Source organism: Lygodium microphyllum, chromosome 5 (genome assembly GCF_053477565.2).
Source record: "Lygodium microphyllum isolate KBCC chromosome 5, Lygodium_microphyllum_v1.1.10, whole genome shotgun sequence".
NCBI lineage: Eukaryota > Viridiplantae > Streptophyta > Polypodiopsida > Schizaeales > Lygodiaceae > Lygodium > Lygodium microphyllum.
In genome coordinates, this window is record NC_141139.1 from 22960838 (window position 1) to 23105016 (window position 144179).

The following is a 144179-nucleotide window of genomic DNA, read 5'->3' on the forward strand; positions in this document are numbered from 1 at the left end:
TGAGAATCCCGTCCATGGTCACTACCACTGCCACTGCCATGCGTTCCATATGTATCATTCCTGTCTCTAACTGTCATAGCATGTCACACACGAGAGGCATCCAAATTCTTACGGTCAACCTCTTCCTGCAGAAGAGCACTCTCAACATCATATAATTTCAAGGCAGTAGTAGAGGCACATAATGCAGTGCAGAATGTGGGAGCTTTCGCTCAACCGCCGAGACCCTCGGACCGCTTACTGTTCAAGCGTTCCAAGCCGAGCACTAATGGCTACCTCTCACATAGCCGACACGCCATCCATATCTATGGGTGTAGTGAGCTTACCTCCATGTCAATCGAGTTACCTCCTCTCCCGCGCCGCACTCCGGTAGCTCCACGATCCAAGTGCAAGCTTCAAGCACGCTCCATCCTCGAGCTCCACACTCCAAGCTCCATTGCCGCGAGCAAGAGAAGAGAAGAGAAGAGAAGAAGAGAGGAGAAGATGGAGAGCTTCTCCTCCCCAGTCCCTCACCCTCACATACTCACTCCCTCACACTCTCACACTCCCTCTCTCAAGCACAAGCTCAAGCAAGCAAGAAGAAGAAGAAGAGGAGAGCCACTTTTGGCTACACACAAGAATGAGCTTCTCATTCACTTTTCAACTTTATATACAAAACCCTAAATCCCTTTTGGGCGGTCATCCCCTTCTCCCCTTTTTACATGGCAGGCCGTGGCCTAGGCCCTTTTTCCCATTGTCCTTTTATCTTCCTAGCTTCCTTTCCACTGCCCATCTACATTTACAAATTGCATGGGTAAGAGCTTGGCACTCCTTAAATTAAATCATGATGTGCTTGCGCTCTTTTACAAAAATAGTGACTTGCGCTTTTCCTTGTGCACCTTTCTCCCTTATTTAGGACTCTTCTCCTTGTGCGTCTTTGTCTTCCGTTTCACTTTGCCTTAGCCTTTGTCTTCTGCTTTAGCTTTTCCAGACTTTCCACCTTGTTCGTATGAGGGTTAACATGGAATACATCCCATGACTCATTAAGAGTACCAAGCAAGAAAAGAGGAGTGACATCCTTTGCAAAAGTGATGTCATGAGAAGCAAGTTCTTGAGTATAGCATGGAACTGGCTCAAGTGAGAAGACATTGTCACATTCTCCTTCATGCATAGATCCATAAGCTGCTTCAGCCAATACATCTGACTCACTGGACTTTTCTTGTCATCGAGATTCTTGATTTTATCCCACAACTGCCATGCACTTTGTTCTTCCTCAAATACATTGTAATGAACCTGTTCAGTGAGAGATAATACAATAGTGGACTTGCATAACTCATCAAGCTCAAACCATTCCTCATCTGGCGTAGTTGCAGGCGGCTGCTCGCTGAACCTCAATGGCTTGATCTGCGATTTCTGCACCAATACCTGCCAAATCTGGCTCTTCCAATAAGAGTAATTCGTACCATCAAGCTTAGTGATGTTGAAAATAGCATGATCAGTGGATGAACTCGCCATAATGCAAGTTGGAAGACTATAGACAGTTCAAAACGGCTTGCTAATCACTACAGAAAATGACAAAAAATTCACAAAAATCAAGAGAAAATGGCGAGAAAAGTGTAACCAAAGTTGCTGTCCACCAAGTTTTAGTGAAAGTACATCATTTCAGAATATTTCAATATGAAAAATCCATGTCAGTCTGGAGTTATATGCTTGCTGTAATAAATGACAGCAGGGTACTGTGAGAGTCAACTGCTGACAAAATCATTGTACCAAGTCAATAAATGATAGCCAAGACATGACAGCCATAAACAGACATAAATCAACACCAAACAATCATCAAGACCCTGAGCAAACACCCAAACATGTCACCAAAGCGAATTAGTGAGTAGGCATACCCCCTATACAATAAGGCAAAGTATACATAACACTGGCAAGTCCTGACACCAGTAGGTGTATGCTCACAAGAGTGCAAAGCCCAAGCTCAAGTCAAAAGCAACTCCAAGACATCAGTGCATGAAGCATGCAACATCCAAGTGTAAGAGATCCCAAAGTCTCAAGTATCTACAAAATGCTCAAATAGCATAAACTTCCTGCTCAATGTCGGCCAAGCATAAAAGATGCTTCCACTGGCACAAAAGGCAGATAAACGAGCTCAACAGCTCAATCAAACCAAGTCAAAATGCCAAATATAGGTGACCAAGAGAATGCCTCAATAGTATCCCAAGAGCATGACGACTACAAAGCAACTGTAGGTAGCATCCATGAGTAAGACATGCATCCCAATAAACTCTGACAAGCCAAGTAACATCCAAGACAACTCCAGATAATCCAAAATGCATCCAAGATAGAGATTCAATGAGCACTCAAGCTCAACATATGCGTAGGGTAATCAACCGAGACATGAGCATCAAGCAGTAGGCAACGGGTATGCATAGACCCAAAGAGCATCACTGTCAAAGCATATACCATTGTCAAGCATGAACCATATCAATGATTGCATAATGCCAAAGCTCTTCCAAAAGCATCCAAAATGGAATCCAAGCTCGAAGTCGTACCCCAAAGATCAATACTTCATTGCATATATCCAAGACATAACCCGGAATCAATAGGCATAACCCGAAGCAATCAAATGAGCTTTAGCCCATTGCTATTACAACCAAGAATGACTGTCAAAACTGAGAAATTTCAGTATGCAAATCATTCCAAAAATGATGGCATATGTTCAATCCATCCCCAAGTCGATCGGCATCCAATAGGCATCAAACCGGTTGACTATGTATGCCTAGACAAGCATAGCATTTACTGTCAATGTAGCGTCAGCATAACATGACTGTGAACTATTGTAAACAAACCCAAACAGTGTTTGAATCAGCTCCAAATCAATGTCCAATGCTCAAGCCTTCAAGACCAAGCCATAGACCATGTCAAGAGTGCATTATGAAGCCCAAACATCATGCCAATGACCACTAGGAAGTAGGGGCCTGCTTTGGTGCTATACACAAGCTACAAGAAGATGGCACAAACTGTCCAGATCTGTAGGGGAGGCCTACTGCTCACGTGGCTAAAGTTTGAGGTGTTGGGGAGCAAGAGAAGTGGCCAATGGTGGCCCACAATGAGCCCCAACAAGTCTTGTTCAAAGGCAAGTGAGATATGAAGCAAGGGAGCTTCAATGGTGGTTGCCCCAATCTTGTTTATAGCATGTGAGACCTGAGAACTGAAGTAAACCTTGAAGAAAATGATTAAATACCTTTGCTTGAATGCCCTGAGGGTGCCTCAATAGGCCGGGAAGAAGCTCGAGAAGCAGGGAGTGACAGGAGCTCGGAAAGGTTAGATATGGCTGTCGGGAAGGAGACCCAATGCGAGTAGGGAGTCGATGGGAAGCTGAGAATGCCACGAACCAAGCTCAAGAGTCAGAACCCATGCTCTAATACTAGTTGAAAGGTGAGAAGGATCGAAGCTTGCACTCAAGAGCTATGGTGGGAGAGCAAGAGCAAGAAAGAGAGAGGCAAGAAATGGGAACTCCAATAGTCACAATGTGTGACCGGGCCCTCCTTTATTCAAACTGTCACTAAAAGAATAAAGAATAAAGTGACGGTGACAGGCGCCCGCCACCTGCAGTGTGCAATGGCAGTGACTATCAGTGTAGTAATACATGGGCGGCTAGGCGGAGGCTCCTTTACCCCCAACATGCTATGCATGCCACATAGGGTTGGTTTTAGGTTTGTGAAATTCTTTAATTATAAGACATTATAGATTTATATATTAAGTGGATGAATACTTTTCCCTGTTAAATTGCAATGCCTATGTATTACCTTTAGAGCAAGATCATGTGATTTATCTTCGCGCACATGCCCATAAATCATGTAACTCCAAAAACTAGCTAGATAGTTGGATAAGAGCATATGCTTTGTGTGTGTGCGTGTGTGTGAAAGTGGAAAATTTCATATGTATAGGAACATCTTCCTTTCTCTTGGTCTTATCCTTGTATCCTCGTGTTTAAGCTAAATGTAGCACTCTCCATTTAGTTTAAATCTATTTGTTAGATTAGAGGAATGACCACCTACCTAATAAAAAGGACAATAAGTGGATTATCTTGAAACATTCACATCTTGTTCTTAGAGTCATGATATCCACCACAATGTTGGGATATAGGTTAATGGCCAGAGGTCGAGCAAGCACCCCTTGTATATGCACACAATGTACATTTATATATAAGTGAAGATAATGAAGAACAAGGACAAGGATCTCTCTCTCTCTCTCTCTCTCTCTCTCTCTCTCTCTCTCTCTCTCTCTCTCTCTCTCTCTCTCTCTCTCTCTCTCTCTCTCTCTAGCTTGTGATTCTATAGTCCATCACATTCTCTCAATTGGTATCAAAGCAACATTTGTGCGAACTTGTGGCTAGAGCAAGGTGTGCAAGGAGTTATGCATTTTGTGAGATAGAGGAATCAATGTGAGATTGATGCTTGCAACTTGAATTTGAAATAGGTAAAAATCCTATCACCAATCTCCCAATTTAAATAAAATGGGTGCTTCAATTAAGAGATCAATTGGCTTAGTTTGGGGCTTCCATAGCCTAATTTCAAAGTGTTTTGATAGGTAATAAAGTCTTGGAACAAGGCGAGTCAATTGGATTTTTGGATTGCTTAAGAAGAGATTTGGTTCATGTATTGATGTACACAAGCAAGGGGATTGCTTAAGCACAAGGGCAACTTGTTTTGTGGAAGCAAGGGTCAACTTGTTATAAAAGCAAGGGGTCTACTTGTGTTGTTGGAATAAGCAAGGGATCTGCGTGTGTCATAAACAGAGGGGAGATTTTTTTCCCTTTTAGTTTATGCACTACAACATATAGACTAATAGCAACATTCAAAGCAATGGAATTACTTATGGAAAAAATCGCCCCTATCATCACTATTAGCATTGGTACTAGAGTTGCTAAAAAACCATCACTATCAACATACAAATGTGATATTGATGCAAATACAGATGGTAACAATATATTTTTGATGCTAATATAGCCATAGTTGTAAGGTTAATTTCTGAAGCAAATAGCAATGGTTATAGGCACAAAAAAGTTGGTGGTAGTTGTCCAAAAATTGTGCATCATGATTTGCTAGAAAAAAGGAATCCATTGGTTGAATATATGAACAAGTATAATGACAATATCACATTTCATAATACTACATTGAATGATAGGGAGGAGGAACACCAATAGGGAAAATTAGCCACATGCATCTAGGTTGTCATAATAAGTGCAATCAGACCATGTCTCCAAGCATGTAGGATCACAATTTGTAATGGAGTGTTGCAACAAAAAGGACAAATTGGCATTATTAGAATTAGATTATTACTACAAGAAACACATAAAATAAGAAAGTGAATATAACTAATACAAAACTTACAAAGTCCTCTAAGTAGGACCTATGACCATGAGTACTAAGGTGGTGCACGCGTCCTCACCACCTCTTGTTGTTACTACCATTGCCCTAAAGAGTCTACGGTCTTCTATTTGACCCCCCATCCACTCCTCTTGATCTAGCCACTTGGGTTCCATACTCCACTCTTCACATCCTTTCATGTATTAGATCATGTGCGAGTCATGTAAGCGCACATAAGCTCCATCATCCATCCAATAGTGGAATGATTGGCTATTGTAGATACTAGAAGCTCCTCATGTAAGGATGCTATTATGTAGTCCTTACTATCCATTGGTACATTCTTCTAGTGCTCCAATATGTTACGCTTAAAAACTTACTAACACAACTTGTGCATATGCACAATCTCTCTTCCCCTCATCATTCATGTGTATGGCACCAATTTTCTGCTCCATCAAGTACCCTTAACTTGGTGGAGTGGGTGTAATGTATATCCCCTTTTGAGCATAACTAGGAGACTCCTTTATATTTGGTGTATCTACGAGAGTGGCATCTCTTGAAGTATCACCCATAGGAGGAGTAGCCTAGCATAATAGGAGTAGATGTGCCTATAGGTGTAGCCATAGTTGCAAATGATGGGCATCCACTCAATAAATGAGAGGGACACACTGCATGGATGTCTGCATAGTAAACATCAAAGCCGCCCTATCTAGAACTATGACAAGAGTGAGGAGTACCGATCGCCTCAAGGTTGCAACATCTATATCTCTGTAATGCCCCCCCCAAAATGAGGAGGAGAGAAAGTTCGTGGCTGCACAAAGCACGAAAACCACCATCTCCACCAGTCGAATGAGGTGTACTTGGGCCACCTCCCTCCACTGAAGCATTCTCTGCCTATTGGAGATCAACACATTTGAGCATGCCAAGGCATTACGTCTAGATGTCAATCATTGGAGCATGCCGATATGTTTTATGTCCATACATCGATTCAGAGAACTTTGTATCTACTATGTCTCTAAAGCATGCCATTTGATTTGGAGACATTTGCATGAAAATCTATTAGATGTAATCATGTTTGTGCTTTTAGCTCATCCTCCTCTCTTAGGACTATATCTAGTGACCTACAAAACAACCAAAAATAGATGTCAAGACATTCAATATAAATGTAAAAGTGATTTACAATAACTATATATGTGTGTGTGTGTGTGTGTGTGTGTGTGTGTGTGTGTGTGTGTGTGTGTGTGTGTGTGTGTGTGTGTGTGTGTGTGTGTGTGTGTGTGTTTTTGCAAGTAAGTTAGAAAACATGTAATAAAGTACCAACATAAGCAAATAGTCAATGATTATAATAAGCGAACATAAATACAATCAATCTTATGGCTCCATAACAAGCTCTTGACATAGATCAACATACATTAAAAGGTCTATATAGAGGTCTCCACAAAAATAAGATTTTATTTTACTCTCAAAGAATTATTATATGCATGTCTCCTCCATTGGATTGCCTGTGCTTGTCTCCTCCACATGCCACAAGCCTTCCTCATCCTCCACTTCTTGCAACAATGACTCCCCTACCTGCATACTCTTCATGTCCATGCTGGGGACATTACTTTCATCATACACTCAAGTTGTTTGAGGTGTTACCAATATAGCACCACCAATGAGGTTGTTGTGGCTTAGGATAGAAGACCACCTTTTTGGAATCCATTAAGAACTTGTCACAAAGTGAAAGGTATTTGTGGCCTTCATTTTGTTGAATTAAATTTTAAAAAGACCATGCACACACTCACAATGACTTAGCAAAACAAATGTGTCTCATAAATCGTTCCATCTTTTCTCAAAATCTACCTCCAAGAATCTAGACGGTCCTCATCGAATACTTGTCCTTGCTCCTTCCAATACCATTTTAAATCCATGTACTTCAAACATGCTCATGGAGAAGCTACGATAATCTATTGAAATCACTCTTTGTAAGTTGTCAAATTACTCCATCTCATCCACTACACTATTTGGATCTTCTTGCTCAAATTTTACCATGACATCTAAATCGATCGTTGACTGTAATTTATCAATGCACTTTCCTTGAAAACATTGGCCATGCGACCAAGTACACTAAAGACTTTGTATTACACATTGAAACTTCATAGTTAGTTGTCGCTTACAATTGTTAAATACAATAACAACGAATGCACATGTTTACCTTTGGACTACATCCCCCTAGAAAACTTCCACTCCTCTCTAGTGACTTCCTTCCCTTCACATAAAGCTATTGTCGGTGCATCATGAAACCACTTTGTAGTCATGAAGTAGTCATGAACCACAGTAACTCCTCGAGGCCCTTGGGGTATCAAACACGCCATTGATTTGTACTACACCAAAACTCCAATTGCCTTGCCTCTCATTGCCTTTTGGTGACCTCATACCTATTAGCCACTTCTCTATGAATGCATGGTCTAGCATAAAAAATAGTTCACCTTCTTCTCCATTGCTCCATCCATCCTCTTCTCTATCCCATTTCCAACTATCATGTCCCAAGTTAGTCTTTCATCGTCCTTTAAAGTCCATAGCATATTGTTATTTGTATCCACCATGGTCAACCACTCAGAAATATATACCAATGCCTTTAACACTAGCCATCCTTTAGCCATGCTAACCTTTGGATGAGCTCATTATCACACGAAGCCTTTCCAGGTTTTCATAAAGTACTTTTTAAAAAAACATCCACAAGGGTCCTACAATCTCCAGTTCTCTATAAGATGTACTAGGAGGTGGGTCTATATTGTAAGCATGCTTATGGGTAAATACTTCTCAAAGAGACATTTTGTCTCCACTAACCCTTGCCTTGTGGATTCAATTAAGCATGTCCTTGTCTCCTTTTGTGAGATTCATTGCATGATTTCAATCACTTACAAATCATTGAATGTATCTTTGGAGTGAGACAACCTACGATTGCAAAATCGATAGTATGCACTACCACAACGTTAACACATTATGTACTACATATCAATGCAAAATAAAAAAATATAATAAGCAGTTAATTAAGTCAATGACTATCACAGTCAATACAAACCTAGCATAGCTTGTGCCAATCATAGGATTTGAGTCTTGTCAACTAATTGTCTTTAGAAAATATGGACTCCTCTTTAATGGATAGGACCCAAAGCGCACAAGGTAATTACACATGATATGAGAGCTTGTTTGTGCACAATACGCCTCCATATTGCCTATCTCTTTCAAGTCCATCCTTGTCCCCAAAGTATCTCTCATTCTCGTGATATGGTCCCACAATAAGCTGCCAACATTTTTGAAAATCTGCATGGGATTCAAAAGATGATTGATACGTAAATGGGTCCAAATGGCATCTCATAAAAAACTGAGAACCATTGCATTCTAACATTTTTGAAAATCTGCATGGGATTCAAAGGATGATTGATATGTAAATGGGTCCAATATGGCATCTCATAGAAAATTGAGAACCATTGCATTCTACTTGGAAGCGACTCTTCATTTGGACCATTTTCCACTCTCTTTGGACATTCATCCTTGTAGGAGGTTGTCCAAGGAATCATTCTCTCAAATCGTGGCTCTTCGACAAGAATTATGCATGCCCCTAATAAACTATCTTCTTCATCATATGCAACCTCCAAGAGTCCAACTTTGGTCTACATAATGGACATACATGGTAACTTGAGATGACTAGTCTTGCCATAACATCTGCATCTAGCAAAGACAAACATAAAAGTATGATATTAGAGAAAGCAATGAGAATGAAAACTCGTTTACCTAAGCACTCCCTGAGTCTTAGAAAGTCATGCATTTTCCATGTGAGAATGGCTCGTATATTAACACACCGTCTCCTAAGATGCTTGCTCATGTCTTCCATAGGTAGTCTCCTCCTCTCACAATATCTTCAGCTCTCAACTAATACATGAGCATAGAAATTCATATTCTTAACTTTATAATATCTAGGCATGAGCAAGCCAAGGATCAAGTATCCTTTCTTCATAGAAAGCCATGATGGAATATTGTGGTTGACAAGAACTACTAGCCACACATTATAAGAGGCCAAATATAGTCCAAATGGATTCACTCCATCCATAATAAGACTAAGCAAAAGATTCATTGCTTCTCATGTAAACATGAAAAGTTGGAATCAATGTGGCACCATGCCTACAAGTCTATACGTTGGATACCATTTGTGTATCTATTTTGCACGTGCCACATTATTAAACTCACCATGCCTAATGTACAAAACATGTGATGGACATGCAGTATGAGCAAAAAGTGTCTAATAATCTTTTGGGAGACCTTTTGACCTTGCAAGTCTTGTCAATAGCTGTAAGCACCTCAGATATGTTTCCGTGGACTCATATTCTCCTTGAAAGAGCACACAATCATTGACACATGCATATATGATGTTGTAATCTATGTCTAGCTTTTGCAATACTTATTATGTATCATCACAAGACTCAAGTATCACATATCCAAATGGTAATATGTGATATTTTAGTAATCTAAAAAATCCCAAGACGTTGAAGAAATAATTTTAAAAAAAATTATGTAACTATAAAGAAGAGTGTATTATGTACATAAACAACTCGGTCACACTTGCATTGCTCCATCCATACTTTGCCTATATACTTTGGAGCATAACAAATGTCTTTAAGCGAGATATTCGATAGCCATCACATAATTTGATGGACATCTCCTCTCTCAATGGATCAAATGACTCAACATCCATGGGTAGTGATACATTAATCATTGCTTCCATCTTAGGCTTCAAGATCAGAGGAAGGTCCAATAGGTCTCCAATAGAGGGCACAGTAGATGAAGTACCCTCTAGAGGGTTTATTGACTTAGGTGCTCCTTCTATCATATGCCCACTAACTCTTATCGACTGCAAAACATCCATTCCTTAGGATGTATTGACATCCCCTTATGGAGGTTTTTCATATGAAGAATATTATTGAAAACTATTTCAACCAAAGTTTGATTATAAAGCACAATAAGTGCATACTTTGCTCATCGCCAGCAGTTTAGAAGTCCATTGTTACTTTATCAATGATTTCTGGCTAAAACTTGTCATGGTATCACATATGGTCTATAGACAAATGATGTTTTAGGCAAATTGCAAGCTTACACTAAGTACAAGGACATGGGACATACTAATGTAGATATGCCTCTTGATCTCTAGTACTATGATCAGCATAGTTGGCCATTTTTTATGTAGTATAGGTAATACATTATTTGAATGATTGTATCACCCACCCTAAACCAAGTAGAAAGTAACAAATCCAATAGATTTTTAGTAAAACCTCTAGAATTTAATGATAGGCAAGTGGTTAATTCCATTCATGGAATAGCAAGTGCTTCTATTTGATATTTTTGTTTTTTGGAGTGCAAGAAAACCAAAATCTCTAATCTATGTCCGATTTCAGGCTAAGGTTGTTTCTCCTTATCCTATTGGTTGATCTCATTGATCCCTCTCTCTCTCTCTCTATTTATCTATCTATCCCTTGCTATTTCTCTCACATCCATCCTCACTCTCTGTTTCTCTCTCTACTTCTATCCCTTGATTTATTTCTCCCCCTCACTCTCCCTCCTCTCTCTCTCTCTCTCTCTCTCTCTCTCTCTCTCTCTCTCTCCCCCCTCTATTTCTTTCGCCCCTTCCCTTCTCTCTCTCTCTCTCTCTCCCCTTATTTCTCTCTCTCCCTCCCTCTATTTCTCTCTTCCTTCCTCTATTTCTCTATGCCTCTCTCTCTCCCTCCCTCCCTCTATTTCTGTATCCCTCTCTCTCTCTCTCTCTCTCTCTCTCTCTCTCTCTCTCTCTCTCTCTCTCCATTTCTCTCTTCCTCTCTATTTCTCTCTCCCTCCCTCTCAATTTCTCTCTCCCTCTCCACTTCTCTCTCTATATATCTCTCTCCATTCGTCTCTCTTCATTTTTCTCTCTATGTCTCTCTCCCTCCCTCTCTCTATTTCTCTCGACTTCTCTCCCTCCCTCTCTCTATTTCTCCCTCTCTCTCTCTCTCTCTCTCTCTCTCTCTCTCTCTCTCTCTCTCTCTCTCTCTCTATCTATCTATCTATCTATCTATCTCTCTCTCTCCCCCTCCCTCTCTCTCTCTCTCTCTCTCTCTCTCTCTCTCTCTCTCTCTCTCTCTCTCTCTCTTCTCTCCACAATCCTTTCCCCCCTCTTTTTCCCTCCCTCTCCCTCACAAGAATAATGCACAAAGTAAACAAAGAATGAAGAAAATAAATGTATAATCCTCTTTCTCTCTCCATGTCTATTTGCTTTCCCCTCTCTCTTTCTCCTCCTTTTGAAAAACAAAGAGAGCAGAGAAAAAAACACTTACCTCAAAGCTCGAAGAAACACTCCTTCATAGTCTTCTTCTTCCTCTTCTCCTTTGTGGTCTTCTTCTTCCTCCTCCTCCTCCTCCTCCTCCTCCTCCTCCTCCTCCTCCTCCTCTCTCTCTCTCTCTCTCTCTCTCTCTCTCTCTCTCTCTCTCTCTCATTTGTGCTCTCTCTCTTTAATTCTTCCTTCACACTTGCTTTGCAAAGCTAAGATTGTCATGCTCTGCATCGAGCACTTTTTTTAACATAGTATACATCTCTATTTCTATCAGTAGCTACATTGGAATGTGCATCGGATTGCATGTTGCTACATTAAAAAAAGAGTGTCATTGTGGTTGTGTACTCTTGTAGTAGTGGTTTCTTAGTGAGTAATTCTTGAAGGAGTCTTAAAGGCTCCCAATTGCATCATATATGCCAAGAGTGTGTTTTCCACTAACTTAAACTTGTCAAATCCATACCGAAATCCTCACAAAAATAACATCATTTCAGCATGGCTACAAGTTATAAAGGATTAGTAAAACCCTAAGCCTTTTACTCAAGGGCTTAAACCTTATAACTAAATTAACCCCTTTCACACTATGGCACGTTGTGTTGGTTTGGAGCAAACCCTTTTCACATTGCAATAAGATTGAACTAGTTTAAGTTTGAATTGGTTCAAATGGTCTATTCACATTAGAAGGACTAGGACTAGATATTTGTGAATCTATTTTCACACTAGATGCTTTGAATTAGTTCAATTTGAACCACTAGAGCTTGTTGATAAATTTTGCCACACTAGGAAGCATGTGAACTTGTTATTTTAGTGAATTGGTTATTTTAGTGAAGTGCTTCAATTGGTTTGTGTTCGCGTGAGGGAGAGGAAAACCAATTGTTTGGAAGACCTAAGAGGCAACTTCTATGCAATGTTTAAGGGGTTATTCTTTCTTGGAAAATCTGCAAGAAATGAGAAACTTATTTTTTGCCAAGGATGAAGTATGATGTGCTCAAATATGTGACCTGACTTGTTAAAGGTTCAAGAAAAAATGAGTCGAGCTATGTAGAAAACTGCATCCCCTCGACAATCCCTCTAATGAAATGGAGACTTATTAGCATAGATTTTGTCATTAGCCTTCTTAGCACATAATGAGGCTATCATTTCATACCAATCATGGTAAACATCTTGATCGAGATAGCCCATATTTTTTAAGTTAAGAAGACATTCAAAGCTTCTAATGTTACGAAGCTATTTGTCAAAGAGATCTTTTGCTTACCTAGACTACATAAGATAATGGCAAGTGACAAATACATGATCTTCATTTCCAAATTTTGGACTAAGATGTTTGGGATGAAATGGATGAGGTTGCATGCTGTACTATCATGTTGAAACTTTATAAGTTAGTTTATTTGATGTAAATGACAAATATGGTGGTGCGTATGGCATATGAAGAAAAATTTATGACCTCTATGAAAAATAAAGTCTTGCACCTCAAGTTTATTGGTTTAAAAAGCTCATTGATCTTTGTATGTGAGAGGGGACATCTATTGTAACCACTTAAAATGAGTCTAATACTTCTTTTGCCAATTTTCAACTCAAAAGATTACTTTTTTTGCTTGTAACATTGGTTGAACGGTAGGATACTTTAAGGACTACTATTAGCAATTCAACACATATTGGGAGCTTGTTAACTAGTTCAAATGTTGAGAGTAGTTTGCTTTATTGAAGAGGTCAATAGAAAAAATAATGCATGTATTAAAGCTTCCAATGCACTTACTATGAGAGAGAGATCCAATGCAAAGGGGAAATCCTATGAAAGAGGACCTCCAGAAGCACGTCTCGTAAAAGGAAGGATGTAAAATATTTATATCGTGGAGAAAAGGGTCACATAAAGAAAGATTGCTTCAAATGGAATGACAAAGGCAAGGTAAAGAAAAAACTAATAATGGTAGCAAAAAGGAAGAGAAACCCAAGGCAAAGATTGAGGTAATAAACACTATTTGTGGCAATAGCAACGATAAGGAAGCCTTAAATGTCTCTACTCTTGTCAATGCATTGCTTGTTGGCATTGATGATGGTATATCACATGAATGGATCCTTGAATTAGAAGCACTCATTCATGTTACCGTACACAAGGGGTGGGTTGCTTCTTATAGCATAGATAGAAAAGGATGTGTTTGTTTGGGTGATGACTATGGATCTAGTATTACACTATTTGTGGCAATAGCGATGATAGGAATGCCTTAAACGTCTCTACTCTTGTCAATGCATTGCTTGTTGTCATTGATGATGGTATATCACATGATTGGATCCTTGACTTAGAAGCACGCATTCATGTTATCCTACACAAGGAGTGGGTTGCCTCCTATAATGTAGGTAGACAAGGATGTTTTTGTTTGGGTGATGATTGTGTATGTAACATTGCTAGAGTGGGAGATGTGCATTTGTCTCTTACTCATGATTCTTCCTTTATGCTTAAGATGTGTGACATGTACCAAATCTAAAAACGAGCTTGATTAGCACTAGACAATTAGATTACTATGGATATCGCGTTGTCTTTGGGTAGTCAATCATGGAAGATCTACAAAGGGTCTCTTGCCATTGCACGAGCTAGATTTTAGCACTTTATACTCCTTACATGTGTGTTAGTTTAAAGGATTATATTGTAGTTGTGATTGAACAACCATTTGTATTTTTTTGGCATTGCAGTTGGGGTCAGATATTTGTGACAATGATGTAAATTTTTATCATATGTGATATCTTCCTACATTTGACTTTTCAAAATTGAGACGTGTGAGTACTACATGTATGGGAAGCAAACTAAGTTGTCACACAAGAAAGCTCTTGGTGATAAGAAGCACAAACTATTAGAATTAGTTCATAGTGACAAATGTGGGCATTGCAAATGCTTCCAATTTCGTTGGGAGGAGCATTGTATTTTGTTACATTTATTGATGACATTATACAAAAATATTGGTATATACCATTTGAAAAAAGGATGATACCTTCAAGGCATTTCAAAAGTTATTGGATTGTGCAAAGAATTGGTCGGGCAAGAAACTAAAATGCTTGTGTATTGATAATGGTGGGGAGGATACTCCTCATGTCTTTTTAAAACATTGGTGAAATGTGAGGTTTTAAGAGGGAGTTGATTGCTCCTAAAAACCCAACTCAAAATGAGGTTGCATAAAATATAAATATGACCATAGAATAAATGATTTATAGCATGCTATCTAATGTAGGTCTTACATATGGTTTTAGGGCTAAAGTTGTTTAAACAACGGTGTACTTGATCACTAGATCACTTAGCAAGGTGTTGGATGGAAAGATCCCATTCACTATAGGGGAAACTAAGTCTTGTAAAGCTTCTTCTTCTCCAAGCAATGTATCAGCATTCCTACAACCCTAAATCTAACAAATTTTGTCAGAAAGCCAATCTTCATTTGACCAATAGACAAAATTAGGACAATAGAAAATTGGAGCAGTAAGAATACTTTGCATAACAAACAATTGATCTCTGCAAAAATTCCACATATAAGAAACAATGTCAAAAACACGGGAAAAAAGATCTCCTTAATCAAATAAGGAGGACATAATCCAAGGTGTATAGAAGACTATGCTAGACAAAATCATGCTAAATGTAAGGGATACAAAGGCTCACATTTCATCTATATTGAAGACATCTCAACACTGCATAAACACCAAAGACATCTGAAATATTGAGTAAAGGCTATTATTGTTGACAATTTCAAATTCCTCTATTGACTTTGAAGATAGTCAATCCTCCATGACTCCACTAAGGCGGTTCAAATGAGCAATATACTATTATTTGGTGTTTAGAGCTAGCACATGTGTGTTGTTTGATGAGGCTTGAGCTGCAAAAGACTTGAAGTTCTTCTTTGCCCATGCATATGGATGCCCTACTGATTCATGAATCCATTCCATGTGATTATAAGGGAGTTGATGTTCTAGGCAGACAATCTCTAATAGCCGATGCATGATTTGAGAAAAAGCCTACTCAATGTCAAAGTTGTTGGATTCAACTTGTGCTTTTGTGAACACCATTTGTGCATGCATAGGCACATCCTTATGTGATTTCGCACATGCATACACATGTGCGCATAGTGGGAGGGAAAGATTTGCATTCATGATCTTTGACCACTTGCCTTGTGAGGTTCATGTATGTGTAGTCAAAAGGAACTCTTGCATTCAATGACCACCTTCCCATAACCAGCTAACAAGTGTCATAGTTTTGGTGGTAAGGAAGATAATGTCACAATGAGGGTCTTTGAAGATTATATGGTTGGGGGGACATGTGCTTTGCATTAACATATATAGTTTGAAGAAGGGTTTTAAAAACGACAAATTTAGCAAGGTACTAGTCAACCAAAATTTGGAAAATGATAGGTAGTGACAATAATTCATGTGTTGACTTGGTCAAGATTGGACCATGCATGCCATTGCATATTCTACATGGTTATAATTAGGGTGCCAAAGGTTGGCCTATTTACCCTACTACCACCTCGACTTTCTTAGAGTGCAATCCCATGGCACATCCCAAAAAGAATGCAAAAGATTCACAAAACTTATAAATGCATACAGCTATCTTCCATCGTACCTTCCCATGAGTTGCCACGATCGAAAGTTTATGGTCTTCTTCCCCCTTACATTGAGGTGATAATGTAAAAATTTTACCCACTTATCCAACCCAAATAGATAGGCATACTAACAAAACTTGAAATTCACGAGGAGAAGTTTCAAATGCAAAAGTTTTGAACTGTGCAAATTGACTCTAAAATCTAGGAAACAAACATGAAAATTACCTTATCAAAGTTTTCTTGGGAGCTGTTCTCATGAGGGGTTTTTTTTTGGGGGGGGGGGGGGGGGTTTCTATTTTTTCGGAAAAACCCCTCCTCCCATTGAGAAACCCGCCCCCACAAGGGTAACCCTTTCCCATTTTTAAGAGAAGGCTTCAAGGCCCACCTCCACCATCCCAAATTTGGGAAAAAATAGTATATTTTAATATTTTATTTGGAGCGGGGGGTTTCAAAAGCTCCCTATGCATCCTCAATTTGCTTTTGGAAATGGGAAACTTTGTAGAGAACAGTTTCCTAGTGGAAACCCATGCATGAACAGCTCCTTGGTGTAACAATCGTGCCATTTTGTTTTGAAAGGGTCCATGTGAAACCCGTCTTAGCCAAAGTTATTGAATGTGCCCCTAAAACCTTGAAAGCCCAAAGGACACAAAATACTCCTTTTGGCCGCCTGGGAGGGCGGACAATCTCGCTCTCTTCCCTCGCCTCCCCCTCTCTCGTTTTCGTGCTTCCGATAGAAAGCGAGCCGCTCAATCCTGGTACTGCGTATTCTCTCTTGTTTTCCGGTCGCAGTATTACTTGGGGCATCGTCCTTGTTTTTGCCAGTAAGGAAGCGAGCACCATCGCATCTTCCTTTTCTAGGGTTCAATAACAGTTCCCATGCGTTTTGTTTTGTGTTTATTATGTCATTAGCTGTTGCCATGGCGTGCTTCCAGGCAAGGTCGTGGTCCGAGAGAGTGTTTGCCTTTGGTAACTTATGTCTCTCTGTCATTGAGCAGATTCGGAGCTCGTAAACATGGCGGACGATCGGCAAGAAGAAGTTTTGCTGGAAGCTAAGGAGGACATAACTGAGGTATAGTCGGCGTTCTTTCGATATTCGAATTTTCACAAAATGAATGAAAACATCAAGACTGTTCTTGCTATTTTATTGCATCTCTTCAGATCGCTCCTTTCGATCCCAATAAGAAGAAGAAGAAGAAGAAGGTTGTCATTCAAGATCCAGAGGAAACGGAAAACGTGGAGAAAGTATCAGAGAAGATGGAAAGCTTAACAGGTGGGCTAACAATTTCAGCTGCATTGGTGTGGATTTCTGAATAATTAACAACTCACAGCAGTTATCGGAATCTTGGCAGTTGGGGATGGTCTGGAGTCTACCTTTGCGGGCAAGAAGAAGAAGAAGAAAAAGCCGGTGAGCTTTCTGTAGCTGTTCTTAATTTCACTATTTCTTATTTGTGCACACGTGACAAATTTTGATAGATGTTTGTGGGCATTTTTTTCAGATTGAGAGTGGTCTGCAAGAAGATGAAAATGGCGATTCATTAGCTGATACTAATGGTGAGTATAAGTTGTTTGAACGAGCAGATGCACAACAGTATTGCATGGTAGTTTTTGTAAGCACTTAAACATTATCAACATTTTCAAGCTTTCAACAAGCCCCGCACAACTCGTTTACATTGTGTTATGTCCTTATGGATCGGTCAAAGTTCTGATAGCTGTTCTTGTTTTGCAGGACTTCAGACTGGTGAGGAAGAAGAGGGTGAGGGCATTGTTTTGAGACAGTACCCTTGGGAAGGGACAACACGGGACTATCATTATGAGGAGGTAGGGGTTTGAGTTGTTCTCATTACTGTGCTTTATTGCCTTTATGCTCGAGTGTAGGGTAGGTTCCCTTCTGTTCATGTCGATGTTCATGATGAGAACGGGGTTTAGTTTGAATGTCGTGTTTGAATTTTTGCTATATATTTGCTAAGCCAAGTGGTGCTATTCATTTGTTGATAGCTTCTTGGGAGGGTTTTCAACATTTTGCGGGAAAGCAACCCAGAGCTTGCAGGGGAGAGGAGGAGGACGGTAATGAGGCCTCCCCAGGTTCTTCGAGAGGGCACCAAAAAAACCGTGTTCGTCAATTTTATGGATTTGTGTAAAACGTAAGTTTATGTGAGCAGATGAAGCTTCACTTACTTCACATTCTTATTGCCACTTGCAGCACACAACCACACTGTATGCTTGTACACAAGTCTAGTGAGTACCGTCTTCGATGCACGGACAATTTTGATGGTGTTCAACTCATTTCTAGGAACAGAGTTTTTTGATATTTTGCAAAAGTTATGAAATATGACATCAAAGCATGGAAGACATTTGCTTGTAAGCTCCATTTACATGAGCTTCTGCAGAATGCATCGACAGCCAGAACATGTGATGAACTATCTACTTGCCGAGCTTGGTACAAATGGCAATCTTGATGGACAGCAGCGTCTTGTTGTAAAAGGAAGGTTTGCCCCAAAAAATTTTGAGCATATCCTTCGAGGATACGTCAGTACGTATTCCAAACTCTTTATCACACCAGATTTTCATGAGTCTTGTACATTGGTCTCCTTGTTTATATGCATGCACTGATACAATCTTTTTGTCTCAGATGAATATGTTATGTGCAATGGATGCAAAAGTCCTGACACTGTCCTAACCAAAGAGAATCGGTTATTTTTCTTGAGATGTGAACAGGTATCTGAAACTTCTAGTTTCTTCTACTGTGACACTTGATTGTCTATCAGCCTGGAATTGGCTTTTATTTCAAGAATTACCATTCACAAGGACTCAATAGGATTGAAAAAATTCAGAATATTCTTGAATTAGAAGCTTGGAGGGCGCATGGGTTAAACATCTCCTTTTACAAGATATTTTATGCAGTGGTTGCACTTAACATGCGCATATGCTTCCGACTTGATGCATGTTGATCCACAGACTAGCCGGTTATTGACATAGTGGTTCACATGCTGTTCATATGGGACTCGAAACACTTAACAGTAGAATGAGGAACTCAATTTCATGGCTTTAGAGGAGGAATTAGCCTGGAGACGTCAAAATGGTTCCTAGCCCAAATCATTCCCACAACATAGAATATAACAAAGGGTATTGATGTTCAAGTTTATGACCCTTCCCCCTGTATTTTGCATTTTGCCCTATCCTGAGCCAACATTTTCTGTGGAGGTTGACTGGTACACCATTACAAGTCCCAAAAAAGTTTTTGATTCTTCTAGGAGGATGTGTGGTTTGCAGGAAGATGGTTGAATCTTACTAGATGTATTCTAGCTATGTAGTTTTTGAAGATTTTGTGCCTGAGATGGAATTGACGGAGAGAATGTGTAAGCTTCAGGAATTAATATGTAGTAATCATGTGCAGCCTCTAATATAAGCAAAAGCTTACAGCCCTGCAGAGAGGATCAGGAGTCTCTTGTAGGCCATCAGGAGTCTCTGGTAGTTCATGTACATTTCACTGCCTGATATGTATTGTGCTTCACTTGAGGCCAACTCTGCTGGGAGAACATTTTAATCTGCATTGAATTATTCATTTTTTTTCTATTGGTTGGTGGCACATTGTTTGCACTAACCCTAATTTATTACTTGTCTGCAGTGTGGATGTTCTCGTTCTGTTGCACCAATTAAGGCTGGTTTCGTAGCTCGTGTTGAAAAGCGCAAGACTGGAACTTAAAGTGAAGAAGAACAAACTTCCTTAGTTCTATGATTCAATGAGATTTATCAAAGCCAGCTGTCAGGTTGATGTGTTGAGTCTAGCTGCATGTGATGTGCTTTAAATTTGCTGACATTCCTTGATATCAACCGCTTTGTTTTTCAGCATCCATTTTGAGTGCAGAGGAAGATTGAGAAAATTTGTGAAATGTGGACATTGGGCATTTCATTTAGCACATTTTGTTGTATACCTAGTAATGGTAATCGATGGCTCTGGTATAGAGTTTTGTTTGGATAGAGCAGACATTGTGAAATGTGTGAACTTGATATAGTGTTCTCAATTTATTAATGTTGTTTTATTTTGATTATGTTATTCTGTGATTCTGGAATAGTGAACTGGTTGTGGTTATCAGGTTCTCTTTATGTGGCATTTTGTTTCAAGTTAATTTTTGAGGCAAATAAATGCCACAAGACTGCTGGCTCTACTGTGGTCTATTCTAAATTTTTCTTAGCCAGTTTGTATTGTGGCAAGCAACTATTTTGTTCATTTTTATATCTTGGGTGATACTGCAGTTGTTATCTATAGCGAATTCTTCGTGATTGGGTCTTTTGTAAAGCCTATGTGGTATTTCTGTGACTTATTTCATAGAGACTCTACGTTGTGATGATGTCTAAAGTGCTAGGATTATCTGTAAATAGAAACTATTTTGCTGAAATACTTTTTAGTTAGAGTTTAATGCTGAGATCTTGCCAGAGACTTCATTTGCAGATGCTGCATACAGGTTGTCCAGGTTCTGTCAATGAAATCATGATGAAAATTTCCATTTTCATCATTCTTGTTGCGAATGTCCTGCTGTCTATTTCTTGTATTGCTTGTAAGATGTAGTGAGTTATTCTCCCGATCTTTGAAAGTTACACATCCAATATTCTGTAGGATTAGGATCCTAGTTTTTTAATTGCAAAGGTCTACTAGTTGGCAAATGTGCATGCAGACTGGTTGGAAGTCCTCTGACAAACAGCAATGTCTACTTCAGTTTACTACATCACTATGTGTTTTGGGTTCTTGGCATGTTTAAAGAAAAGCAGTGCTGACAAGTTGTTGGATGTGTGGTTTGTCACTTAAGCTTAACTTCCTAAGTTTGTTGGCCTGCACTTGGGAACTAGGGCCGAACCACAGTTCTTGCCAGCTGCTTAGCTAGGCTTAATATCTATATAGGCAAAAATTGGTGTTACAAGTCATGTGTGGCCTTCTCTGAAGCACTAACTATGTCAACAAGGATCTTCGGTTAAGAGCTGTATGCTTGTTGACTTGGGGTCTTAAACGTCTTTGATGCCAACTTTGCAAACTTGTTCTTTGTGCAAATTCCCATGTGACTACTTTACCTATTGTTTAGGCCTGTTGAGTTGAAGGTTGGGGGGTTGCAGTGCTACCGTTATCAACAATCATAATTGTATACAGGGCTTTCAGAAATGGAAGACTGGGGAGGCTCTTTGATGCTGATGCTTCTTACAAGAATCTGTTTCAACATTGCCATTCGTTGTGAACACTATGTATTCATCATGCAGGCTTAAGCCTGTCTTTGTTGTGCCTTACATGTCAATATGGTCCATATGCTGATGCACAATGTTATTTCGCATCTTTGGAGGTCACCATGTTAGTGCACCCGAATGTTATATTGTGATTTGTGATTCATGACTTTGTTGCTAATATTTGGAGGTGGCTTAGTGCTCTTTGGGGAAGTGAACATGGCTATCAATGCTCCCTTAGTTGTAGTCTTAGGAGATTTCTAGGTTAGTGCACTGTAGTGTTGTATTGTGATGCACTGCATTATTGCTGAGTATTTGGAGGTGTCTTAGTGCATTCTAGTGTTGTGAACATGGCTATTTGTAGTTCACAGTATGGTGATATGGTGATTGTAGAGTTATATGGTGATGTAGAAAACTCTTTTTAGGGAATTCAGTCCTTACCCTAGCTAAGCCTTGTGGCTTTTGAGAGAGAATTTTTTCAATACTGAAGATGTTCTAAAGTTTGCTTCTTTATGGGGAGAATATTTCATATGAAAGGTAACTTCCAAGTAGAAGATACATTGCATGTTAAACATTTGCCAGAAAGGAAGGGAGCTAAGATATATAAAGTACCTCCCGCAAGTCAACACCTAAAAGGCTGTCTATATAATGACTCCCTTTTTGTAGCCATTGCAATTGATGATGCTATTTTCATAATTTCATCAAAGGTGGTGTTATAGTTTGTGCCACACGGGTGTAGATGGTCACAAAGAGCTATCTGCTACAAGTCCAGCCTTGTACATATTCATAGCCTTCTTAACCTTGGGCAATGGTATTTTCTCCCTTGTCCTCTTTCTCATCCATAGTTGATCTAACTACTATGGGGTACTATCTTCCTTGCCCTCTTTCTCATCCATAGTTGCTCTAACTTACTGATCAATTGATTTAAAAAATACGTGGGCTTGTAATCCCCAAACTTCATGAATTATGCATTATGGTGAGTTGCATATCCTTGGAAAGCAAGTTGGTGCATATGTCTTTTAGCACTGTGGTAAGCTACATAACCATGAAAATTAGTAGAACCATTATATAATAGGTTGACAGACTCTCTAATTTTGTCTCACTATTTGGGCTGGTGAAAGTTCCAACCTTTCTAATGCCACCTTATTATCTTAATCTCCATTAACCATAACCTTGCATCAAAATCACTAATATGTTTAAGATCGGCTTTTTGTAATATTCTATTCTTCTTTAACAATTATTGTTTGTGGTTGCTAAGTACTCATCTCATAAAAGCTACACCATTGTTCATTGGTATGTGTGATAGCGATAAAAGTCTTTGGATTTTAATTATTTTGTATTTCACCAAGAATATTTGAATATGCAATGCATCCAAAAGTTGTGTGAGACAAATCTAGTTTCCTTGCTAGTAAACTTGTATGCAAGTTGCATATCTATTCAATTTATAATAATTTTGGGGTGTATCTACATAGTTAAATTTCCCAAAGTTGAAATTGACATACTTTAATGTTCGCATGGTAAAATAGTGATCAATAATACCCAAGGGCATCATCTGTAGAAATTTGATAGTCATCAACAATAAATTTGTGTTAGTGCATAAAAGAGGGGTTGATACTATTCTATGTTTGCTCCTCCATGCATTATCAAGAGGTTCTTCTTGTTAGTGGAAGGTTTGCATTTGTCTTGAGGTTTGTTGAGTAATTGGAGCATGTAGTACCATATGCTTTTGTTGAATCACAAATTGCACATGTTTGCTTGGCTATTTTTCATGCATGAAAAACATACACATCTCATGTATACAAATTTGGTGAGAAGTTTGGAAGCATGTTGGTGGAATGTTAGGATGGGTCTTGAGGTGTGTTGATTAATTGGAGCATGTGGTACCACATGCTTTTGCTCAATCACAAAGTGCAAATGTTTACTTGGCTATTTTTCATGCATGATAAACGTACACATCTCATGCATACAATTCTGGTGAGGAGTTTCGAAGCTTAGGTGAGAATGGTTGTATGTTATCCTAGAGTCTAATGATATTGCAAGCTCAGCATTCTGTTATGTCAGAATCTATGAGAGAGCAAATGTATTCCATTGCCCTTACCCTAGGTGGCATAGACAATATGATTATGATTTGCAATGCCACAGTCGGTATGACTTTCCAAAGATCCCCAATATCAATGCCCTTGAACGAGAAAATATATACTTGTTCCAACTTTGAGACCTTTGATCCTTAATTCTATAGGTTTCTCAAAAACTTCACAAATTGCCTTGATTATGCCTTCATCACTTCATGTAATTATCTTTAGCTTTTGGTCAAATCGTTGGAACATGTCCAAACCCCCTATGAAGATGGATAGCCCCATCTGTTCTTTAACATCAATATAGGCAAACATAGATTGGCCATGATTTGACTATACGTACATGTTGCACTCTTCTCATCCTACTGTATTGTGATGTTAGAGTACATGGTGGACAATGGGTTTGCTTTTTGTATCCATCTTTTCTATCGAGAGTCCTCCATTGAGCTATGAGATATAGTAAGAGAGTATATGTTTAGCAAGGGATATCTCATTCATACCTTGCAACTACTCTCGGAGGAATAAAATCACTCAAAAAAGAAAAGAAAAAAGGAAAAAGAGAAAGAATGAAATAAAGAAATAAAAGAAGAGCAAAAGCTCCAATTTAGATAGGTGCACTATGCAATCATTACTTCTAGGGGTCCTCAATCACATGCGCTTAGTGGTCGCAATTGGTCGGCTCCACTTTTATCCCCCCTAGCCCTTTGCTCACAACACAACCATAAGGTAATCAAGGGTAGAACACCTTGGGATTGCTCAAACCCAACCTATCACCTTAAGACTTGTACCAAACAATAAAACCATACATGAATTGGGTCCTCAAGTATGGAACAACATTCCAAGCCTACTTAGAGCTTGGCCCATCTCCACAGTTACACTTATACTAGCATGAGCATTACACAGTAGGGTAGCCACACCCCAAGGGAGAGCACTTCGATTGTAAGTTGTTGAAAATCAATAAAAATATAATGAGACTGGTGGCCAATTATCCTCTACAACGAGTCTACATCCATGAGCCTTCTTCTATATCCTCGAGTACCATCACAAAAGTGCAATGACAATCTCATCACCCTATCAAGGATGATTATCACCTTCTAAGAGAACCACTTCGCATGACTATCCCTCAATACTGCTCTTTACTACTCTGTGCCACGGGAGTGGCACACCTCTAGGAGGGATGTAATGTTAACCCTCTCAATCATGCGAGTGTATAAGAAGGATAAAAACATCCACCAATAATGATAATAACTTTTTCCAATGCAAATGCCATAATGCATTGTAATTTTTTTCTTCAAAAGATGTTGTCAATGTGAAATTGGGGGCTAGGGCATGCAATGTAAGGCCGGTCAAGTGACTATCAAATTGGATTGGATGCCCAAAAAGGGTGGAAAAGATAATGAAGAAGCTATTCATGTGTATGCAAACTTGTGGTATTTTACTTTTGCTTACCTTTTCATGCAATTGAGAGTGAAGGTGAGGGAGAGAGTGAGAGTTTGGGTGAGGGACATGGTGTTGAGAAGCTCTTGCATTCTTTCTCTTCTTCTCCATCCCATCCACTAGGTGAGTTGTGAGTGCAAGCAAGAGTGTGTGACGTTGAGAGAGTGAGGAATGTGGCACATGAGGCTTTCTCTTATTTTCTTCTTCCCTTCAACCTTATCCTTGGTGACTCCTCTCATGCATGGACAACAACAAAAGTAACGAGATGAGCAAGCTAGTGCATATATAGATCATGGAGAGTGTGACTTGCAAATGCGAACTATGATGATGTGGTAAGTATTGGTAAGTTCTCTCCCTAGGTTTATGTGTATGTGTGAGTAGGCTAGGTGAGAGATAGCCATGAGGAAGTGTGTTGAACCCCTTGAAACAATAAGGGTATATCCAATGGTCCCAATGTTGAGCTCATTGAGCACAACAATGTTTGATGAGTTAACTTCATTTGCGACTGTAGGATGAAAAAATCTATAAAATTCATTTGTGTTGAGGGTTGAAATAACTTGATTTTTTGGTTGATTTTTGTTGTTTTTTAGGATTGATTGATGAATTTTGTATAATGATTAGTTATTTTGGAAGTGTTTGGGAGTTTTTTTGGATGAGGTTGATTAGGTTTGAGAAGCTCATGATGGTTTATAATGGAGATACGATGATATGACATGTTTTATTGATGTTCTGATAGTGTCTGATTGGTTTTGATTAAGTCTGTTGCGCTTTTGTTTTGCTTTGTTTTCTTATGTATGAGAGACTAGAATGATGATTGATGAAGTTTGGGAGTGTTTAGAAGCTTCTTGATAGATTCTTGATGGTTTTGAATGACTTAAGTTCAGCTAAAGGCCTTTTGATGACCTTCTGTATGGTTTTGTTAACCCTTTGTTGAGCTTTTGTAGAGCCTTTGTCTCTGTTTTGTTCTGTTCTGTATGCCTCTATAAGTGTGATATGGGATGAATGTGTAGCTTGGGGAAGTTTTCCAACCTTGGGAAGACATGAATACAAGTTCAAAATAGCTCGAAGAAGTAGTTACTGAAGACTCAAGTAAAGGCTGAAGTGATAGTGACACTGTTGAGCTACGAAGGGACACTGTAGTGGCTCTGGTAACCTTTTAGATCAGACACACCTCTTGGGAGGGGTATTCACGACCAAAGAGGGGTTATGAACAATTTTTCTTGATTATCCCATTGTACTATTGAGAGAGAGCATTATATATATATATCTATCTATATATGTATATATATATATATATATATATATATATGTATATATATATATATATATATATATATGTATATCTATATATATATATATATGTATATCTATATATATATATATATATATATATATGTATATCTATATATATATATATATGTATATCTATCTATATATATATATATGTATATGTATATATATATATATGTATATGTATATATATATATATGTATATATATATATATATATATATAACAAAATCTATACAAAACAATATTTCTATGAGTGAGAAATTATGAGAGAAAGCTATGGAACCTTCGAAGAAAAATACTATGTAATGATTTCCATTCAAAGTGGTGTATTATTTTGTGTCTTTGTGATATCTTGATGAATTCTATGAAGAATATGAAGAGCATAATCAAATTTGTTCAAGTTAAAGCTGTGGGAGAATTGTTTCTATGAAGCTGTGTGGAGATTTCTTGTTTCATGGTGTTATTTTCCCTTGTTGTGGTCACATAAAATATAAAGAACATGCTTGTTGATGATATATGATAGATTTTCTTGTAGTAGATTCCCTGTTTTCTTGGTGTTTCTTTTGGGGCACCATGTTTTTGGTGCGCAGCCTGGAAAAACTGCCACCAACAAGCATCAGAAGGGGCTAAAAATGAAGGAAGTGGCATTGTCAAGAGGAGAAGAATTCAATTGATGCTTGGAAAATTCCTTCTACCACTGAAGAATTGGAGATTCTCATTGCCAAAGCCACTTTTTACAAGAAGTTGATTCCACAATGGCGGAAACATATTACCATCTTGATGCAGGCTCTATGTGGTGGACTATTTTCTCTCCCTGTTGAAGCAATAGAGATATGCATCTTGGTGGAAAGTTATTTGGGAGCAAACTGAAGTGTAGAAATAGAGAGAATGACCATGCATGGAAGTTTTAGCATTCATTGGCGAGTTTCCACACATCATCAAGTGAGAAATTGTAAAGAAAATTCAAGAGTTGTGGTTAGTGGAAGTTAACGCGAACAAGAAGGAAAAGATTTAGAATCTATTCATGGATGCTCAATAGCAAGATACATGGGACGGATGGTGCACCGAAAACCTTTTGTTTGTCCAATTTAACAATCCATTGAAAGTTGGTGGATAGAGTGTTCTTCACAACATACATTGTTGAAACCATTAGAAGCTGGCATTACTATGATGAGTACTTTCAGAACTGAACACCTTCCCCTCTGTAGCGGAATGAAAGCTGAATTCAGAGATGTTGAAAAGAAGGAAGTAGAAGAAATGTTGGCAAGAGAGTCCTCTAGAGACTAAAGCCCCCTCTGATTCTATTTTGTGGAGTACAAACCAACTAGGTGGAGTTAACTCCTTAATGAATGACACAATCAAGAGGCAAGCACTTGGACGAGTCTAGAGGTACATGAGAAGAGAGAATGCAAAAATCAAAGCTGAGAACTAGCTAGTAGCAGAAACCTACTTTGATGCCCGAGCGGCACTCTTTACAGAAGTCCCCATTGCGACTCAAGATCCCCTTCCTAGTCAGATCCGTCTTGGAAATATTGATGACATGCCAACGAATGTAGTCCCATTGCCCATCTTTAAGGGAGAGTACAATGAAAACCCCGATCTTCATGTAGTAGAGTTCATAGTGTGTGTAGCTAACAATGCCAAAACCGTCGAGCATTGGTTGGCGATATTCCCTGCCACTTTCAAAGGTGCGGCGTGTCAGTGGTATGAGAGACAAGCAATAGGAAATTTTGGCACATTGGACGACTTGAAGTTGGCCTTTCTCACTAAATTCAGGCGCGAAGGTTTTGAAGAGTGGATATGAGAGGAGTTCATGAACCTAAGTCAGTCCTTTGGTGAACTGGTGGAAGTATATGTCTCTAGAATGGAATCCATACTGAAGAGATGGGCCAACCATCACTTGAATGAAGGCATCCAGAAGGGAGTTTTCCTTAGAAGCCTATAACTAGAAGTTCGTTAGTTTGTAGAAATTAAGAAGACTAGTTAATCTGCAAGTCACAGTGGAAGGTGCAAGACTGTATGATGAAGTTGAAGTAAAGCTATCAATGACCTCCTCTTATACCAGGAATCTTACCTCCTCTTATTCCTGGTATAAGAGGAGTCTTATCTCCTCTTATACTAGGAATGGTGTACCCACCAAATGTAGCCCCAAGGACAATTCCCTACCTCTACCCTCAGATGCAAATAGTGCCGCAATATAGTGCATTGAATCCATAGTGGCTATAGACGGCAGTACCTCAAATGATGGTTCAACCACAACAACAATGGCCTCAAACAGTTCCCCCAATTGCGACCCAACAACAACAATGGAATCCTACTAACTAGAATCAACAATCTCCAATCTCAACAGGAGCTCTGAAATCAGAACCAGAATAGAGGACCCTTTGGATCAACCCAACCAATCTATGCAGTGATTATAGAGGCTTCCCAAAACCCTACTATAAGTACTCCTCCACGAGGTGAAAATCTAAAGGACTACATGTCCAATTCAGCCACAAGCATCAAGAAGGAGCTAATGGATGTGATTACAGAACAACTACAGATGATGAAGGTGAATACCACCAACATATCCACTCCTGTAGTAGGAGGTAGAACAGATGTGATGCGATCTAATACATGGTGTGAAAAGTGCCATCAAGTAGGACATTTAGCCACTGAATGTACTCGAAAGAAGGAAGAACCATACAGAGGATATTTGCTCTCTGAAGGAGATACATGAAAGAAGGAAGAAAGATGAAGAAGCAAGATTCAACTTATTAGAATAAAAAATGACCACACAGGATATCAGACCAAAGCCTAGAGACTTCAGTTCTAATTTCGGCCTAAGGAGGTTTCTCTCTCTAGAGGATGATAGTCTGGCAGTGGCCAAAGATTAGAGGTGGTGGTACAGATGTCAAGAAAAGAGACATATCTCACCAAACTACCCAAACCCTAGAAGGTCTATGGACTACAAACCCTTATGCAGTTGGTGCAAGGGAGACGACTACACTACAAAAGATTGTCTTAGTCTAGCTCCTCTAAAAGCTACTCCTGATACCCGATAGAAGACCCAAGAACCTCCTTATAATTTGGTGGAATTGGAGGTTGCCACAATAATACGTGCCAAGAAAGGAGAACCCACAGTTCCAAAAGAGAATATTTACTCTATCAAATTGTTGAAGTTCAATCTTTCCAAGGAGAAACAAAATAGTACAAAGCAAAACAATGTAGTAAAGAGCATGGCAAAGCCACAAAGAGCCACAACAACAATTATAGAGATAGGACTAGACGTCCAAGAGAAGGAGGATGTCGAAGTACCTCCTATAGTAGAAGACATGCAGATGTTGCCGCTCCTGGAAGAGAAATGAAAGATAAAAGTTGGCATTGCCCCATCTCCTAGCTGATTGGAGAAGCCCTTGGATCCTAACAAAGAATATGACTTGGTCAAAGACCTAGACACTTTTAAACCAAATCTGACATTTAAATAGTTGTTGATGTTGTCTCCTAGTTGTTGAAAGAAATTTAAACGCATACTGACAAGAAGAAGAGGCCTAAGGATTGCTCCCTCCATAGCAACCAAGTCCAACAAAGCCCAGAGCTTGTGAAAGAAGTGGATGTAGCTAATGCTTTTTTGGATCCTGGTACCCAAGAGATTGGTGTGTGGATTGAAGGATTATTTATAACAGACACATTGATTGATGGAGGCTCATCACTGAACATAATGACGGATGTGACAATGAAGGATCTAGGGTTGCAAGGTATCCAGTCTATACAGTGGCTTATCAGACTGGTGAAAGGTGAGAAGGATCGAAGCTTGCACACGAGAGCTATGGCGGGAGAGCAAGAGCAAGTAAGAAGAGAGACAAGAAATGGGAACTCCAACAGTCACCATGTGTGATCGGGCCTTCCTTTATTCAAATTGTCACTAAAAGAATAAAGAATAAGGTGACGGTGACGGGCACCCGCAACCTGTAGTGTGCAGTGGTGGTGACTGTCAGTTTAGTAATACACGGGCGGCTAGGCAGAGGCACCTTTATCCCCAACAACCTCCCACTTAAAGGCGAATCTGCCCTAGTGATGAGTGAAAATAAAAAAGAAAAAAGACAGTACAACATGTACACATGTATAAAAGGATGAGGAAATACGTTATCTCATCCCACGTCCATTAACCTCCTGAGGAAGGCACAGCGCTCTGTAGAGAGGCTTTTCGTGAGCAGATCTGCAGGATTCTGGTCAGTTGAGATCTTGACAAGGTCAACAAACTTGTCCTCAACGACCCCACGTATGAAGTGATACCTCACCTCAATGTGTTTCGTCTTTGCATGGAAGACCAGATTCTTGGCTAATTGAATAGCACTCATAGAATCCGAATGCAGTGTAGGGATAGCATCAATACCAAGGTCAGCAAACCAAACGACCCAACCAAATGGCCTTCTTGCAAGCCTCAGTGGATACAACATACTCAGCCTTTGTAGTAGAAAGGGCCGTGCATTTCTGCACCCTGCACATCCAAAAAATAGCACCTCCAGCATAGGTGAATACATAGCCGGAAGTGGACTTCATACTATAAGCATGTCTTGCATAATTAGAGTCAGTGTACCCCACGACTCCTGTATCCTGGCTGCCATAGCATATGCACATATCTGCAATGCCCTTCAGGTACCTCATGATACTCTTCACGGAATCCCAATGCTTCTTGCTAGGCATAGCCATATAGCGTGCCACAACACTAACTGCAAAGGCAATATTTGGATGAGTGGTTATCATGGCATACATAAGACTGCCCATTGCAGATGCATAGGGAATCTTGGCCATCTCGGCCCTCTACTCATCTGTCTGCTGACAATCAGCCTGTGATACCTTCACATAAGAAGGCAATGGACAACTAATAGGCTTTATGTCCTGCATGCGGAAGTGCTCAAGGACTTTATGAATGTACTCCCTTTGTGACAAGTAGATGAGTCCCTGATGCTTGTCGCGTTTAATGCACATACCAAGTATACGAGAGGCATGTCCTAGATCTTTCATCTCAAAGCTCTTCTAGAGCTGAGCCTTAAGAGCATCTAGCTCATCATGAGCTTTCCTTGCTATCAGCATATCATCCACATAGAGTACCAAAATCATTAAAGAACCATCACAGGCTTTCTTTGTGTAAAGACACAGATCCATAGCACTCCTGCTGTAGCCCTGTGATTGGATAAAGGCATCAAACTTATGATACCACTCCCTGGGTGCCTGCTTCAAGCCATAAAGACTTTTCTTCAATTTGCACACTAGGTGCTCCCTGCCAGGTTCTGCAAAGCCCTTAGGTTGCTCCATATAAATCTCATCATGCAAGTCCCCATCTAAGAAAGCCATCTTGACATCCATCTGGTATAAATCCAAGTCAATCTGAGCAATCAAAGCCAAGACTAAGCGCAGGGTGGTCATCTTAAGCACCGAAGAAAAGACCTCATCAAAGTCCACACCATGCTCCTACTTAAAATCCTTTGCTACCAATCTAGCCTTGTATGCCGGCTTGGGGTGTCCAGGGGTACTTTTCGGCTTGTACACACACTTGCATGGCAAAGCCTTCTTGCCCTTAGGCAAGGAAACCAAATCCCAAGTCTCATTCTTATGAAAGGAGTTTATCTCAGACTGCATAGCCCTCACCCAGGAGGAGTGACTGTCACCCCTGCATATAGCCTCATCATAAGTGAAAGGCTCTCCTGCATCTGTAACCAAGACATAATGCATCGAGGGCTGAAATCTAAGCTGCCTGTCCAACACCCTGACCACGAGCATCTGGTGCAACTGTAGGTTGTCCAACTGGCTGCGCGGGAGCTCTCGGCTCCTCCTGAAATATGACCTTGTGGATCTCAACAACTCTCTCAGGCTGCCTATGCATCTTGTCTCCATGGAAGACTACATCATGACTGCAGATGAATTTCCGCGCCTGCGGACCCTAGAGACGGTAACCCATCTCGCCTGCATCCCCATAACTTAGGAAAATGCATTTGACACTCTTAGGATCCAGCTTACTTTTCGTGTCCCTGGGCACATGGAAAAATGCCTCACATCCAAAGACACGGAGATGCACATAAGAGGGAGGTTTTCCAGTCCATACCTCCTCTTCAACCTAGAAATCCAAACCACTAGAAGGTGATCTGTTTGTGATATGCACAGATGTACTAACTACCTCAGCCCAAAAGCTTTGTGGTGGGCCTGCATGGCTAAGCATACTGCGTACACGCTCCTGGATGGTTCTATTCATCTACTCAGCCAAACTATTCTGGGGGGGCGGGGTGTAGGGGGCAGTCAATTGACGCTTAATACCCCTCTCATCACATAACTGCTCAAAAGCACGTGAGACATACTCCCCCCCATTATTTGTCCTTAGGCATTTTAGCCTATACCCAGATTGGTTCTCAACCAATGCAACCCATCTCTGAAACACAACCAAGACATCAGATTTCAGCTTAATGGGATAAGCCCAAACTTTTCGTGAAAAATCATCTATGAAAGTAACAAAATACTTTGCACCACCCATAGACTGAGAAGGCACGGGTCCACAGACATTCGAATATACCAATGCCAAGGGCTCACTCATGCGTGGCCTACCAGACTTCTTATGCGTAGACCTAGTCTGCCTGCCATAAAGACAATGTTTACATGAATCAAAACATGCATAATCAAGGGGCAGTAAGTACTGTAAACCAAAAAGTATTTTCATTCCCTTCAAAGACACATGGCCCAAACGGGCATGCCAAAGAGATACATGTGGGATAGAACCCATAGACAAAACATGATCACGGGAAGAAGCAGATACAATCAAGGGATAGAGGCTGCCAGCCTTGGCACCTCTCACAATCACAAGTCTGCCATAAGTGATCTTCCATACATAGTCTCCAAAAGATATATGATAACATGCGTCATGAAGCTGTCCAGATGACATGAGACTGCGTGTCAAAGCAGGTACATGACGTACATCTTGCATAACAAAACTGCTGCCAGAAGGAAATTGCAGCCTAACATCACCAATGCCCACAATATCAAGAGAGTTGTCATCACCCAAGTGCACAGAACCCGAAATAGTACGGTATGAATGAAACCACTCTCGGCAAGGTGTCACATGAAAGGACACACCTGAGTCCAAGAGCCAACATTGTGCATACATAGAGTGTATCTCTGGCATCTGCGAAGCATTAGAATAAGCTGGAAGGATATAATCATCATCAACATCCTCAGGCTGCATAACATTGATCTCTTCAATTTTAACACTAGACTTTGCAGGCACTATGCTGCGATCAGAAGACTTATCCTGCACTTTGTCTTTCCCCTTATCTTTGCGCCTTTTATTGCGCAGTTCATGGCATTGTGGCATAATATGGCCATTTTTTCCACAATGGTGATAAGTAACATCTGCATTCCTGCCACGGGATTTGCTATGTGACTTCCCACGAGACTTGGACCAAGATTTCTGAGAATCCTGTCCATGGCCCCTACTGCCACTGCCATGCTTTCCATATCCATCATTCCTGCCTCTAATTGCCATAGCCTGCGACACACGAGAGGCATCCAAATTCTTACGGTTAACCTCTTCTTGCAGAAGAGCACTCTCAACATCATATAATTTCAAGGTAGCAGTAGAGGCACATAATGCAGTGCGGAATACATCCCATGACTCATTAAGAGTACCAAGTAAGAAAAGAGGAGTGATATCCTCTGCAAAAGTGATGTCCCGCGAAGTCAAGTTTTTGAGTATAGCATGGAACTGGCTCAAGTGAGTAGACATAGTCACATTCTCCTTCATGCGCAGATCCATAAGTTGCTTCAGCCAATACATCTGACTCGCTGGACTTTTCTTGTCATAGAGATTCTTGATTTTATCCCACAACTGCCATGCAATCTATTCTTCCTCAAATACATTTTAATGAACCTGTTCTGTGAGAGATAGGACAATAGTGGACTTGCATAACTCATCAAGCTCAAGCCATTCCTCATCGGGCATAGTTGTAGGCGGATGCCCGCTCAACCTCAATGGTTTGATATGTGATTTTTGCAGCAACACCTGCCAAATCTGGCTCTTCAATAAGAGTAATTTGTACCATCAAGCTTAGTGATATTGAAAATAGCATAATCAGTGGATGAACTCACCATAATGCAGGTTGGAAGACTGCAGAGAGTTCAAAACCCCTTGCTGTTTATTGCAGAAAATGACAAAAAAATCACCAAAATTGAGAGAAAATGGCGAGAAAAGTGTAATCAAAGTTGTTGCCCACCAAGTACTGGTGAAAGTACATCATTTCAGAATATTTCAGCATGAAAAATCCATGCCAATCCAGAGTTATATGCTTGCTATAATAAATGACAGCAGGGTACTATGAGAGTCAAGTGCTGACCAAATCACTGCACCAAGTCAATAAATGACATCCAAGACATGACCAGCCATAAAATGGAACGAATCAGCACCAAACAGTCATCAAGACCCTGAGCAAAGACCCAAACATGTCATTAAATCATCCGTTAGTGAGTAGGCATACCCCCTGGACAATAGGGCAAAGTATACATAACACTGGCAAGACCTGATACTAGTAGGTGTATGCTCACAAGAGTGCAAAACCCAAGCTCAGGTCAAAAGCAACTCCAAGCTAGCAGTCATGAACCATGCAACATTTAAGTGTAAGAGATCCCAAAGTCTCAAGTATATGCAAAATGCTTAAATAGCATAAATCTCCTGCTCAATGTTGGTCAAGCATACAAGATGCTCCCACTGGCACAAAAGGTGGATAAACGAGCTCAATAGCTCAATCAAACCAAGTCAAAGTACCAAAGACATGTAATCAAGACGATGCCTCAATAGCATCCCAAGAGCATGACAGCTTTAAAGTAAGTGTAGGTAGCATCCATGAGCAAGACATACATCCCAATAAAGATCTTTGACAACCAAAATGACATCTGATACAAAAATCTGGAATAGCAAATGAGAATCCAAGCCAAGTCTTTAGAGAGCACTAAAGCTCAACAAGTACATGGTACACTGTGCCAAGACAAATGCATCAAGCCGTAGGCGTCGGGTACGCATGTACCCAAAGAGCATATAACTGTCAAAGCACTGACCACTGTCAAGCATAGACCGATGTCAATAAGTGCGGGCTGAAATAAGCTCAACCTTCCAAAAGCATTCAGATCCAATGACAAGCTCGAAGTCGTCCCTCGATGATCAATACATCATAGCATAACCCAAGACATACATTCGGAACCAATAGGCATATGTCAAGGCATGAAAAATAGCTTCAGTCCAAGAGTATTCAACATGCATTTACTATTATAAACTATGTATTTCCAGCCCCACAATCGGGGAAAAATCATAGCATGACATGTAGCTTCAATCCCCCAATCAATGGGATGCAATAGGCATCAAACCGGTTATGTAATCATACCCAAACAAGCATAGGCATAAATTGTGAATGCAGCACTAGCATCAAATATCTGTAGACTGTTTATAATAGTCCTAAAACACTGTTTTCAGCCACCAAACCAATGCCTACTTTCAAAGGATCAATGCCAAGTATCAATACATGTGCAAAAAGCTTGAAATGGAGCCCAAACAAGTGCTTAATGCCAAGCTGAAGCTGGAGCTAAAGTGGCTGAATGAGATCTGTCTAGAATCAGGTACAGATTTGCATGATAATGCTACTGCTCTGCTAGTCCACGTGGCAGGTTTGGAGAGATTGGAGGGCTCAAACATGAGCCAAAGAGGCCTTGGAACAAGCCTCTAGCAACCCACAACTAGTGGCAAAGAGATATGAAGATTGGAAGCTTCAATGGTGGCTGCCCTGTTTACCTAGACATGTGGACTGAAATAAATCTTTGAAATAATGAAGCAATACCTCAATGTCAATGCCCTGATGGTGCCTCAATAGGCCGGGAAGAAGCTCGGGAAGCCAGGGAGTGACGGGAGCTCAAGAGAATGAGCTATGGCTGCCGGGAAGGAGACCCAATGCGAGTCGATGGGAAGCTGAGAATGCCACGAGCCAAGTTTAAGAGTTGGGAAGCCAAGCTCTGATACTAGTTGAAAGGTGAGAAGGGTCGAAGCTTGCACGCGAGAGCTATGGCAGGAGAGCAAGAGCAAGAAAGAAGAGAGACAAGAGATGGGAACTCCAATAGTCACAATGTGTGACCGGGCCTTCCTTTATTTAAACCGTCACTAAAAGAATATAGAATAAGGTGACGGTGACGGGCACTCGCCATCTGTAGTGTGTAGTGGCGGTGACTGTTAGTGTAGTGATACACGGGCGGCTAGGCGGAGGTGCCTTTACCCCCAACAACTGGTATATCAAAGTAAAATTAAGCCTTTGGGCATCCTCCCATATGTGAAGACAACCCTCACACAAGAATAGATTATTCGTTGACCTATTTGGTGGTCAAAACAAATTCCTACAGGACCTTATTATCCTCTAATGCTAAAAAGACCATGGCTTTTTGAAGCAAAAAAAATGGACAGATTGGTTCAAAGAAACCCTAACCCTAGGTAGAGGACCCAACAAAGTGGTGCTGAAGTTGTATGGATCGCAAAATGGTAATGGATCCACTTCCATTGAAGTCTTATTAGACTCTTCCAGTGAAGTAACACATGGCAAATCAGAGATAAAGAAGCTGTTAAATAGATATTTCCCAAGAAAATAGAGGCACAGTCCTTTGACAGTGGGCACTGTAAGCCAACTCCCGAAAGAAGAAAAGTCTTTGTTAATGGGTGAATACCTCATGTCTAAACTTGAAATGACATTTGAAGTCACCTCTAATAGTGAGATAGAAGCATGGATGTATTGTTCTCCTTGTTACATGGTCGTAGCAGAGACAAAGACAGAAGTAGAGCCAAATGCAGAAACAAAAGCAAAGGACATAACAAAGAGTCTGTTCTTCTCTTACAGAGCCCCCACAGAGGCAAAAACAGAGTCTAAAGAGAAGGAAGATGACTGTGAGGAAGAAGACTATGGAAGCGGACTGGAAGAATCTATCCTACTCACAGAAGGCACAGATAAGGAACAAGTTTTAGAAGCAGAAAATCCTATGCTGTTAGCCAGAATGACTCTGGTACCCTTTGGACTTGCTAATGAGTGTGTCATATGTAAAACCTTTATAAGAAATGGATTAAGCAAAATAAGCCTTCCTTTAGCAGTGGCTCTTGTCACCCTAACCCACCCTTCTTAAGAGAAGATGATGATGATGATGCACCTTGCCAACAACCACTAGTGCGGCAGCCCAAATAGAACTTAGAAGGTTCTTATTATGTGACATTCTTGAATGCATCCTCAGAAAATGAATCTTCAAGTCAAGAGATAGATAAACCTCTTATAAAACCCGAAACGTCTATGATACCATTTCAGCATTCCAAGGAGCGAGCTAAGTCTCCATTGACAGAAGAAGTCAATTCTAGTGGAATCTCAGAAGATGAAACCACTCCCTTAAGGGAGTCGGATCTCTACCCTAAGAAGCAATCTGTGGGATCTTCATCCGTGAATTGGAAGGTGAAAATCAATTAAATTTTTTGGATGTTGATAGTACGAAACGTCACTTAAAGGTGGGTGTTGGTCTTCCAGAAGAACTATCGGTCCTGCATGACCTAATGAAAGAGAACTTGGATGTTTGCATGGTCCTACAAAGATTTGAAGGGTATTGATCCTATAGTATGGCAACATCACATCAACTTGGAGTCTGATGCCAAGCTTGTGAGGCAAAGACAGAGATGCATGAATCCAAATTACTCTACCCTAGTGAAAGCCAAATTGCTAAAGCTCTAGAAGCTGAGGTTATCTATCCAATGGCCAAGAGTGAATGGGTTTCACACATCGTGGTAGTATCCAAGAAGAATGGAAAGCTACAAATATGTGTGGACTTTTGAAAGTTGAATTCCAAGACAAAGAAGGATCATTTTCCTATCCCTTTCACAGACCAATTGTTGGATACAATGGCTGGACATGAGCTTTATTCCCTCTTGGATGGATTCAATGGATACAATTAAGTCTAGATCACAGGAGAATATTAATCGAAAATAGCCTTCACAATAGAATGGGAAACCTATGCTTATAGAGTGATGCCGTTTGGGCTCTGTAGGGTAACGCTCCTGCTACCTTCCAATGAGTGATGATGGCCACATTCCAAAATCATTTGCATGACTTCATTGAGGTATACCTATATGACTTCTGTGTCTATAGCTTAATTTGTGAGTATTGGGAATACTTGGAGCAGTGCTTTGTGACAGATGTCGAGAGTATGGGATCTCTCTCAACCCCAACAAATACGTCTTCGAAGTCTCGTAAGGAGTTCTTCTGAGCCACATTGTCTTCGCATAGAGGATAGCAACAGACCTTGCAAAGATCGAGAAGATCGTGGCCTTAACATTACCAACTAACCTTGAACAGTTGAGGGTATTGCTTGGCCATGTGGACTACTATGGAAGATTCATTGCACACTTTGACAAAGGCAACCCCCTTGCATAAGCTCTTAAGGAAAGATACTGAGGAAAGATGCAAAGTTTACATAGACCACTAAGTGTGACGAACCATTCAAAACTCTGAAGCAGTGTCTGATTGAAGCACCCATTCTGCAACCTCTTGATTAGATGAAGGATTTCCATGTGCACACTAATGCATCAGTTGAAAGTCTAGGCATGGTCTTATGCCAAAAAGGCTCCTCAAAGTTGGATCAACCTACCTATTATCCAAGCAGAAAAGTAACCGACAGAGAAAGGAACTATACCATGATGGATCTTGAGTGCTTGGCAATGATGTTCGTCTTGGAGAAGTTTCAATACTACATACACACTTCAAATTCTATGTGGACCATGGTGCCCTATTCTTCTTGATGAACAAATCAGATGTGAAGGGAAGAATGATGAGATGGCTCCTATTTTGGTTACTAAACCTGGTCGTTCTCATGTTCTGGTTGATCATCTATCACGAATTCCTCAGAGCAATGAAGAAGAGCAGGATAACCTAGACCTCCATGATGCTTCTCTCTTCCTAGTTAAGACTTTTACTCTATGGTGCACAAATATAGCCAACCTCTTGGCAATGCAACAGTATCCCCCTGGTATCTCTAGCCGCAAGAAGAAGAATCTTATGTTGGAACCAGCCCTCTATACCCTGTTAGGTGCGCTTTGTATAAGAAAGGAAAATATGAAGTGTTGCACAGATGTATTGCAAGAGACGAGATTGGGATTGTTTTGAAAACACGCCATGACGAGCCCAATGGAGGAAATTTTGTAGGAGAAGCAATAGCCAGAAAGGCCTTGCTCGCATGATATTGGTGGCCGACCCTCCATAAGGATGTAAATGACTATTGCAAACATTGTGATGCTTGTCAATGAATGGGGAAGCCTACCAAATCTAGCGCCATGCCACTCCAACCCATCCTTCCCCTAAAGCCATTTAAGAAATGGGAGATTGACTTCGTTGGTCCCATTGATCCACCAACTAGAAGGAAGCAGAATAGATACATCACGGTCTGTATGGACTATGTTACAAAGTGGTGTGAAGCCAAATCTCTGAAGCGAGATGATGGCAATAGTGTGGCTCCGTTTCTATATAAGAACATCATCACCCATTTTGGTAGTCCCCTAGAGTTTGTAAGTGACATAGGTACTCATTTCCTTAACAAGATTATGGAAGAATTGATAGAGTTGTACAAGATCTACCATCCTAAGTCCACGCCTTATTATCCCAAAGCCAACGGCCAAGTCAAAGTTATCAATCGCATTCTCTACTCAATTCTGAAAAGAACTATTGCTGCACATCATCGTGATTGGGACGATCGACTTACAAAGGCTCTCTGAGCATACAAAACCTCCAATAAGGCTGCTACATGACAAAACCCTTTCCAACTGGTATATGGTATAGAAGCTGTTTTCCTTATTGAACTAGAGCTACCCTCTCTGCGTGTGGCTATCAAGGCAAGCTTAGAAGATAATGAGTCCTTGCAATGCCGTCTCTTGCACTTGGAATGTTTGGATGAAACTCACAGGATGGCCCTACAGTGCATGGAAGCCACGCAAACTTGAAGAAAGACCTATCATGATAGCTTCATTGACCAAAAGGAGTTTAAGGAGGGTGATGTTGTCCTTGCTTATGATTCAAGATTTGGCAAGTTTGGAAAGCTTCAACAATGATAGATGGGTCCCTATAATAAGGTACTTGTCGTAAACCCTAATGGCTCTATCCAAGTGTAGACAATCGATGCTTCTGATAATCCCTTCTTGATTAATGGCTATCACCTAAAGAAGTATTACTCTCCTTGGGGATCCTGACAATCACTACCGATAGCTTCTTCATTCCTTACACGTCAATCGATAAAGCTTTACCTATTGCTCCTGATAGCCCTTCTGCTTATCATGATGAGGTGGCCTCATTCTGTTAACCCCTCACAACGACCTTCCATCCCAATATTGCTTCCTTTTTGTTTGGTGCAGTAGAGGTGGTGAGGATGGTTCTGATACATAGTATTCCTGCCATTCTCCTCTTTCCAAAAGAAATAAAGAAGAAAAATAAATAAATATATATCAGGCATGGGAGAAAAGGACTTCGGTCCCTGTCATGCTGACCTATTCTTTGAGAAAAGATGGAAACATCCTCAAGAGTAGGACAAAAGAAATAAAGAAAAAAAAATCAAAACTGTTATGGGAGAAAAGGAAAAAATTACCTGTCATAACAAGCCTTGTTTCAAAAAAAGGTCGCGAACACCCTTGGATGGGAAGGTGGCCGTGGAAAAGGTGGTAATACCCTGCAAGATAGATGAATCATTTGTTGATCTTCTCTAGAAGCAGTTCCAATGTCACCTCCCTTGATGCGTAGACTCTCGTAACTCCATCAATGCTTCTGATTCCTACAACAGATGATATTTCCAATGTGCAATCCAAGTACCCGACTTGTTGGCTACCGCCCTGGGTATGCCTCTTCATCAACCACTACAAGTTGACATCATTAACTAGATGAAGCCAATCTTCATCAACAAACCTTGAGCAATGTGAGCTTTCATCCTAACCAGATGGGATTGTGAGTATAGGTTGCCCTCTGTAATCATTAATAAAGCGTGGACAAAGGATGTGGTGAGTGACCAGTCTTGCACTTTATATTCAACCGAGAGGTCAGATGTGTGAATGGAGTGTTGCATATAGAGGATGGGCCTTTCAATGAACAAATCACAAATTGTTCATATGTACGACACTATAAGGCTCCTTGGTGTTCCTTCTCGCAGTGTATGTTGGCATAGGAGGGTGAGATGCACTGTTGTACCATCAATTGCACACAAGGCATACAACCTTCGCACAAGTGGTGGCAATAAGGATTTAATCAATGGGTGTGAAGAACTCAGTTATTCTCTTGTATTCATTAACAGAGTGTGAGACAGAGGGGGGGAGGCTGAGCGTGATTGATTTCTCTTTTATCAACTAAGAGGAGAGGATTGAGGGACGTTACAACAATTGGAGACATGGACATTCTCGTTTCCCTAAGCACACATAGGATGGGCCTCCTCTATCATCAATATCCACATCACTTTGTTTGGTGCATTGCACGACAAGTCTCCTTGGCCTTCCTTCTTGCACCTATGCTAAATGGGTTAGGACGTACCATCAAACTGCATACATTGGCATACTCCCCTTGAACCATCCCTCTTGTTGAATTCTAAACCGAGTGTGAGCTTTTGGGTTTCAATCATTCTCTTCGAGTGAGGTGAGTCATGGGGGGCGAGGGACTGATCTATCATTCCCATATGAGTGATTGTCAAGATTGAGTGATGTATACCTCGCCATCAACAACATAACCAATGCTTCATCAACCATGCTACCTCCCTGGGTGTTGCTGCATGGTCCCTGCCATGCTGGATGACTGTGATGTGGTAAGCCGTGGTACCTCTTGCAGAGATGACTACAACTCTTCATGAGTCAGCGATGGTTCCCCTCAACCATCTACAAATCGGGCCAAGTTTTTCTACCCCTACCCCTTTTAATTACAAGTGTTAGTCATGTTTTAAGTATAGGGACGTCTAAGTTTGGGTTGTGGTCGAGTGTTAGGCATCTGTTGATTAGTCAATCCAATTTGTTAAGGTCTTAAGTGTAAGGACGCGTCCTTGCGCGTCTGTTTTGCATATCTTCATGGAAACATCACTATCAGATCATTCAAGCATACCATGTCCTGATATTGTTCTAATGGGGTCCCTTCCCTACCCACTTGTTCTATTTTTACCCCATCTTGGGGCCATTCCTTATCTGTTTGGCTTTACCCTTTGTTTTGACATTTTTCCATGAGAGCACACCCTCTATTCCCCAAAATTAAAATCTGATCTTACAACCCTATTCTTCCCTTTGAATCGGCCACTTTTCCTTTTTACAATCCTTAGTTTCGAGCCACAATTCATGAGTTATTAATTTTTGAAGAATTTTTTATCAATTCGACGTGTTTCCATGTGAACGCATCTTTTTCACTTTAAAATAGCAATTTGATATAATAGCCTCAACCTACACCTCTCTCTAATATTTTTCTTTTTACTGCTCATCATTTCGATGCATGGTTTATCCGATGTTAATTTTTTTGTATTTTCAAGAATTCTCATGGGTATTTTTGGCTCTTTTTCCATGTGAACTTACCCTTACCTCCGGATTTAATTTTGATTAGATAGCCTTGTGCGGCTTGCTCATTGGTACATATTTCATTTTTTCTCCATCATGTTTCAACCCAACAATTTTATGTTATTAATTTTGTGTCTGTTTTTGTGGTCGTTTTTCCTATTTTTTTCATGTGAACACCCCTTAACACCACACAAAATGCATTATGACCTAAGAGTCATGTCCCACAGGTTTTCCCTATCCTTTTTTCTTTTCATTGCACTCCATTCTGATGCATAAATTTTCTTGTATTAATTTTTGAGTCCGTTTTTATTTGTATTTTTATCATTTTTTCCATACGAACGCACCCTACTGCCACTGGAACCACATTCTCCCGTATCTATCATGTTTGTCCCTTCTACACAAACATTTTGCGTTTTCATTTTTCTTTATTTTGCCTGGTAGGTTTTTTCATATTAATTTTTATTCCCATTTTTAGTGTGTTTTTCCCCTTTTTCCTATACAAATAGGTCTTGTCCTTGTCAGCATTGCTTTCTAATGTGACATGCATGTCCACCATATCATGCTGGATACTTTTCCTTGTATCTCCCCTTCATTTTGAATGATGGATTTTTTGGTATTAATCCCTGTGTGTGTTTATAGGCCTAATTTTCTCATTTTTTCCATGTGATCACCTTTAATTGTCCTCGGACATCTCATTTCACTCTTCCTCCTCTTCCTATCGTCCTTTGGCTTATTTTCCTTTTTTCTATCGGTTCATCCAATGCTCGGTTTATTTGTTATTAATTTTTTCAGTTAATTTGTATTTTGATGTTTTGCGTCTTTTCGCACGGCTGCCTACATTTTTGTGCTTTTTGGTGCGTTGACACTGTCGAACGCCTAGGCCCCATTCCGCCCACCTGCTGCCATCACCATTGATCGGCTCGTCGTTGTCGTCGACTCCCCTCATCCACGCCGCCGATCTCCTCCACATGGCCCTTCGCCGCCGATCTCCTCCACATGGCCCTTCGCCGCCGAACCCCCCTCTCTCTCTCCCCCCCCCCCCCCCCCCCGCAACAAAAAAAAAAAGCGCAAGACACGGGCATAGGATCCTCTTTTTTAAAAAAGAAAAAGATATATTAAATAAAATCACAAAAAAAAATCCCTTTCCTTCCTCCCCAACCGTCCCCCACGACACCCCCTCCCTCTCTCCCTCTCCCCCTCCCCTATGTTCTTTCCATTTCTTCCCTTCTCCTCCCCCTCCTCTTTATCTCCTCTTGCCTCCTTTCTTCCTCCCCCTCCTCTTCATCTCCTCTTTATCTCCTCTCGCCTCCTTTCTTCCTCCCCCTCCTCTTCATCTCCTCCCTGCCTCCCCTCTCTTCCCCCCCTCCTCCCTTCCTCTCCTTCCATGCGGCCCACCACGTTGACAAAATTGTCATCGGTCACCCATGAATTGCCACCCTGCCACATGTCGTTGCAGCAATCGTGCCCACCACTGAATGCCTAGGCCCCATCACGCCCACCTCCTACCAGCACCATCGACTGGCTCGTCATTGCCGCCAACTCCCCTCCTCCACACGGCCCTCCATCCAAAGACCACCTAAAGGTAACCCCCCTCCCTCACCTTTTTCTTTTTCCAACCATTAAATTAATAAACAAAAAAGTAATTAAAATAAAAAACAAAAAACACCCATATCCATATAACTTTACTAATTTATTTTTTTAAAAAAAAAACTAATACTCCCAACAATAAAACATTTCCCCCCTACATGTGTTTCTTTTCCTCCTTTCGCATGTGACCACCCACTTTTCTGCCATCTCGTGTGTGTTGCTTCTAAGGTCTTTGTTCGCGTGCGAGGTTTTGGACCTCCTGACCGCATTTGTATTAGCGATAGTTCATGTGCAAGGATGCGCGTGTGGTTTTTTCCTCACGGTGGAGAGATTGTAGCTATTCACACGCATCCCATGTAGTCCATGCTAGGTACCATATTTTATGTATATTTTTTAATTCTGAAAAACCATAGAAATATTAAAAAATATCTAAAATCCTTAAAAATCCACATAAATTGAAAAAATTTACAATTTTTTTTTGAAAATTTATTGAAAATTTGAAAAGTATTTTATATGCTAAAAATGGCTAGTAAAAATATAAAATATAAAATAAATACCAAAAACTTTAAAATTTTAATAAAATTTCAAAAATTTCTTATAAAAGCATTAAAATTTAGAAATTTTTTAAAAAGAATTCCAAAAATTCATTTCATAATTATGGATCATTGAAATGAGTTAAATGTTTCAACACCAATTAAAAAATATTTATTTGAAAAAAATTCTTGAAAATGCCAAAAAATAAAGTGAATTTTCATGTTTAATTCTCAATCAACATTTTGTTGGATAAAATAAATTAAAAATAATAAAATAAAATTAAAATATGACAAAATAACATTAAATTTAAAACAAAAAACAAACAAACAAACAAACAAAATAAAACAACAATACATACAAACCTTCCAATGACAAAATTAAGAAAATAAAATACTTCAAAAGATAAATATTCAAATATATTGAAATTTCTAGACATGGTGTTTTGTTTTTTTAAAATGATATCCATTTTTTAGCTAGTTGGATTGCTTGTGGATTTATTGTGATTGGGATTTTTCCGTCATATTAGTTATTATTGATTGCATCTTCTTCAACATTCATTTGCATACACACCCTCCTCCAAGTTCCTCATTTGTTTTCTTATTTTCATCAAACATCACAATTTAATATTTAAAACAAACAAGTTGATCACATTTTCCACGTGCATCCACGCTAAACACACATTTTAATTAATTAAAAGAAATCAACCGTTCACGTAGCACGCACTTTGTGTGCCAAACACACCACCTTATTAATTAATAATGAAATAAACCCAGCATCAAAGTACACGTACTAAAGAAAAAAGTGTTATACACATATTAATTTGTAAAAACGAGCTTGCATTTAGAGAACCAGAGTCGAGACGTAGTCTAGGGACGTTAATAAACATCGTATAACTTAATAAGTTTTTAATGGATAAAATGAACATTGTCTTCTTATTAAGTTTTATCACCTGATAAAAATTCACCCTTTGATAATTAATTTGTAAAATGAACATACAATTAAATTCCCCTTTCCTCTCACATAGCACATTTCCCTTTCCAATGAAGCGTTACATGGGGTGGGTAATGTAGTGGCTGTCAGTTAAAGTCCATATTGGTCATCTTGGTCAGTTGAGGTTTGGTTATTAGTCGATTTTGGTTTTGGTTTGGTATTTGATTAGAGTTAGGGATATAGTGTGTATTCTTTTTCTTTTCTACCAGATACAACGATATTAGGTGCTTGTTAGTATGCATCGCATGAAGCTTTCAGTCGCATAAGTGTAGAGGTCATGTCGAAACTTTTCTAAGATGTGGATTGCTTGGTGGGGTGGTCAGTCGGTCGGTCAAGTTCGTGTGAGTTTTTGTGGTCGATATCTTATCTATTGTTATTTTGGTTGTTTTGCAAGCATTTCGTGTGATTGTCTTTGTGTGAGTGTGGTGTGTGTAAACCATCTAAATGGCACCTTGTAACTCCTCCCCCAGTCTAGTATGTTCCTTTAGTGTCTCATGACTATTCATTATTGCTGGATTTGGATCTTGTTAGTAATGCAGGATTATCCAAGTTTGTGACACTTTCATTACTGCTTATCCTAGAGGATTCTGATGTTTGTGATCAGTTTTTAGCCTCTTACAATAAGAGGTTTGGTCATATTAGGGAAACCCTTATCCACATGATGCCTAAGAGCATGGGCAAAGCTCTCTCCTTACCATATCGAGGGGAATATTTTCCTGCTGCTCGACAATTGTTCTCTAATGAAGATATTCTGAAATTGTTGTAGAAGCAGACCCAGGATGTCTTAGATCCTAAGAGAGTTATTAGTACTTCAACCATTAGTGTATCCATGATCTCTCCAATATTGTATGGAAACAATTGTGCCAATTCCTTTCTCAAGTCAGGTTTATGCTTGCCAAAACCCCTTCTAACTACCTTTCAAAGGAGTTATTCAAAGCTTTCTGAATGGTTGTAAAAGGAATTACTATTGATCGGAGTTCGTATCTCTTGGCAAAGATGGATCATCATTTTGTTAGGGCCACGAGGGGTAATGTGACTAATGTCACATTTGGTTCTTATCTTTGTGTTTTCTTAGCATATCTTGCCCCTGCAAATGAAGTTCCTAAATTACCAGTTGATCCTCCAGAGGTTTCTCCTCCTCCTATTGAAAGTACTAATGTTATCATTGAGGATATTGATCCCCTCGCTCATGTGGTCATTTAGAGGAAGCGACTTAAATAAGTGGCTGAATCAGTCCTAGTTCCTCCTCCTCTCGTCTCAATTCATGTTCAATCTAGTAGTTAGTTGCTAGCTTTCCTCACAACGCCAAATCTTTTCAGAGCACATCGAGATGGTACTTTGGAGATTTCCATTTCCTCTGTGCAATGCCTCTGGTGAGGAGATGCAATTCCTTTCTTATGTAAAGACATTCAGAGTTCTATTGAACTCTCTGTTACTGCCTGTATCTAGCAGCTTTATTCTTCTTGTTTTGAAGAAGTTCAGCAATCCAAGGAGGAGTTGAATAAAGTGAATAATGAGCTAGCCTCTGCTCATGAAAAGTTTTATGACCTTTGTACATAGATGAGTAGTAGATTAAGATCATTGATGCTCAACAACAAGTGGAGATTTCTAATTTGCAAACTCATTTGGTTGAAACTAAATCCCAAGTGGTTACTATGACTGAGGAGAGGGATAGATTTTTGAAGGAGTCTCAAGAGCTAAAAGCTTTGATACCTACCTAGACAGAAGAGCTTAAATAAGCTAATATCATCCTAGAATAGAGCAACACTCAAATTCAGTAGCTTAAGGAACAATTGGCTCAATCTCGTTCTACTTTACAGAGTCCTATTGTGCAGTCAGTTCCTTCCTTATCCCCTGTGGATTTAGCGGTTCTGTTCAGTCTCTAGAATGGATTTATTGTGGTCTTCATTTGAGTAGTTTCAAGAGTTTGTTCCTCCATGCCACTCTTTCTTTGTTCATTATCAACAACATAGGCTAGCCTTCTATATCAAGCTTTTAATGATGGATTTTCCTTTTCCAAAGGATGGTTGGAGTGGAGCTTGGTCTGCTAATTTATTGACTGAAGTGGTTAAAATGATTTTTGAAAACTTTGTGACTATAGATACTATGCTGATGTCTTATATGTACTTGCGGGGTGGTTTGTTAATCCCAGATGATGAAAACTTTGCTTGGTATATAGGGGATGTGGTATTGCAAGCTACATTGTATGTCAGATATTTGGAGTTGCAAATAGATCAAATGCTTCAGACATATTCCTCTAAAGTGGCTGATTGCCCTGAAACTTCTTGGCATACTATGATTGACTCTATGATCCTAAATCAATGCCAAAACAAAGCTTCTGTTCATGTGCATACCACTAATCAATTGAGGGTGGACCTTTTAACCCATCTTTCAAAACAACCTCCTTTCAATCCATCTTTCTTTGATGCCTACTATCATAGATCCCCATCTTAGGTCCATCAATACCTCGTTTATCTTATTATCAGCACAGCAGATGGCCCATAGATATGATGCATATCTTTTCCTTTATAAATCTAACTCACCAGTTATTTCACCTCTTTTATTTCAACCCCAAGGTGCTCCTCAAATTCCTATTTTTACTCAGCTATCTTATTTATTAACACCCTTTTTAAATGATTCCCCTAAGTTCTCAGCTAATCCCTCTTTAGCTCATTCTTTCTTTTATGATTTTGCTTACCCATCCCTCATTCCCCTCAGCTGGTTAGTGGCTATATAGGTTTTGATAAGAAGATTCCTAGACGATGAGGATGGAGTTCAGGAGATTCACTTACAAGACCTCGGATCAATTGGCCATTGATTCTAGGAGAGTGTACGACTACTAGCCAAGCTTTTCAGAACTATCTTTATTTCGATCACCAGCATTCATAGTCTTTAGATCCTTATGTGAGATTGACTGCTCACTTTGCTTGGTATCTGGCGTATATGCACCGGCATTCACATAATGATCAGAAGTCGATATCGAAGCTGTGTATGAATGTGAATGTGACTATTGATCCTCAACACCTAGATATCTTGTACTTTCATACCTTTTGTTTTCCTAGCAAATATCTTGTATTGGTGAAGAGAATGTGTTGTTTGTAATTTTTTCAAAATCCTTCCAAGACTTTTGTAGATGAATCTTTATTTATGGATCGCTTTCATAATCACCAAGCCTTTAAAAGGAATCATCTTGATTGATACCCATGGAGGTAGTTTTTGATAATTCATAATGATATCTCTATTTTGGAGGTGCCATTCAAATTGTTGTGTTGTGTTATGTGTGTGTGTGTGTGTGTGTGTGTGTAATGGTTATTTTATTCTATAATGGGATCATGGTGGTTGGAGATTCAACACTATTTAAGAAGATATCTTTTTGAAGATTCGTGGTGTTCATGATGCAGAATGGATAGCTCAAGAAGCTAAAGATGCAAAATCTCTTATATCCTTTAAAAATTTCTTATGCTTTTCTATTTTTAAGTTATGATAATAGATAAAGGTGTTTTCCTTTTGTTGCAATTATTTATTAGATATAGGTTATGAGTTAGGGTTGTGTTTGGATGGTGTTTCTTGAAGATGCCGAAGAAGATCAAGCTGAGCTATTTTTGAACTTGTATTCTCTTTTTCCTTAGGTCACAAGGACGCTTCCTAATTAAGTGTGGGGATATGTTGAGGGTTGAAATGACTTGATTTTTTGGCAGATTTTTGTTGTTTTTGAGGATTGAATGGTTGATTTTTGATGGATTTTTGTATGATGATTAGTTGTTTTGGAAGTGTTTCGACGTATTTTGGATGAGGTTGATTAGGTTTGAAAATCTCATGATGGTTTATAATGGAGATATGATGATCTGACATGTTCTGTTGATGTCTTGATAGTGTCTGATTGGTTTTGATTAAGTCCGTTGAGCTTCTGTTTTGCTCTTTTTTCTTCTATATGAGAGGTTAAAATGATAATTGATGAAGTTTGAGAGTGTTTGGAAGCTTCTTGATGGTTGTTGAGCTAAAGGCTTTATAATGACCTTCTATATGGTTCTGTTAACCCTCTGTTGAGTCTCAATTCTGTTTTGTTCTGTATGCCTTTGTAAGTGTGATAGGGGATGAATGTGTAGCTTGGGAAAATTTTCCGACCTTGGGAAAAGATGAATACAAGTTCAAAATAGCTCGAAGAAGTAGTTACTGAAGACTTAAGTAAAAAGTGAAGTGACAGTGACACTATTGAGCTATGAAGGGACAATGTAGTGGCTTTGGTGACCTTTCATATCAAACATACCTCTTGGGAGGGGTATCCACGACCAAAGAGGGGTTACGAATGATTGTTCTTGATTATCCCATTGTACTATTGAGAGAGAGCATGAGAGAGAGTGTGTGTGTGTGAGTGAGAGATAGCAAAATCTATACAAAACAATGTATCTATGAGTGAGAAATTATGAGAAAAAGCTATGGAACCTTTAAAAAAAAATACTATGTGATGATTTTCATTCAAAGTGGTGTATTATTTTGTGTCTTTATGGTATCTTGATGAATTCTACGAAGAATATGAAGAGCATAATTAAATTCGTTCAAGTTAAAGCTGCGGGAAAATTATTTTTATGAAGCTACATGAAGATTTCTTATTCTTGGTATTCTTTTCCCTTGTGGTCACATAAAATATGAAGAACGTGCTTGTTAATGACAGAAGATAGATTTTCTTGTAGTAGATTCATTGTTTTCTTGGAGTTCCTTTTGGGGTACCATGTTAACCCTTAGACGAACAAGGTGGAAAATCCGGAAAATGTAAAGCAGAAGACAAAGGCCAAGGCAAAAGTATATGGAAGATAAAGGCGCGCCAATAAAAATATGGAAACACAAGAAGTGCAAAAAAGTCCTAAATAAAGGAAAAAAGCGCACAAGAAAAAGCGCAAGTCAATACTTTTGTAAAAGAGCACAAGTGCGTCATGATTTAATTTAAAGAGCACCGGTCCGGGCTCTCACCCATGCAATTTATAAAGGTAGATGGACGGTAGGAAGGAAGCTAGAAAGATAGGAGGACAATGAAAAAAAGGGCCTAGGCCACGGCCGGCCATGTAAAAAAGGGGATAAGGGGATGACCACCCAAAAAGGATTTAGGGTTTTGTATATAAAGTTGAAAAGTGAATGAGAAGCTCAATCTTGTGTGTGGCCAAAAGTGGCTCTCCTCTTTTTCTTTTTCTTCTTCTTCTTGCTTGCTTGAGCTTGTGCTTGAGAGAGGGAGTGTGAGAGTGTGAGGGAGTGAGTGTGTGAGGGTGGGGGACCGGGGAGGAGAAGATCTCCATCTTCTCCTCTCTTATTCTCTTCTCTTCTCTTCTCTTGCTCGCGGCAATGGAGCTTGGAGCATGGAGCTTGAGGATGGAGCTTGCTTGAAGCTTGCACTTGGATCGTGGAGCTACCAGAGTGTGCGGGAGATGATGTAACTCGATTTGCATGGAGGTAAGCTCACTACACTCATAGAGAGATAGCCTGTCGGCTATGTGAGAGGTAGCCATTAGTGCTTGGCTTGGAACGCTTGAAGCAATAAGTGGTCCGTGGGTCTTGGTGGCTGAGCAAAAGCTCCCACATTTTGGTTCCGTAATGGATTCAAGCCTTGAGCACTTGCGCGCTTCAAATCGAGCATCGAAGTAGGGTTTTCCATGAACCGATGCTTGAGGTAGATAGGTAGGAAGCAAGGGAGTTTGAAGAGGTATTCGATCTCCTTAGCAAGTAGGTTTTTGGTTTTTGGACTTGGAAAAGCATAATGGAGTAGTGTAGGTATTTCCCTTATGATTTTTTCTTGCATTTAGGAAGGATAGGAGCAAAACATTGGAGCATGCAGTAGGGTTTTCTGTTGCTATATAACAAGCTGAAATAGGGAAAAGAAGGGCAAAAAATAAAATTTTGGGTTAAATGTTGGTGAAGGGAGCAAGACTAAGGTCAATGCAGGCTTGGGCATAGTGATAAGGGGCCAGGAGTGGCAAGAAAGGCCATATTTTGCATTGTAGGGTTTCAGGAGAGCTGGAGAGAGGGATAAAGCTTCATTGCGTGGACCTGCTTCGATCTGATCATCTAGGAGTTAATTGCCCAGCACAGGTAATTCCACACCTTCCCCTACATGAGTAGCTTGGATCTGGAGATGCTCAACAGGTAGAAAGGCCTCGATCGCTCGGCACGATGAATTCTTTGAAGTCCGACAAAAATTGCGTCGCACTCGACCCGTCTGAGTGACGACGATTTTGGGCCGAGTCCCAGAATTGGCCCTCGGACCACTTGGCCATTCGGCCTTTTAGTATTTGTCCCTCGACCAACTACACTTGGAAGCCTTTCACTCAGCCCATTTGAGTGAAGCATTCGAACCACTCTTCGAGCTAGTGTCAAAGCCACTTAGGAGTCCCAAGTCTCCTACACCCTCTTTCCCTAAACAGACACATGAAGCACAACAACAATCGTCAAGCGCAGCTGCTCAATGCCAATCTCTATCTCCAGCTAAGCTTCCAAATGTCTGAGAGGTGGAACATGACACCACCCATAGCTCTCGACCCAAGGATATGCCTGTGTAATCCACCGTGGCTAGCTCAACTGATGCTCAATCTACACAAGTGAATGCTCAAAGGGCGACAAAAGACACGGCCACCTCCAATCGGCCTAAGGACTTGACACTGCAATCCACCAATAGTAGCTCTCTACCTCTAAATTGACCTAGCAATGGCATTGAGAGATATATTTCTAAACACATGTAGCCTCCTAGTTTAGCCAAATAAATTATTGTAAGGGGGGACAAATGCATGTATCAGCCATGCCTTGGAGAAATGTACGAAAGATTTGGCATTAACACGGAGAGAGAGAGAGAGAGAGAGAGAGAGAGAGAGAGAGAGAGAGAGAGAGAGAGAGAGAGAGAGAGAGAGAGAGAGAGAGAGCCATAGATGGCCATTGCCATGATTATGGCCCACCTCCACTTCTCCTTATCCATGTATGTTTAATGGCTACTCACACATGGTATCAAGGCATAAGTTAGAAAAAATACGTAAGATTATTGTTTTTGTTTCCACTCATTCCTATATTTTAAAGAACCAATTTTGACCAAACATATTTATTTTGAATTATAGAGTAGAAACTAAGTTCATGCCACTTCCAATAAGCTTTTGCATGTAAAACAAAGTTTGAGTAGACTTCCAATCAAGGAAGTGACTTCTGCATCAGTGTTTTTATAAAGGAAAGGCAAAACATGGATTGATGGAAAATGAATTGATAAAGGGATTCAAGGTTTGGATCTAGAATGTTTGTGAATGGATAGATCAAGTGTTTATCTTGATAAAACTCAATTTGATGTTCTCATAAATCTAGCACAAGTTTTTGACCCAAGAACAGTAAGATGATTACCAAAGTTGAGCTCTAGGAGAAGAAATTATGTCTCAAGCAAATCAAGCCACCAATTTTTTGTGCCAACGGACCAAAGTTTATATAGACATAAAATTTTGAATTGTAACAATGATTGATAACTCTTTATTTCTAAGACTAGCATAATAAATAAGTCCATGATAGTGCATCTATGACTCATTTGTGAAGCCAAGGTATGGTGGAAATGGTGGCAAGGGACAAAAGTTGAGATAAATGTAAAATTTCATGTAGAACTTAGGAATGACTGATTCTTTACTTCAAGGAGTAGCATAGTAAATAAGTCCATGATAGTGCATCTACAACTCAATTGTGAAACCAGGCTATGGTGGAAACAATAGGGGGCATGATAACACAATGACAAAAGGATCTAGGACCTTGGATTAAATAAACTTTGTAAGAGGAAGATACCTCCCACCTTCTTTTTAATTCTTTTAATGAACGAGTTCTTTAGTCTTAGGTAACTTGATCTAATTGTAGAGAAGCATACTCAAGCTTTGTTACTCTTTCAAAACTATGGTATATTTGAATGACTTTTTCTCAATAGTTTGCAAGTTTTTGCAAAGGATTAAATTCTCCTCTCAATATTCACCTTGAATCCATGAAGCAAGTCTCTCTAAAGGATGTCATCATTATATATATTCTTGAATGAGAGAGATTAACCAAGTTAATGGAGATGCTTATGTATCAAGAACAACCCCATTGTATTACATTTACAACTTGAAAGTATCTTAACCATTAAAGAGAAGACCCTTGGCGCATGTACTTAGTGAATCCCTAACATAGTCGAAAGACTACCCAAGTGAAAGATGCAACCTAGGTACATGAATCCAACCTTGTAAAGAGTGCTTCTTGAATGTGTGCTTTGCAGTGCATAAAATATTTCCTTGATGAGCCATATCAAGGAAATTTTGTAGGATATGCAATAGCAAATAAGGTTTTACTAACCAATTATTGATAGCCCATAAGGTATAAGGATACCTATGTTTACGATAAGCATTATGATGCATATCAAAGGATGGGTACATCTACCAACGTTAGTGACATGCAATTGTAACCAATCCTTCTTGTCAAGCCTTTTGAGAAGTGGGGTATCAACTTCACCAAACCCATTGATCCTCCCACTGGAAGAAAATGGAATAGATACAACTTGTATGTACTCATTATGTGACTGAGTGATGTGAAGCCAATGGCTTAAAGAGAGATGATGGAAACAATGTTGCTCTTTTCTTATATGAAAGCATAACCATAATATTTGGAATTCCATTAATGCTAGTAGATGGTAGATGCACTCAATTCCTTATCAAGACCATGGAATAATTAGCATAAGTTCATAAAATTGACATTAAAAGTCTATTGTCTACTGCCAAATCTAATTGACAAGTCAAATACATATTTAGATTCTGATTCAGAGACTAGTAGCAATTCAGATTCAAATTCAGATTCGGATTCGGATTCAGAATCAAAGTCACAAAAAAAGGATAGGAAGAGCAAGCATAAGAAGAAGCTTAAAAAGAAGTCCAAAGCCAAGACAAAGGGAGATTTAGTTGAAAAGATGGTGGATAAGAAGTTGAAAGAAATGGGTGTTAAACAAGAGTCAGGAAGTAAGAAGGTTCATTGTGATATTTGTGACAAGGATGGTCACATGACAACTACTTGTTGGTACAATCCAAATTTTAGAGGACCAATTCCAAAGAGGATTCAACAAAATATGGCGCAAACAAGCGGACTATTTCCAGGAGTCGTAGGATAACAGAAGATGTTTAATAATCAAGGACGACAGAAATAGCAGCAACAATTTTCTAGATGGCATCAACCTTTTAATCAAAATAGGCCATTTAGAGGAAATTTCAACCAAGGATATCGATCGAGGTTTGGCGAATTTTTGAATTTTAGACCTTGGGGAGGAAATTAGAACCAACATCAAGGTTGGCCACAATAGCAAAGTTGGCAACAACCACCAAATTGGAATCAACAAAATTGGTATCTACAAGGGTGGAATCACAAAGTTGGAATCAACAAGTACCAAATGAGCAATTGCCACAATTACCTGCAGTACCTTGTAGCAAGGGGAAGTGGATAAAGCACCTCAAAGTAATTTGATAGATGTTGAAGTTTCTCAAGATCATGGGACAACAAATTAGGTGACAGTAGATTGTTTTCCGGACTATGATTGTTCTCATAGTTAGGTAATTCAAATGTATTGGCAATCATAGGTGCTAAAGCAAGGCTTAAACCACCTTTGGATTTGGAGGAGCAAAAAGAGGTAAGAGACAAGGCTACTGAGGAGATTGAGAAGTCAGGACAAGAAGAGATGACTTCAAGGCAGAAGTAGAAGCAATCTAAGAAGGCTGAGAATTCTGAATTGTCATCTAGAGCACTGTTTGAAGAATTGTTGAATACTCCTATATATTTTGCATTGGATCAGTTACTCTCATTGGTGCCAATTTTCAGGGATAGATTTTATTCTGCCACAAGGATGACAAAAATTCCAGATATTCAAAATGTTAAAGAGGAATGTTGGAAGTTATCACATCAAGTCCTGATGATGTCGATTTTACTATACCAACTATTAAGCTTGAGTTTAATGGGCATGCATTCTCAAATGTTTTGTTAGATGGCAAATTTGGAGTAAACATTTTGTCAGAAGATGAATTTTTGAAGATGGTAAGTGGGAAGCTGGAGCATGCACCATTTCGGGTAAGGATGGCAGATCAAGGAAGAGTGCAGCCAATTGGGATGCTGAGAAGACAAACCCTTAAAGTGCACGGGCTACTATTTCAAGCAAACTTTGCTATTTTGAGGATGCAAGATGCATATTCAATGCTATTAAGAAGGTTGTGGTTTAAGACACCAAGACTTAAGCAAGATTAAGAGAAGAATGAAGTGATCTTGAAGAAAGGAAAGAATTTGGTAAGAATTTAGATGAGCTCAAAGAAGAAGTTGTCAATGTCATTGAAGCCCATGATGGCTCAGACCATCAATTTAGTGCTTGATATGTTTAATTGATCATGAAGATGGCATGCAACAATTGATTAGACTTGTTATCCTATTGTTAAGTAGGATAGGACTTGTAAAGAGCATATTAACAATATAATACATGGTAAAAAGAGCATGTAGAAGCAAGTTCACTAATTACTTTGAGCATTCTCAATCAATGATCCTCACTAAATTTGCTCAATATGTAGCTGTCAATTGTATGACATACCTAATGACTTTGATGTGTAGAGAGAGATGTCTCTAAAAGCCAAACTGGCCTATGAGACAAAGTAACAAGTACATCTGACCATGTTTTACAACTCAAGGACAACTAAAGTAACTAAAGATGTCATTCTTACAATCATAAGGGCTAGAAGCATGGATTGCTATTACGGATAAAATGATTCTAAATCATCCTAAAATTGATTTATAAGATAGTAATTGAATCAATAGAAACAAGTGACAATGTATTGCTATTATGGATAAAATGATTCTAAATCATCCTAAAATTGATTTATAAGATAGTAATTGAATCAATAGAAACAAGTGACAATGCTGAGAGAGAGAGAGAGAGAGAGAGAGAGAGAGAGAGAGAGAGAGAGAGAGAGAGAGAGAGTTATATTAACGTCTACAAAAGGTCAAGTTGGCCTATGAGACCAAAAGGTTACATACAAAATGTCTGGGAAGTTTTCCAAGTCCCAATAAAGCTACTATCTGGTGTTCTAGTGAACTAGGTGAGTAGGTACAAAATAGTATACAGACTCGATACAATCTAGATGCACTTCAAGTGCAGTATGGAACTGCTCATGGAGTGTGGTCATCTTAAGATGTCCCACATGGGCTTGTCTAGCATGGAGAAGCTGAAGCGGTAGGGTATAGTTCCTTGGTGGCACTATAGTATCCGCTATATCTGTAGGTGATGTCTCCTGTGGGGTGTGGGCCTACTGGGTGTAGGTAGTGAGCTCTGTCTCTCTTTGTAGCTCTATCCAAGGTGACTCCTCGGGGTGGGGCCACTGGTTGGTTGGTTGCAGTCCTCATTGTAGAGGGGGTGGCTGAGGGTTTGTAGAACTCTTGGAGGGTGCATTGCTGCGTGTTCCTGGTTGCTTGGTCTTGGATCCATAGAAGGTGGTCCCTATGTTGGCGTAGCTCCAGGAGGAAGAGCCCAATGCATTTCTGGTCGAGGAAGTCTAGAATTTGGGAGAGTGGTCCAAATCCCTCCCAACAAGTGTAGCTAGTAGAAAGTTTTATATAACATATAATATTGCAGGGTAGCTAAATATGAGCTTAAATATAACATATAATATTATAAGGTAGCTAAATATTGTAGGGTAGCTAAATATAAGCATAAAAGCATCATTTTAGATTCTAAAGATAGCAAGGACCTAACACTTGGGTTGTTATTATAAAATTTGAGTTTGAGAATATCTTTGGGTTAGGGTATCTCAATAATTGTTAAGACTTAACAAAGTATGCACCAAATAGACCTTACAAATCTACACTCTATAAGTTTTTTAATCGAGTACCCTCTAAAATTAATCTAAAAAAAGTTAAATTTGTATCTAAAATAATTATAGAGCAAATTTATACACAGAATGACAAAACTAGAGTAGCATGCAATTTTTAGATAAGAGTAACTTAAAAATATAGATTTAGATAAAAGCTCCTCAAATACAAGTTTTAGAACTTTTGCCAATCCAAAACTTTGATTTACATCAAATCCAAAATTTGAACATAGATATAAAGATCTATTGCCTTGAAAGACAATGCGTGAGAAGATAATAGACCAACAACAAGCATTGCAATAGAGAAACTACCTCACATCCCAACAGAAGATATTAGACCAATGAGAATTGAATATTAAGAGAGAAAAATATCTTGCCTTGAAAGATGAGGCATGAAAAGATATTAGCTTCTACCTCGCATCCCACCATTGCATTCATAAAATTGGTAAATGTGAATGGCCTATAGCTAGGTGGGCACCCCTTGTATACAAAGAATAAAGATACTATTCTTATTGTATCTAGATAACTCTCTCTCTCTCTCTCTCTCTCTCTCTCTCTCTCTCTCTCTCTCTCTCTCTCTCTCTCTCTCTCTCTCTCTCTCTCTCTCTCTCTCTCTCCTCTTGCACTCCATAGCTTCTACCTCACATCCCACCATTGCATCCCTCTTAACCAGTACTAGAGTAGCATTTGATGTTCACGGGAGCTCATGCTTGAAATGAGGAGCACGAGGAGTGAAGCTTTATCATGAAGGTTGAGGATTCGAGCTTCTTTTTTGACATTGATACTTGTTGCTTGCACATTTATAAATGTATTATTCTCATCACTATCAGGATCTAGATCTGAGTCATGCTTCATAGCTTCTACCTCATATCCCACCATTGCTTCCCTCTCAATCGGTATTAGCATGGCATTCATCAGTGTTTGTGGGAGCTCATGCTTGGAGAGAGCAGCACCAGTGAAGCTTAATTGTGAAGGTTGATGATTTGAGCTTCTTCTTACACATTGATACTTGTTGCCTGCACATTAATAGAGTACTATTCTCATCATCAGGATCTAGATCTAAGTCAAATAGGTGCTTGAGCAATTGAGGCTTGATTTGGAGTTGAAAACATCTCACTTTGGTGGTGATTTGGTAGCCATTTTTTGGTTGGTATTGAAGTAAAATATCTTGCTTTTGGATGCTTGGAAGAGACATTGGTACCGTGTTTGGATATATGCAAGTAGAAGGCATACTTAAGCATGGGGACAGCTTGTATCTTGGAAGCATGGGGCCTACTTGTTGCAAGACGAGGATTGTAGTAGAGGGTTCAAGCTAGGGCCTTAAGTAGAGGCTTTTCTTGTATTTATAATAGAGGGAGAGAGAGAGAGAGAGAGAGAGAGAGAGAGAGAGAGAGAGAGAGAGAGAGAGAGAGAGAGAGAGAGAGAGAGAGAGAGAGAGAGAGAGAGAGAGAGAGAGAGAGAGAGAGAGAGAGAGAGAGAGAGAGAGAGAGAGTTGATGATTTGCTAAGATTGCAATGCCTATGGACTATGTTGTTAATTCAAATGCAAGAAGAGTCTGTTTACATTAAAAACTACCCGCCTTGATGCATTTTGCTTAGTTAGATTGCTAACACCATTTTTTCACATTTTTAAATGTTTTGGAAGCTATATGGCATCTATTTTATCACAAAACCCTTTTTGTAAGGTTTAAATATTAGTCGTTAGTGACTAGTTCTCACACTCAGAGGCTCCCTAATTACTCTTGGCTTCAAATTGCACAAAGATTTTGATGGATTTGTTATCTCAAAGGATTTTTCATGTTGGTTTATGCTCATTTTGCAATGATTATATAGACTAAAATTGATTTGTGAAGGCAATTTGCATGTACTTGGTCTTTGATGATTATCTTAGGCACAAAAAATAGTTAGAATACTTGGGAAAGCTTGTAGAAAAATCTATGCCTTTGGAAGTACTAAAATAACATTTTTGCATTAGTTTTATCTTGGTTTAATATTTGGATAGTTGTTGCTTGGCTTTGAGGGCACTTTTTTTGTAGTCTATTGATATATTTTGAGCTTGCAGTTAGATATATCATACTTTTTTAATTTCATAGACATACTTTTGTTATTATGGCTTCCTTATCACGCTCAAAGAATGCATTATTCAATATTGAAAATCTTGATGGTACAAACTTTTCATATTGGAAAGAGCAAGTAGGTGAATCCAATCAAATGTAGTAGGATTAAGCCAGAGACCATGGATGCATATGTATGGAAGGAATTGGATGAGCTTGCATGCTCTAATGTTATGCTGATGCTCTCAAAATCCGTGTAGTTTAATGTGAAAGACACAAAAGGCACATATGGTATATGGAAAAAGCTTGGCAACTTGTATGAAAAAGAAAGTGTAGCCTCACAAGTTTATTGACTAAATAAAAATTTTGATTTTTGCATGGAGGAGGGGGATTCGATGTCTAATCACCTCAATGAGCTCAATACTATTTTTAGCCAACTGGAATCTCAAAATATTGTCTTTCATGATTTAGAGAAGCCCATGTTCTTGTTAGTCACATTGCTCTGAGAGTTGGGATACTTTCAAGACTACCATTAATAACTTTGCACATGCGAGTGGTCTTATGAGTGCTAATGTTGAGAGTAATTTTGCTCATTGAGGAGATGAACAGAAAGAACAATGCAGAGTCAAAGAGATCCAATGCACTTATAATGAGAGAAATGCTAAATGCCAAGGGCAACTTTTGTGAGGGAGGTAAGTCAAGAAGCAAGTCACGCAACAAAATGGATGTAGAATGCTTCTCGTGAGAGGGCGACTCTCATGAGAGAGACAAGTCAAGAAGCAAGTCACGTAACAAAAAGGATATAGAATGCTTCTTTTTTATAACAAGAAGAGACACATAAAAAAGTATTGCTACAAGTGAAATAACAAGAAAAAGGAAAAAAAGGAAAATGAGAATAATGGTAAAAAGGAAGAGAAAAGCAAGGCAAAGATAGAGGAGATAAATACATGCATTAGTAATAATCGTGATGTTTTGTGTATATCCAGTTTGGGTGATGCATTCTTGGTTGCTATGGATAATGGCATGTCTCAAAACTGGCTTTTGGATTCTAAAGTATCATTTCATGTTACTCTACATAGGGAGTGGTTCTCTACTTATGATACTAGAAATAACTATATATGTTAGAAGGGACCTTTTGTTGTGGCTAAAGGATTGAAATCTAATACTTTGTATCCTGTGCATGTTTATGGTATTAAAGACCATGTTGTAGTTGTCATTAGGTAACCATATGTTTCTTTATGGCATTGCCATTTGGGGTATATGATATCCACTAGAATGAAACCTTTGTGCCATTCCAACTATATTTGTTGTCTAAATCTTTTTTATACAAGATTTTCTTTTGTGAGCATTGTCTCTTTGAAAAGCAAACTAAAATGTCACATAAGAGAGATAGTGGGAGGAGAAGGTTAGATTTTCTTGATTTGGTTCATTGTGATTATGGGTCGATACCCATAGTTTCATTAGGTGGAGCTTTGTACTTTATCACTTTTATAGATGATGCCACAAGGAAGGTTTGGGCTTATTCTCTTCACAAGAAGAGTGGTGTATTGGATGCATTTCAAAGTCCTTGGCATTTGTTGAGAATTAGTTAAGCGAGAAGTTTATGTGCTTGAGCAATGATAATGGTGGAGAGTATCCTTGCATACCTCTATGAACTTCTATGCACGTCATGGTATCAAGACAGAGTTGATAGCTCTTAATAATGTTACTCAAAATGGTGTGGTTGAGAAGATGAATAGGCCCATTCAAGAAAGGGTTCATAGTATGCTCTCTTATGCTAGTCTAACTAATGGATTTTGAGCTAAAGTTATAAAGATAGCAACGCATTGATCAATAGGTCTCCTAGCAAGCTATTAGATGGAAAAATAGTAGAGGAGCTATGGTCTAAAAAGAGACCATTAAAATGGTTGGGATCCATAGAGTGATACTTCAAGATGATGGGTACCTAGCACATGAGTAGCTTGTATGACCTTTTTCACATGATACAAGGCTTAGACACCCTATTGATATTGAGATGGGAGTGCCATGAGGTGATGGATAGTTTCACATCTTATGAGATAGACAGGTGGGATAGATAGAGCAAAGATGGATTCTTTGAGAAAGAATGCTACTTGGGACTTAGTTCCTTTGCCTAAGGAAAATGCAATGCCATGTAAGCATATGTACAAGGTGAAAGTATCTCCATATGATGCATCACCTAAGTACAAGGCCCGATTGGTGGCCAAAGGATTTAAGCAAGAGAAGGGGGATTGATTTGATGAGATATTCTCACCGGTAGTCAAGATGACTACCCTTCATATAGTCCTTGCTTTGGTTCCTAGAGAGATATGGAGTTGGTTCTCAATGAAGGATGTAAAGGTTGCTTTCTTACATGGGGACTTGCATGAGGATATTTACATGTAGAAATTTGAGGGGTTTGTTGTGGAAGGCAAGGATAAATTGGTGCATAAGCTACATAAGAGATGATATGGTTTGAAACATGCTCTGAGGGAATGGTATTATTAGTTTGATGTCTTTATGCAGTCTTAGGGGTATACTAGGAGTGAGATTCATTATTGCCTATATACTAGGAAGGCTAGGAATGGCAACCTTACGGTCTTGATTCTTTATGCGGATGCTATACAGATCAAAGTCCATGGATATGGATGCTTGAAAGAGAAGGTTGCATAAAATCTTTGATATAAAGAATTTTGAAAATGCTTTCTTGGTATATGCATTAAGCGAGATCGAGATAAAAATATACTCAATTTGTCTAAGAAGAAATACATTAGGAATGTGTTGGAGCATTTCACTATGGAGAGGGGAAAGCCTATCAGTGTTCCATTGCATCCATATTTGAAATTTACCCATGAGCATAGCCCCAAGTCAAATGAACATGAGGTTGAAATGGGTAAGGTTCTTTATGCATTCGTAGTCGTAGCTTGATGTATGTCATGGTTGCTACATGTCCAAATATTGCCTATGTAGTAGGAGTTGTTAATAAGTATATGGCAAACCCTAGCAAGTAGCATTGGGAAGCAATCAAGAGTATCATTAAATACTTAAACAACACTAGATCTATGTGCACATGCTTTGGAAGAAAGAATCATCTAATATTAGATATATAGATGCTAATTTTGCAAGGAGTATAGACTCCAAAAGGTCTACTATAGATTTTGTCTTCACTTTCACACATTGGTGTAGTCTCCTAGGTCCCTCGATTGGAGCATATATGACTTTATCTACCACTAAGATAGAGTATGTTGTAATTATTGAGGCCTACAAGGAAGCTATATGGCTTACTCATCTAGTGAAAGACTTAGGCATTATAGGAGAGGCACCTACATTGCACTGTGATAGGTAGAGTACCATTGAATTAGCACAAAACTATGTCTTTCATGAAATACAAAGCACATTGAGGTAAACTATCACTTCATCAAGGAATTTCTTGAGAACAAGCACATTGAGCTTATCAAGATCCATATGGATGATAATCTTGCAAATCCTCTCACGAAGAGGCTATTTGCACATTGTAGAGTGCTGATAGGCATTTGATAGTATCTTCCCTTTCCTCTTATACTCTCATAAAGACACTAGCTTTTAAGTGGAAGGTTGCTGGGGTAAAGACCAATGGCCTATAATCAAGCGTATACACTGCTAGGTATTCACTTTTGTCGGTTTAATTGTATTATTTTACTAACGATTGTGAATGCTTCAGTTGATGTGTAGAGATAGCAGCAGTGGCGGATGAAAGCATTGGAGTTTAGCGAGTATTCGACCTATGGATTATATTTTGATAGGCGCCACGCCTATATTTTGTTATGTCTATTGAGGCATCGATTATTTATTATTATTTTGTATGCGCCTATGCGCACGGATATGTTATTTCTATTTGGACATTGTGTTGGGTGTGCCAGACTCTATGGGCACCGTCCATTAGCTTTATTTCTATTTTTGTAAAAGCAAACTCAAAAGCTAAAAGCTTGTCATATTTTTGTAAATTGGGCTATTATTGAGCATGAAGATGGAAATGTACATAAAATACATGCTTTGTGAAGTGCTCACACAAGGCATGGGGGGAGATTGAACCCAATTGGTCTCTTGCTCTTGTCGTTCATGCTTTTTACATTGTAATTTGTGCAAAAAGGTAGAGTTCATTGTTCTTGGGGACCTTCCGGGATTCACTATGTGAGCATACAGCGACCGATCTGCGCACCATATATATATATATATATATATATATATATATATATATATATATATATATATAGAGAGAGAGAGAGAGAGAGAGAGAGAGAGAGAGAGAGAGAGAGAGAGAGAGAGAGAGAGAGAGAGAGAGAGAGAGAGAGAGTGTGTGTGTGTGTGTGTATGAGTGAGAGGTGTTTGAGTGAGTGATAGAGAGAAGATGAAGCTTTACATATTCTTCTTCATCTACTTCTCTTGACATTGGCGTACTTGCAGTGGATGTAAAGGGGTAACAATATCAAATTGTATTGCTTGGGCCATGGAATCATGTTTGAGTCTTCAAGATTTTGGACTAAAATGTAAGACGGTAAGTTGGTGAGTTAACTACACCTCAAAGCTAGTACTATGTTATTCCTTTCTCAAGTTAGAGAGAAGGATGCATAGTTAGCTAGAGTAGAGTGTCAAGAAGATAAGTTGAAAGACTATTGATGAAGTGAATTACAACTCATGAGAGAATAGAAGTCCATAGAACCAATGTCTCAATTATTATGCACGTAGCCCAACATTTTGATTTTGTTGTGCGGAGACAAAGGAGGGTATGGCCATTGAGGTTCATGAAACACATGTGGCTAGTTTAGGAAGCCATAATTAAAAGGAACTAGTTTAATGATTAATATTGGAAATATTAGATTTATTAAAGTAGAAGAAACAAAAAACTCAAACTCAAAAACTCAAGAAAACAAAAAAAAAGTAAAAATGCAAAAATAAAAACTCAAAATAAAAAATCTTATTGCTTAAACAAACTATATGATATTATTAAGGATTGAAGATATATGATGCTTGCCATGCTTGTTTGATTGTGTATATTGTAACGTGCTTGCCTATCGGCTATCCAGACACGTTTTTAGCGGTCCATCGAGAGATGAATCTAAGTTATGCTTTCTGGCACTCCCATGGAATGTTATGGGGTTTGTCGCCTAGGGTTTCTCGAGTCCCGCCTCACAACAGAACATTGGGATTGTTATGGGGTTTGTTGCCTAGGGTTTCTCGAGTCCCACCTCGCAATAGAACACTGGGATCGACCTGAAATTTTGGGTCCTAGTGGTCAAGGTCTCTTGACAACATTCTAGCATCGGGTCTTCGACATCCTAATTCACACAAAGATACCCAAGATGAAGCAGATCCATGCCGCACTTGGTTCAAAGAGAATGGAAAATGACAGGGATGCACCGCTCAAGCTCTCTACCCGTAGGACATAGTCCTATTCTGGTCCCCTAAAACGACATGAATCAAGGTTCTAACCTAACACTTACTAAGGGTCAGGTTGTTGGTAAAACCTTGTGAGAAGCCTCCCAGTTCTCTAGTACCACCCTGCTATAGGACAAACCTGTTGGGGGTCCTGCCCACCCGCTTCCCTCAATAGGCGTTCTTTAGTTATCCAATTAGGTTCTACCACATTTACATGTGACATAAAAAACCAGCTTTCTTAATTAAACCTTTTAGGGAATAGGGTTCATTCGCATAATTTATAGCACATACACGAATATAGAGCAACCAGTCATTTTGACAAGAAGTTCAAACATGTTCCTTAACTTATCTTCAAGTTAATCTTTGTCTCCTGCCCATACATGAGAAATTATATGTCCCTTCTGCCTTGCAGAAGTAGTTAGTCCAAATCACATGGCACCACAATTTCCATCCTTTATCTAGAATAGGATCTTCCAACGCCATAGACGTTGGGGCCATGGAGGTCTTCAACTCCATTTCAGACTTGACAAGGGGTGTCCAGAGCTCCACTTGACCCGCAAACTGCCTAGGAGTGAAACATTATTCCCGTGGTTGGCCTTTCCACCACTTGATCTTTGGCCCATGAATCGAGCAGTGCCCTTTTCGGGTTTATCTGCAGTGTGATCATGGGGGTGATCCACCTGTTCAAAGAAAATTTGCTTAATTAATTCATTTAAGAATCAAGCACAATCAATGTAGTCAACCCTAATATCATTTTCCAAGAAAACATTCCTTTATCCTCGTGGCAATTTGTCATCACAGACCCTTGCCATGAATTTACCATCAATCACAAGCATTTGGAATAATCATCCAAATGACAATCCAACAATCAGATGAATGTAAAAGCATTTAGGATGTTGTTAGATCAACCAACAAAACCAATTGCATTTTTCCAACCAATGCAAGAATAGACGTGATAATAATTTCATCTGCCACTTAGGTGTAGATGTGTTTACCTTACATGGATGAGTGTAATTTTTTTTTCATAGTTTTAACTCTTGCACTTGAATATGCATCCTATAATTATAAAGATAGAAAATATCCCTTCCAATGACCTATTCTCATGCGACATAGTGCATGACCTAATGTATCTCATGCGGGAATCAAAGTAAGCATCTAAAATTTGGAAATGTATTACTTATATCCAGTACCATAGTTGTATTGAGAGTGATACCCTCGCCCAAAGCTTTGTTGCTAGTTGTGGAATTTCCACCCACATGCGATATTCTTTGCTTGGGGCCCATCGTCGACAAGTAGATTTGAGAGATAAAGAAGGAGGAACGAGTTTGATATGGGAGAGCGTAAGAGAAGATGGCTTAGTCGAAGACTGAGATAGGGGGAATCGAGCTAACTCTCTTCCTTGCAGCCTCTTGGGTAACTCCTCTCTCTCTCTCTCTCTCTCTCTAGCCTCTTGGGATCTCCTTGTGCTTCCTTGGGCCTCCCTAACTGCAACCCATGCCTCATATTTATAGCTAAATAAGAGACGAAGGGTTGTGACAGAGAAGAAGAGTTCTTTGTAGAGGAAATCTTGGAAAAATAAGTGATCTGATGCTCAAATCATAAATCTAATGGTTCCATTGGCTTCAAAAGGGGGGTAAAACCCCAAGACACTTGACACTTGGTTAGAAATCTTCAAGATCACTCATTTTTCTCCCTATTCGAAGTGTTGTTTATTGTCTGCAAATTGCGATCGCGGTGTGTGCGATTTCACAAATCTCTCTCTTTTTTGTATTAAATCTCCAAAACTAGCTTAAAAAATCACTTGTTTTTTTTTACATGACATCCAGTTCTAGAAAATTCCATATATTTTTAGGATATTTACAATAATAAATATCTAAAATATGTTAATTTTACCCAAAAATCTAATATTTTTGGACCATCCATACTATACATATTGACATAGTGATTAATATGGCTCATAGCTCTTGTTCACGTTGTAACTTCCTTGAAGGGTGGCTACGATCCTTGTCAATCCGAGAAAAATGTCAGATTACGACTCTCAAATTTTTTAAAATATATTTTTAAATAAATAAAAATGGTTAGTTATTAACGTTAGTTAGTTTTTAGTTAGTAATAATACTAACTCATAAATTGACCAACTAACTTTTGAGCTAACCAACTAACTTTTAATTGTGTGGAAATATTACATCCTCCTTCCCTTAGAGAAATCGAGATGTCCTCATCTTGAGAGAAACCGGGGGTATTGTTGAAGAGCATTCTCATCTATCCATTTAGCATCTTCTTCAGGATAATCCTTCCATTGGACAAGGTATTCTCTAAGGGTTCTACTCCTCAATTCTCTCTCCCTAGCATCTAGGATTTTATTTGGTTGCAGCTCAAGGACTTTTGGACTAGGCATTACAATTTGTTGATCACTCAGTACATGGCTAGCATTAGGCACATATTTCTTTAGTAGACTAACATGAAATATATTGTGAACTTTTACATTTTCGGGGAGTTAAAGTTTATAGGCATTGGGTCCCAAGCTCTTGAGGATCCTATAGGGTTCGCAATACCTTGGACTTAAGTTTTTTTAAAGACGCAGACCTCGTAGTACCTTGATCTCAAATCAATTTTGGAGAAGATTTTTTCTTCTTGTAATCGATCAAGTAACTCGTCTATCCTTGGGATAGGATATTTATTGTTGAGCTCTAGGATCTATGGGTTAGGGCCTACCATGCTTTTGCTGTGCTACTCTAGTCACACAAGTACTTGGCTTCAACAGAAAGATATCTAGGGTTCCTAATCATCCTAAAGGGATGTAATGGGTTCTAGGTCTTCTTTTTCATTTGATTCCTCTATATATCCAAAGACTGCACTTGACTAGCTTCTTTTTCTTGGAGGCTCAATATCTTCTGGGCGTAAGTTAGGGCAGTTTGCTTGGATGTGCCCTAGCTCATTGCAATGGAAGCATCAATGGTTGGGACATCTCTTATGGATGTGCCCTATCTCTTCGCATGTGTGGCATCTCTTGTCCTGATCTCGGGAATCATCTTTGTCATAATTACCCAATTTAAGTTCTTGGATGATTGGCTTTGCTTGAAGTAATGCATCTTGCAAGTCTATTGGATGTTCAAGACGGTGGTTCAGAGGAGTGTTTAGGCCATGGCAAAACTTGGATACTTATTGTGAAATATCCATAAGCGGTGCATATTTTAGTAGGGTTACAAACTTTGAGTAGTAGGCTTCCAAGGTTAATTCTAGCTGCTTGAGCTTAAAGAATTCATTCATCCTCAAAGTCTAGTAGGTTGGTGGAAGTTATCGTCTGTGTACAACATCTTTCAATTGAACCCAAATGACAGCGGCTTCAGAAATACCTTGATCTTTACACCATTGCTTCCACCATATCTGAGCTTGTGGCCAACTAACTTAAGTTTGGCTATCATTGCTTGATTGGTAGAAGCAGTTCTTATAGTAGAGAAATAGTCATTCATCGACTCAATCCATATCTTTGCCTCCGCTTTTCCACCAAACTCGGGTGCCTTAATTTGCTTGAGAAGGAATTTCTTCTCTTGCATGACAACATTCATGGGTGTAGAAGGTGCTTGACAATCAAGCCATACCACTTCGGTTATTCTGTTTAGGATATGTCTACGAACTATACATTAATCAATCACACATCACTATAAAGTTTCGCTCTGATACCAATTGTAACGTGCCCGCTTATGGGTTGTCCGGGCACATTTTTAGCGATCCGAATCTAAGCGATGCTACCCGACACTCCCATGGAATGTTACGGGGTTTGTCGCCTAGGGTTTCTTGAGTCTGTCTCGCAATGGAACATTCGCGGCTAAACCCACTGGGATCGACCTGAATTTTAGGTTCCTAGTGGTCAAGGTCTCTTGACAGCATTCTAGCGTCGGAACCTGGACAACCTACTTTATGCAGAGATACCCAAGCCGAAGTAGATCCATGCCGCACTTGGTTCAAAGAGAATGGGAAACAAGAGGGATGCCCCGCTTAACCTCTCTACCCGTAGGGCATAGTCCCATTCTAGTCCTCTAAAATGGCATGAATCAGGGTTCACTTACTAAGGGTCGATAAAACCTTGTAAGAAGCCTCTCAATTCTCTGGGACCACCTTGCCATAGGGCAAACCCGTCCGGGGTCTCACCTACCCACTTCCCTCAATAGGCATACTTTAGTTATTTAATTAGGTTCTACCACATTTACATGTGACGTATAAAACCAGTTTCCTTAATTAAGCCTTTTAGGGAATGGTTCATTCGCGTAATTTATAGCACATACATGAATATAGAGCAAGCAGTCCTTTTGACAACAAGTTCAAACAAGTTTTTTAACTTATCTTCAAGTTAACTTTGTCTCCTGCCCATATAGGAGAAAGTATATATCCCTTCTACTCTGTAGAAGTAGTTGGTCCAAATCACATGTCACCACAATTTCCATCCTTTATCTAGAATAGGATCTTCCAACGCCAAGATGTTGGGTCCACGGAGGTCTTCAACTCCATTCTGTACTTGGCAAGTGGTGTCCAGAACTCCGCCTTGACCCGCAAGTTGCCTATGAGTGAAACATTATTCCCATGGTTGGCCTTTCCAACCACCACTCGACCTTTGGCCTGTAAATCGAGTAGTGCCCTTTTCGAGTTTATCTGCGATGGGATCATAGAGGTGATCCACCCGTGCAAATAACCTTTCCTTAATTAATTCATTTAAGAATCAAGCGCAGTCAAGGTAGTCAACCCTAATATCATCTTCCAAGAAAATATTTCTTTATCCTCATGGCAATTTGTCATCAACACAGATCCCCTCCATGAATTTACCATCAATCACAAGCATTTAGAATAATCATCCAAACGAAAATCCAACAATCAGATGAATGTAAAAGCATTTAGGATGTTGTTAGATCAACCAACAAAACCAATTGCATTTTTTGAACCAATGCAAGAATAGACACAATAACATTTTCATCCGCCGCCACTTAGGTGTAGATGCGTTTACCATACATGGATGAGTGTAATTTTCTTTTCATAGTTTTAACTCTTGCACTTGAATATGCATCCTATAATTATAAAGATGGAATTTATCCCTTCCAATGACCTATTCTCATGCGGCATATCACGGAACCTTATGTATCTCATGCGGGGATCAAAGTAAGCATCCAACAATTTGGAAATGTATTACTTATATCCGGTATCGTAGTTGTATTGAGAGTGATACTCTTGCCCGAAGCTTCGTTGGTGGTTGTGGAATTTCCACCCACACGTGATATTCTTCGCTTGGGGGCCATCATCGGCAAGTAGATTCGAGAGATAAAGGAGGAATGAATTTGATATGGGAAAGCGTAAGAGAAGATGGCTTAGTTGAATATCGAGATAGGGAGAATTGAGCTAACTCTCTCCCTCATAGCCTCTCGAGGTAACTCCTCTATCTCTGTGTGTTTCTCTCTCTCCCCAGCCTCTTGGGGTCTTGTGCTTCCTTGTGCCTCCCTAACTGCTCCCCATGCCTCATATTTATAGCTAAACAAGAGAAGAAGGGTTGTGGTTGAGAAGAAAAGCTCTTTGTGAGGGAATATTGGAAAAATCAGTGATCTGATGCTCAAATAATAAATCTGATGGTTCCATTGACTCCAAAAGGGGGGTAAAACCCAAGACACATAACAGTTGGTTAGAAATCTTCCAGATCACTCCTTCTTTTTCTCCTTGTTTGAAGTGCTGTTTACTACTTGTAAACTGCGATCGTAGAGCGTGCGATTTTGCAAATCTCTCTTTTTTTGTATTAAATATCCAAAACTAGCTTAAAAAATTATTTATTTATTTTTACATGACATCTAGTTCTAGAAAATTCCATATATTTTTAGGATATTTATAATAAGTGATATCTAAAATATCTAAAATATGCTAGTTTTACCCAAATCCAATATTTTTGGACCATCCATACTATACACATTAACACTAGTGATTAATATGGATCATAACTCTCGTTCACATTGTAACTTCCATGAAGAGTGGCTACGGTTCTTGTCAATCTGAGAAAAATGTTGGATTACGACTCTCAATTTTTTAAAATATATTTTAATTAAATAAAAATTATTAGTATTTTACTTTAATTAGTATTTAATTAGTACTCTTACTAATTTATTAATTGACTAACTAACTTTTGAACTAACCAACTCTCTTTTAATTGTGTGGAAATATTACATATACATTGAAGTGAAAACAATACAAAAACACAAAATCAAAACTCAAAATTCAACTCTTCTTCCTTGAATAAGTGCATGAATATAATAGATGGAGCTTACTTGTTATGGGTGATTGATTATGTGTACATTGAAGGAAACAAATTGAGAAAAATTCAAAAAACACAAACCTCAAAATTAAACTCATCTTACTTAAATAATTTGTGTCATATTGTTGTGGATTGAAAATACACCATGGTTATTATAGTTCTTTGATTATATATGCATTAAAATAAGAAAAGTAATCAAGACTTAAAAAAATAGAAGAATCAAATACATGGCCATTATTTTAATTGTTTAGTTGATTGTTGTTTGTTGCCATATGTTGAGTTGGTTGATTGGTTTTGGTCCTCATAATTTGCTTTGATCTCAATTGAGATGCCTCTTGTTGCACTCTCATACACATCTCTACTCCCACACTCCCTACTTGCATGCTTACACCCCCACACTATCCCTTCCTACAATATCCTAGCAGTCTTGCACTATATCTCTATTCCCATAGTATCTCTTTCCATACTATCCTTACACTCCTACATTAGATCCCCACTCTCACAATTGCACTCTCACACTACTCCACTTCGACTCTACCCCACTTCCACACACTACTCCACTCCCATGCTCTACCCCTACTCCCACACTATCCCCACTTGCACACTATCCGTGTACTCCTACACTATACAGCTTACACTTCCATATTAACGCTCCCACATTGTCCCACTCCCACACCACCCCTAATCTACTCCCATACTATAACCCTTGCAATCCCACAATATACCCCCACTCCCACATTGTCGCACTCCTACACTATACCCCTTGCACTCCCACACTGTCTCACTTTCACACTACCTCTACTCCTAGCACTCCCACTTCAATAGGCACTCCCACACTACACCTCTAGTACTCCCATAAAATCTTTTGCAACCCCACATTACAATACCCTTGCAATTCAACACTATCTAAAGGAAGTGAGCCCTAAAGTGGAAGCACGGAGCGGAAGCAAGAGCTATAGTGAAAGGAGCAAGAGTAAGAGAGAGGTACAAAATGTAGGAACTCCAATAGTCTTAATGTGTGATTGATCTTCCCTTTATTCAAATGTCATTGAAAGAATAAAGAATGAGGTGAAAAGGATGGGTGCTCATCACCTGCAATATAGATGTATACGAGTAACTTACACACAGGTGGCTGGGCACAAATGCCTTTATCTTCAACAACCTCCTACTTAAAGGAAATGTGCACCTAATGAGGGGAGAAAAATAAAAAAGTCACAAAGTACAAATGCATATAAGTATAATAGGATGAGGAGAGACGTCATCTCATCCAATGTCCATCAACTACATAAGGAAGAAAAAAAATGCTCTAATGAGAGTTTTTGTGAGCTAATCTATAAGATTTTGGTCAGTTCAGATCTTAACAAGCTCAAAGGACTTGTCCTCACAATAATCTCTCTAATAAAGTGGTAGAAGACCTCAATGTGCTTCATCTTTGTATGGAAGATTGTATTCTTAGCCAATTGAATAGCACTCATAGAATTCAAATGCAGTGTAGGAACTGCATCAGTAATGCCGAGGTTTGCTACCAAACGGCCTAACTAGAGAGTCTCCTTGCAAGCTTTAGTGGGTTGCAACATACTCTGCCTCTATAGTAGATAGGGTCCTGAATTTCTATGCCCTAGGCATCTAAGAAATAGCACCTCTAGCAAAGGTGAAGACATAGCTAGGGTGGACTTTCTACTGTCTACATGTCTTACATAATCAAAGTTAGTGTACCCCATGACTTCTATATCTTGGTTACCATAACAGATGTACATAGGTTTTGTGCCCTTTAGGTACCTCATGATATCCTTGACAACATCCCATTAACAGTGCTATGTCAGGATCTGTGGCTATCATGGTATATATCAAATTTCCCACTACGGATGCATAAGGAAACTTGGTCATCTCGGCCTTCTACTCATCAGACTGTGGATACTTGACTTGACTAACCTTCACATGAGAAGGTAAAGGGCATCCAATAGGCTTAATATCTTGTAGATAAACTTGCTCAAGGATATCTTTTGGATGTACTCCTCTTGTGACTGTTAAGAATCGCGTGGTGGGGGGACTTGCTTGAGCTGTTGCATCAAACACACATTGTATACACAAGAGAAAGCTTACTCAAGAACACAACAAGAGAGATGGAGGCCAAAAAGTTTTCTTATTGGTTTCTTCTTGTTCTTCCACACAATACAATGTACAAAAAGTATAGATAATATACAACATAAAGAAAAAGTGACTTACTAAGTCAAACATTGCATAACTAACTATATTAATCGACTAGTGCTATATCTATACTAGCTATAGGTAGGTGTAAAAAACTAAATATAATAGGTGATAAGTTAGTGACCATGTGAGAATCATAATGACCATTGGCATGCTAAGTGTAGACATGCAGACCCATCTAGCCAGGCGGTCCATCATCAATGTCCACATGTATTGAGCTTGGCATCTCAACTGTAACATGCCCGCCCAATCGACTGTCCTCTAGGCATGTTTTAGCGGTCCATCGAGAAACGAATCTAAAAGTCACCGCATGGCACTCCCATGGAATGTTTCGGGGTTTGTTGCCTAGGGTTTTCCGAGTTCGCCTCGCAATGGAATGTTTGTGGCCGAACCCACTAGGATCGACTTGAAATCTAGGTTCCTAGTTATCAAGGTCTCCTAACAACATTCTAGCATCGGGTTTTGGACATCCTACTTTACGCAGAGATACCCATTTCGAAGCAGATTCATATTGCACTTGGTTCAAAGAGAATGAGAAACGAGAGGGATGCACCGATCAACCTCTCTGCTCGTAGGGTATAGTCCAATTCCTGTCCCCCAAAACGGCATGAAATGGGCTCTAACTTAACAATACCTAAAGTCAACCCGACGATAAATCCTTGTGAGAAGCCTCCCAATTATTTGGGACTACCCTGTCGTATGTGACGTGTCCGATTGTCCACTTGTGGGACACGTCTTAACAGCCCATCAGGAGGGAAGTCTAGAAAGCACCACCTGGCACTCACAAGGAATGTCACAGGGTTTGCGATCTAGGTCTTCTCGAGTCTGCCTCGAAGCGGAAGTATCCGGCCATTCCCACTTAGGACCGACCTGAAGTCAGGGTTTCTTTCCTATCAGCCAAGTCTCTAGGAAGTAGCTAGCATCGAGCTCCATATGAACCACTTTGCGTAGGAACCATAGAGTCGAAGCGGATTTATGCTACACTTGGTTCATGGAGAATGGGAAATGAGAGGGATGTGAAGCTCAACCTTTCTGCCCGTAAGGCATAGTCCCATTCCGCTCCCCTAAAACAACATAAATCGGGATTCTAACTTTGATGACTCCAGGTCTTCACAGTCTCATTATCACATCTTTTGAGAAAAGCTCCCAACTAACCGGGACCACCCTTCCGTAGGAAGGAGCCAAGTCGCGTCCACCGCACTTTCCTTAGGTTGCTTAGTTATCTAATTACCTACCACATTATGTTTGACATGCAAATGCAGCTTTCTTAAGTAATCAATTTAAACACAGGTTCCTTCACGTAACTTAGGCACTAACATTAAAAAAAAAAACAATGTAGAATAGTACACGGGCCTCTAGATCCCATCTTGAGTCACGTCGGTCTCTTGTGCGGGGTCCGGAGGCAAGAAATTTACGGCCAGAGCCTCCCTTGGCACCCAAGCGTCCTCTCGCTCCAAGCAGCACCCACGGAGAGACCTCTTGCGGCGGGTTCGGTCCATGTACTCGGTGCGGCTGACAACCCCTTTGGATAGGGATAGGCAGGCAGTTGGAGGTAACTGAAGCTACCTCTCCCTCCAGGCTATTAACCTGAAGTATTAAGTGTTTGGCCTTGAATTAGTTCCTTGAGTAAAGAATTTCAAACATTGTATCTAAGTGTACAGTCACGATCATTTCTGTGGTCGTTCGTACGACCAACTGCTAAGGTGTGATTTCTTCTTCTCGAATACTCCCAGTATTCGATCCTGGATCGTTCGCAACTTGGCAAGATTCCAAGGGCTTGGCAAGCTAGGTTGCTTGTTTCCCCTTTTTCTTTGGGTTAGGGTTTATACCCTACGGACCCCAATTATCATTACCTTAGATCTCCTTGTACTATAGTCAAATAGATCTTGGACAACCTCGTCGTCCTCGATTGGTCAATTTGCTTCTTGGCAATTCACAATTTCCCTAAGTTTGACAAATCGGTCCCCAAGAGAGAGAGTTGTAGTAGGGCGACTACTCGACTTCTTAACGATCTAGCTTGTAGTTAGATCTCGCTTCCCTTGGCCTAAGATGTAGTAGTAGCATTTTATGGTTTAGTTGCAATAGCATCTGACCATGCAGACTAGTTGCTCGAGATAGGTAGCCGTGCCTATCTTGAGGAATTACATCCCTTTGTCTGTGGATATTACTAGTATTCGTGTCCTAAGGCCTGGTACCCTCTCTCACTCGTAGCATAGAATGATCTAAGGACGAGATCGTTGGATTAACTCTGCAAGCGCCTATCTTTTCATATTGAATGTAACTATCACTTCATGCGTATTGCATCCTATATGCTTTTCACCAACTGAAATATAACCCTTTTTTCTTTCATAATTCTACTTACGCATGCAAGTTGCTTATGCATGCAAGTTATGCTACGTAAATTTATAATGCTATAAAAACATAATCTTTCCTCTTCCCATGCAAGTCATGCAAATAAGAATGCAATTATTTATGCGAATTCTAAATAAAATATAACTCTTTTACTCCTCTCCATAGCAACTATCTAACCTTTAATTAAACATCCCTCTATGAGTTAACCCATTTGCGGTCGTTACAAGAGATTTTTATTGCACAAATGCATTGTGTACACATAATTCATTCTTTCCAACGTAAGTTGCCCAATGCAAACCTTCCAACGCACAAGAACATAGCAATTTATATTTAACCTATAAGCGAGATGCAACTAGAACATTATTGCATAAGTGCATCTTTTAACACCTGAATCGTATACTAAAAAACGCAACAACCTTTCATCATGATGGTGCGAGAATGATAAGTACCCTGTCATTGAATTTAGGACTTTTTCGAACATTCCTATGATCTTTTTAAAACAAAGCATTCTAATAATGCATTTAACTTAATGCACCCATATCATGCGGAAATGAAAAGGGTGAATTTGATGGAACTTGAACATCTGCAGGAGGGGTATTATCGATTCTTGTGCTTCGGGTGGGGACTCCTACATGCACTTCTCTTACTCCCACGTGTGCTCCTATTGTGTGGTGCTTTGGGGCCATCACAATCGGGACTTGGGAATAAGTTGGGCAGGTGGAGGGTGTGTTGAAATTATCTGCAAACTGGCGGTCCTTCCTTCCCACGAGGGAACTCACTTTTGCAAACGAGTTGTGTCCTTCCGCAGTCTAGAGGTGAAACACCCCCTAGGAAGCTTTTTTGTGGAAGCTTCTTGGAAGTTTTTTTCTAATTTCTTGTTTTTTTTTTTTGAAAGGGGCTATGACAGCGTTGTGCTAAGATTGGGGAGGAAGACGAAAATGATGATGATGACGAGGGAGGCGGCGATCCTGGCAGCCTGGCAACGTTGCTACGTGTCAGGAGGAGCAGGGGGCAGCATCACTGCTGAAGACCACGGGGGGGCGGGGGGGACTCTCCCCTTAAATAGTGGGGAGGGGGTGGTTCACAAGGGGGGAGACGGCCGTTTAATGGTTGCCGCCCCAAACCTGGGGGTGCATGCCCCCTCTTCCACTCTACCACCTCTCTCTCTCTCTCTCTCTGTCTCCCCGACATGCTGTTGCCAGGGAGAGAGAGAGAGGTAAAAAAATTTAAAAAAAAATAAAAAAAAGGGGGGTTCTCATGAGGGAGGCACAGGAGAGATATTACATCCTCTCCCCCTTAGAGGAATTGAGATGTCCTCATCTTGAGAAGACCTGGGGGTATTGTTGATTGATAGTATTTTCATCCATCCAGGTGGCATCCTCTTCGGGATAATATTTCCACTGGATGAGTTATTCTCTCAAGGTCCTTAATCTCAATTGCCTCTCCCTAACATCTAGGATTCTATCAGGCCGTAGCTCAAGGACTCCTTGGCTAGGCATTACAATTTGCTGATCATCAAGTACATGATTCAGATTTGGTAGATACTTTTTCAATAGGCTAACATGGAATACATTATGAATCTTTAGAGTTGCAGGCAATTGTAGTCTGTAAGCATTAGGCCCTAGGCACTTGATGATCTTATAAGGTCCATAATACCTTGAACTTAGCTTCTTGTAATCTCCCAAGGACAATGAACTCTTTTTAGGGCGTACACGGATGAAGACCATATCACCTTCGACGAAGGATTTGTCTTGCCGTTTCAAGTTAGCATAAGCCTTTTGTCTATCCTTGGTAGCTTGAATGTCTTGTATTATTGATTTTATTTGATCATCCATATCTTCCAGCGTCTGCCTTGAAGCTTCTACCCTCAAAGTTGGATCTGAGAAGTTCAAAGGGGTACGGCAATCATGCCCATACAATGCTTGAAAAGTGGTCATCTGAATACTCGGTTGGTAAGAAGCATTGTAAGCAAACTCAACTAGTGGTAAGTATTGAATCCACTTTTTGGGTTCGCGACACCAACAGTATGCCCTAAGCATATCTTTAATGACTTGATTGACTCGTTCTATTTGACCATCGATTTGGGAATGGTAAGCTGTGCTGAAATAGAGTTGAGTTTCAATAGCCTCAAAGATAGCCCTCCAGAAGTGTGATGTGAAAAGAGAGTCATGATCACTAATGATTCTTCTGGGTAATCCATGAAGTTTGAATATTTCCTTGATGAATAATCTTGCGATGTCTAAAGCTTTATAGTTCGTCTTGACAGGGATGAGATGTGCGACCTTGGTGAGCATATCTACTACAACCAAAATAGAGTTATATCCTCCCTAAACTTGGGGTAAGCCAACAATAAAGTCCATGCTAATGAACTCCCATTTCATTTGTGGAATGTCAAGTGGTTGAAATTTCCCAGGCATTTTAGCATGTTCTGCCTTAATGCGTTGACAAGACAAACATTCAGTGATATATTTGAGTACATCTCCCTTGAGCCTTTCCCAAAAATAGCTCTTCCTGACCGTGTTAAGGGTCTTGGCATAACCAGGATGTCCTGAGAAAGGGGAGTCATGGGCTTCCCAAAGTATCTTCTGCTTGAGAGTTTGGATTGTAGGGATACACCCTAAAGTAGACAAGTCCATTACTAATGGAGAATTCTTGATACTTCGTCTTTAGCTTCGGGTCTTGATCCTTGATGGGGATCTCCCTTAGCATTTTCTGCTAGATTGGGTCATGATATGCCCCTTCTTTTGCTAGCTCAAGAATCGGGTTGTTTGGCAATGATACCTTTGTGGCTAGAGACCTTGCTGTTGATAGATCTTGCAAAATGAGAGAATTTAGAAATGCCTTGCGACTGAGTGCATCGGCAACTACATTCTCTTTTCCAGGCCTATATTTGATTTCAAAATCATATTCTTCCAGCACTTCGATCCATTGACGTTGCCTCATATTGAGCTCACTCTGGGTGAAAGTCCATTTAAGACTCTTGTGGTCCGTTACTAAGGAAAATTTGTTACCTAGCAAGTGATGTCTCCAAATTTTGAGAGCATGGATGACAGCCAATAGCCCCAGGTCATGGGTAGCATAATTCCTTTCATGGCTCTTCAATTTTCTTGAAGAATATGCTACGGGATGACCTTCTTACATAAGTACACATCCTAAAGCAAGTGCGCTAGCATTAGTTACCACTTCAAACTCCTTACTAAGATCAAGAAGTAACAGGATGGGTGCTGATACTAAGCTTTGCTTTAGTTTGTCAAAGCTGATATGTTCAGCAGGTGACCATACAATTGCTACTTGCTTCTTTAGTAGATCAGTCAGAGGTGCTGTAATCAAAGCATAATCTTTGATGAAAATTCTGTACCACCCTATCAACCCAAGAAAACTACGTATTTCTTTGACAGAAGTTGGTGTTGGCCATCCCAGAATGTCTCTGACCTTAGCTGGATCTACTGAAATTCCTTTTGCTGATACAATGAATCCTAGATATTCAATCTGTCGCTTGAAAAATGCACACTTCTTCTTCTTGGCATAAAGGATCTGGAACACCAAGAACTTGCTCCATGCTTCGTGACTCTGCAACCTAGCATCCATAAGTGAGTAAAGAAATGTTTTCAATAGAAAACACTGCTCTATTCTACTCACCCTCCCCTATTTACCCCCTTATTCCATTTATTTTCCTCCATTAAGTTCCCTTATAATCTTTAGATCTCGTTGGTTCGCTCTGATACCAACTGTGGCGTGTCCGATTGTCCACTTGTGGGATACGTCTTATCAGCCCATCAGGAGGGGAGTCTAGAAAGCGCCACCTGGCACTCGCAAGGAATGTCACAGGGTTTGTGATCTAGGTCTTCTCGAGTTTGCCTCGAAGCGGAGGTATCTGGCCCTTTCCACCTAAGACCGACCTGAAGTCACGGTTTCTTTCCTATCAACCAAGTCTCTAGGAAGTACCTAGCGTCGAGCTCCAGATGAACCACTTTGCATAGGAACAACGGAGTTGAAGCGGATTTATGCTGCACTTGGTTCATGGAGAATGGGAAACGAGAGGGATGCAAAGCTCAACCTTTTTGCCCATAAGGCATAGTCCCATTCCGCTCCCCTAAAATAGCATAAATCGGGATTCTAACTCTGTTGACTCTAGGTCTTCACAGTCTCGTTATCACGTCTTTTGAGAAAATTTCCTAGCTAACCGGGACCACACTTCCGTAGGACGGACCCAAGTCACGTCCACCGCACTTTCCTCGGGTTGCTTAGTTATCTAGTTACCTACCACATTATGTTTGACATGCAAATGCAGCTTCCTTAAGTAATCAATTTAAACACAGGTTCCTTTACGTAACTTAGGCACTGATATTAAAAAAAAAACAATGTCAAGCAAGTTCCTTTTCCAAATATTTGACCTTTATTTATCATAGTCTTGGAATACATCAAGTATCATGCTCGAAGGCTATCCCAGCAACAACAGGATTGTTGCTCTAAGTTTTTCCCGTAGACTAGTACACGGGCCTCGAGATCCCATCTTGAGTCACGTCAGCCTCTTGTGCAGGGTCCAGAGGCAAGGAATTTACAGCCTAAGCCTCCCCTGGCACCCAAGAGTCCTCCCGCTCCAAGTAGCACCCACGGAGAGACCTCTTGCGGTGGGTTCAGTCCATGTACTCGGCGCGGCTAACAACCCCCTTGGATAGGGCCAGGCAGGCAGTCGGAGGTAACTGAACCTACCTCTCCCTCCAGGCTATTAACCTGAAGCATTAAGTGTTTGGCCTTGAATTAGTTCCTTGAGCAAATAATTTCAAACAATGTACCTAAGTGTACAGTCACGATCATTTCTGTGGTCGTTCGTACGATCAACTGCTAAGGTGTGATTCCTTCTTCTCGAATACTCCCAACATTCGATCTTGGATTGTTCATGACTTGGCAAGATTCCAAGGGCTTGGCAAGCTAGGTTGATTGTTTCCCCTTTTTCTTTGGGTTAGGATTTATACCCTACGGACCCCAATTATCATTACCTTAGGTCTCCTGGTACTATAGTCAAATAGATCTTGGACAACCCCATCATCCTCGGTTGGTCAATTTGCTTCTTGGCAATTCACAATTCCCCTAAGTTTGACAAATCGGTCCCCAAGAGAGAGAGTTGTAGTAGGGCGACTACTCGACTTCTTAACGATCTAGCTTGTAGTTAGATCTCGCTTCCCTTGGCCTAAGATGTAGTAGTAGCATTTTATGGTTTAGTTGCAATAGCATCTGACCTTGCAGACTAGTTGCTCGAGATAGGTAGCCATGCCTATCTTGAGGAATTACATCCCTTTGTCTGTGGATATTACTAGTATTCGTGTCCTAAGGCCTGGTACCCTCTCTCACTTGCAGCATAGAATGATCTAAGTACAAGATCGTTGGATTAACTCTGCAAGCGCCTATCTTTTCATATTGAATGTAACTATCACTTCATGCGTATTGCATCCTATATGCTTTTCACCAATGAAATATAACCCTTTTTCCTTTGATAATTCTACTTACGCATGCAAGTTGCTTATGCATGCAAGTTATGCTACGTAAATTTATAATGCTATAAAAACATAATCTTTCCTCTTCCCATGCAAGTCACGTGAATAAGAATGCAATTATTTATGTGAATTCTAAATAAAATATAACTCTTTTACTCCTCTCCATAGCAACTATCTAACCTTTAATTAAACATCCCTCTATGAGTTAACGTATTTAAAGTCGTTACAAGGGATTTTTATTGCACAAATGCATTGTGTACACATAATTCATTCTTCCAATGTAAATTGCCCAATGCAAACCTTCCAACACACAAGAACATTACAATTTATATTTAACCTATAAGCGAGATGCAACTAGCACATTATTGCATAAGTGCAACTTTTAACACCTGAACTGTATACTAAAAAACGCAACAACCTTTTATCATGATGGTGCGAGAATTATAAGTACCCTGTCATTCAATTTAAGACTTTTCCGAACATTCCTATGATCTTTTCAAAACAAAGCATTCTAATAATGCAACTTAATGCACCCATATCATGCGGAAATGAAAAGGGTGAATTTGATGGAACTTGAACATCTGCAGGAGGGGTATTATCGATTCTTGTGCTTCGGATGGGGACTCCTACATGCGCTCCTCTTACTCCCGCGTGTGCTCCTCTTGTGTGGCACTTTGGGGCCATCGCAATAATCGGGACTTGGGAATAAGTCGGGCAGGTGGAGGGTGTGCTGAAATTATCTGCAAACTGGCAGTCCTTCCTTCCTGCGAGGGAACTCACTTTGCAAACGAGTTGTGTTCTTCCATAGTCTGCAGGTGAAACAGCCCCTAGAAAGCTTTTTTATAGAAGCTTCTAGGAAGCTTCTTGGAAGCTTTTTTTTAATTTCTTGTTTTTTTTTGAAAGGGGCCTTGATAGTGTCGTGCTGAGATTGGGGAGGAAGACGAAAATGATGATGATGACGAGGGAGGTGGCAATCCTGGCAGCTTGGCGACATTGCTGTGTGTTAGGCGGAGCAGGGTGGGTGGCGTCGCTGCTGAAGACCACAGGGTGGGGAGGGCTCTCCCCTTAAATAGTGGGGGGATGGTTCTTGAGGGGGGAGACGGTAGTTTAACGGCTGCCACCCCACACCTGGGGATGCATGCACCCTCTCCCACTCTACTACCTCTCTCTCTCTCTCTCTCTCTCTCTCTCTCTCTCTCTCTCTCTCCCCGACATGCTGTCGGTAGGAAGAGAGAGAGAGGTAAAAAAAAGTTAATTTTTTTAATAAAAAAGGGGGGGTTCTCATGGGGGAGGCACGGGAGAGATAGTACATTGTAGGACACAGACCCATTGGGGATCCCGTCCACCAGCTTCCCTTGATAGCTTTAGTTTTCTAATTAGGTCCTACCACATTTATGTGCGACATTTAAAATCAGATTCATTAATTAAGCCTTTTAGGGCACAGGGTTTGTTCACGTAATTTACATCACAAACACGAAAACAAAACAAGCAGTTCTTTTTACAAACAAGTTCCTTAACTTATCTTCAAGTTAATCTTTGTCTCCTGCCCATACAAGATAATTATGTATCCCTTTTGTCCAACAGAAGTACTTGGTCCAAATCACATGGCACCAAGTTTTTCCATCCTTTATCTAGAATATGATCTTCCAATGCCTCCAGATGTTGGGCTCACGGCAGTCTACAACTTCATTTCGGACTTGGCAAGGGGTGTCTAGAGCTCCACTGATCCCAAGCGACCTAAGAGTGAGACACACTTTCCGTGGTTGGCCTTTTCACCACTCGACCTTCGGCCTAAGAATCGAGGAGTGCCCTCTTGGGGTAATCCATGGTGTGATCTTGGAGATGATCCACCCGTGCCAAATATCCTTCCTTAATTAATCCCATTAAGAATCAAGCATAATCAAGGCAGTCAGCCCTAATATCATCTTCTAGGAAAACATTCCTTTATTCCCATGGCAACTTGTCATTACTAACCCCTGAAAGAAAGGCATTTAGGGTGTTGTTCAATCAACCAACAAATCTAATTGTATTTTTTTTCTAGACAATACAAGAATAGACGCGATAATAATTTCATCACATTTTCACTCTCCTCCTTGGGCCCAAAGAGTAAAATTTGCTTAATATTCTCTCTTTTCGGCTAAAGCATATGCTAAAGGTCCAAATACTATAAACGACGTAAGTCCTATCATTCTAATGCAAATTAATCAATCTAGCAAGAGCATTTATGCCTCTTCTCTAAGTGACATTTATCTTTTAGCCTTTCCCTACTAGGCAACATTTTATCTTGGCTTTATCTTCCTTTCTCCTAAGGCAAGGAGTCCCATGTGATTGATGTAAAGTTCACATAATCTCTCCCATGTAAATACCCTCTATGTGCATTTGTGAACCTTAAACAATATTGTCCTAGGTAAAGATTAATCGAAGACTCATCGATGCTCAATACTTTAGAGTCCCATATGCAGGTTATGCTATGCATGGATTCATTGCATAGCAACTAGGTGCAATTTAACTACCCTTGATACAAGCACTTCACAAACTTTATCTCTAAATATTTGAGATGCGATTTATCCTTTTCAATGGTCTATTCTAGCATGAAAAAGTATGGAGCCTAACGTATCTCATGTAAGAATCAAAGCAAGCATCTATTAGTTTGAAAATATGTTACTTACGATCGGTATCGCAGTTGGATTGATAGTGATGCCTTCATCCAAAGCTTTGTTGTTGGTTGTGGGATTACCATCCGTACGCGGCATTCTTCGCTTGGGGGCCATCGTCCGCAAGTAGATCCAAGAGATAAGGAAGGAATGGATTTTGAGGTGGAAGAATGTAAGAGAAGATGGCAAATATCAGGATAGGGGGAATTGAGCTAGCTCTCTCCCTTGCAGCCTCTTGGGGTAACTCTTCTCTCTCTCTCTCTCTCTCTCTCTCTCCGTCTTTCTTTCTCTCTCTCTCTTTCTCTCTCTCAAGCTCTCTCTCACAATCTCTTGGAGGGATATCCTTCTCTCTACCTCTCTCTCATAGCCTCTCAGGGTCTCCTTATGCTCTCTTGTGCCTCCCCATGCCTCATATTTATAATGAATTAGAGAGGAGAGGATAAGGTTGAGAACAAGAGTGGAGGGGCTCTTGGAAGACTCGGTGATTTGATGCTCAGATCATAAATCTGATGGTTGCATTGGCTCCAAATGGGGGGCAAAACTCTAAGACACTTGGTTAGGCTCTCAGTTCACTCCTTCTTCTTTTCTTTATTCGAACTGCTGTCTACTGCCTGTAGATTGCGATCACGACGCACGTGATTTCGCCAGTCACTTTTCTTTATTTTTTTCTTTTTATAAAATCTCCAAAACTAACTAAAACATAACTTGTCTTTTCTTTTAAATGAATTTCAGTTCTATCTTTTTAGGATAATATATAAAATATCTAGAATATGCTAGTTTTTTCTAAAATCTAATATTTTTTTGACCATCCAAACTATACATGCTAATACTAGTGATTAATATAGCTCATAAGTCTCGTTCATGTTGTAACTTCCGTGAAGGGTGGCTATGGTCCTTGTTAATTTGAGAAAAATGTCAAATTATGACTCGATTTTTCTTTTAATATATATTTTTAATTAAATAAAAATTGTTAGCTATTAATGTTAGTTAGTTTTTACCTTAGTTAGTCTTTAGTTAGTAATCTTACTAACTTATTAACTGACTAACTAACTTTCGAGTTAACCAACTAACTTTTATTGCGTGGAAATATTACATCAACACTCCAACTCTATCTCTGCAACTCCAAGTAAGCTTAAAACTTTTGAAGCTTCTATGCACCCAATGCCTTTGTGAAAATGCCAACTATCTGATCATGTGTGTTGACATATACCAAGTCAATCTCTCCTGCAAGTACCTTCTCTCTCACAAAGTGGTAGTGCACCTCAATATATTTTGTCATAGCATGGAACACAGGATTCCTAGCTAGTTGTATGCTACTCATGTTGTCATAGTGAATGACAATTGGACCATCTCCTTGCACATCCAAATCACCTAATAACTTTTGCAGCCATACCATCTCACATGTTGCCATAGCAGCACCTCTATACTTAGCCTTTGTACTCGATAAAGCAAATGTAGGTTGCTTTTTGCTGCTCCATGTAACTGTTGTACTACGAAGGGAAAAGTTGAATCCACTGGTAATCTTCTGTCTTTGACATGCTACTAGCTCAATCTGCATCTGTGTATCCAACATTAGGGCAAAAAATGCTTCAAAAAATGCATTTTTTGTTAGAGTATTTGCAATGTGTGCAAGAATATGGTATTTTTGTTTTCTTTTTTTTGGAGATAGTAGAGTCCACTTCATGATTCTCTCCTCCTTTTTAGCCAAAAAAACACCCAAAAATAGCATATCATGATATGGCACGAACGGGGGGTGTTCGGTGATCCTGGCGCGAATAGGGGGTGTTCGATGATCATGATATGGCGCGAATAGGGGGTGTTCGGTGACCATGGCGCAAATAGGGGGTGTTCAGTGACCATCGAACATCCCCTATTTGCGCCATAGCATGATATGCTATCTTTGGGTGATTTTTTGTCATTTTAGGCTTTTTTTTCCTAAAAATAGTTTTAAAATAGCAAAAAAGCTCAAAAAATTCTCAAAAAAATTCTAGCTTTTTTTTTCAAATCCTAATAAATTTTTGGATTTCTTTGAGAAATTTTTTGATAGGTTTAAGATCTCACAAAAACTAAGACATTATAGGGGGTTGTACTTTGCACGTGCATGTTTACTCCTCCACGATACAAAGCAAGGAGGACCCCTACGGAGATTTCATTGTGCCACTCTTGTGCCATATAAGGTCATCCATGATACTGAGTGAGAATATAGTACCAAAGATTATGCTTTGTCACACTTGCGCCATATCAGCTGCTTCACAATACGATGCGAATAGGACCATATGGAGATTTGGCTTTGTTGATCTCGCACTGTATCAACTTATCCTCTCCATGTTGTATCGACCATACCAGCAAATAGTTTTTTATTACTCTTCTTGTCATTTTCTCTCAGGCAACAATGATGACAAGGATAATTGATCAACCAACAAATCAATCTAGACCCTCTTTTGCCCAAGGAAGTGAGCCTTCCAAGCCAAGGAGAAAGAATATATATTGCATTTTATTGTAACGTTATTTATAAAGGCATCTTATTGTGGATTAAGGGGGAGTATCTTGTCATGCTTTGTAATCCAATATGGCATTGAGGGGGAGGGGGGTGTTGAGAGTGTATGCATGTGAATCTTTCTAATGCTATAGAGGATAAGAGAAGTTGAGTGTGAATGGTCTTGAGGGGAAGGGAAAACCCTAACCCAAAAAAAACACAAAGAAATCACAAAAAAGGCCATCTGATATGGCGCGAATGGGGGGTTGTGTGAAGACTCACCCCCCCCTATTCGTGTCATATCATGATGGACTATTTTTTGTAAATTTTGAATGCTTTTTGGGCTCCCTTTTTTCTTAAAAACAGTTTTAAAATAATAAATGAGCTCAAAAAATTCTTAAAATTTTTTAAAAATATTTTAGAGTTTAATGCTTTTATGAAAATTTTTGGATTTTTTTAAATAGGTGTAAGGTCTTATTAAAAATAAAGATTATAATATTATTGGAGTCACATGTGACCATTATCCTAAAGCTTAAAGTTTTTTGGGCTATTCCTTTGATTTTTTTTCTATCTATCATTACATAATTTGGATCCAAAATATACTATCTTTTTTAATAGATGTTGCATTAGTATATATTTGCTATAGAAATTCTATCTTCTTTAAGAGCTTTAAAAATATATAAGAGATATGAATAGTTATATATTTTTGAGTTAATATATATTTTTAATAATTTATTTACTAATCATTCTATCAATTCACTAAAATATTTTCATAAAAAGAGTATCTTCTTGAAGAGTTGTGGAATATAGTTTATCTTTACTAAATAGTATATTCTATCCTTTTGAGCTATAGAAAAAGATTGAAGATATATTGAATAATTATATCTATTACAATGGATTTCATATAAGAATTTGACTACTAATGACTTATTTATTCAAATCCATTGATTTATCAATAATTTATATTATTATATAAATGACTCCACTAATAATTTATTTATCTAACTCCATTGACTTGTCAAAAGTTCATGTTATTTCATGTAGAATATTTAACCATTCAAAAAGAAAGAATAATGGCCGAAAGGTGACTCCTGACATGAGTTAACGTCCTTAGGCATTTAATGGCCGACCTCTTAAATGAATAATATATACTCTCATTAATCACATTTGAATGGCCAAATTTGGAGGGTTCATTATTTTAAAACCTCAATTAATTAGTAATTTAATCATTTTCTCACAAGTGTCGTTTTTAAAACGTTTTTGGTCCTAATGAACACTTGTACATCCTTACTTGCCTAATAAAAAAGTCCATAATGTAAAGTGGATTTCACATACCTCAATATGCGTCTAATTGCATCCAAATAAGGCTTTCTAGGCATCTGCATAAACCGACTGACAAGGCGAACATCATAGCTCAAGTCTAGCCTTGTGATAGTCATGTAAATTAGGCTCCCTACTATCCTCCTGAACATAATAGGTTTTTCTATCTCATCTCCAACATCAGCACTCAACTTCATATTTTGTTCCAATGGTACTGAAAGAGACTTACATTCTATCATACCATACTTGGATAACATATCCAAGCCATACTGCCTTTGGGATAGCCATATACCATCATCACATATGATCACCTCAATACCAAGAAAGTATCTCAGCTCACCCAAATCCTTCATCTCAAACTTGTTCTTCAAGAATCCCATTGTCATTATCACCTATAATAATCGATTCATCCATAAAGATGACTATGATGATCGAACCCGCATCTCCCCTTCTCACATAAAGTGAGTGATCATCATCGGAAATATAAAAGCCAATATTGACAAGATACTCTCCGATATTGTCAAACCATGCTCTAGGTACTTCCTTCAGTTCATAGAGACCTTCTTTAACCTACACACATATGTGGGATGCTTTAAATCCTCATAACTTGCTGGTTGCTCCATATACACCTCTTCTTGCAATTCACCATGCAAGAAGGCATTCTTGATATCCATTTGTTGCAAACTCCAACCTTTGACTGCTGCCGAGGCAATCATGTATCTAATAGTTGCCATCCTAGCAACTAGACCAAATGTCTCTTCATAATCTATGCTATATGTTTGAGCATAGCCTTTTGCAAATAACTAGCCTAGACTTATACCTGCTAATCGAACCATTTGCATTATGCTTGACTTTGTAAACCCACTTACAATTAATAGCTTTCATGCCTTAGGTAAGGGTACCAAATCCCAAGTCTTATTGGCTTCTAATGCAGCCATCTCCTCATCCATTGTTGCATCCTAATGAGCATAACCAACAACATCCTCAAAACAGGTGGGTTCAACATCCTCGGCTACCTTCACCATATAAGCATAATGGTGAGCTGCATAACCTTCAAAACCAAATCTTTTAACATGGTATCTGACCCTGCTAGACCTGCATACCACTGGATCACTCAATGGAGCCTTTTCATTATTATGTGCTCTCTGTACACTTGGTATCCTGACTGACGGAATACCAAGCTTATCATCTAAACTCTCTGAACCACTAGAATCTCCATCAAATCCCAAATGACTAGTAGATGCATCATTACCATCCAACACTTTCTTCTTTTCTTTGTCTTTACCTGCAACACTTGTAGATCCACCTGAAGATGTGGGGCTACTCCTTAGTCTCCTAGTCCAAGGGCTAACTATAGTTATAGTATCAGATGATGTTTTTGGTCCACTAAGGCTCCGTGATTCTTTCTTTTCTTTCTGCACATAGCTATCATGATCATTATCCTACTCTAATACATCACCAGTAGATGTATACCGATTGTCCATTTCATAAGAAATAACGTCCTTGCTCACTTTGATCTCACCCGAGATAGGGTTATAATAACGATAACCTTTCTACTCTAAAGAGTATCCAATAAAAATACATTTTTCAGCCTTTGGATCAAGCTTCTTTCGTAGCTCATCTAGCACATGAACATATGCAATACAACCAAACACTTTTAGGTGTGACACATCTCTTGCTTGTAAAGCATTCTTCGGGGGTCATCCCATGAACTAGAGCCTGTGAGAGTTCTGTTCATAATATAGACAACATTATGAATAGCTTTAGACCAAAAATGTTTTGTTCAGCCCCATCAATGCCCGTGCAACTTTTGTAATATGTCTATTTTTTCTTTCTGCAATCCCATTTTGCTATGGGGTATACTTGTAAGTAAACTGCCTCTTTATCCCATGAGACCTCAAGAAGCCACTAAACTCATTAAAGAGATACTCTTGCTCTCCATTTGATCTCAAGTACTTAACTTTCAAGCGTGTTTCTATTTCAACAGTTGCCTTGAAAGATTTGAAGTGCTCAAATACATCATTCTTTTCCTTCATGAAATATACCCATAGCTTCCTCGAACAATCATGAATAAATGTCACAAAGTATTTGCTGCCACCAAAAGCGATATATTCTGTGTACCTCCCAAACATATGTATGCACAACATCAAGTATATTTCTACTCACATCTCTGTCATGCAAAAAGTGTTGTCTTGCTTGCTTACCAAACTAACATGCTTCATACACTTTATGAAATTTTGCAACCCTAAAAGAAGGCAATCTTGTAACCGATCTTTTAAACTACATTAATTTTAGCCTTTGCACATTTGCATGTCCAATACATTTATGCCATATTTCAATGTCTGCAACCACTCCTTTTTCTTTAGCATACATAGTAGCATTCATTGTAGGAATTCTAGCATCTAAAGTGAACATGCGGCCAACTCTACTTCGTTGTATGATCAACCTGCACTTATCATTAAAGTTTTCTAAAACAAAACAACATATTGCAATAAATTGAACTTGCAAACCTTGCTCTACCATTTGGCCAACAAACACTAAATTTTTTGTGATTGATGGCACATGTAATACATCTATCACACTCTTTGTCTGATCCTCATGCAAGGACAATGGAACCTTTTCAATGTGTAAAATTGGGTGGCAAGAATTATCACCTGTCTACACATAACCTGGGTTTTGTAAGTCATGCATCTCTCCAAACCATTCAACATGATTGGTCATATGATTAGATGCACCTAAATTGACATACCATACATCATCATGTGTCCCCTTTCTTGTAACAACATTCATCATATACTGCATAATAAACAGATGCTCATTTTTGTCTTCATTCTGTCATGAAGATGATGCATAGTTTCCTTGCTGCAATTTACCACTGCAAATATCATCCTTCTTAGCATAACAATGGAATGAAATATGACCTGTTTTGCCACAATAATGTCAAATAATAGCAAAATTTTCAGAACCTCTATTTTGCCATCCACCTCTTCCTCTAGAGCTCCCCTTGCCTCTGAAGTTTCCACGGCCTCCCGAAACCTGCATTTCACCAAATTGTTGATTTGACCTATTTTGTTGGTTATCACCAGTACGTCCTATATCACGGCCTCTCGAAGAGGATTTGCCACATCCCCTTCTTGAACTTAAGTATTTGTTTACCATTTCTTTCAGATGAGTCACCCTGCATAATGATCTCTTTGGTTATGAGAGAGACCAACTCATCAAAATCTAGAAATAACTTCTGCACATATACAGAAGTGACAAATGATTTCCAAGTCTTCTCATTATTAAGGCCACCCAAAGTAGATGAAACCAATCATCATCATTAGGCATTGTATCAATTGTTGCTAAGGCATCTGCAATGCTCCTCACCTTCAAAACATACTCATTGACATACATTTTTCCTTTTTTCAATGTATTTAACTCTTACTTGAGTTGAATCTTTCGAGTCTTTATATTTATTGAAAACATATTCTCAAAAATTGTCCAAGTTGCATGCGAATTTTTCATATTCTTGATATGTCCTAGCATAGCATTATCAATGACTACAGATAGCCAATACATCACCTTTTTGTCTTTTATATTCCATTCTTTCCATGCCTTTAATTCATTCCATTCTTTAAAACATGGCATGAAATGGCCTCAGATGCCCAAAAAAGTAGTGAGATAACCCTAAAGGACTTTTCTGTAGAATATACAGTGCTTTGCCCACATACCAAATCTCACAGCAATCTAAGATTTTCACTCTTCCCTGCTTTCGATGCCTCCATATAGGCACTATCTAAGAGAAATAGTAGAAGAATGGGAGAGCTTCTTACCTGTTACTTGCTTGCTTGAATCCTTGTTTCTTCTCCTTTACTTCAGGTTTCAAAAATATCCTCTCTTAGTCATGCTAATCTAATACCATGTTAAGAATTGTGAAGTGGGGGGACTTGCTTGAGTCGCTACGCAAAACACATTGTATACACAAGAGGAAGCTCACTCAAGAACACAAGAAGAGAGATGGATGACAAAATGTTTTTTTGCTGGTTTCTTCTTCTTCTTCTTCTTCTTCCACACACAATACAATGTACACAAACTATAGATAAGATACAATATAAAGAAAAAGTAGCCTACGAAGTCAAACAATGCATAACTGACTATACTAATCAATTGGCACTATATCTATGCCAGTTGTTGGTAGGTGAAACAAACTAAATATAATAGGTGATAAGTTAGTGGCCATGTGAAAATCATAATGAACACCAACGTGCTAAGTGTAGACATGTGGACCCATCTAGCCATGCAGTCCATCATCAATGTCTGCATGTGTTAAGCTTGCCATCTCAATAGTGATAAGTAAAGGAGCCCCTTAGAGTGATTGTGTATAATGAATATTCCAAGAATATGTGAGGCCTATTCCATATCCTTCATCTCAAAGCTCTTCTTAAGTTGACCTTTCAAGGCATCTAGATCATCATAAGTTCTCCCAACAATCAACATATAATTCATATAGAGTATCAAAATCATAAGGCTACCATCATGAGCCTTCTTTGTGTATAAACATGGATCTATATCACTATAGGAATATCCTTGTGAATGCATAAAGGAATCAAAATTGTGGTACCATTCCCTAGGTGCCTGTTTAAGGCTATAAAGACTCTTTCTCAATCAGTACACTAGGTGGTCCTTGTCAGGTTCTACAAACCCTTAGGTTGCTCCATGTAAATGTCATCATGCAAGTCCCCATGAAGAAAAGCTATCTTGATATCCATTTGATAAAGATCCAAGTCAAGCTGAGCAACCAAATCTAGTATCAGGTAGTCATCTTTACAATAGGAGAAAAGATGTCATCAAAGTCCACACCATGTTCCTATTTAAAATCCTTAGCAACCAATTTGGCCTTGTACACTGGCTTGGGGTATCCAAGGGTACTTTTCAACTTATATAGCCACTTGCATGGCAAAGCATGCTTTCCACTAGGCAAGGGAATCAAATTCTATGTATGATTGTTTTTTAGTGAGTCATACTTTGATTACATGGCCCTCTCCTAAGAGTGACTATCACCTTTGCGCATGGCCTCATCATAAGTAAGAGACCCACCAATATTTATCACCATGCCATAATCCATAGAGGGTGCAATATGCTTTGGTTGTTGTATATCTCTAGTAGAGCACCTCAAAACAGGCTATGGGGCTTGTACATCCTGTGGAGCATTAGGGACTTGGGCCATTGGAGCATTAGCCCGTTATTATAGGCTGTCTAGCTAGCTGTACAATAGTAGGAAGTTCCTCCTAAGATATCACCCTATGTACCTCAACGATATGCTTAGATTGCCTATGCATTTTCTCCTCATGGAAAACAACATTATGGTTATGGATAACCTTCTGAGCTTGTGGATCCCAGAGGTGATAACCCATCTCACATGCATCCCTATAACCAAGAAAGATGCATTTCATAGACTTAGGATCTAGCTTATTGTGCTTGTCCTCGAGAACATGGAAGAAAGCCTCATAAAACCAAAGACATGCAAATGAGCATATGATGAAGGTTTTTTAGACCATACCTCCTCTACAACTTGATAGTCAAGAGTAGTACATGGGAACCAATCACTCAAGTGTATGTCAGGGTAACTACCTCAATCCAAAAATGCTGTGGTAAGCCAGCTTAGTTAAGCATACTATAGACTCGTTCTTGAATTGTCCTATTCATGCGCTCAGCCATACCATTCTAGGGGGGGTGTATGGGTGATCAATTGATGCTTATACTCCTCTCATCATAAAACTTCTCAAAGGCTTTAGAGACATATGGACCCCCATTATCTAACCTTAGGAATTTCAACCTATATCTAGTATTGGTTCTCAACCAAATCAAGCTAAGGTTGAAATGTAGCCAAGACTTCTCATTTCTTCTTAATAGGGTATGCCCATACCTTATCTATACAGTCATCAATGAAGATAATGAAATATTTTGCACCACCTAATGACTTGTAGGGGATGGGACCACATACATCTGAATGAGCAAGAACCAAAGGCTCACCCATGCATGTCACACCAAACTTTTTATGCATATTATGTGTCTGCTTGCTATATAAACAATGATTATAAGACTTAAAACACTTATAGTCAAGTTGCGAAAGATACTGCAAATAGGTAGGCATTTTCATTCCTTTCTAAGATATGTGTCCAAGGTGATGATACCAAAGAGATACATGTGGAACTACATCCACTGCTAAAATATGGTCAGTTGAGCTAGATACAAGTAAGGGGTAGAGAATATTGCACTTAGCACCGTGTGCAATCACAAGATTTCTATGGGTAATCTTCCATGAGGAATCACCAAAGGAGACAACATAGCCTACATCATCCAAAATGCGAGCAGAGATAAGGCTATAGTTGGTGCATCCAACTTGTGAATATATAACATAGTATTATTACTAGAACCACTAGCCATAATGGGATCAAGCAAGTGCACAAAAGAGAAAAATAGATTGCTATAATACCTTGCAAATTAGACCCAAAACCACTACTAAATTAAGCTAAAAACAAGGAATACTAACCAAGTAATGAGGTATCCACAAACTCAATGCAAAAGACTGTCAAATGGAGGTGATTGCTCACATAAACAATGCAATAACTGCAATTATAACATGCTAAAAATGAAGTGCAACAATAAGAAATCAATGCCAAAGAGGGACAATCACTGATACAAGACAAACTGCAAGTGCTAGGGAATAGTTACAACTAATAGTGAATAAATATGCAACTGGCACCAAGAATTGTCAAATGATCAATGTGTTAGACTGGGATACATCCCATAGGCACAACCATCAAGCATAGAGTAGGTCTCATGGGTAACAGAAGAGACTAACCAAAGGCACAACTAATTAAGTAATGTAACAGGGGCTCAATACATGGCCAACCAAGATGCATACATCATTGACAATAGCGTGAAGAGATAGGTGCCAATCCAAAAGCTATGTTAGATCAGCCCATTAAGCATCAATTGCGTCGATAAAGCATGACGAGAGTATGTATATGTCACAAAGTCCCATGGTCTCATTATAAGACCCTAAAACTCAACTGCATAACCAAATGTTCAATGTAATATCCAAGTGTCAACTGTGGCTCAATAAGAAAGCCTAGTAGCTCCCACTGCAACCAAAGTTGAATGCTAGATGAGCAAACAAAGCTCAAAACATCATGTGGAAGGCATCCATACATTCAAGATCCAAGTAGCATATATCTGGGAGCATCCAATCCAAGTAACTTGCAAAGCTCTTAGTATAGCATCCAATGACCATAGATAACAATGAATGACAACCAATATCAAAAGTCAAAGATCCAATCTTAGCTCAAGAGTATGTAAAGAGCATAAGAAAGCATGGAAAATCATTGATATACATTAGTATAACATCCAAAATGCATAGGAAATGTCCAAGATTAATGAGCATATGCTTTCTCAAATAAAGTAGTAAGCAACCTTGCTTATTACAACAACAATATCGTTGACAAAATTGAGTAAATGAAGCCTCAAATCAAGTCTAAAATCATCTCAAACCAAACATATAGCATCCCCAAATGTAATAACATCAAATAGGCACGAACAAGTATCAACTAAGTATTGTCACTGAACAAGAAACATCCAAGATAGGGGTTTCCATGTATCAACCAGTAAACTACTTGTTTATTCTAGCCCAAAACTGAGTATATGTTACTCAAATCCAAAGTACAATGTCAAAGGTCAATGCCAAGACTCAATGCTTAGCATTTAAGAGTGTTTTCAAGTGCTCAATGAGCTGCCACTAATGAGTAAAAGCTGAAGAAGACATCATGCTGCTACCCTAGCCTAAAAACATGCACAAATTTTGTGATATTTCTGTTGGTCCTGAGGTTCTATGTGTGGCTATTGTGATGATTGGGGATGGTAGGGGCAAGATATGAGAATATAGACCTTGATAATTTTCATGAGGAAAGGATCCATAAGATGGTGTATTGGTAGATAATAGTATGATCAATACATCTTTGTAAATACTTTTCATAAATATAAAGCGTGAGTTATGAGCTTATGATGATAGTTCAGCGCTAATGATGAAGTACACATTATGCGATTGATTTTTGAGTTCATGTATTCCACTGTTTGCCACTCACAATGTTGGAATTAAGAGAAAGTGTAATGGCTATCTTAGAGAAGTCTCTTCTATGGAGTTGTTTAAGCTTATGAAGGGGCTATAGCTGTAGCCCAAATTTGGGGACAGGACAACCCTTACCTGTACTTAGACTCAGCTCTGTACGAAGATGTGAAAGTCCATCTCAAATTGTTGAAATGGCTTGAAGAACTAAAACTAGTTTGATGTTTCTTATTTGAAGGACAAAGGGTTAATGATACTATGACAATTAATGGGGAGCCAATGAACCTACATCATTGGGTATTTGACCAATATACGATAGGATAGCCCTTTCCAGGAGTGTAAAGTCAAAAAAATTATGAGCTTTTAGAGTATCCCAATCTCCCAAAAAATTATTGATTCCTAGAGATGAAGGCCAAACCACCTCGTTTTGTATAACAAAGAAGTTATAGAGGTAATCAAAATTGCCAATTGGTGCGAATTGATGAAACATACAAGGAACTCCAAGAGAAGAAGTTTTTTCTCAAGTAGACCACCACCTAGGTTTAGCGGTGAAGGACCCAAGGTGTGGAGCAAGATGCAGAAGCTTAGATTGAGGCTATGGATGACTATTTTCTAGCTATTGAAACTACTGCTGCAAATTAGTCCATGACTGCTCGTCTTTGTCTTACTGGCGAAGCTAAGCTTTGGTGGAAACACTTTTATCGAGGTAAAGGGGTAAAAAAAGCTTCCCAAAATTGGGAGCAAATCAAAGAAGCTGTGAGATAACATTATCTTCCCCCATCTTTTGAATCAATCAAGATGAATGAATTCTACAAATTACAACAATTAAGCCTAACCTTGGAAGGATACTATTCTAAGTTTGTGAGTCTGTGCAAATATGCACCCCCAATGACGTTACCTCAATAAATTGCAAGGTTCTGCCAAGGTCTAAATCCACCTTTGGACACTCACCTTGAATCAATGAGACCAATGACTCTCAAAGATTCTCTTATGTGATCAAAGCCTATGACCAAGGAAATCTCTTGAAATGGCCAAAGGAACCACCCAATAAACAACAAAGGAAGGGGCTACCCAAACTGTGGTGTCGACATGGCCAATGCCAAAGGGAATGGTAGAGCTAATGCAATCACCCAAGGACCAAATGGGATAGGAAACATGCAATGCTACCAGTGCGGAAGGACGGGACACCTAAGGGAAAATTGTTCTAATTGTCCTCAAAATACTAGCCCAAACCAGGTTGGTGAAAGAGACCGAGGGAGAACGACAACAACAACCTAGCCGTGGATGTGGAAGAACAACTAGTGTCCGAATAAATACCATGATTGGACAACCTGAGGAATGCACATTAGGTGAAGAAATTGAAAGAGGATCCATTCATGCTACAATGGAAAGGAAAGGAGCGGACCACCAATGTTAAGTAATTCAATCTCTAACTACTTACAAGGGTATGTCATTTATAATTGTCGTAGCACTCATTCTTTTCTTGCACCCAAAACAATTAAAAGATTACATCTAGAATCCAAGGGGACAAGAAAAATGATAGTAGAATTGGCTAGTGGGAAGGAAATCGCCTCAACCGAAATTGTAGCGAAACTTCAATTTGAGTTAGACAACCATACAATTGAAGTGGAATTCTGAATCCTACCACTAGGATGCTACAATTGCATTCTAGGAATGGATTGGCTCAAGAAGAACAAAACCTAGATTCTATGAGCAGAAGAGGAAATAGTCTTTCAAGTCTTGGAAGGAGAACCCGTAAAGGCATATGAGAAAGCTGGAAGAACTAGAGTCCACCAACTAGCCAAGGCCAAGCCGACTCAAGAAGGGATTGAAGAAAGGTCAACCAATCTACATGATCTGGTTGAATAAGGTCGAAAAGACTAATGAAGGCACTCTACCTTCCTAGATCAATGAATTTGAGGATGTCTTTCCAGAAGAATTGACTCAATTGCCTCTAAATCGTGAGGTTGATCTCATGAAATAAAATTGATTCTTGGAGAACTAGTGTCAAAACAATCATACAAAATGTATATTCCTGAAGCTATTGAGCTAAAGGAGCAACTGAGGCAACTGATAGAGCAAGGATTCATCCGCCCAAGTAATTCACCTTGGGGAGTGTGTGTCCTCTTCCAGAAAAAGAAGGATGGAACACTTAGACTCTGCATTGATATCAGATGACTAAATCATGTTACAGTAAAAAACAAGTACCCCATACCCAAGATAGATGAACTTTTAGATCGCCTACACGGAGCCAAGGTTTTTTCCAAGATTGATATAAGGTCCAAATACTATCAAATCCGAATCAAGGAACAAGATATCCCAAAGACTACCTTTAGCACTAGGTATGGTCATTATGAATTTTTGGTCATGCCATTCGGATTGACTAATGCCCTAGCCACATTCAACTGTCTAATGCAAGACATCTTTTGACCAGATTTTGTGCTAGTATTCTTTGATGATATACTAGTGTACTCTAAATCAATAGAGGAACATGAAGGTCACTTAGAGATCGCTCTAGTAACACTTCGTGAAAATCAGCTCTATGCCAAGATGAGTAAATGCATGTTTCTCACTAACAGGATTGGATATCTTGGATACATTATTTCCGCTAATGGAATCTCTATGGACCCTACCAAAGTAAAAGATATCCTAGAATGGCCAATACCTAAGAGAATAAAAGAAATCCGAGGATTTTTGGGACTGAAAAAATGGTACCAAATCTTCATCAAAGATTATTCCCTCATTGCTGCACCCTTAACAAATCTTTTGAAGAAAAACACATTAATCATTTGGACCATTGAGCATTAAGAAAGATTTGATAAGCTTAAAGAAGCTGTAACCACTAGACTTGTACTAAAACTCCTTGACTTTAGTCAACCATTTGAGGTGATCACTGATGCAAGTGGACTTGCAATTGGTGGGGTGCTAGTACAAGAAGGAAGACCAGTGGCCTATACTTCCAGAAAATTGAAGCCCTACGAGTCCAACTATGCCACTCATGACCTTGAGTTACTCATAGTAATCCATGTCTTGAAACTATGGATACACTATCTATTGGGAAGGAAATTTACTTTAGTGTGACAGATCATAAAAGTCTTAAGTGGATCTTCACCCAAGCTGACCTAAACATGAGACAAAGAAGATGGATAGAGATACTGCAAGAATTTGATTTTGAAATCAAATATTGTCTAGGGAAGGACAATGTTAATTTGTAGATGCCTTAAGCTGAAAAGCTTTTCTTAACAACATTGTCAAAGTTCAAAGCTTAAGAACTGTATCCATACTTGATAACCCTGTACTTGAGCTTGTACTCCAAGCTATTTCTCAGGATAAGGAATATGAAAGAATCATGACTAAGGTACTTCAAGGAGGAATCTTTGACAAAGAAAGGTCTAAGATTAAGGATTATCAAGCTAGCAATAGTTGTCTATATTACTATGATCTCCTTTGTGTCCCAAAAGGACCAGAAGTGAAGGCCAAGATCTTATGGGAAGCACATGACAGCCCATTGCAGGACATCCAGGGTATGCCAAGACACTAAACGCAATTCGTAAGAACTATCACTGGCCTGGATTGAAAAGGGATGTATTAAATTATGTAACTCAGTGCTTGACTTGTCAAAGAGTCAATGCAGAAAGGATCAATATGCCTGGAGCATTACAACCCTTGGACATTCCACAAATGAAATGGGAGTCAATAAGTATGGACTTTGTTATTGGATTGCCTACTACTGGTGGTGGATATGATTCCATCATGGTAGTGGTTGATAGATTGACAAAAGTTACACACTTGATCCCATTCAAAATAACCTATAAGTCATTCGACATTGCTCGAGTTTTTATCAAATAAGTATTTAGGTTACATGGATGGCCAAAGAGAATAATTAGTGATCGAGACTCCAGGTTCACCTCTAAGTTTTGGACTTGCCTATTCCAAGCAATTGGAACACAACTATGCTTCAGTACTGCTTATCATCCTCAAATTGATGGCCAAACTGAGAGGGTGAATCATATAATTGAAGATATTCTACGGTCTTATTGTGACAAAGAACCGAAACTGTGGATTGAACATTTATCTTTGGTGGATTTTGCTTATAACACTGCCTTTCAACAAACAATCAAGATGTCGCTATTTCAAGCCTTGTATGGGCAAGAATGTCATACACCTCTAAACTTCTTAGATCCCACTCTCAAGGTAGAGGCTTCTAAGGCTATGCTTGAAGAGATGGACCAACAAATCCAATTGATCCGACATGACATTCAAGTTGCTCAAGATCGGCAAAAGTCGTATGCAGATCTTGAAAGATCCATAAGAACATTCAATGAAGGTGACATGGTGTTTCTAAGGGTAAGGCCAAAAAGACCTCATTATCCTTGGGGAAATACAAAAAGCTTAGTCCAAGGTACAGTGGACCATATGAAGTAATTAAAGTAATGGGAAGGCAAGCCTACAAGCTTAAATTACCACCTCATCTCAAGATTCACAATGTATTTCATGTAAGCCTACTAAGACCTTATGCACCAAACCTTGATCATGTGCTTAATGACGAAAAAATAGTCATGCTTGCCCAAGGAATTCTAGAAATGCAACCTATGAAGATTCTAGATACAAGGGAGAAACCTTTAAGAAGCTGAATCCTAAGAGAACACCTAGTACAATGGAAGGATTATCTAAAGAGGATGCCACTTGGGTTGATGAGACAACCCTTATGAAAGAATACCCCCAGTTTCTCTCAAGATGAGGACATATCAATTTCTCTAAGGAGGAAAGAATGTAATGTCCCCATTACTTAGTCTATTTTAATAGACAATGTGCGTATACATTTGAAAATTTGATTTATGTTGAAAAAAAATTGTACATTTTTAAAACTAGCTCTAAAAATGAAGATAATTGTTATTATTGATGAGGTAATATATGCCAGCCCATGGAAGAAAGACTTGGGAAACCCTCCCAAGACTAGCTTATTAAAACTATGTTTGTAGTATAGAACAACAAAAAGAATTAGCCTAGTGGATAGTCATTTGGCAGTTAACTGCACTTGGGTGATGACATTACTCAGATGGGTGACCTCTCGGGAAGATTTTCCTACAAGCTAGTAGGAGCTTCTCACGTGCAGCCAACGGTGCCAACGAAGCTTGTTTCCAAGTATGACAAGGCCAAGATGTTAAGGTCTATGCCTTGGTTGCCACCTTGGTCGTGAGCCTTGGAGTGACGCCCACCACCAATGACACGATGCATGGTGTTCACCCATATATTCGTAAATTTTTATCTTCAAGCTACAAAAATGAAGCCCCCTCTCTCTAATGTCATTGATGATGTCATCAAAGACACTAAGAGAAAGCGTTCTCTCTTTGTTATTATCAATGATATCATCAAAAATGCTAAAAAGCAAGCGTCCTCTCTTTTACCCCCCCTCCCCCCATTACTATATAAACAGGGATAGAGCGTCACGTTAAAGACACACACAACAACCCACACAGAAATCTCTTTGTTATTGATGCAATGAAGCTCTACTGCAACAATCAGCCTCTCTCTCTCTCTCTCTCTCTCTCTCTCTCTCTCTCTCTCTCTCTCTCTCTCTCTCTCTCTCTCTCTCTCTCTCTCTCTCTCTCTCTCTCTCTCTCTCTCTCTCCACACCTACGAGGAAGCGCTGCCCAAATCCATCAAGCTTCTTCCATGGCTCCCAAGAGATGTCGAGATGCTGAGTGAGGTCACACTCAGAGAGCTTCCTAGTGCAAGGAAGTACTCTCTCTCCTCTTGAAGTGCAAATGGGAGTTAACCTTGAATCCTTCAACCTGAAGGACCACAACAAACCGAGGTTGCGGCCATGCCTTGTAATCACAATGGATGTCCAAACGAAGATAGTCACATTAGTGCATAAGAAAAGAATTACAATTAGTTAAAACTTACTTAAACTTGCAAAAGCATATTAGTATTATCAATTGCTTTTAGGAAAGAATACGAAAATTGATGAAGAGGATAGATTCTATGCATCGCATACATTGATAAGTGTGTTAAAATTGTTTTATGGTTATGACTGCTTTTGAATCTGTGAATGATGAATTATGTCTCTTATAGTTCTGGGCTTGTGTCAGCCGACGAGTTGTGGATTATGGTGGCCTGGGATGTTGGGGTCTCCAACCAAATGCTCCCTAACACTTTACGGAGTGTGGAAAAACTCACTTGCGGGTTTGGTTTTTGATCACTCAAGCACCTAAGAGGGCAAAGGGTCGAGTGATAAGTGCCCCTATTATGTAGGACGACTCGTGAGGCTCAAGGAAGCTTAGAGGGGCTCTGAGCCACTAAATTCCTTGTTGATTTCGGACAGAATGCGATCACATACATCCCAATCTCGAGGGATTGGAAGGTCCTATCCTAGGTTGTTGGGGGCAGTGTCTTTCTGTGGAAAGATGGTTTTGCACCACTTTGCAGAGTGATGGTTTTGGATGTTACTATGAAATAAAGTATCTGATTTTTGAATTATTTGTTATGTGCTAAAGATTGAGTTTAACGAACCCAGTTTAATGGACTAATAAAAGAAAGCTAATTTTATTTGTATAAATAGCATGGTAGTATGCTTTGCTAATTAGAAAACTAAGCAAACCCAATCGAGGAAAGTGGGAGGTTTTGATCCTAAACGATCGAACGCCTATGGCTAGGTGGACCCGATAAGTCGGGTAATTTCCAACACTAAATAGAGCTGATTAAATTGTAACCCTCCCAATATTGGTAAGATTAGTTACCAGGTTTAACACCGTTTTAGGGGATCAGAGCTGAGATTTTACCTTATGGGTAGGGGGATCGAGTTACACTCTCCCCCATCTCTCACTCTCTTTGAACCAAGTGTGGTATTAACCTCACTTCTGCCTTTGATTGATTACAAAGTGGTCTTTCTTAGGTGGGCATTAGATTGCTGATAGGGGTGACTTGTCCTCCCTTCCCCTGTGAAGTAGAATCGAGATTCCCATGTTCAACTAAGTCCTAGGTTTCCCATGGGGAGATTGATGGTGACGTGCATGGATATGAATTTTGGTCAACTGCTAAAAGAGGACTCCTCCAGGTTTATTGGAGGAAGCACCTCACAGAGGGTAGGCAAAGACTGCCATTAGAAACATAAGAGAATCAGGGTGCTAAGATACAAAAGTATCCATGTTCACATCTTGGTAGAAAAGAAAGAAAAAGATGCAGTGGAGTGGGTGAGGGGTTGAAAAGAAAATGTGTTCCTTAATTAAGTTGAAGATTAATAGAGAATCATTATTAAATTATCCCATGGATTGTTAAGCATAAGCCCATTCTCGCCACTAAGACTTGACTAATTGGTTTATGTAAATGTAGTTCACTCTTATAATTATATAATAGTAGCATTCTGTGCTCGCTTCACGTGCATGGAACATTAGGCCACTTCAAGAAAAGTGGCTCAATAATCCATTTCTCCTCTTTTTCTTACTCTCCCCCTCTCTCTCTATGCCTTTTGTTTTATTTTATTTTCTCTCATCTCCTTATTCCCTCCCTTCCTCTCTCTCTCTCTCTCTCTCTCTCTCCCTCTCCCTCTCTCATTATAAAACTTATACAATTTGCAATAGAGAATTCTAGATATATACATAATATCATCTACACACGATTGTAAAACACATGCTTGCTTCACATAATATTTAGAAACAATTTCCACACACACACACACGCACGCATGCACGCACGCACATCAAACTCAAAACTAAAAGTAATCTATAAAATTTGTAACATAAAATGCCAGATATGCAAGATGTGCAAACAATCTCTTTTGTGCACTAAATTTATTGAAACTTTCATCTATATAGGACCATAAGAAAACACATTCCTTGTTTGTGTGATATTTAGAAAAAACAATGCTATACTAAAATGGATCAAAGACCAAGCATTACAACTAGGAGATCTAGTCAAAATGACATTGTCTCCTTTTTTTAGGAATCATTTTTATCTCCAAGTAGGACATTCACATATGAAGTAGCCTCCAATGCCAGTATATTCAGCCTCTTTCTAGTATTCATGCTACAAAGGGAAGATATAAGACATCCTACTTTCCATTAGCAAGCCATGAAGGCTAGGTTTAAAACATCCTACTTTCTATCTACGCATGCTCGACTATTTTCAAGTGTTACAAAAATGGCCTGATGCCAATAAAAAAGGGCAATGTCTCCAAGGAACCTAACAAAAATAGAGCTTCCTCTTCTTTGAGGAATCATTAGTAAAATGTTTGTCCTCAAGTAAAACATGGAAATGTGAAGCAGGGGTTGATCCCACACTTCCTACTTGTAATATTATGGGGGATGCGATCTCCCTTTTTGGCACTTGCATTTGAATAAAATCACAATATAAGTACGTGCAAAAACTAATAAAGATCATTCATTCCCAAAATAACAATAGTTGGCCAAACTTTTGTGAGCCATCCACTTGGTTGTACTGCCAGACATTAATGTAGTGTCACAAAACAACCCAAATCCTTAATCCATGCTTAAACCAATGCCTCGGTATCTTATTAGTATGAGAGCATGGAAACTTCTTTTTCTGGCCAATCTCATACATATGCACCCAAATGCATTGGGTGTATCCACATGTACAACTTTGATAAAAATGGTACCTTAATGTCCATATTGACATCATCATGAAAATGCTCAGTAACTCTCATAAGCATCCTTCTTATGATATTACTGGTCGTTATTGCATGCAATGTGCACTATAACTCCTTTTGATACTTAGAAGTTGAGTAATAGCCCCACTCTAGGATAGGCCCAAGATAGGAATCTACAAAAGCCAAATAAATACTAAAACACAAAAAATAATCCACCTCCAAAAGGCTATATACTAATCAAATATGGCATGAAGAGCACTTCACACATATGATAGAAAAGTGACCCTATAGGGTCGTCAACAACTATATCTCTGTAAAAAATCAATGCACATCACTGCATCTTTTGAAGTACATCCTTGTATACAATGTTTGTGGTCATATCCCCATCCTTTTCATCTAGCAAGACTTTCAAACCACATGAGGATTTTATCCTTAAAAATGTAGCATACTATTGACCATGTGTAAATATTGGCACTCTTAAATAAATCCCAACAATGGATAAAGTTCCTCTGTGTGACATGTTGATTGTCATACCTAATGCCAATCGAATAGGAAATTGCCTTCATTTCTTAGAAAATGGCAACTATATAGAATTGGAAATACAAGTAATCCTAGGAATGAAGACTCGCTCACCCACATTTTCCCCTATTATATCTTAGCATCTATCACTTTCCTATCGAAAGCCTTACATATCAACCATGTACCATCACACATATCCTTTCTTGGGTTTAGGTTTTCGAGGAGAATAATAGGCGCATTAATCTTTAGTAACAATAAATGAGGAGAAAATCCACCCCCAAGTTCTAATGTATTTAAATACTCCACAAAGGACAAAAATGAGTTATCTATCTTCATAATCGAATATGCACTGTAATTCTGCCTAATCTCTCTTGGCATCAACTGCAATGCATGATCATTCAGAATAGCCACCTCTATATTGTGCAGTGTAAGTACAACATGCTCATTGAAATATGCTATACAATCTTCCACATTGGAGATGTCACCATAGACACTATCAACCAAGGTTTCGATAGTGTCCTTTTAACACCATGCTAGGTCAAACACACTTATCACAGTTTTTGATAATGCCCACTCCATCCTATATTCCTCAAATCCAATGAACTAATTCATTGTCCATCGCATATTCCCAGATAGACTTAACATCCTCATATAATGCCACAAATCAGAGTAATATAGTGCATCATTAACAACATCCTCACATGTTCCCTTCATCATAACTGGCAAGACCTATCTAAAATCCCCTCCAAATAAAACAACCTTTCCATAAAATGCTTATCGCAGCTCATAATGTTTCTTAAAGTTCTATCAACAACTGCTTCAAAGGCATGTAAATGGGTCATAGAAGCCTCATCCCACAAAATGAGACTCGACTATCTCAACAACTAAACAAGATCACCTTGAATGAATATTATAGGCAGATCAATTATTTAATTCTATTGGGATTTTAAATTGTGAGTGAGTTGTACAACTGCCACAGGTAGAAGCAAGGTAGCAATGCCACATGATGCTATTGCCAATGCTATATGGCCATTGCGCACCCTTACAACAAGCAAACACTTATATAGAAAAGTTTTCCAAGACCCACCCACATTGTGATTATTCCTAGCATCAGAACTATTAATTGATGTTAAAAAGTTTAGGCACAACTCCATCAACATGCATCATAGTCTAATGTATATCAACATGCTGTTCAATTGGCTCATTATCCCCATTTGCAATTTCAAGACAGTGAGATACACTCCCATGAATCAATCCATTATCATTTCCACCATTTTGGAAGCTAAATATTGAAACATTATTAACTTGTGACCCATTAATCACATGATTTTCCACATTCTTGTGTTTTTGGTCATTACAACTACTAGTTGATTGTAAAGAATTAGTCAAATCCATATCAAACCATTGTGGAGTTGGTTCATTATTGCCGCTTGCAAACTCAACATGAAAATGTATATTCTGAACATCATGCATCCTATGGCAACATCCCCTAATGTATTTATCATGACATAAAACCCCTCTTTGGGGGTTAAATGTCAGAATATTATTGACATGTGACTCATTAATCACATGATCTTCTACATCCATGTTATCTTGGACATTGCAACCAATTTTTGATGCTAAAGTATGGGTTAGTACACAATGACCATTTGGAATCTCTTGATGAAAAGGCATGTTTTGAACATCCCTATGAATGGATCTATCATGATCTAAAATCCCCCTCTGAGCCCTAAGCCTAGCAATCTGTGTTTGTTCACACCTTGTGGAGCTAAGCACATCCCTACGAACACACAACACATAAGTCTCTACCAGTTGCTCGATGCGAACACCCCATATTGATTGGATACCCATAGAATCTGTTATCAACACATTTTATTAAAGGCATGGTTTAATTTCTAATATTTAGGTATAGACACATGCATGATTGATCTGTTCCAACGAACAACCAAAACAAAATAAACATGGGACCATAGAACCAGTTATCGATCCATTTTGTCAAAGGCATGCTTTGATTTTCAAAACTCGGGTATAGGCACATTAAATGCATTATGTATATTAAAATATCAAATATTAAATGTACCAAACATCACTGGATTATTAGAATTGTTCTACCATATAGATTAATCACAAAAATTAGTAAAGTTTTCTCTCTAGATTGCAGGAGATAATAATTCATTCTATAGATCAAACCTAAAGAAAGAGAGATTGCATTGTATGTATCCAATACCTTTGACTTAATCTAACTCTGCTACATTAAAAACATTACACATCTTAGCACATTTGATGTAGGCTTTTTAAAAAAAAGTATGTATTTTCATAAAAAAGTGTTGGTCCAAGCACTTTAAAATACGTGAGACAATATGAGCTTATAAGTTTCATCTTTAGCAAGTCTTCCTCCTTAGTTGGGACCATTCATTTGATAACTCAATTTTTGTAGCAAGGTATTAAACCTACTAACATTCATTTGCAACTGCAAGAATGGTAGCCAACAACCCCTTGGGCAAATCACAGGCTCATGGTCCTCTCTTAGCCCCCAAAATGATGCCCACATATCATTCACCAGTAGATTCATTAAGCTACTTGTCTCAAAAATAATTACTAAAAGTACCCTTACTTCACCACGTAGATCAGTGAAGACTTGATGAAGAGCACTGTGGGTGTGCTTTGTCTCACAACAACACCATACAAAACTTTGGCTTGTCCTTGTAACTCTGCTGAGTACATGGCAAGTGCATGATCACAACATGCATGCACATAAACCCATTTATAATCTCATCAGCTCATTCATCTTGGTCTCAAGATATTTAAAGTCCTCATCTTTATTTGAACTTGAAGTAGTCCTCATGTTTCTTCAAAGCCTTGTAGTTCTTATACCTTAGCAACATGCATCCCTTGTTCCCTTACAACTTGTTTTATTTTTTGTACCTTCATTTTATTAGAGCCCACATTTTGATTGCAAAAAAATATGTAAATGATTATCTCCAAAAATATATATAGCACTTTGATGCAAACACAATCAAAACAACTATCTTCCATACCCGTGCGAATGGCTCCAAGTTGGTAAGCATCGAAGAGATGACCTCATGGTTGTTTTTTTAAATTCCACTGAATCCATAGTATTTAATGGAGTCGAAAGCACTATATCTGAAATATCTCCCACGTCTTTGATTTGTTTCATGACTATACGAAACCTTCAAGAAAATTTTGGAGTCCCAACAAACAAATCTCAAAGCTATTCAATATATAAGCAATAAACACATTTGCAATCACAAAATTGAAGGTATCCTCATTTAAAAGGCAAAAGAATAGTCACACATAAGCAAATGTGTGCATGGTCATACATGAGCACATATGTACATGGTGCTCCCCAAAGGCCAACCAAGCATTATTTAATCTCTCTCTCTCTAATGGATGCCCATTCATCTACATGTATGCATGGCACTCATCGAAGGCCTACCAAGCATCACACATAAACCTAGAGGTTTTCTAATTCTAAAGCATCACTCCTAAACTCAAAGGTGTCCTAGGTGACTCGAAAGTGAAAGAATAGAGATGCATTAGTTTCAGCATGCATGAGCAAATATGTACATGGCCATGCATGAGCACATGCATACATGGTGCTCACTAAAGGCAAGCCAAGCATTGTCTAATCTTCTCCCCTTCCCCCCCCCCCTCTCTCTCTCTCTCTCTCTCTCTCTCTCTCTCTCTCTCTCTCTCTCTCTCTCTCTCTCTCTCTCTCTCTCTCTCTCTCTCTCTCTCTCTCTCTCTCTCTCTCTCTCTCTCTCTCTCTCTCTCTCTCTCTCTCTCTCTCTCAAGGCCTTGCTAATGGATGTCAATTCATCCATAGTACTTTTCTCAAGAGAAAAAAATGTCTCAGATAGGAAGATAGTGAAGACTCAAAAGTGAAAAAGTACAGATGCATTAGTTCTCACATAGCCATCCACGCCCAATGATGTGAAAGAACACTATTCAGCACTCGATAAACATTTTTTTTCTCTACTATATTTAAATTTAAACATGAGAGAGAGAGAGAGAGAGAGATGTACTCTAGTTGTAAGATCAAACTATATAAAGCATTCACTTGAAAGAAAAAGCTTAAGCCAAGTACTATCATTGTGAGGTGACTTAAGGTGCGAGATTCCACCATCATCATTTGTGTTACACTTGACGTGTTAGCTAATCTCGGTAGCAAATAGGATGCTAGTCAATTATGAGGTAACTTAAGGTGAGACCTTGCAACATTCATTTTTTGTCTTATTTGGATTATAGTAAAACACATTATCAAGTTATTTTTGTATCTCAACACCTTTAAGCTTCAACTATTTTATGTATCTAATCTAAGCTATGAAAGCACTTTAGTCAAATTGTATCTATCATGAGCAAATTTGACAATGTAGTGATAGAGTTTAAGAATATTACTTTTCAATAATAAATGCAGCTGCAAACATTGACAATGTTCAAGTGCGACATGATTGACTTAAAGAAACTCTTTGTTATTATAGCTTCAAAATGGAAATGTTGCAAACGCATGAGTGTATCATTACCTACTTATAGAACACCTAAAGACTTGTATTTAAACTCTTTTTCCTTTGTAACATTTTATGATCCTTGTAGAAGAAAGAAGAGTGAGTGACATAGCAATACATAATTCAACAATGCATTGGTTTAGTTTAAGAATATGACTTTTTAACAACAAGAGGAATTGCAAACCTTGACTCCACTTTTCAAATGCAACATCATTTCTCCACTTAAAAAATCTTACAACATTCCTTTTTTGTCTCATTCGATTACGATAAAATAAGTTATCCAATTAATTAAATTTTATTAATCATAATTGAATTAATAAAATTATTTATATTATATAAGCTTTAAAGTGTAAATGTTACAAACTCATAAGTGTTATTGTGTACGTTTCTTAGTTAAAAGGAACAACTGAGTATATAACATGCTAGTTTTCAATGAGGAAAATGTTCTAAAATTCAACATTAGTATATGAAACAGCTTCAAGGCTAGGTCACAACAATAAAAACTGAGAGAGAGACAAAGGGACCATTAAAACAATATAGAAATAGTTTTATAATTTGTAAGAGATAGACAATGCATTTTAAAATGGAGATTTTCATCAAATCACTATATGGATTTAAGGATAAGTCTACGTGGCAATTCACCTAGGTTAACATTATACACTCAAGGGTAATGTTCTCCGGTGCAAGAGGATGAGCCTATGTAGTAATTCATTTCGGTTACCATTGCTAAAAGCCTATTAAGTTAAACTTTTAAAGAAGTAAGTTGCACATCAAGAGCAATGTTCTCAAGTGCAACTAAGCTCGCATTCTTGTAAGCAATTTACTTACATACTCCATCCTCTATACGACCTCTATCATTAATAAGGTCTTTAAGCTTCTCTTCTTGATAATCTAAAGATCCAACATGTGGCCACCAATAGTTTTGGATGTGTTTATATATGTCTTGTATGTAACCCTTGATTTCTTCTAACTCACATTATATCATTACTCCATCAGCGAGGTTCCCTTCATATTTCTCTTCCAATATTCTCTCAATCCTTTGAAGATGGTCATCGATGTTCTCATTAAGAGAAATCAAAGCTTTTTTATGCCAAAATAGGTTCAATCCTATCCAAGCGATGAATGATCCTCAAGAAACCAACATAACTATCATGCCCTCCAACATGCTTAAGCGCATAGCGAATTGCTTTCTTCCTTGTGACCTCTTTCATTTTGCGTATATTCACTTGCACATTAGGAGTGCATTACACAACATTTATTATGTGCACATTCTTGTTTGCTTTGTTGAAGCCTCCATATTGCACACAATGCAGAGTGGCATATAAATTATTCTCAAAATTTAGAAATAGTGAAAACTCCTAGATGACATTAGATTAGTCTTCTAATGTGTTAAATCTAATTTTGACAAAGTTCTAAAGTCTTAAGGGGCTAGATTTTCAAGTGATTTTCTAAGTGAATCTCCAAAGCATCTCACTAGCTCATATAATGAAAGCTTTTGACATTGTATTAATATCAAATGACATGTTTTTGATCACCTAAAACATTATACTATCGATGTGAATATCCAATATTGAATGGATTTTCACTAATTACACCTATACCTACTGAGTTGAAAGGAGGTTATTAAGCACTCCATAAATTTCCTTTGAGAGAGAGAGAGAGAGAGAGAGAGAGAGAGAGAGAGAGAGAGAGAGAGAGAGAGAGAGAGAGAGAGAGAGAGAGAGAGAGAGAGAGAGAGAGAGAGAGAGAGAGAGAGAGAGAGAGAGAGAGGAGGAGGAGGAGACAAGATAGAGGTGAGAAGAGAGAGAGTGAAAGAGGAGGGAAGAGAGAGAGAGAGAAAGAAGAATGAGAAAAAGAAGAGAAAGAGAGGAGAGGGAGAAGAAGAAGAAAGTGAGAGAGAGATGAGAAAAATAGAGAGAGAGAGAGAGAGAGTAAATAAACTAAATTATAGTCATGCATAAGCACATGCATACATGGTGCTTCCCAAAGGCCAACCAAGCATTATTTAACCTCTCTCTCTATCTAATTGATGCCCATTCATCCACATGTGCGCGTAGCACAAAGAATGGGAGGGAGAAAGAGAGAGAAGAAGAAGGGGAGAGAGAGAGAGAGTGAGAGAGACACGAGAAGAGAGAGAAAAAGAAGAAGAATAAGAAGAAGATAGAGTGAGAGACCCAACTAATAACCTAACTAATCTACCCCCTCTCTCTCCAACTTAACAAAATGCATAAACAAAAAATAAACCAAATAAACAACCCTCTCTCTCTTTCTCTCTAACTAATAACACTAACGAAACTAATTTAAACTAAAAAATTTACAAATACACATTCTCTCTCTTAAAAAAAACAAATACAATAGAACTATGACCCATGCGTAGAGAGAGAGAGAGAGAGAGAGAGAGAGAGATTACCAACCTCGACCATAGTCATTAAAACTACTCGAAAGACCAAGCCTTGTAAACAAGACTCCTCTATACTCACAAACATGCAATCGAAACACCAACAAAGAGTGACACAATAAAGTAAACTACACCAATCAAACTAAAAAAGTAAACTAACATATATATATATATATATATATATGTATGTATGTATGTATGTATGTATGTATGTATGTATGTATGTATGTATGTATGTATGTATGTATGTATGTATGTATGTATGTATGTATGTATGTATGTATGTATGTATGTATGTATGTATGTATGTATGTACACACACACACACACACATAATCTTAGCAATACACACATAAATTAATAAATGATTAATAAATCTATTAACAAATTAATGAATTGATAATAAACAACAAACTAATAACCAAGTAACAAATAAAAATAAATAAATCAACAAATTAAAGATTAATAGACAAACTAATCAATAACAAAATAAACTAATAACCAAACTAAGCTAAAACTTAAAGCAAAAAACTAAAAATAATTACTCTCTGACACAATAAAGTAAACTATATCAATCAATTAAAAAAGCAAACTAATATAAGTATATATATATATGTGCATATGTATACACACACACACAAACTTACCAATACACACATAAGTCAATAAATTATTAATAAATCTATTACCAAATTAATAAACTAATAACAAATAACAAACTAATAACAAATAACAAACTAATAACCAAGTAACAAATAAAAATAAATAAATCAACAAATTAAATATTAATGAACAAACAAATCAATAACAAACAAACTAATAACCAAACTAAGTTAAAACTTAAAGCAAAAAACTAAAAATCATTACTCTCTCACCACATCTCTCTTTCTCTCACTTACTTAACTAACAAAACAACTAACCTACCCTACTCTCTCATTCTCTTTCTCTCTAACCCTCTCACCTTCTCTCTCTAACTAACCTCTCACCCCTCTCTCTCTCTCTCTCTCTCTCTCTCTCTCTCTCTCTCTAACCAACGATCCCCTCTCTCCCTCAAACTAGCTTCTCACTCCCCCTCTCCCTCCCTCCCTCTCTTTCTTTGTCTATCTCTCTCTAACTAATCTCTCAACCGCCTCTCTCTCTCTCTCTCTCTCTCTCTCTCTCTCTCTCTCTCTCTCTCTCTCTCTCTCTCTCTCTCTCTCTCTCTCTCTCTCTCTTGTTCCCCTTGTTCCCCTCCATCTCTCCCTCTCTCTAACCCCACCCCCTCTCTCTAACCTCTCACCACCACCCCTCCCTCTCTAATCTCTCACCACCCCCCTCTCTCTCTCTCTCTCTCTCTCTCTCTCTCTCTCTCTCTCTCTCTCCATCTCAAACCTCTCACCACCCTCTCTCTCTCTCTCTCTCTCTCTCTCTCTCTCTCTCTCTCTCTCTCTCTCTCTCTCTCTCTCTCTCTCTCTCTCTCTCTCTCTCTCTCTCTCTCTCTCTCTCTCTCTCTCTCTCTCTCTCTCTCTCTCTCTCACCACCTTTGTGTGTGTATACTAAGGCTAGTTACACACCACCATTGCCTGCCCAATCTGCGCCAGTTTGGTGAGCACGGGAAAAGTTGACCTGGGCGGTCACTTGTTCACTTGCTTACACATTGGGCGGCGGACACTTCTTGTGGTCATTAAGTGTCCGTCCATCTTCCGTCCGTAATCATTTACACACCGAACACCACCTATGCACTGGACACTTCTCGACTCATGTGTGAATGAGTGGATGCTATGGATGTTGATCGTTAATGATATAATAATTACTATTTGAATACCTATTTAAGCACAATCATTGATGGTAGATTTGAAAAAAATGACTATTAAAATTGGAAAAAAGTGATTCATAAAACTAAAAGCGTTACAAAACTATAAAAAGCGACTGATAGAATTCAAAGCATTACAAAATTTTAAAAAACAGCTTATAACACTAACGCAAATTAGTAATGAAAAAGAGAGCAGGGGAGTTGAACCCCTTCACCATGCTATTTAGACATGGCTCTACCCAGCTCTCTGCGGAAAGGTGGAAAGAGGGAATTTTTTAAAGCACACCGCCCCTCTTACCACCTTTCCAGCTGCACTATAGACACTACTGAAGTTTACTCACCGTTGACTTCGTCGTCGATTTCCTCCGCCGCAGAGTCAGAATCACCAAAGAGAGAGAGAGAGAGAGAGAGAGAGAGAGAGAGAGAGAGAGAGAGAGAGAGAGAGAGAGAGAGAGAGAGAGAGAGAGAGAGAGTATTCATGCATGATGCATATTTAACAATTATGGCACTAGCAATGCAGGTTTAATCATTTCATAAAATTTGAAACATGATGCATCATTCCAAAAACATAATTAAAGAACGATTACCATGATGCATCATGGTGCATGTTTAATCAAATCAGAAATTCAGAGTTCACTGGTTATTACAGACATGCTGAGCCAATGAAGAAGATGATGCATGTTTATTTAAACTATAAATTCAGATGATGTGTAACGAGGGCGCCTTTTTTTCATTTTGGCCCTTTTGATTGGAGTTCACAGGTTACTTAAACTAGAAATTTAGAGTTCACGTGTTACTTAAACCAAAAATCAAACCAATCGGAAAGGCCAAAATGAAGCACATGACCCTAAACCAGAAATTAAACCAATCGGAACAATGAAGGACATGTTGAGCAATGAAGAAGATAATGCATGTTTATTTAAACTAGAAATTCAGATGAACTGTAACGGGGGGCGCCCTTTTTTGCATTTTTGCCCTTCTGATTGGAGTTCACAAATTAACTAAAACTAGAAATTCAGAGTTCACAGGTAACCCTAAACCAGAAATCAAACCAATCGAAAAGGTCAAAATGAATGACATGACCCTAAACCAAAAATTAAACTAATCGAAACAATGAAGGACATGTTGAGCAATGAAGAAGATAATGCATGTTTATTTAAACCAAAAATTCAGATGAACTATAACGGGGGGCACCCTTTTTTACATTTTTGCCCTTCTGATTGGAGTTTATAGATTAACTAAAACCAGAAATTCAGAGTTCACAGGTAACCCTAAACCAGAAATCAAACCAATCGAAAAGGCCAAAATGAAGGATATGATCCTAAACTAGAAATTAAACCAATCGGAACAATGAAGGACATGTTGAGCAATGAAGAAGATAATGCATGTTTATTTAAACCAAAAATTCAGATGAACTGTAACGGGGGGCACCCTTTTTTGTATTTTTGCCCTTTTGATTGGAGTTCACAGATTAACTAAAACCAAAAATTCAGAGTTCACATGTTACTTAAACCAAAAATTAAACCAATCAGAAAGACATGAAATTGAACCAGAAATTGAACCAATCGGAGGAATGAAGGACATGCTGTGAGCAACGAAGAAGATGATGCATGGTGGACTGATCTCTTGTGGAGGAGAGAGAGAGAGAGAGAGCATCAACTATCACAAGAACATATTTTTGCAGAAATGCGTAATCGCCAGAGAGACCATTCGTGCATAATCGCCAAATAGACCATGCATGTGCAGGAAAGAGAGAGAGAGAGAGAGAGAGAGAGAGAGAGAGAGAGAGAAGCGTACCTTGATCCACTGCAGGACGTCGTCTGTGCAGGCATGCATTTCTCGAGTTCACGTTTTTATACAGCAGCATTAGCAAATGGTGACGATCATCACCCAGGGAGCAGCGAACAACAACGGCAAAACACAACGGACTGCAACCTTCGACCAATAGGCAAGCGACGGAGGAGCCCACCACGTACACGAACGAGTTCAGACAAGGGAGCTCCCCCGCCCTATGGAACATGGAAACAGGGCAGGGGTGCATTCAACACCCCCCGCGACTCTTGCAATCGGGCTCCCCCAATGTGTAACGGGGGAGCACCTTTTTTTCGATTTTGGGCCACCCCATTGGCTAGCGTTACCTTGACCGGGCGGCCTCTCCCTGATGTGTGTAATAGGCCTAAGCTATGGACAAGATCACTATTTTGAAGCGATAAGGGTGCGTTTGCATGGAAATACATCCAATTGTGCGGGAAAAGTTTCAAAAATTAATAACGCAAAAACGGTAAGCCAAAATAGGGGGATGTAAAAGGGAAAAGTGTATCATTCGAAGGGACAAATAAGGCTATAAGGTTGGACCGGGAGTTTGGTGAACGTAGGGGATGTTCTCCGAAAAACTTATGGAATAAAAGCAATCATAAGGGAAATGGCCTCGACGACGAGGGGTATGAGGGTAGGTGGGTGAGGAAGAGACCCCATCAGGACAGAACTAGTACCACGTAAACACACATGATTGGGTAATGACATATGTAGGGGGTATGCATATCAGACGGGTAGGGACGTGTCTCCACACTTAAGACCTTACCGGTTAGAGTAGATTGATCGACACAGCCACGGGCTTGTCAACTGACTGGACGCTGGCGTCCCCGCACTTAAGACATAACATACAGGCTGCGAGTATCTAGTTGGCGAGCGGGTCTAGCGGGTTTGGCGGGTGGATGGTAGTGTCTGGTTGGCGAGTGCCAGCAGGCTCTGGTGGGTGGGGGCAAGCAGGGGTGAAACGAATGGCAACTAGGTGCCAGCCAAATGAATGGTCGCGCTTCGGCTTTGGCTAGTGGGCACGGGTGGGCGTGAGCCTTTGGCGAGGGTAGATGATGCCCTGCAAGAGGCGGACCTAGCTGGCTACTATTAGTTCACTATCGAATGCGCAGCGCATGTGAACAACACCATGGAGCCCCACAAACGAGAAATAAACGGCGGCGAGGAGGATCTGATTCACGAGCAGGGGTAGGTGCAAACCTCTGACGAGAGCAAGCGATGCCTTGCCGAGAACGTGCAACAAATGTGTTTAAGGGAGAGAGAGAGATAGAGAGAGAGAGGACAAAACAAACAGGGAGAGATATGACGCCAAGGAAAACCAATGGACGGGGAGAGAGACACCTAGATTCATGCGATTGATTCGTGGGACCCTTTGCTAGGTCTACTCCCTCTGCTGCCTTTGCTGCACGGAGAGAGAGAGAGAGGACGTATCCATCACTTTTTCCAATCATTCGAAAACTAGTGTTGATTGAGAAATTCAAAGGCTTTTCTAGTTTCGCAACCTTTCCAGGTTCGAGAGCTCTTTGACGTTTTGTAGAGTTGTAGCCAAAATAATAAAATAGTATAGATGTAACACATATGTGCATATAAAAATGATGGCACTGGTTACTTTTAATTATAAATTAATGCGTATCAGATGTGCATGCACGTGCAAAGTGAATGATGAGATTCCTTTTAAATTAAAAACTACATGGGTTAGATGTGTCGGTTTCATTTTTTTAATAGTCAATGATTGGTTTAATTTATTATAAATTATTACAATGCAATATATTTATTTTATGGTGTAATAGCTAATTTTATTTTATTATATATCACTTGTGTGTTATTATACGTAAAAATGAAGGCTTTAAAAAATGACTTAAAGGTGTATGGTCACACCTTCAAGGAACGGAAACTATTCATCGAAGTCAAGGGATGTTGGGTGTGGCCAAGGGAAGCGAGCATGCTAGCTTATATAGGGGCTGGGTGATGAAGACGATGCCATTAAAGAAACATGGAAAAAGATTTAGAATACAAATACAAGCATGAGAGAGGGTCATCGAATTGCACGATATATGTATAAGATCCGAGATACACACTCAACCTTCTTATATACTTAAAAGATATATGGTGAATATTATGCTGGCGCAGAGAGAGAACAGATGAGAGAAAAGAAAGATGTAGAGAGAAAGAGAGAGATAGAGAGATTGACAACACACTAGGGACTGGAAGATGGGCCAGTCCCCCCCCTTGTGGAGTTATATTATTTACAAGGAGCAAGCTCCTCCGTTACACATAAACTAGTTCTTAACTTGTAGATCTTGGAAACAAGATCATAGTTCCTTGCACGGTATACAACTAGCTAACACTTGCACAACTTGGAAGTTATCACCTTTTGATCCTTCTTGAGTCTCTCCTTCTCTCCTACATAATATGTGTAGGGCTCTCCTCTTGGAGCCTAATTTCAGTAGAGCTTCCGCAGTAATTGCATTTTCTCTCCTACACATATTGTGTAGGGATCTCCTCTTGGAGCTTGATTTCAATAGAGCTTCCGCATCACTTGCACCTTCTCTTCTCCTCTTGGAACTTGATTTCAGTAGAGCTTCTACAACACTTGCACCTTCTCTTCTCCTCTTGGGTGCATGCAAAGTGATGCTTCCTCCACCTCCTCCACACCCAAGGAGAGCCTACCTTTTATAGGCTCTAAGAGCTTCTCTTCTTGGAGAGAGACTTGAGTGCCAAGATTGGAAAGGTTGATCTTCATGCAAGATATGGCTATTCTAGAACCTACTATGCAGCACCAATTTTGAAATATCTCTCTGTGCATTGCTCGGATGGAAAAATGTTCAATACAAAAGTTGTAAATCTCGTTGTTTCTGATAACTCACATGGGCCATTTTTAGAGATCGGCTTTTTATCGTGAGATATTTTAAAAATGGATTCACCATGTCTATTTTAAGAGAATAAGCTTTTTAAACTCTACTCTTAACTTATGGTCCATGCAATCACCTTGAGCCATAGATAAGGAGAGTTCATTAGATTACCTTGGGCCTCAACCTTAAGATTGACTTCCATACAAAAGCTTGTGTCATCTTAGACCTTAGAAAGGGAAAATCGCTCCTCTCCTCACTTTTAGAGGATCACGTCTCTCGTCTTTCTTAGTAAAATAATTACTTATCTCCTTAATTCATTAAGAGAGAAAAGACCTTAAATCTTGACTTGTAAGGGAGAGGATGGCCCCAAATGAATGCAATGCTCATTACACACAAGTAAACGTTCCCAGGCGTCCCTGGATGCACACATAAATACATATATGCAATGCTAATGCACTTCCTCTTCTTAGAACGCAATCCATCCTCATTTATGTGTAACTCCTTAGTTCTTGTGTACACTCTTACACTTGGAAAACACTTTCTTCTCCCTTCATTAACTTGTACTGCTTGCACCAGATATCCCGTCACATTGCTCTGATCACCCCATTAAATAATGCACTAGAAATCCTGGTCTTTAAATGATCTCATGGCCATGTTAAATCATCATCAACACTTAAAGAAAAGCGAATCATTAATTTATTGATATAAATTTACTAAATAGAGAATGCATAATAAGCAATCAATTTAGTGACAATACAACACATCTCCAATAATTGAAGGTGAGGAAGGAGTATTGAAGAGGAATGGAAAGCCCAAGAGATGCTTTTCTTATGTTTTGCTGGTTGAAGGAGAATTCAACGCGCAGTATTGGATGGATGGCAGCCTGTCATGCATAACCAAGGACAAGAAAGAAAGGCGCAGGTCGCAAAGTATGGAGGCTTGAGAGGGGGATCAGTTATAGGAGGGAGTGAGGACACAGCAGCAGGGGGGGAAGGACCACAGGTTGGGCCATTGAAAGGCAAGCGGTGATCGAGTAAGTGTAGGAAGAGGAGGAGAGGAGGGAAAGGCGGGTACGTGACGGAGGTATATAATGAGCATGTATTCATTTGGAGAGTGGAGCAAATGATGAGAAAGCGGATGATGACAGGCTGACTGGGCTGTTCTCTGTTTCTTTTGTTCCCTGCTCTTCATTTTCATGCTCCTTATTTGCTCCCCGTGACACTGCGTAGCCATGGACCATTGATGGAAAGCAGAGGCGTGCCTTGTCGCACGGGATTGAAGCACTCGTCAAATCTATCATCCTTCCCCTTCTTCTTCCTCGTCTTTGATTGCATAACTCATGTGGCTGCAACGATGGTTTTGGAAGCAGGAGGAAGCGAGTCTGCGACGCTGAGCCGATCAGGGTTGGTGTGACCAATGATGGTTTTTACAAGGTACTCTTTATCAACACGACATCTCATCGTGTATGACAAGTTATTGCCCAAATCTGGTTAGCTTCAAGTATTGTTAATCTAATTCATACTTTTAAATTAATGTTTCATTTTGCTTACATATGGTTAAAAACAAATTCAATTCAGCAAGTTCAATATCAAAGAAGCATTGAGTTCTTAGGGAGGGATGTCCCCCTCTTCTGCATGTGAGGAGGTGCTATCCCTGAGAGAAACCTATATAGCAAATATTGTAAAAGAGGGTTCCCTATGAATAATGAAAAAATGATCGACCATTTGGCCTGGTCCATGGTTGAAAGAGAAGAAGAGAATGAGAGATGCCACTAAGAGGAGGAACCCTTTTCACTTCTACCACTCAATTAGCATATCCAATAGGTAGTCTTGCTTCAAATAGGTTAGGTGAAGGCTGTATCCCTAATACTTTAGATGGAATGAGCATAGAATAGGAAAAATGATCCCTTGTATCCTATTATCACTTCACCACCACAAAGTACATTTACAAACAGGGCTACCTAAAGGTGCATGGTTTCACCCAAGTGGCTATCTTAGGAGACATTGGTTGCATTATTACATGCGTATTCTCTACCTGAGTAACATGGTATACATGACTTTTCCTCATGACGTGTATCATCATCTATCTTTGAGTAGATAGACAGAGAAGGGATCCACAAGTCATCACTAGATGCACATAGCCATGAAAAAATATTTGCAAGAGATTACTAAAATACAATGGTGTTGGTTGTCATTTTAGAGCCCCCTTCTCCCATCCTAATTCCTCTCCCTTTGGCAAAGATCCCTAAAAAGGCAGGTAGAATTACCAATATCCACCTCAAATTGTCTTTTTAAAAAAATCCCAAAACCTAATGCTGATTGTACGTGTCAACCTAGTTTTGGTTAATACAAATTAGCACTTCACACTAGGACCCGTGCAAGCGTAGGTCATTAGAGCACTTGTAATGTGACAGTGTCTTGTAGTGTCATTAGAGCACTTGTAAAGTGATGGTGTCTTGTAGTGTCATTAGGGCACTTATAAAGTGATGGTGTTTAATTGCCTTTCTCCCCTCCCTCATGCTCTTTCCACCCTTCTCTCTCTAAACACCTTTCCCTTATTAAGATGGACAACTTTACTTATTTTGTGGGAGTATGCAAATGTGCACACATAAGCAAGCACTCATGTTTGCATGTTTTATTATTGTACTCACTCAAGATTTGATAAGTGCATACCTTACACCATATTTTATCTCCCACAGGTGCATCCTGTCATGTCTTGCATGTGGATGCAAATGTTATTATGGTGTTACTGTTTTCTCTTAGATTACCTAGTCTCTTTCACACATAGTCCAATTAAAAAATAAATGGTTGTCTCTCATAATCATAATCTAAACTCTCTCTCTCTCTCTCTCTCTCTCTCTCTCTCTCTCTCTCTCTCTCTCTCTCTCTCTCTCTCTAAGAAACCAATATACTAGCTGTAACTCAATTATTCCTCTTTAATCACTCCAAGTTCACATATTCAAAAGGCCTCACCACAATGTACTCTGATTTTATAACCTTTATGAATATTTATTTGTAGTTAAAATGTGCTTCCTCTATTTAACAAAACTAGTTAGAAAAATCTTAGTGTAAGTATTGTATACACAAGCTTCACTTCTCCAAAAATACCACATTCTCACATAGCACCATATATACTCTCATAAGAAATAGATCATATCAAAATTTCCTCCCATTTTCTTGTCACCTAGCCTCAAGAAGATCTCATTAGTATCGCCGAAGATTTCATCACTATTCACAATGCATTTTATCTATAGACATTAGGTGTTTCAATGGTAAACCTCATCCATGTAGTATTTTTTAATGTGTTGGAGAGCCTTTCGTTGGGGATAAACGCACCTGTGCCTAGCTGCACATGTATTAGTTACACTGATAGTACTTGCATACCCGCACACCTATACATTGCAGGTGGGAAGTGCCCATCACTATCACTTCATTCTTTATTCTTTCAATGACATTTGAATAAAGAGAAGGCCGGTCACACATTGTGACTATTGGAGTTCCCACATCTTGTGTGTGTCTCTCTCTCTTACTCTTGCTTCTGCTTCTCATGCTTCTACTTCAGGGCTCACTCCCTTCAATTGGTATCAGAGCCATTGCACCAACATTTGAGGAGCTCAACCCAACATTGCTTCAGCTTGTGGAAAAAAGTTTTAGCTCATAGTTTCAATGGCAACCATGGCTTCTCATTCGAAGGTATACTTTTGATACTCCGTGTCTTCCAAGCTACCTCCAGCTACATTGGACCTCTTCACAGCCTCCCCAGACAACCCCTGGATGTTGCCTTGCTGCCCATTTGCTTCAGCCCACCCCGCAACCCCTCCAAGTCACAGGCAACATGATTTGCACATGTTCTTGGCCAGATCTCTCTTACGTAGTCCAACCACTTCTCCAGCCTCTAACAGGCTTCTAGCACTTCTAAAATCCTTGGTCATTATTAACACCTAAAATCCTTAGTCATTATTGAAAACACCTCTTGACTCTTGTATTTGGCATTGGACATCAGTTAGGAGCTCTTAGGATCAACCATATTGATTCACAGTCTATGACAGTTTGTTGTTATACATTTTAGCATAGCATTTCATTCATTGTCAGGAGGTCACTTATGCTTCCTGAGATGTCTATTTGATGTTGGATCATCTAGGATGTTGTGTTAATATATTGGAATTCTTTAGGACTGATTTGAGTAATCTCTTGCTCAATTTTATAGAGGTTTTTCATTGCTGTTTATAACAGAGCTGAATGCTACTTCATCAGTGAAGGCACATGCCTATTGCTCTCCTAGGCGATCATTCTAGGTGATGTACCGATACTTATGGTTCATGTTATATGCTTGGTTATGCTTTTGGATTGCCTTTGAGCTAAGATTGGAGAATCACATCTTGACATTGATTGTCATTCACTATTATGTATGGTTATTTGATGCTCCAGTAAGAGCTTTGTAAGATACTTGGGTCGGATACTCTCGAATGTATGCTACTTGAATCTTGGATGTATGGATGCTTTTCACATGATGTTTTGAGCTTTTTTTGCTCGTCTAGCATTCGACTTTCACTCCATTGGGAGCCATTTCTTAACATTTGGAAATTCCATTGAGCTTTGGTTACACAGTTGAGCTTGAGGATCTTGCAATGAGACCGTGGGACTAGGTGACATATACATGCTCTTGTCATGCTTTATGTACACTGTTGATGCTTAGTGGGCTCATCTAACATTAATTTTGGGCCAGTACCTATCTCTGTCATGATGTTGTCAATGATGTATGCATCTTGGTTGGTTATGTACTGAGCTTCTGTTACATTGCTCAGTTCATTGTGCCTCCAATTGGTCTCTTATGTTTCCCATGAGGCCCACTCTATGCATGAAGGTTATGCCTATGGGATGTTTCTCACTTTGACACACTAATTCTTTGAGAAATCTTAGTTCAGTCGCATATGCACTCACTACATAACTAACCTTACTATTGTACTTCATTTTCACCAAGATGTCCCCCCCCACGACGCCCCCCCCCGCACCCCACCTCGAAAAACCCCGCTCCCTCCACACCACCCCGCCACGCCTCCAAAAAACCGCGCTCGACCCACCCCACCCCGCGTCACGGCGCACCCCCCCCCCCACCCCACCTCGAAAAACCGCGCTCCATCCACAGCACCCCACCTCTCCTCCAAAAACCCCGCTCGACCCACCCCACCCCGCGTCACCCCCCCACGACACGGCGCACCCCCCCACCCCACCGCACCCCCCCACGACGCCCCCCCCGCACCCCACCTCGAAAAACCCCGCTGCCTCCACGCCACACCACCACGCCTCCGAAACCCCGCTCGACCCGCGTCACCCCCCCACGACTTACTATTGTACTGATGCATACATAACCAACCAAGATGCATACAACATGATGTCTTACTATTGTCAATGATGTTGTCAATGATGTATGCATCTTGGTTGGTTATGTACTGAGCTTCTGTTACTATTGTACTGATGCATACATAACCAACCAAGATGAAAATGAAGTACAATAGTAAGACATCATACATCTTGGTTGGTTATTGTACTGAGCAAATTATAATTACATCATGCTGAAAATGAAGTACAATAGTAAGAGATCAATGCCAAGGCTAGGTAACTTCATTTTCAGCATGATGTATGCATCTTGGTTGGTTACAATATGATCTCTTACTATTGTACTTCATTTTCAGCATGATGTAATTATAATTTGCTGCACTATTTATGCAAGTAATCACCTTCATTTGACAATTCTTTGCATTGAGTTTGTGGATAGTTCATTACTTGGTTAGTACCCCTTGTTTTCAACTTGGTCTGGCAGTGGTTTTAGGGTTGTTTGTAGGAATTACAACAATTTGTGCACTTGTTTGCCTTCATTATGACCGGTACCTTGACTGATAGTATTACCTTTAATATTGACAAGTTGGATGGCACCAATTACAACTACTAGAAGGCCCAAATCAGGCAAGTTTAAGTGTAGAAAATGAAGGTTAGACCCTTGAAACATAATCCCAAACTTATTGAAGAAGATGATTGGGTTGAACTAGATGAGCTATGTAATTCCATCATCATATTATCCCTCTCTAAGCAGACATTCTATAACATTGTCTCTAATGGGTAGTCCGTATGGAAATTATGAGAAAAGATTCGCAATGTCTATGACAAGCAAAGCCCCACTTCTTAGATATATTGGGTGAAGCAAGTCATGGACCTTCACATGAAGGAGGGTACTTCTATGTCAACCCACTTAAATGAGTTTCATTTCATTATCAATCATTTGTCTTTGCAAGGTATTGAATTCAAGGGCACTCTTCTTCCCTTGTTCCTCTCTTAGTTACACTACCTGAAGCACGGAATACATTCTGTATTACTATGTATACCAACATACCTACTAATGGGTTATAGTTGCATGATGTAGAGGGTGCACTCTTGAATAAAGAGGTTAATAAGAAGAATGTTAATGCTTCTTGCACCTCTCATGCTTTGATAGCTAGAGGCAATAATGGTTGGGGCGGTAATAATCACCGTAGTAGAGACTCTCAGCAATCTCACTCTTAGTCATGTGGATAGTCTCGCAGTAAGTTGTGTGGCCTTAAGTCCTCATTGACTTATCATTATTGTGAAAAAGCATGGAATATTCAAGTGTAGTGCCATAAAATATATGAAGACAAGTACAAAGAAAAGGGCAAGAGTAAAGCATAGGATAAAAATGATGATCGGAGCATTGTCCCCCTAGCAAGTCCAATGTTAAGATTGAAGAGATTAATATTGTACAGACTGATTCTGATGATGATTTTATACTTGTAACTTCTTCACGTAATACTTTATGGTTGACTGATGCTTTGTCAAGGTATACTCAGTGTTGGTTGATGGATTCAGGGGCTTTCATGTGACCCTTCATAGAGAGTAGTTTCACTCCTATCATAGTTTGACTAGATCTGTTTGTTTGGATAATGACTTGGCATTATAGATAGTTGGTATTAGTGATGTCTAGTTGCAATATGGTTTAGGTTGCATTATTCTTCATGATGTACGTCATGTACTAGCTCTCACGAGAATAGCCTTATCTTTGTTAGCATTTTGGATGATGCAGTTTATGTAGTTTCTTTTGATGATTCCTCATGAAAGATTACTCGTGGGAATCTTGTCATTGCACATGGTGCTAAGTTCAATACTCTATATCCCTTGCTTGTATTTGGTCAGTTAACCATATTTTAAAAGTGGATATAGTTCCACATGTATCTATTTGGCATCACCACCTTAGACACTTGTCCTTGAAAGCAATGAAAATGCTTGTTTGCAGTATCTTCTATCCCTTGACTATAATTGCTTTGAGTCTTATGATAATTGTTTATATGGCAGGTAAACATGCCATATGCATAAAAATTCTAGTATGACAAGCACAAGTGAGCCTTTGGCTCTAGTTCATTTGGATGTATATGGTCCCGTGCCACCCTGCAAGTTATTAGGTGGTGACACAAAATATTTTGTTACTTTCATTGATGACTATACGCATAAGGTTTGAGCATATCCTATTAAAGCAGAAGTCAGAAGTCTTGGCTATAATTGAGCATTGTCTTACTTTGGTTCAAAACTAGTTTGGCTATACGTTGAAATACCAAAGGTTAGATAATGGGGGTGAGCATGTCTCTAAAGCCTTTGGGTAGTTTTGTGATGAGAGATATATTAAGCGTCTGTTGATCGCTCCAGATATCCCACCCCGGAATGGTATGGCTAAGTGCATGAATAGGACAATTCAAGAGCGAGTTGACAATATGCTTAGCCAAGAAGGCTTATCATAGTATTTTTGGGCAGAGGTAGTTACTACTTCCGTACACTTGATAAATCGGTCCCCATGTACTGCTCTTGAGTACTATGAGGTTGCAAAGGAGGTATGGTTTGGAAAATCTCCCTTATATGCTCATTTATGTGTCTTTGGTTGTGAGGCTTTCCACCATGTACCCAAGAATAAGCGTAATAAGCTAGATCTTAAGTCTAGAAAATGCATCTTTCTTAGTTATGGAAATGCAAGTGAGATGGGCTATGGCCTATGGGATCCGTAGGCTTGAAAGGTTATCCATAGCCACAATGTTTTTTTCCATGAGGAGAAAATGCATAAGTAGCATGAGTATGTCATTGAGGTATGCAGGGTGATATATTAGGAGGAGTCTCCTGCTCTATTGTATAGCCATTTGGATAGCTTGCAGCAATAGCAAATGCCCTAATGGCCTAGGTTCCTCAGGCTCCACAAGATGTACATGCCCCACAACACTTTGAGGTGGTCCACTAGAGATAGACGATAGCCTGCATGGTTTAAGCCCTATGTGGATTATGTTATGGTGACAGATGTTGGTGAGGCGCTTACTTATGATGAGGCCATAAATAGAGGTGATAGTCGCTCTTGGGAGAGGGCCAATGGAATCAGAGTATGACTCACTACAGAGAAATTATATGTGGGATTTGGTTCCTTTGCCTAGTGGCAAGTGTGCTTTGCCATGCAAGTGGGTGTACAAGTTGAAAAGTACCCCTAGATATCCCAAGCTGAGATAAAAGTCTAGATTGGTTGCTAAGGGCTTCAAGCATGAGCATAGTGTGGACTTTGATGAAGTTTTTTCTTTCGTTGTAAAGATGAGTACCTTACACTTGGTACTGGCTTTGGTTGCTCAATTTGACTTGAATATTTATTAGATGGATGCCAATATGGCTTTTCTTCATGGAGACTTGCATGAGGAGATTTACATGGAGTAGCCTAAGGGCTTTGTAGAACATGGCAGGAAACACCTAGTTTCCAGATTGAGGAAGAGCCTTTATGGCCTTAAGCAGGCGCTTGGGGAATGATACCAAAAGTTTGATGCCTTTATGCATTCACAAGGATATTTGTGTAGTAATTAATATGGATCCATGTTTGTATACAAAGAAGGCTCGTGATGATAGCCTTATGATTTTGATCCTTTATGTGGATGATATGTTGATTGTTGGGAGTACTCATGATGAGCTGGATGCCTTGAAAGGTCAGCTCAAGAAGAGCTTTGAGATGAAGGACATGGGATATATACCTCACATATTCTTGGGATACACATTACATGCAATCGCTCTAAGGGGCTCCTTTATTTGTCACAAAAGGAGTGCATTCAGAAGGTCCTTGAGTAGTTTCATTTGTAGAATATTAAGCCTATTGGCTATCCTTTACCTTCTCACATGAAGGTTATTCAGACTGATTATCTGTAGTCTGATGAGTAAAAGGCCAAGGTGGCCAAGATCCCTTATGCATCTGCAGTTGGGCAACTTGATATTGCAACCATTGAGGCTTACAAGGAGACTCTTTGGTTAGGCCGTCTAGTGGTAGACCTTGGCAATACTAATTTGGTTCCTATATTGCATTTGGATTCTATGAGTGCTATTCAGTTGGCCAAGAATTTGGTCTTCCATGCGAAGACGAAGCACATTAAGGTGCATTACTACTTTATTCGAAAGGTCATTGAGGACAAGTTCATTGAGCTTGTCAAGATCTCAAAACTGACCAAAATCATGTAGATCTACTCACCAAAAGCCTCTCAACGGAGCATTTTGCCTTCCTTAGGAAGTTGATGGGCATTGGATAAGATGACATCTTTTCTCATCCTATTATATTTATGTACATTTGTACTTTTTCAAAAAAAAAAATTCTCTCCTCACTAGGGGCACATTTGTCTTTAAGTGGAAGGTTGGTGGGGGTAAAGGCACCTTGTCAAGAATCACGTGGTGGGAGAACTTGCTTGAGTTGTTGCACCACCAAACACACACCATACACACAAGAGGAAGCTCACTCAAGAACACAAGAAGAGAGATGGAGGCAAAAACATTTTCTTCTTGGTTTTTTCTTTTTCTTCCACACACAATACAATGTATACAAAGTATAGATAATATATAACATAAAGAAAAGTGGCGTGTTAAGTTAAACCATGTATAACGGACTATACTAATTGATAGATGCTATAACTATACTAGCCGTAGGTAGGTGTAATAAATTGAATATAATAAGTGATAATTTAGTGGCCATGTGAGAATCATAATAACTACTGATACGCAAAGTGTAGATGTGTGAATCCATCTAGCTAAGCGATCCATCATCAATGTTTGCAGGTGTTGAGCTTACTATCTCAATGCTCCCCCCTCAAGCTCAACTATATCTTTGTAACTCCAAGTAATCTTCAAAACTTTCAAAGATTCTTTTCATCCAATGTCTTTGTGAAAATGTCAACTATTCAATCCTATGTGCTGATATGTACCAAGTCAATGACTCTTGTAAGTATCTTCTCTCTCACAAAGTGATAGTGCATCTCAATGTTTTTTGTCCTAGCATGGAACACTAGGTTCCTAGCTAGTTGTATGCTGCTCGTGTTGTCATAGTGAATGACAACTGGACCATCTTCTTGCACATCCAAACCACCCAATAACTTTTGCAGCCATACCATCTCACATGTTGCCATAACATGATCTCTATACTCAACCTCTGTACTCAATAAAGCAACTGTAGGTTGCTTTTTGTTACTCCATGTAACTGTTGCACTACCAAGGGAAAACATGAATCTCCTGGTAGATCTTCTATCTATTGCATTTGTGTATCCAAATGCATGTACATCCTTACATACCTCATAAAAAAGTCCATAATGTAAAGTGGACTTCACATACCTCAATATGTATGTAATTGCATCTAAATGAAGCTTTCTAAGCATTTTCATAAACTGACAGACAAGGCCAACAACATAGCTCAAGAATGGCCTTGTGATGTCACTATCCTCCTGAACATAGTAGGGTCTTCTATCTCATCCCCAATATCAATGCTCAACTTCACATTTTGCTCCAATGGTACTAAAAGAGGCTTGCATGTTGTCATACCATACTTGGATAACATATCTAAGCCATACTACCTTTAGTATAGCCATATACCATCATCACATTTGATCGCCTCAATACTAAGAAAGTACCTCAGCTCACCCAAATCCTTCATCTCAAACTTCTTCTTAGAAAATTCCTTAACTTTAGTAATCACACTATCATTGTCACCTATAATAATCAAGTCATCCACATAGATGACTACGATGACCAAGCCTACATCTCCCTTTCTCACATAAAGTGAGTGATTAGCATCAAAAACATAAAATCTAATTTTGTCAAGATACTCTTCAATCTTGTCAGACCATGCTCTAGGTTCTTGCTTTAGCCCATAGAGTACTTTCTTTAACCTGCACACATATCTGGGATGCTCTAAATCCTTAAAACCTATTCGCTACTCCATATATATCTCTTCTTGCAATTCACCATACAAAGAGGCATTCTTGACATCTATTTGCTGCAAATTCCAACCTTTGGCTACTGCCAAAGCAATCACACATCTAATAGTTGCCATCCTAGCAACTGGGCTGAATGTCTCTTCATAATCTATGTTATATATTTGAGTATAGCCTTTTGTAACCAACCTAGCCTTATACTTGCTAAACAAACCATATACATGATGCTTGATTTTGAAAATCCACTTACAACCAATAGCTTTCTTACCTTTAGGCAAGGATACCAAATCTTAAATCTTATTGGCTTCTAATACAACCATCTCCTCATCCATTGCTACATCCCAATGAGCATGACAAACTGTATTCTCAAAATAAATGGGGTTAGCATCCTCAACTACATTTACCATATAAGCATAATGATGAGCTACATAATCTTCAAAACTAAATCTTTTAACAGGGCATCTGATCATGCTAGACCTGTATACCACTGGAAAGCTCATCATCCAAACTCTTTGAACCACTAGAATCTCCATCAAATCCCAAATGACTAGTAGATGTATCATTACCATCCAACACTTTCTTCTTTCCTTTATTTTTACTTGCAACACTTCTAGATTCACCTGAAGATATGGGGCTACTCCTTAGTCTCTAGACCAAGGGCTAACTGTAGATGTAGTACTAAATGATATTATTGGTCCACTAAGGCTCCATAAGTATTGATTTTCTTTTTGCATATAACTATCATGATCATCATTATCATGTAAAGCATCAACACTAGATGTATACCAACTTCTCATCTCATTAAAAATAACATCCTTGCTCACTCTGAACTCACCAACCCTAGATGTATATCAATTGCTCATCTCATAAAAAATAACATCCTTGCTCACTCTAAACTTGCTTGTGACATATTTACAATAACAATACCCTTCCTAATCTAAAGAGTATCCAATAAAAATAGATTTTTTAGCCTTTGGATCAAGCTTCTTTTGTAGCTCATCTGACACATGAACATATATAATACAACTAAACACTTTCAAGTGTGATACATGAGGCTTCTTGCCTGTAAAGCATTCTTCAAGGGTCATCCCATGAACTACAACTATGGGAGCTCTATTCATAATATAGGTAGTAGTATGAATAGCTTTAAAACAAAAATATTTTGGCATATTCTTTTTAGCCATCAATGCCTGTGCAACTTTTACAATATGCCTAGTTTTTCTTTTTGCAACCCTGTTTTGATACGAGATATACCTACAAGTAAATTGTCTCTTTATCCCATGAGACCTCAAAAAGCCACTAAACTCATTAAAGAGATACTCTCCCCTTCCATCTGATCTTAAGCACTTAACTTTTAAGTCTTTTTTTTTTAACTACAGCCTTGAAATTTTTTAGGTACCCAAATACATCACTATTTTCCTTCATAAATTATATCCACAACTTCCTTAAATAATCATCAATGAACATAACAAAATATTTGTTGTCACTAAGAGATATATTTTGTGTAGGCTCCCAAACATCTGTATGTATAACATCAAGTATATTTTTTCTCACATCTTTGTCATGCGAAAAGGGTTGTCTTATCTACTTACCAAACTAACATGCTTCACACAGTTTATGAAATTCTACAACTCTAAAGGTAGGCAAGCTTGTAACCAAACCTTTGGGCTGCATTAATCTCAGCCTTTGCACATTTGCATGTCCAATATATTTATGCCATATTTCAATGTTTGCAACCACTTCTTTTTCTTTAGCAAACATAACAGCATTCATTGCATGAATTTTAGCATCTAAAGTGAGCATGCAACCAACTCTACTCCCTTTGCAACCAACCTGCACTTATTATTAAAGTTTTTTATAAAACAACTTTTTGCATTAAATTGAACCTACAACCCTTGCTCTACCATTGACCAATATACACTAAGTTCTTTGTGATTGATGGTACATGTAATATATCTTATAGACTCTTTGTTTGGTCATCATGCAAGGACCATGGAGCCTTTTCATTGTGTGAAATTGGGTGGTATGAATCATCACCCATCTACGCATACGCTGGATTTTGTAAGTCTTGCATCTCTCCAAACCATTGAGCATGATTGGTCATATGATTAGATGCACCTGGATCGACATACCATACATCATCATGTGCCCCCTTTTCTGTAATAGCATTTATCATATGCTACATAACAAATAGATACTCATTTTAATTTTCATTCTGTTGTGAAGGTGATGCATACTTTGCTTGTAATTTACCATTGCAGATATTATCCTTCTTAGCATAACAATGGATTGCAATATGACCTATTTTGCCGTAATAGTGACAAACAATAGCAGAACTTCTAGAATCTCTACTCTGCCATCCACCTCTTCCTCTAGAGCTCTCCCTGCCTCTAAAGTTTTCACGACCTCCTAAAACCTGCATTTTACTGAATTGCTAGTTTAACTTATTTTGCTAGTTATCACCAACATGTCACGTACCACAACCTCTCGAAGAGGATTTGCCATTTCTCATCCTGAACTTGAGTAAAATGCTTAGACCTGTTCACTATTTCTTTCAAATGAGTCACCCTACATATTGATCTTTTCACTAATCATGAGAGAGACCAACTCATCAAAATCAGGAAATGACTTTCGTTCATATACATAAGTAAGAAATGATTTTCAAGCCTTCTCATTATTAAGGCCACTCAAAGTAGGTGAAACCAAATCGTCATCAGGTATTGCATCAATAATTGCTAAAGGATATGCAATGCTCCTTACCTTCCACACATACTCAAACATATTCTCTTTCTTCAAGGTATTCAACTCTTGCTTGAGTTGAATTGTCTATGACTTTGTATTTATTGAAAACATGTTCTAAAAAATGATCCAAGCTGCATGTGAAGTTTTTGAATTTTTGATATGTCCCAGCATAGTATTATCAATGATTGCAGATAGCCAATGCATCATCTTTTTGTCCTTTGCATTCCATTCTTTCCACACCTTTAATTCATTTGTAGCTATAGAGTTACTCAGCTCTAGCTCCTTTTCTTCACCTAAAACAAACTCATAAGGATCCTTTCCAATAAGGAAGTTTGTTACACAAAACTTCTATGATGGGTAGTTGTTCTTGTGCAGCTTCTCAATGATGGGATTTCCATTATTCTCTACCATTATCACAAAAATGATAAAAAAATAGCAAGCAAGTCTTCTATAACCTTTTACAACAAGTGTATAGCAATATATCAAGCAATTTTTTTCATTGATGACTCAATAATACATGTAATCTTCAACCTTTTTGCAAATAAAATTTATGTTTACTTCCAAGAAAACACCTAAAAAATTACACTTTTGAAATTTGCAACTTGTGCATCTACTTTCGATTGATACCACCATAATCTCAATATATCGTGAAATTGTTGTCTGCAACCTTGTGGCTCTAAAAGAAAGCCCTACTAATTGACTAGCGCTATAATTATGCCAGTTGTAGATAGGTGCAACAAACTAAATATAATAAGTGATAAGTTAGTGGACATGTGAGGATCATAATGATCACCAACATGCTAGGTGTAGACAAGCAGTCCTATCTAGCCACGCGGTCCATCACCAATGTCCACACATATTGAGCTTACCATCTCAATACGCTTGTGTCTAGCCGCCCGTGTATTAGTTACACTAACGGTAGCCACATACCCACACACTTGTACATTGTAGATAGCAGATGCCCATCACTGTCACTTCATTATTTATTTTTTCAGTGACATTTGAATAGAGGGAAGACCAGTCACACATTGTGATTGTTAGAGTTTCCACATCTCTCTCTCTCTCTCTCTCTCTCTCTCTCTCTCTCTCTCTCTCTCTCTCTCTCTCTCTCTCTCTCTCTCTCTCTCTCTCTCTCTCTCTCTCTCTCTCTCTCTCTCTCTCTCTCTCTCTCTCTCTCTCTCTCTCTCTCTCTCTCTCTCCACCATAGCTCTTGCTTTTGATCCATGATTTCACTTTAGGGCTCACTCCCTTCACCTTTCATATGCTCTCGTCACACACACACACACACACACACACACACACACACACACATACACACACATGCGCACATACACAAAGGTGCAATGCATGCATGCATGCACTATTTCATATATATGCCCACATATAAGCCTAGATATTTCTCTCTTATAATGTAAACATGTAACCTGAACATGCATATACACATACAACAACCCTAAATAACATAATCCCACCCATAACATCTTCAAAAAATGACACATCTTGTGATAGTAGTACGTGTAAGAACCCTAAATATGCTCAACATCGGTAGTAGTACATGCTTAGTATCATATACAACATCCCTAAATAGCACATAGAAATCTGCTCTTCCTTCTTCCATGTTCACAACAGCATGAAAACGCTCATTAACCAAACCATTATGCTTGTTTAGTTAATAAATTAGAGGGTATCAATGTAGAGGTAGATGACTGTTCTAAGGCAGCAACCAACTGGCCACTAGAGGAAACACGGTGAGTATAGTCCTAAAAGTAGTTATTATGCAAGAAAGAAGCACAACACCACAAAGGATGTAAAGAATCTATCGCATGGAGTTGAGAAACTAGTTGGGGAGCACCATGCATTTTAGGAGGTATTGCATGCCATGACACTATTGGGGGATTAGCCCTTCTTGTTGCCACTAAAGCAAGGCTACAATGATTACAAGGACATCTAGCTTTGCAATCACACCTTTCCATGTAGTCCCCTCCACCCCACAAACTCGAGCACCTAATGAAATGTCCTTAGGGCATTCTCCAACAATGGCATCTCCATCTTGATGGGCATTGGCAAGCTTGAGGTGGCACCCCTAAGCGCTACCTCATCCTCTGCAGTGACCTAGATGTAGGCCAATATGGAAAACCTCCTCTTGACCATGCAACATCTCTAGTAGGCCCTCTTTAATCAATTGGTGGCTCAACATGTGCAACTTGTGCAGTTGGTGTGATGCTGAAGGTGGTGGGATGGGTGTTGCACACATGGACATAATGATCTTTAGGAGAAATATGGACTCTCTTTTTTACCCCTTAAGGAGTGAATAAACAAAAATAGGCCTAACCAATGAGAGAGCTAGGATTCTAGATTCATGTAGCATGAATCTTTTAGCCATATCTTGGCCCAAATCTTCCCTCAACAATAAAATAAGGGAAAATGTGGGGAATACAAGGCTATCACTTCGTGAAAGTTAGTGACTCGAATTTTTATTTTCTCATTTTTTATGTTTGACTTTTCATACCTCCCCTTTTCAATTTCCCCCTCTTTCTTACGCAAAACTCAAATTTATCATTTCTCTTTGCCCGCTTCTTCTTTCTTGATGAAATTTTATAGCCTCATTGTTGCTTATTGTGTCTGTAGCCCTGTGAAATTACATTCCCTCTACACAAATACAGAGTGAGTTTCTCATGTTTTATGAGAGCAGAGCTTATTCTACAAAAGCCCTAAGATTTTCTTAGCAAAAATCTACATGTATATTGTTCTCTTCCATAGATGTTCTATGGTAAAGTTTTATATTGTTTGGAAAAAACATGTGTAAGTTATGTGAACGCTCTGACATGAACTTTCTTTTGTTTTGGTACTCTAGGAGTCTCTCACAGTCAAGAACAATGACCTTTTAAATGCTCAACTTCTTCTTCAACATCTTTGGGTTTCTTTGTAAACAAGGTTACAAGTATGTTGTCTTGTTTTTTTATTGCTCCATAGTTAATTTTCGTCTCATTTGGACAAAATCTATACAAGTTATATCCGTACTAAGATTTCCTTTGCTTTTGTACTCCAAGAATCTCCCACAGTGATGAAGAATAATGATTTTCTAAAATCTCAACTTCTTCAACATCCTGCAAAGAGAGCCACATGTATATTGCCATATTTTTTTTGTTGCTCCATGGTCAAATTTCAACTCAATTGGACAAAGCCTATGTAAGTTATATGCATGTTTTGACATGAGATTTCTTTTGTTTTTGTACTCCAGGAATCTCATAGGGAAGAAACAATGATCTTGTAATAACTCAACTTCTTGTTCAACATCTCTACACTTCTTTGTGAAAAGAATTACAGGTTCAATGTCCTTTTTTTAAAACTGTTTCATGGTTAAATATATTTGCATTAGAGAAAACATTTGCAAATTATGCATATTTTGAGTTAAATTACCTTTTGCTATTGTATTCTAGGCCTCCATCTTAGCAAGATACACCTATTGTCCAAAAATCGACTTCTTTTTTAACAGCCTTAGGATTGAGGGCTACAAAGTTTCTTAAGTGTGTTACTCTCTACATTGATTAAATATAAAATTTTGTTTCAGCCTGCTCTATAAGTGTTTTTTATAAATTAGTGTTGTTCACATTTGGTTAGAATCAATGGGAATAAATATCTAGTATAGATTTGAATATTAAGTTTGTAGCATTAATAATTTTTATATTTAGAAGTCCACAATTAAAATGCTATAAATAAGAAAATATTTTGTTAGTTTTTTATCTCATTAGGATAATTTTATTTAGATTCTAAAACCATGGAATAGCATGAGATAGCATTAGTGATGTAGTCTCATATACCATTGCATAATATTAGAACTGTATATGTGAAATGACAAAGGGATGCTTGTGCATGAAAATATTATTATACTAATGATTCTATATATGGAAAAAATCACTTACATGTAATAATAAAAGCACATAAAAACTTGCTGATAGGTAACTTTTGTATTTGGTTTATATAGATGTCTTCACAAAGGAAAAACATCAATAACATACTTGTAATGGAGGTCTTCAACAGGAAAGATAGTAGTGGTAATTGGATTTGTGATAAATATTGTAAGTTGGATTGGATTTTGATGTATCCAAGTACTCGAGGAAGTTTCAAAGTCAAGAGTAAGGATGTTGCAGACCCCAACAAACATTGGAAATGTAGAATTTTAGAGTTCAAAAAAGTGTTTAATGGGACATTGATAGTAACAGAAGTGTTAATCCAGTATGTTTATATGCATAAACAAATCTATGTGCATGATGAGAACTACATTGCAAAATAAAAACAAAATAGTAAGTTTCTAAATTTTATCATTATTTATTCTTTTGCATCATAGTTGTTTTGTTTAATCTTTGCAGTGTTTTAATTCAAACGTGTTTTATTGACAGCTTTATATCCATCGACTTTGCATGAATGGCAAAATGTGGAATGTTTGAGCAAAAAGTTACATGTTTGGCATGAAGATATAGGTTCTTTGATCTATAATAATAACTCCACAATTCAACTTACAACTAAAAATATCTTTTTTTATAATTCATTATATGTAGTAGAAAGTCAAACATTGTAGCATCTCCCATTACCGCCATTATCTAGTTGTGAATAGTTGCCCTATGCTTCAAAGATGTGCATCGTATTTGGTTTATTCCAGTTTATTCCATTTTCATTGTTTGCACATTCGTTTGTTTCATGTGAGGTTCTGAAGAAAACAAAGATTACTTATCAATGCAAGTGTCCATCTGAGGAATAGATGAGTCAGCTATTGGGCGAGTCATGGCAGGTCAAAAGAACACATTTTGATGAGATGATCGAGTGCAAGGTCAACCAATTAGATCTTACATTTAGGTAAATATTTTTTATTGAATTGTATGCCTTAATTTAATTGATATAGGCATTGCTTAGATGAATTGTTGTGTTAGTCACTTTTACCTACCATATTTTTTGTTTTAATTACAGGTATTTCATCGCTAGAGAGACTTTGTGCATTCACTTTTGATATAGAAGATGGTGACTTTTGCAAGGGGAGTGGATCAGCTTGGATCAAGATACCTGAGATGAGACATATATAGCTCTCATAGATGTGGTTGTCTTGTGGAATGGTCATAATCCTTTTGTAGTCAGCATAGAGAGTCATTAACCCATTTCTTTTCTGAGACAAGAAATCCAATTGATGTCCAATGAGCCCCTTTACAACTTCTATTTCAAGTTAGATAATAGAAAGGTCAAGACTTGTAGTGAACAATCCATGATATATAAGCAATGTGCTTCTCCACATATCCTTGAGATAGTGGAATTCTTTAAAATTTCTTATAAAGAGCGAATACAAACTTTTTTAAAACTTTTGTGTACTTTTAATTTTGATACTTTTGGTTTACTATGATTAAAGCATGTGAGTATATATGTTATAATTAGTCAATTAAGCTAGCTAAAATCACAATTAAATTGCAGGATGGAGTTTTGTAGCCTTTGGAATATTGTCTTTGCATAGCAATATATTGCAGCTCCTCTCTTCTACTCATTTTTTTAGCACTTTCTCTGTTATTGGAAGGAATGAAAATAAGTGTTGAAAGTATTTAGATTTCTATTGTTTTGTTTGAAGGGCTTTTAGATTTTTTTTCTTTAAAAAATCTAATATTTTCTCTAGTTAGACTTGAACATACTCAATGATCCAAACATATTTGAGGATATAATGAAATGTAATGAAGCATTTGTCTATTTGAGTAATTTCAATGGTAGCTTTCAATTATTCAAACTGTAGGGTTTTAATTTGAAACTTTAGGGTTAAAAATTTTATAAGAATATGTATTAAAAACCCTTGATACATAAAATTTAGATCTCCAAACTCATTTTCACTTTCATTCTCTACTTCTCTATACATGTGCTCTCCTTCGTTCTCTCTTTCTCTATGCCATGGCTACTACTCCCACCTTCATCGATGGATTAGCTCCACATGCTACACACCTATAGGAGACTAGATTTACCCGAGGTTTTGCATGACCTTGAATCTAGAGAGCTCACTTTCCACGGTAGATCCTAGCTCTTGCATATTGGCATCATTTTGTGATGAGGCAAACCCTCTCACTTGATCCATCCCAAACTCTGCTCTTAGGTGGATTTCGATAGATTTTTTGTATAGTCTACAAGTTAGATTGAGCCATGCAAAAGTAATAAACTAATCTCTAGTAGTGCATGTGGGGCAACAAATCCACGCTAGATTTGTATCCACCTCATCCTTACAACCACATCACAATGGATCTCATCGAAGCATGAGGTAGCCTTTGCCATCTATGTTTTGTGCACTGACGTGCAAGAGGGCAGTGAAGAAGATATCAACGCATCCTCTTAGCCACACTGCAGCCACAACATTTCAAGAGGGAGCCTGAGGAAATCGATCTCAATCTAAGTGAGGAGGCAGCATAGAGCTTAGCTATTGTACAACCCACCTCCCTGCCCTGTTGAGATACTGAGCAATGAGCCACCCCTTGCTTCTCTCCATGCTGTCACCATCGAGGGGGTTGAATACCTATTCATGCAAGATGTGCTGGAGATTTTGGAGAAAAGAGAAGAAGAACTATACTATATCATGGTGCGTGATGCACCAAATGATTTTATAGATTTTGATGTATAGGATGCAGCACCATTTGTGGATGAGGTAGCTCGATATGATGGCCCGAGCGTCGATGACATCTTATCCATTGTGAGCATCCAAAAGCAAATTAAGGATGCAGCACCGGAGTATGATATATCAACCAAGATTTTGAGTGCTTACAAGAAAGCCTTTTTGGTCCTCAACTGGACTACATGATGCCTTTCTAGGAGAGAGATGAGGGGTTGGATTGCAGGAGCAGATCTGGATGCTCCATTACATCGGTAAATAAATGATGCGGAGAAGGTAATGTTTCTATTTATAGTACAACTTCACCCATACGGCCTCGGGGGCATAAGGACCCACATCATCAAATTTGACCGGGATGGACCCTTGCAGGAGCCCTGTCCACGTGCTCACGTCTAGGGGCCTAAATTTGTAGGGATCCAATCTTGGTCAAATTTAATATCCAATCCCTTGTAGGAGCCCTGTCCATAGGCTCGCATCTGGGGTCTGAATCTACAGGGGTCTAATCTTGGTTAAATTTAATGATGTGGATCCTTATACCCTCGAGGCCCTATGGGTGAGCTTGCATGCAAAACTGAAGTATATATCTTTAATACTTCATGAATAGTGAGTCTAAACTGAACTTATGTGACATAGGACATTATCTATATGGATGAGTTTTCATCTAGGCAAGGTGGCTGATATGATGGGCCAAGGAAGGAGACATGACTCTGCATGGAAAGAGTACATGGACCAGCTTGTCAGCGACATAGTAGTATTTCATAAGACATGTTCTCCTGCTTTTGCTAAGAACTTCCTAAAGCTGAGATCACTAATGAAGGTTGGATCCTTCAAGACCATCTCAACCAACTCCAGCTTGGAGAAAATAGTGTTGCTTCGACGTTCAAAGTTGTTGTACTTGTTCATAAGTACTAGGTCTAGCCCACTTTTCTCCATGGTGGCCCGTGGTATGGTTATTGGAGTTGAAGAGCCCAGTGTCATTAGGCATGAGCTTCTAGGGAAAAATGTATTGCTGCCTATGATAAAGAGTAGCTTTGACTATGGGGAGTCTATCTCCAAGAAGCCTAGGATAGATTAGATGTACTTATTACCTAATGATTTCTCTTTTGCAATATAACGCAGTTTGTAATTTTTTCTTGTATTAATAAAAATTGATGTTGTTAGATTTGCATGCAATGTAGTTTGTGATACGTGTCATTTATTATTATTTGTATTTGAATGTAATACTTATTTTTCATATTTATATGCAACATGATTTGTCATTTAAATTTAATACACCGCGCTTTATCAAATTCATGAATAACATTTATTTATCCAAAGACACATGAGCATAACTTAAATAAATAAATAAAACAAATAAAAAGTGACTAAACAAAAATAAGATGTGCTTAAAAAATTGTATTCATATTCATAACAATTTACAGAGGATCCGATATAAGCAGGGTTTTACAAAGTCATTTTAGAAGCTAGCTTCCATAGATGTAGACCCCCACTGTTGTTGCTCTTTGCCAGGACTGTCCCTCCATCATTGAAAGGATGTCACTATTCATAGATCCTTGTTAGTGATGACAGTGACCCTCCTTGCATGCACTACTACATAGACCAAGTCTCCAAACAAGTCAATTAGGAAGGCTTCAGCAACTTCCTATAGTGCAAGGAGAGCCTAAGCAATCCAGTGATCATGTCAATCCACACTTGAACTATCGGGGAAGTGCCTCCTACTATTTCTAATCAATATGTTATGCATTGTCTCCCGCACCACCTTTTGGAATGCAGCATTTGGTATCAAGAGGTGCGTGGTCTTTTGATAATGGCGGATCTCTCGGAGGGCCACTGTGCCTAGCTTCCATTGACACTCGTGGTGGTGGTGGTGGTGGTGGAGTAGGGGGAGGTTGCCTCTGCGTGGGAATTTTCAGGGGGAATCTCTGAGCCGCTTGCTTGGTGCGTGCCATGTCTTCCATGAGTGAGACAAACTTTTTAAAAATCCATAAACTTGAAAGAAAGTATCCAATTTTAGAAAAAATATGATCAATGATTACATTGACTTGAAATTTTACCAGTGGAATCTTCTAGGACACATCAACCACCCAAAAAAAGATTGGCCCCATTAAAAGCATCTAGGACACCTGGCCGAAGGCTCGCGTGTGGGGTCCTGAATTTGGAAAATCAGGGCTCCACACACGAGCCTCCGGTCAGGTGTCCCAAAGACTTCTGATGGGGCCAATTTTTTAGTTTTAATGAGTTCTTATTACGCCCATCACATGGGTGTTCTAATTTATGAAATTGATGATTGAATCTTTTTTTGGAAAATGTATTAACTAGATTATACTTCATTGAGAACAAAAAAAATTCACCGAGTGTGCGTACTTGCAAATTAAATGTATTCTCAATTAAACTATGTGCAACATTGAAAACTTAAAAGATCACAAAATACAAATCATGGGCAAAATGGAATATCATATATCGGATATAGTATTGACAAACCATAAAATACAGTCAAGATATAGTGCATCGGCCCAAGTACAATTATTCATCGACGTGTGTGTGATTGCACATAAAATTTATCCTCAACGAAACTACTTGCAAAATTGAAAACTCGAAATTTCACACAATGCAGAGCATCACATAATATATCAGATATAAAGTACATGATACATGATAGATAGTACATCACACCAAGTATAACTAGAGCCATGCAAAATTTAGCTCTATTTTGAATGTCACTGCAATTAAATATTTGAAGGTTTATTAGAAAGATAACCAGAAACTAAGCTCCATAAAATCTACAACCAAACCTGAGCTAAACATAGATCCATTTACAAGGTAGCTTCTCAAAACATGTTTTTGACATTAAGATTAAATGCATCCTTGTTGTTATTCTGAATCCTATGAATAAGAATCAAATCTATGGGCTTAATAGTGATATGTCAGGCATGAATGGCTAGAAGTTGACCATCACTCATGAGATCAATCAAGTAGCTTTTAGCTGCCTCTTGGAGAGTAATCAAGGCTTGGCTTGACCATTGCCCCACATTCCTTACGTGGTTCGTTGAAAAGAACTTGTGATGATGCCCTGATTGTAGATCTTGTAGTATTTCTTACATCGACCTAGAGAATGGTGCCTTAGGAATAATTAAGTTGGCAATCTTCTCGAATTTTCTTATCTCACATAGAGCAATTGGGCATGGTCACCATCTTTGCTTCTTATGTGTTGGAGGATGTGTATTACCAATTGGAGTAGTAGTGGGAGATGGAGCAACTGGAGCACGTGGACCTCCATTTATTGACAATGGTGGACCATTATTATCAATAGGCAGGCCATCATTATTAACGATATTAGGGCCACCATTGTTGGTCATAGTAGCACCACCCTTATTAGAAGCTGTAGTAGGGCCACCATTGTCAAACACCACCAAGGGGACTATTATCATTCACAATACGCTCACTAGATTTAGAAGACTACTGAGCTCTTGCTCTTGCATGTGCCTTCTTAATAGGAAGCTTGGAACGTGCTATGGTTGTGATGACATAGGATAGAAAAGTGCAGGATAGAGTGAAGAGTAATGGAAAAAAATGAAAGGAGAGACTTGACTTAAATACAAAACTTTTAAACCTGCTGTAGTATAAATTAACTTTAAAATAACTTTAGTATAAATGAACTTTCAAACTTATTGCCACACCTCTCTCTCTCTCTCTCTCTCTCTCTCTCTCTCTCTCTCTCTCTCTCTCTCTCTCTCTCTCTCTCTCTCTCTCTCTCTCTCTCTCTCTCTCTCTCTCTCTCTCTCTCTCTCTCTCTCTCTCTCTCTCTCTCTCTCTCTCTCTCTCTCTCTCTCTCTCTCTCTCTCTCTCTCATGCCACTCTCTCTCTCTAGGCTAGTGAATCTTCCAAAGTTTGAATTTTTCAAATCTTTGTCTTAGGATTTCAAAATTGACTTTTCATCATTTAAATTCATTTTTTTGAAAGTTCTAACAATATCTTGTATCTACAGTCAAATAAAGGACTCAAGGAGAGATAACCTTAAACTTCACTCTCTAAGATACGCATTATTACATTGTCTCTTCTCCCAAGAAGTGTGGTTTAAGATTAATAAACCCAAAAGATAGAGCAATCGATATCAAAACTTTGAAAAACATAGTTCGAACCTTTGAAATTTAAAACAAATTTTACAAAATGCTCTTTCAACCAAATTTCAAATAGACAAACTATCTAAATCTTAAGATAGAAGTGTTAAAGACATCTCATGTTTAAGATAGGAGTATTGATGAGTCATATCCTTAGTACCTATACTCTCTCTTTAACTCTAAATGCATCAAAATTGTACTCTTTATTTAGGTCTCCATTTCTTGCTATCTCTCTCTTAGGTTGCCAACCATTCTACATGGTGTTGTCTAGTTGTGTTGTTTTCATATCTTGCTTTTCTCACTTCATATATTGCCCTACTTATAGATTCTACTTGAGAGGTTTTGGACTTCTTATTTTTTTCCTCGTATCGTATCTCTAATCTCCTACACCACCATTGGAATAATTGCCTCATAGAATTGGAATCATTGATACCACCTCCATGATCAATTGCCTTTTGAAAAGCACAATGAGCTTGCCAGTGAGATCATTTTATGCCTTGAGTTGACCATACTGCTAGACTCCCTTGATCTGCAAAGTATGAACTATGTGCCTCAAGTATATGCTGCATAAGAAAGAGAGATTAGAAACACAAACTAATTCTCAATGATGATATATTTTTATAATGGTGACAATACTGACCATGTAGTGTGTTATGTTGTTTGAAGTCCATGCCTTCACCATAGAGTTGTGAAATTTAGCAAGTGTCTCTTTAAATGT

The 144179-nt window shown here is 39.0% G+C and overlaps 1 protein-coding gene across 2 annotated transcripts; it reads left to right on the top strand.

The window, feature by feature from the left end:
* The first annotated feature begins 16894 nt into the window (after positions 1-16894).
* On the top strand, positions 16895-20314 carry LOC148035603 (eukaryotic translation initiation factor 2 beta subunit). 2 transcript variants are annotated; one of them, XM_087677562.1, is made up of 10 exons: positions 16895-17020; positions 17261-17334; positions 17424-17535; positions 17615-17670; positions 17762-17816; positions 17992-18083; positions 18261-18406; positions 18653-18795; positions 18895-18980; positions 19891-20314. In XM_087677562.1, exons 2-10 carry the CDS (start codon positions 17278-17280, stop codon positions 19966-19968), a joined length of 825 nt encoding a protein of 274 aa, XP_087533688.1. In that variant the 5' UTR covers positions 16895-17020; positions 17261-17277; the 3' UTR covers positions 19969-20314. The 2 variants fall into 2 exon arrangements, with proteins under 2 accessions (XP_087533688.1, XP_087533690.1); XM_087677564.1 differs by having other exon boundaries at positions 16917-17086.
* Positions 20315-144179: the final 123865 nt, after the last annotated feature.

Bases quoted from the DNA above. Each gene is read 5' to 3' on its own strand.
- LOC148035603 (XM_087677562.1), top strand. From the start codon at position 17,278: ATGGCGGACGATCGGCAAGAAGAAGTTTTGCTGGAAGCTAAGGAGGAC. The intron at 17,817-17,991 runs GTGAGTATAAGT...CTTGTTTTGCAG, and splicing joins TTCATTAGCTGATACTAATG to GACTTCAGACTGGTGAGGAA. The intron at 18,407-18,652 runs GTAAGTTTATGT...GAGCTTCTGCAG, and splicing joins TTTATGGATTTGTGTAAAAC to AATGCATCGACAGCCAGAAC.